This window comes from Juglans microcarpa x Juglans regia, chromosome 1S (genome assembly GCF_004785595.1).
Source record: "Juglans microcarpa x Juglans regia isolate MS1-56 chromosome 1S, Jm3101_v1.0, whole genome shotgun sequence".
NCBI classification, from domain to species: Eukaryota; Viridiplantae; Streptophyta; class Magnoliopsida; order Fagales; family Juglandaceae; genus Juglans; species Juglans microcarpa x Juglans regia.
Window position 1 is genome coordinate 29,759,886 of NC_054595.1, and position 140,114 is coordinate 29,899,999.

At 36.6% G+C, this 140,114-nt stretch overlaps 16 protein-coding genes, 1 long non-coding RNA gene and 4 pseudogenes across 36 annotated transcripts in view; 8 read left to right on the forward strand and 13 right to left on the reverse strand.

Moving 5' to 3' along the window:
- Positions 1–2,578: 2,578 nt before the first annotated feature.
- On the reverse strand, positions 2,579–15,741 carry LOC121246603 (cytosolic endo-beta-N-acetylglucosaminidase 1). Of its 2 annotated transcripts, XM_041144787.1 has the most exons (11): positions 15,151–15,741; positions 14,635–14,772; positions 13,616–13,725; positions 13,403–13,514; positions 13,199–13,306; positions 12,992–13,104; positions 12,177–12,258; positions 11,492–11,572; positions 11,045–11,100; positions 3,797–3,932; positions 2,579–3,462 (listed from the first exon to the last, which is right to left on the reverse strand). In XM_041144787.1, exons 1-11 carry the CDS (start codon positions 15,646–15,648, stop codon positions 2,779–2,781), a joined length of 2,118 nt encoding a protein of 705 aa, XP_041000721.1. In that variant the 5' UTR covers positions 15,649–15,741; the 3' UTR covers positions 2,579–2,778. The 2 variants fall into 2 exon arrangements, with proteins under 2 accessions (XP_041000721.1, XP_041000722.1); XM_041144788.1 differs by lacking the exons at positions 3,797–3,932; positions 11,045–11,100.
- A 605-nt stretch (positions 15,742–16,346) lies between these two features.
- On the reverse strand, positions 16,347–21,175 carry LOC121246608 (DEAD-box ATP-dependent RNA helicase 18-like). The gene is given in 12 exon segments (XM_041144794.1): positions 16,347–16,951; positions 17,466–17,609; positions 17,691–17,797; positions 18,123–18,212; positions 18,322–18,420; positions 18,555–18,668; positions 18,751–18,856; positions 18,941–19,023; positions 19,534–19,794; positions 20,459–20,586; positions 20,589–20,694; positions 20,794–21,175. Coding segments are annotated over 12 exon segments (1,779 nt in total). The 5' UTR covers positions 21,064–21,175; the 3' UTR covers positions 16,347–16,680.
- A 7,801-nt stretch (positions 21,176–28,976) lies between these two features.
- On the forward strand, positions 28,977–33,086 carry LOC121246604 (protein trichome birefringence-like 33). Its single transcript, XM_041144789.1, has 6 exons — positions 28,977–29,278; positions 29,404–29,620; positions 31,053–31,224; positions 31,327–31,526; positions 31,610–31,768; positions 32,433–33,086. The coding sequence occupies exons 1-6, from the start codon at positions 29,092–29,094 to the stop codon at positions 32,770–32,772; spliced, it is 1,275 nt and encodes a 424-aa protein (XP_041000723.1). The 5' UTR covers positions 28,977–29,091; the 3' UTR covers positions 32,773–33,086.
- A 1,715-nt stretch (positions 33,087–34,801) lies between these two features.
- LOC121246606 (abscisic acid receptor PYL4-like) lies at positions 34,802–35,662 on the reverse strand. The gene has a single exon (XM_041144792.1). The coding sequence runs from the start codon at positions 35,580–35,582 to the stop codon at positions 34,956–34,958; it is 627 nt and encodes a 208-aa protein (XP_041000726.1). The 5' UTR covers positions 35,583–35,662; the 3' UTR covers positions 34,802–34,955.
- Positions 35,663–40,259: 4,597 nt separating this feature from the next.
- LOC121247492 (cation/H(+) antiporter 15-like) lies at positions 40,260–47,790 on the forward strand. Its single transcript, XM_041145829.1, has 5 exons — positions 40,260–40,382; positions 41,120–41,170; positions 44,867–45,063; positions 45,137–46,127; positions 46,600–47,790. Exons 1-5 carry the CDS (start codon positions 40,260–40,262, stop codon positions 47,788–47,790), a joined length of 2,553 nt encoding a protein of 850 aa, XP_041001763.1.
- Positions 47,791–48,356: 566 nt separating this feature from the next.
- LOC121246610 (laccase-12-like) lies at positions 48,357–51,456 on the reverse strand. The gene is made up of 6 exons (XM_041144797.1): positions 51,262–51,456; positions 51,027–51,178; positions 50,642–50,886; positions 50,327–50,455; positions 48,910–49,869; positions 48,357–48,776 (listed from the first exon to the last, which is right to left on the reverse strand). The coding sequence occupies exons 1-6, from the start codon at positions 51,385–51,387 to the stop codon at positions 48,646–48,648; spliced, it is 1,743 nt and encodes a 580-aa protein (XP_041000731.1). The 5' UTR covers positions 51,388–51,456; the 3' UTR covers positions 48,357–48,645.
- A 627-nt stretch (positions 51,457–52,083) lies between these two features.
- On the forward strand, positions 52,084–53,261 carry LOC121247493 (annotated as a pseudogene).
- Positions 53,262–58,206: 4,945 nt separating this feature from the next.
- LOC121246611 (PRA1 family protein B3-like) lies at positions 58,207–62,551 on the reverse strand. 5 transcript variants are annotated; one of them, XR_005937149.1, is made up of 4 exons: positions 61,767–62,551; positions 58,800–58,846; positions 58,626–58,740; positions 58,207–58,540 (listed from the first exon to the last, which is right to left on the reverse strand). XR_005937149.1 is itself a non-coding variant. In XM_041144800.1 (2 exons), the coding sequence occupies exon 1, from the start codon at positions 62,415–62,417 to the stop codon at positions 61,794–61,796; it is 624 nt and encodes a 207-aa protein (XP_041000734.1). In that variant the 5' UTR covers positions 62,418–62,551; the 3' UTR covers positions 58,207–58,620; positions 61,767–61,793. The 5 variants fall into 5 exon arrangements, 4 of the variants coding, with proteins under 4 accessions (XP_041000734.1, XP_041000735.1, XP_041000733.1 ...); XM_041144800.1 differs by lacking the exons at positions 58,626–58,740; positions 58,800–58,846 and having other exon boundaries at positions 58,207–58,620; XM_041144801.1 differs by lacking the exons at positions 58,626–58,740; positions 58,800–58,846 and having other exon boundaries at positions 58,207–58,625.
- Positions 59,724–60,169, forward strand: LOC121246613 (annotated as a pseudogene).
- On the reverse strand, positions 60,406–60,603 carry LOC121246614 (annotated as a pseudogene).
- Positions 62,552–64,523: 1,972 nt separating the features above from the next.
- LOC121247494 lies at positions 64,524–69,252 on the forward strand (annotated as a pseudogene).
- A 489-nt stretch (positions 69,253–69,741) lies between these two features.
- Positions 69,742–81,864, forward strand: LOC121246577 (biotin carboxyl carrier protein of acetyl-CoA carboxylase-like). 4 transcript variants are annotated; one of them, XR_005937139.1, is made up of 10 exons: positions 69,742–69,967; positions 71,109–71,318; positions 71,866–71,933; positions 72,465–72,518; positions 74,094–74,345; positions 74,439–74,501; positions 74,651–74,719; positions 74,807–74,852; positions 75,514–75,628; positions 81,692–81,864. XR_005937139.1 is itself a non-coding variant. In XM_041144756.1 (9 exons), the coding sequence occupies exons 1-9, from the start codon at positions 69,934–69,936 to the stop codon at positions 75,573–75,575; spliced, it is 858 nt and encodes a 285-aa protein (XP_041000690.1). In that variant the 5' UTR covers positions 69,742–69,933; the 3' UTR covers positions 75,576–75,751. The 4 variants fall into 4 exon arrangements, 1 of the variants encoding a protein (XP_041000690.1); XR_005937138.1 differs by lacking the exon at positions 81,692–81,864 and adding an exon at positions 80,721–81,061; XR_005937140.1 differs by lacking the exon at positions 81,692–81,864 and adding an exon at positions 78,938–79,249.
- Positions 77,962–87,403, reverse strand: LOC121246573. 7 transcript variants are annotated; one of them, XM_041144753.1, is made up of 13 exons: positions 87,282–87,403; positions 86,386–86,558; positions 86,091–86,269; positions 85,904–85,970; positions 84,921–85,792; positions 84,763–84,840; positions 84,134–84,458; positions 83,842–84,041; positions 82,452–82,528; positions 81,212–81,313; positions 80,673–80,859; positions 80,470–80,583; positions 77,964–78,375 (listed from the first exon to the last, which is right to left on the reverse strand). In XM_041144753.1, the coding sequence occupies exons 2-12, from the start codon at positions 86,555–86,557 to the stop codon at positions 80,494–80,496; spliced, it is 2,349 nt and encodes a 782-aa protein (XP_041000687.1). In that variant the 5' UTR covers position 86,558; positions 87,282–87,403; the 3' UTR covers positions 77,964–78,375; positions 80,470–80,493. The 7 variants fall into 7 exon arrangements, with proteins under 7 accessions (XP_041000686.1, XP_041000687.1, XP_041000685.1 ...); XM_041144751.1 differs by having other exon boundaries at positions 84,921–85,745; positions 85,812–85,970; XM_041144750.1 differs by having other exon boundaries at positions 77,966–78,375; positions 84,763–84,834; positions 84,924–85,970.
- Positions 87,404–90,060: 2,657 nt separating this feature from the next.
- LOC121246578 lies at positions 90,061–93,071 on the reverse strand. Of its 2 annotated transcripts, XR_005937141.1 has the most exons (5): positions 92,672–93,071; positions 91,505–91,574; positions 91,331–91,428; positions 90,716–90,772; positions 90,061–90,547 (listed from the first exon to the last, which is right to left on the reverse strand). XR_005937141.1 is itself a non-coding variant. In XM_041144757.1 (4 exons), exons 1-3 carry the CDS (start codon positions 93,032–93,034, stop codon positions 91,376–91,378), a joined length of 486 nt encoding a protein of 161 aa, XP_041000691.1. In that variant the 5' UTR covers positions 93,035–93,071; the 3' UTR covers positions 90,611–90,772; positions 91,331–91,375. The 2 variants fall into 2 exon arrangements, 1 of the variants encoding a protein (XP_041000691.1); XM_041144757.1 differs by lacking the exon at positions 90,061–90,547 and having other exon boundaries at positions 90,611–90,772.
- An 8,001-nt stretch (positions 93,072–101,072) lies between these two features.
- On the reverse strand, positions 101,073–102,026 carry LOC121246579 (wound-induced protein 1). Its single transcript, XM_041144758.1, has one exon. It carries the CDS (start codon positions 101,817–101,819, stop codon positions 101,454–101,456), a length of 366 nt encoding a protein of 121 aa, XP_041000692.1. The 5' UTR covers positions 101,820–102,026; the 3' UTR covers positions 101,073–101,453.
- Positions 102,027–106,670: 4,644 nt separating this feature from the next.
- Positions 106,671–109,650, reverse strand: LOC121246575. The gene is made up of 2 exons (XM_041144754.1): positions 109,288–109,650; positions 106,671–108,832 (listed from the first exon to the last, which is right to left on the reverse strand). The coding sequence occupies exon 2, from the start codon at positions 108,727–108,729 to the stop codon at positions 106,855–106,857; it is 1,875 nt and encodes a 624-aa protein (XP_041000688.1). The 5' UTR covers positions 108,730–108,832; positions 109,288–109,650; the 3' UTR covers positions 106,671–106,854.
- Positions 109,651–111,203: 1,553 nt separating this feature from the next.
- Positions 111,204–111,544, forward strand: LOC121246580. The gene is made up of 2 exons (XR_005937142.1): positions 111,204–111,407; positions 111,440–111,544. It is a non-coding gene; the product is annotated as an uncharacterized LOC121246580 (long non-coding RNA).
- LOC121246576 (alpha-soluble NSF attachment protein 2) lies at positions 111,472–116,371 on the reverse strand. Its single transcript, XM_041144755.1, has 9 exons — positions 116,010–116,371; positions 115,065–115,114; positions 114,903–114,975; positions 113,967–114,046; positions 113,605–113,756; positions 112,746–112,905; positions 112,614–112,661; positions 112,085–112,165; positions 111,472–111,658 (listed from the first exon to the last, which is right to left on the reverse strand). The coding sequence occupies exons 1-9, from the start codon at positions 116,152–116,154 to the stop codon at positions 111,578–111,580; spliced, it is 870 nt and encodes a 289-aa protein (XP_041000689.1). The 5' UTR covers positions 116,155–116,371; the 3' UTR covers positions 111,472–111,577.
- A 781-nt stretch (positions 116,372–117,152) lies between these two features.
- Positions 117,153–120,728, reverse strand: LOC121247578. 3 transcript variants are annotated; one of them, XM_041145949.1, is made up of 6 exons: positions 120,570–120,728; positions 120,275–120,341; positions 119,802–119,909; positions 119,598–119,696; positions 118,764–118,889; positions 117,153–117,565 (listed from the first exon to the last, which is right to left on the reverse strand). In XM_041145949.1, exons 1-6 carry the CDS (start codon positions 120,597–120,599, stop codon positions 117,420–117,422), a joined length of 576 nt encoding a protein of 191 aa, XP_041001883.1. In that variant the 5' UTR covers positions 120,600–120,728; the 3' UTR covers positions 117,153–117,419. The 3 variants fall into 3 exon arrangements, with proteins under 3 accessions (XP_041001883.1, XP_041001885.1, XP_041001884.1); XM_041145951.1 differs by having other exon boundaries at positions 120,231–120,341; XM_041145950.1 differs by having other exon boundaries at positions 119,802–119,915; positions 120,231–120,341.
- A 3,218-nt stretch (positions 120,729–123,946) lies between these two features.
- Positions 123,947–128,041, reverse strand: LOC121247167 (ribosome biogenesis protein NOP53). Its single transcript, XM_041145516.1, has 12 exons — positions 127,696–128,041; positions 126,814–126,986; positions 126,662–126,710; positions 126,542–126,567; positions 126,163–126,243; positions 125,965–126,075; positions 125,631–125,725; positions 125,224–125,343; positions 125,020–125,142; positions 124,591–124,657; positions 124,399–124,475; positions 123,947–124,184 (listed from the first exon to the last, which is right to left on the reverse strand). The coding sequence occupies exons 1-12, from the start codon at positions 127,862–127,864 to the stop codon at positions 124,178–124,180; spliced, it is 1,098 nt and encodes a 365-aa protein (XP_041001450.1). The 5' UTR covers positions 127,865–128,041; the 3' UTR covers positions 123,947–124,177.
- Positions 128,042–139,753: 11,712 nt separating this feature from the next.
- LOC121245768 (transcription factor bHLH61-like) overlaps positions 139,754–140,114 on the forward strand; it is a 1,650-nt gene continuing 1,289 nt past the window's right edge. For all 3 annotated transcript variants that reach the window (XM_041143625.1, XM_041143626.1, XM_041143624.1), the window contains exons 1-2: positions 139,754–139,894; positions 139,938–140,069. In XM_041143625.1, the coding sequence (XP_040999559.1) occupies positions 139,989–140,069 (81 nt within the window). In that variant the 5' untranslated portion in view covers positions 139,754–139,894; positions 139,938–139,988. The remainder of the gene's footprint in view (positions 139,895–139,937; positions 140,070–140,114) is intronic.

A 140,114-nucleotide genomic window follows, 5' to 3' on the forward strand; every position in this document is an offset into this window, starting at 1 on the left:
ATAGCTTAGGCCTAGTTTCCATTCAAAATTCATCACATCTCATCATTATAATATTTTTAATTTTTACATAAAATATAATAAATAATTTAACTTTTTCAAATCTAAAAATAATTTTTTCAAATTTTCTCATAAAATATAATAAATAATTTAATTTTTATTCTACTATTCACAAATTATCTCAACTCGTTTCTAAATTCAAACTATTCTCAGTGGGCTAGCTGCAGTACTTTCTCCGGTCCTCTAATTCTCACTGATCACCTAATAATTTAATAATCTTCACAGTAACAACGTTCTAATATTATTTGATCTGTTTTATTCTAATATTGAAAGATGGGAAGAGTACAAAATTGGTGCACCATACCACGATCGCAGATCAAATTTCTTCCAGTTTGTTCACATGAGGGTTAATGCAAGAAAGTGCTCAGTTCATGGGAAGTATACAAGACAACAGATTGATTTTATTTAAATTAAGTTTATTATATATCTTTAATTTCCCCAATCAATCCATCTTTCCATACAATATATATGTCGAATCAAAGTAATATTTTATATGCGCAAGAAAAAGACAAAAGGCAACAACTGACTGAAAGATTCCTCATTTGCTTTGTTTAGTTTGGATTCTTGGAAGCGTTATCTCCCAAGTCAAACTTAAAAGCTTTTGATGATCTTCTACATCCCCAGCTTTCTTGCCTGCCTAATATTAAATCCTATTTTTTGTCTTTTATTTATTTAGCCGTACGATTATTGATCATCAATATCAATCCTGTTACCATAAACTGATGGATCAGGCTTGTATGGCTTGTGGTTTGAATTGTCAAACTTGCACCAGTAATTAGTATATGGTGTAACGATAGTTACATATTTCAAATAGATAAGTTTTGCGTAACTTCTATGGAAAATGATGGATCTCATTAAACATGAATAGATTTTTTTACACTTTTTTAATATTGGGTCTACTTTTTTAAAAAAATTTGCGTAAAGCTTGTCTATTTAGTCCCATTTGGTTGACAAACTTATTTAGTTGAGATCAATTCAATTTAGTCTAATTTTAAGTTAACTCTAATATCTAAACACTCAACTCTCAAATTATTAAACTCAAAATTTCTTTATATGTGAGACTCACAACATTTTTCAATTCAACACTTTTTTATATACGGGACCCACAATCTTTTTTAATTTCTTATAAATACATCTAAACTCACCTTAACATCTAAACACATTTAAGTTGCATTTGCTTGCAAGACTCAACTAAACTTAGTTGAGTTTAGTTTAATTTTAAGTTAAGTCTAACATCCAAATACTTAACTCTCAAATTACTAAACTCATCTCAATTCCAAACTTCTTTATATGTGAGATCTATAATTTTTTTGAACTTAACACATCTTTATGTGAGATCTACAACCTTTTTCAACTTCTCATAAAAAGTATTAAATTCATCTTAACATTCAAATACGTTTTAAACTCAGTTTAGATGAATCTTACATAATTCTATCCACTACTCAACTCACTACTATTATTAAAGAATTTAGTTTAACTGAGCTCAATATCCAAACACAGCCTTAAATTCATCTTAGATAAACTCTACAAAACTCACTCTACCATCTTAACTCACTATTATTCATAAATAATTTAACTTAACATTCAAATATAGCCTTGTACTTAGCATTACTCTAAATATCTTAGACCTGCACCTGTGTACAAATTTTAAAAAGAACAATATATATCCTAAACTTTATTTATAAATTCTCATTTATATTAAAAAAATATCATATGATAAAAAATTAAAAAAAAAAGTTTGGAGTTATAATAAACCCTAATACTAAGCTATGCGATTAAAAAAAAAAAAAATCTATTTATAGGATGTCTCCCGGCCTAGCTAGCCTCAACTCCGCGCCTACTAATCACAGGCTAGTTTTGTGCGTGGAACTTCTACGTACATAAGTAGTGATCAAGTTATCAAGGAAAGCTACTAGTAAAATGAATGAGTTGAAATTAATAGCATATAGCAAGAGATTAGATTAATAAAAAAGGGTTAAAGAAGCGCGTACAAGACAAATTAAGGCATTTCAATTCCATCTATCAACCTCGGTTTCTGCCCTCTTTATGGAGCCAAGAATATAGAGAGATAGCGGCCGGATGGATCCTCCTTTGTTTCTTTGTTGAGGGCTCGAGGATAATACTTCCAAAAGAAAGGTGGTTTGGTTTTCATTATCAGGAATGGTTGGGTTACGTAAATAAGAGAGACAAGATAAAATATTTTATTAAAAAAATAAATAAAATATTAATATAATATAATTTTTATTTTGAAATTTGAAAAGTTATAATTATTTATTATATTTTTTCTGAAAATTTGAAAGAATTATAATAATTATATGAGATGAAAAAGTTTAATTTTTAACCTGTCAAATATTAATTGCCTATTTTAGTTATCTTCATCTTTCTTCTTTAATTTCTCCCTAACGTCTGAGTCAATATTGGATCATTTTATTATTTTTTTTGAAGTGCTTGGTAAATCCTATGTTTCCACTAACGTTTCACAGACTCCCCAAGTAATGGGAAATATGACTAGAAGAGAAACTTGAAAGACAATTATTTTATCATAATCTGGGCGACATACAATTATATTATAATTTGATTTTGTTGTCACTTTATTGCCATGATACAACACTAGTGCCGCCATCATTTACCATTCTACCTTGCCTTGGAAAAGGATATATGACAAATAGTATTACACAAAAAAGAGACCCCAAATAACAAAAAGCAGCAGCAATAGTTAACTTATAAGGGACCTTCAGCATCAACTGTAAACGTTGGAGAATCATCCAAATTCTGGCAAGTTCCATCAGCTGCACACATTTGAACAATGAATTTGAGGCTAGAAGTTTCAGAAGGAACTACAAGATCAGAAACATAAAAGGCTTCCACATGTGCCGTTCCAAGATACTCCGCCACCTCTTCTACCTGTTTTGTTACTTTCTTGACATAGATATTGTAGTTCGAGAATGCTGTACTAGTTCCATGTTTCAGTTTCCAAACGATTTTTACACTAAGGGTCTTTGAACCCCGAGAACCACAAGCCCATTTTATAAATTGACCGTCAACAAGCCACGAGGAAGAAGCCAGAAAATCCAACTTCTTTTCATGAGAAGTTCTAATGGTGAGATGACCTAGCTCTGCAAAATACTTTACTGAACTGCGAGCACTAGATTCATACTTTGACCTGTAGCACACAGCATGGATTTCTGTTAACATGTCTCCGCTTTCAAGTGCAATGCTACCCTCCTGTAAGACCCATCCAAAGGAATTTCCCGGCTTTTCAAGCCGCTGTGTTGGAATTACTTTACTGAATTTACTTGAGAATTGGTTAAAATCGCCGGATGCGAGAAGTATAGATGTGCTTTCATTCATTGTAGAGGAGAAATGAAGAGAGAGGCCCAATTGAGAGTCGCCCTCTGATCTCACCTGCATCCATCATGTAGGTTAGAGTTGAACTATATGCAAATAGAAAAGCAGATGGAATATAAATCTGTGATCCGTTTGGTATTACTCTTTTTGGTGGCACGCATGCAAGATGCTGTAAAATTTATATTATGCTGGCAGACATTCAATACGGTCAAGAGTTGGATTAGTCTGTAAAATTTATATTATGCTGGCAGACATTCAATACGGTCAAGAGTTGGATTAGTCTGTCGTTATCAAAAGCTCTCCACAAGCCAAAGAAACAAATCAAATCACTCATAATCATTAAGTTCTCACCAGAGTGCTTAGCAACTTGAATATACATTAGAGAGCTTACAGAGTATGTACAGAAGATGGGCAAATTCTCCAAAGGAATTTCTCCACGAAAAAGTCTTCTTGCCAAAAAAGCATCGTCACCAAGAGTTCCTTTAAATGTGATGTTTCCTCCCCCACTATAAGACGCTTCTGTCAAACTACCATTCGAAAACTATATATGTTACTTATAGGTAGAAAACCTGGTAGTCATTGGCAGACCCACAAAGCCCCCCAATTTTTTTAAAAAAAATTCAAAAACAGCCCCTAGATTTTATTCATCATTCTATAAAATATAGAAAATGGCCCCTCTCAAAATATTTATAATCCCCTTAAGCTCTCTAAAATTTTTTAAAATTTCAATATACCTAGAAATGCCTCTCTCCACCTTTTTTTTCTGATAGTCCCAAAATCTTGTATAATTTTTATATATTTTCTATTTTCAAGGATGTGGCCTCACCAAAATTAAATTAAAACTACGTTTAAGAGAGAATAAATAATAAACTTATTATTTTTTTTTTATAAGTAATCAAATATATTATATTCATCGAAATAAGCAAAGCCCAAGTACACAGGAAGTATACATGAAGAAATGCCTAGTTAGAAGTTACAAAAGAAAGAAGAAGATCATGGATACTAAGTCCGTTACAAACAATGGCCCCCACCCATGAGAACAATAATTTAAAAAAGACAACTTTTAGGTCTTCCAGTGTTCTCTCCTGGTCTTCGAAACTTCTTGCATTTCTCTCCCTCCAAATACACCAACACAAACATATTAGTACCAACCTCCAAATTGCCGCTATCTGAGAATTGCCGTATAGTCCTCTCCAGCTTGCGAGAAAATCCACCAATCTACACGGCATAACCCAAGACAATCCAACTCTTGAGAAAAAATCATCCCACATGCCCTTGGCCACCTCACAGTGTAAAAGCAGATGATCAACTGACTCATCATGCTTCTTACACATACAACACCAATCTAGGACAATAACCTGTCGTTTCCTCAAATTATCTATAGTAAGGATCTTGTCCAACGATGCTGTCCAAACAAAAAAGGCTGCTTTTGACGGGGCTTTCGTCTGCCAAATGCTCTTCCATAGATACATAGGCTTTCCGGGGTTCGTAAGCTTTTGATAAAAGGATCTGACAAAGAAAATACATTTCTTAGAATGATTCCAAAGAATCTTGTCTCCGATGCCCCCTGATATGCTTGTAGAATATAATATCGCAAAGAACTCTGTAATAGGCTCTAACTCCCAATCTTGGGCTGCCCTAGTGAAGTCAATACTCCATTGCGGGGTGCCATTTGAAAAGACTAGAAGATCGGCGATCGATGCCCCCTTTTCTCTAGCGAGCGCAAAGATAGTAGGGAAGGTATCTCGTAGGCAATAGTTACCGCACCATTTATCAGACCAAAAGCGGACCCGCGAACCATCACCCACAACAACATGTTCATGTCCTCGAAAGGTCCTCCAAAGACTCCGAATGTTTTTCCACAACCCCACTCCATGAGTGCCTCGAGCCTCATTTGAGCACCATTCTCCCCAAGCTTTCCCGAATTGTGAATCTATAACGGACTTCCATAAGCTCTCTCGTTCGGTTTGGTACCTCCACAACCACTTACCCAACAGAGCTTGATTGAATTTCAACAAGTGGCGAATCCCCAAACCTCTCCCAGACATTGGGGTACAAATTGCTGGCCAATTAACCAGGTGGAATTTGAACTCTTCCCCCAATCCCCTCCATAAGAAGTCCCTTTGTAGCTTCTCAATGCGGTTAGCCACCTTTGTAGGAAGTGGAAATAGAGACAAAAAGTAGGTGGGTAAGTTTGAAAGAGTGTTTTTGATCAAAGATAACCTACCACCTTTCGACAAATATAGCCTCTTCCAAGCAGCCAATCTGCTCTCCACCCTTTCGATCACATCATTCCAAATCCTCACCGATTTAAAGGAGGCACCCAAAGGTAAGCCAAAATACTTCATAGGAAGCGAAGATATCTTGCATCCCAAAGTAGTAGCTAAAATCTCCACATTGGGGACAACCCACTGGCACTAATTCTGACTTTGCAAGGTTGATGCTCAAACCGGATACAGCGGCAAAACAAAGGAGTAACGCTCTCAAGGCATGAACCTGGCCAAAGTGTGCACCACAAAAGATAAGCGTGTCGTCAACAAATAGCAAATGGGAAATGTTGAGATCATCATTCCCCACCGCAAAGCCATGGAGTAACCCCCCGTCTACCAGACCCTCAATCATCTTACTGAGTGCTTCCATGACAAATAAGAAAAGTAGAAGAGAAAGCGGATCTCCCTGTCTCAGGCCACGAGATGAGTTGAAGAAACCCACCGGTGTGCCATTTACCAAGATAGAAAAACGAACTAAAGAGATGCAAAATTCTACCCATTTTTGTCATTTCCCCCCAAAACCACATCTACCAAGTAAGTAAAGTAAGAACTTCTAGTTGACATGATCATGCGCTTTCTCCATATCTAACTTGCAAAGTAGCCCGGGTACTCTAGACTTCAATCGACCATCCAAAACTTCATTTGCGATAAGTACCGAATCAAGGATTTGTCTACCTTTGACAAATGCATTTTGTGGCTTTGAGATTAGTTTTTCCACCACTGAGCTCAATCTATTTGCTAACACTTGGAAAGAATCTTGTACACCCCATTCACAAGACTTATGGGCGATAATCTCTCACTTCCCTTGACCCCACCTTTTTAGGGATAAGGGCTAAGAATGTGGCATTGAGACTCTTTTCAAAGGTAGCATTGGTATGGAATTCATGAAAAACTTCCATTATATCTTCCTTGACCACCTCTCAACAAACTTGAAAAAATCCCATAGTAAAACCATCCGGACCAAGAGCCTTATCACTTGCCATACCTCTGATAACCTTGCACACTTCCTCATCTGTAAAAGGCTTCTCTAACCACCTTGCACTCTGCTGGTCTAGTGTGGAAAAAGACAAACCATCCACTTTCGGTCTCCAGTTGTGCTCTTCAAATAAGAGTTGTTGATAGTATTGTTCAATGTGATTATTTATTTACCAACTTATCCGAAGAAGCTGCCACATCCACCACAATATATCAATAGCATTGTTCCTCCTATGAGAGTTGGCCATCCTATGGAAGAATTTCGTGCATTTATCCCCCTCCTTAAGCCAGAGCACCCTTGATTTCTGTCTCCATAAAATCTCCTCCATCAAAGTTAATCTTTCAAGATCAGCCACTATCTGATTCTTTCGAGTTTTTTTAAGTTCAAAAAGAGTTTTGGCCTCCTCCTCACCTTCCAAACCCTGTAACTCCTCCACAAGAGAACGCCTCTACTGAGACACATTACCAAAAACTTGTTCATTCCATTGCTTCAGGTCCTGTTTCAGCGCTTTCAACTTTTTTGCCAAAATGAAGCTTGGAGAACCTTGGAAAGTGTAAGAAGTCCACTATTGTCTGACCTTGTCCACAAAACCATCAGTTTTAAGCCACATATGCTCAAATTTAAAATACCTTCTACTCCCTTGGATGCCTCCATAGTCTAAAATGATGGGGAAGTGATTAGAGCATAAACGGGGTAATCTTCTTTGGACTACATCGGAGAAGTGCGACTCCCAATTGGGAGTAAGCAAGAATCTATCAATCCTCGACCAAGATGGGCAATCGCGGTTGTTGGACCAGGTAAACGTGCCTCTTGATAGTGGAAGGTCCATGAGCTCCTGTTCTGATATGAAGTCAGAAAAATCTCTCATGGCTGATGTAATGTGAGAAACACCCGACCTTTCGCTTGGAAAGCGAGATATGTTGAAATCCCCCCCGATGCAACTTGGTATCTCCCACCAACTTAGAACTCCCGCGAGTTCTTCCCACAAAAGTCTTCTCTCCGAGTCAATATTTGGGCCATACACACCAACAAAAGCCCATTTGAATCCATCTTCTATATTAACAAAAGAACATGCAACCGTAAAATCACCCACACACTCCTCCACCCTTTCCACCACCCTTGTGTCAAACATAATTAGAACTCCCCCTGAAGCTCATTTGGATGGTAGGAAGGACCACCCGACATGTTGTCCTCTCCATAGGCTACGAACTATTTGTCTTGTAATATCTTCCAACTTAGTCTCTTGTAAGCATATGATATCCCCCTTCCATTGACAAAGTAAATTTCTGATTTGGAGCCGCTTATTAGGATCATGCAGCCCCCTCACATTCCATGATACTATTGATACTATTTTTGGCTTCATGGGACAACCATTTTACCCCTCCCCTTACACTGCTCTCGATTAGAGCTCTTCTCTCTCTTATCCTCTTTCATTGCCCATGATAGTCTTTTGAGTTCTCTTTCCCTCTTTTTGGCCGAAGCCAAGGACTGATCAGATTTGGGTTGAGCATTCATAGCCTCAACGGCTGTGAGTAGGGCCATAAATTCGGCTTCAAAGTCCCCGTAAGAAATTCCTACCATATGCTTAATGTCCATCACCATCTGGATAACCCAATCTGACACGTTGGGATGAAAGGAGTAGAGAGGAGAAGGTTCATCCTCCCCTTCCTTGTTCGCCGCAAACAGCACCAAAGAACCAGCGTGCTCAGAAATCCTAGACTCCTCTGCCGTCTCCAAAACCTGACAACCAACTTGTTTCGACGTCTGGGCAACAACCTCCGCTGCCATGGAGAGAGGAACCAGCTCAGAAGGAGCCGAAGGCGACGACTGTGCCACCGCAAGCCCCGACTGTCCAACCATATCTGTGTTCATCGCGTGGTTCTGAGCCACCGCCAAAGGATTTGACTTCACCACCAAAGACTCGGGAGGTAGGCCAGATCCTGCCGGCGACCAAGTCTGTGCCACCTCCATGGATGACGGCCCAACTGTGTGCTCCCCGTGCACCATCGAGCAGATCTGCGCTTGCGGAGGGAGAGAATCTTCCTGTTCATGGACTACCGTCGCAAGGGACTCCGTCGCAGAGGCTACCGTCGGGAGGGAAACCGACGCCGGAGTCCCTGTCGCACAGGTTACCGCCGTGGGCCCAGTCAAGAGCGCCGATCCACCCGCCAGGGATGAGCCCTCAACAGACTCAGGGCTTTCGACCGGGAGATGAGCCTCAGACATGGGCCTAGAAGTCGAGCCCTTCTCAAAGCAAGGCCCAATCTATTTTCTCTTCCATCCCATATGGTTTGGGCTTCTCCAGCCCATCCCCACCTTATTTTTTCCACTGACGGGCCTGAAAAACTTCTGCCCAACAAGAGAGACCTGGCCTTGGCCCGAGCCCGAGCCTTTATCAAAAAGGGAGGTCAGGAATTCTAGTTCCTTCCTAACTGTTTTTAATTCCTCATTCACCTCGGTAACTTCCTCTTTCAAACAAAACAGAGCCTTCTGCAAGTGGCTTTCCTTTGTGCAGACGTTTGACATTGACCCACTCTCCATTTCGGGTACAAACCTGTCAACTTTCTCTGCATGTACTCGTGATTGTACCCCTACTTTGTTGTTTCCAGACACCACCATACTTCTCCCCACACCACCCAACACCGCCTCTGCATAGGACAGCCCCACCTTCTCCTTCCCCTTAACATCGTCTCTGTCCAGCCGTGGAAAAGCAAGGGCCTGCTTGGTCGAAGCAATCCTAGGCAAAGCTTTAATCAACTCCAACGAAAAAATCTTCCACCCCTTTCCTTCCACTCCTTCCGGGATCTCTAAGAGACCTCAGCCACCTGTGCCACCACCATAATCTGTGACTTCCAAAAAACACCCATACGCATTGAAGCGCCTGTGAATGAACAGGGCTTTAGCACCATCTCGATAGTTCTTATAAAAAACCTTCCTACCCCCTGAGAGAAAACATTCCTCTACTGTGTTTGCTAGCCAACGAGCACTGGCCAGGTTGAGGATTATCTCTTTGGTAACCTTCCTGCCCGTCTCTGTGATACGACAATGGTTTCCTCCCTCCATGGACAGAACAAAGACCTTTGTCTCTATTAAAAGTGCTTAAGGAAACCCATTCCAAACTCTAAAAGCAGAATAATTAAAGAAAGGCTAAAAGGACCTGATTCAGGCAAGAAGATACCGGAAACAGACTACACAACCCAAAGTGTACGGAGAGAAAACATTTTCTATTGGAAGCTTTAATAAATCATGGTGTATAAACTTATTAATATGGATCCCAAAGTTTTTTGTTATATTACTTATCAAAAAAGAAAATTTTTTTGTTATACAATATTGTGCTTCTTAATATGGAATCCAAAGTGAAAATACATAAAAAAAAAAAAAAAAAAAAAAAAAAAAAAAAAAAAAAAAAATCATTTTAAGGTTTATGATCTATATGTAAATCGTTGAGAGGTTTTATCCTCTAGATTTCATTGAACAAGAAAAAATTTATTTAAAGTCTCAATTATAGCATTATATGTTTAATGTGACACAAAAATATCTAGATTTTATATTAAACTGGAGAAACTAGCTTATATACTAGAATGAAAGATAACATTCTAAAAAATCACTTGATAGTTTCTATGAAGAAAATAAATGCTAAATATTTCATTACAAAAATAATAATGGATGAATATTATTCTATGAAACATTATTGTTAGAAATCTGAAACATATATTAACTTCTTTTTTTTTTGGAATTTTATTTCTGTGTATGTAGCAAATTATCGATATCTAATTTTATATATAGTTACATTTTTATGATAATTTTCTCTTTTTATTTTACATAAATGTGTCACATGGTAGAAAAGTTGCCCCCCTCCCTCCAAAAAATTGTTGGATCCGCCACTACTGGTAGTACTTAATTAAAGCCAGTCGGCTTACGAAAGGGAAAAAGAATAGACCCAGATGGATTTTGTAAGTGGAATGCACCATATAATTCATGTTTATGGACCAAATACTCAAAGCTTCTGAGTGCAGCCTGTATAGTATTTAGAAAAACTCTACTCATCATTCTCACATCACACACCACATAATTTTTATTTTTTTATTTTTTTCTCTTACCAAATGTATGGTGTATGGATGATGAGTAGAAGACCTCAATTAGTTTAGGAAGAATAAAACCAAAAAATATTTAAAAAGGTAAAAAAAAGTGTGATGGTGTGTGGGGATGATGAGTAGCAAAGCTCACAGTATTTATATCAGTTCTTGAGCTAATGAATTGATCTTCTGGACTATTGAGTCATGCTAGCATGTGACTTGTCATCCTTTTCTCTAGAAATAACGGGGATGGAAGACCACCACTTCTTTTACAATGAAAAAAACTACAGAAGATACATATGAAGATCATAACTCACTCAACAAGTGTTTGAATGATGCCTGGAGAAGGGTTATCAGCAAACTCAAGGAAAGGCTGTCACATGAACAAGAGTCAGAACAATAAAAAAAAATGTTAATATGCCTAACATCAATAAAAAGTGATGACAAGTTCAATTAATTGCAGGACTTTGACGTCATTGGATTGCATAATAGATTTGCCAATCATTTCATTTAATCATATCTTTCTACCCCATAACAGTAAAAGAGGAAAGTATATGAATATGATAAAACTGCTTTGGGTCTGTTGATCTAGTTTGATCATTTTCTGTTTGAATTTGAATGATATACTTTTCTCACTGTCCAGTGATAATTACCCTTGTATGATTCCCCTTCAACAGCATTCAAAGTTCTCCTCTTAATGGCTAATTTAGAACTATTTAGAAAGCTAACATAGAGCATTGACCAACACATCTATTGGGTGATACCTGGAAACCCTGGCATGAAATGTTACACCAAGGGTCATCTGATACTTTTGTTCCATCAATTGAAAAATGATAACCACGCCCCTGAAAAAAAAAAAAAAAACCCTTGGTTTTAGAAGACTCTCCATCTTGGGTTGCGGACATTTGTATGGATTTATACCTCTAAAAGAATCAAACAAAGATCAGCGCACAAGATAAGGTAACAGAGGTGAGCAAACTCAGATTGGCTGGGTAGGGAGATATTCTTATCCAAAATAAATGGGATAAATAAACCTGAAGATGGGCAAAATATCCATCTTTGCTGAACAGGTTGGGTAGAGCAAGGGGAAGGGTTGTATGGTCGAGGGTTTTTAAAAAAGGTTGTAGAAAGGAGCTGAATTAGATCAGATTGGATAACCTATCATAGAATAGGTATCATTATTATTGTCTGTAGCATTATTATATTCTTATACTCCATGATCTAACATCATCAAGAAAACAGGGAAAGAACCGAATTTTCTTAAGAGGTTATAACTTACTCATAGAAAAGTTTATCTGAGAAGTTGAGATGAACATATGGAGCATTGTTCTCTATTGATTTCTACATTTTTTTTTTCTTTTAGCAGATTTTCAATTGTGATGTCACAGTAGGAACTTTCATAGGACTTGCTGTTTAGAAAATCATTGATGAAATTGAGATAGTTGCAACCTGATCAAAATTAGTGTAGAAAGGCAGCATTTTAGGATAATTCTGCAGTATTCCCCATGATTTCTCAACAAGGGCCCACCAACTGCAAAGTGAAAATCACATGTTAATGAATATTGTCAAACAATTGAGAACTAACAGGATACAAAATCTCTCATGAAGCAGAAATATTAAATGAATAAGACACATGTTATAAGAAATATGGCCATTCTGGATGATTAGGTAACTATAATGCTAAAAATAGAAGGTGATGCTTGTAGTATTGGAGTACACCGAATCAGGATAGCAGTAACAGAGCATCATTAAACAACTTCAAGAAACCTAAAATGCTTTTCACCTCAAAGAAAATAGATTATAAAAGTCCGTTTGAAAATAATGGGACTGATTGGTAATAAATGCAAGACAGACTTCCATAAAGAGCATGGATTCTTTTACGATGCAATGAGATTAATGGTAGTACACACTTACAAAAAACCACATGCATACCAGCATCGATTTACCTTCAAAGATAACAGGGAATACAAAATATGTATGGTCCCATTGGTAGCATTAAGTATGGGAGAATGAATCATGTTTTATCACCCACATGATAACCAAATGAGTTTCAAAAAGAATTCATGAGGTGCACATTGAAAACTCCATGACAGAATTAACATAATTCGATTAGGAAAATTTAGAACTTGAGAAATCATCCACAAATAAAATCTCAGGAAAAACCTATCAACATACTTAAAACTGCAGAATGGCTTATTCGCTCTATTGGAAACAAAATCTATTCTATTATGGGGAGCTCTGCAATGAAAAATAATTGCAATTACTGATTTTGCGCGGACTGGAAATTAGGTGGTTGCTTAGTCTCATAAACCCATCCAGGAGCAAATATGGCAGCCGACACATCGTTCTTCTTTAGCACATCAAGGGCAACGTTTGTCTGATGCAGATAAAGTTGATCAATAGGACCACAAAAGACCAAACCCCTAAAAAATATAGATTCACGCATCTCATATGATCAATATTAGTCATACATTCCATTGCCCACCACCGTAAGTGCCCCTTCCAAATACATCAATCCCCATGTACACATCAAACTTTCTATCACCAGCAATAGCAGCTGAAAGCCTTGGATAGTTTTCCTGCATGTTACAGTACGGTTTTTTCTTTCTTCTTCTTGATAATAATGTAATATTGAGATAAAATTTGGACGTGGTAGAAAGGAGAGAAAGCCATACCTTCCAACTATAGTTTACAAATATTCCATCACAACTATCAAAGAAAGGTTTATTCTTTTCATTCAGTTGATCTTGCCAATGAAGATCACCATGAATTGTAACACTATCATACCTGTGTAACCAACAATAATCAATCAACTATAAGTTTGGATATGATTTCACTATATTGAGAAAAGACACATGACTAAGAACATGATATATCCTAACACTCACCATATCACTAAAGAACCAGGCACTAACGAATGCATAGTCTCGTTTAGATGGCTGACAAATTCTTTCAGAAGAGGGATTTGCTCAATATCCAATTTGACCTCAATATTCATCTGCAAGTACTTACACTCTTCTTTATTTGCTCGTACCATTTAACATGTGTAACATCAGCATGTCAATCTCATTAAAAAAATGCCAATTTCTGTAATGAACTTATATTACTCTCTTAGAAAAGTGTGAGAGAAATTAATGACACCCACAATACACAAACAGCATTGGTCCTTCTATCTGAACAAAAATTGAGTTTGCAAGCTGCATTGATACAAAGAGTTAATTTTTCCTTCGTTTTTTTTTTTTTTTTTTTAATTTCCAACCCTATGAAAGAGAGATTAAGATGACAAATAAAGGCAAAGGAACTGAATCTTTTTATTCTATAAGGAAAATGTTAAATGTACTTAAAAAAACTTACAAAAAACTTACTTCTTCACATGTCAATTATTGATACGCTGAAAATCATGAGATTTTAAATTCAAAATTTGGATTTCAAAAGAAAACTAACAAAATGAGTCTTGTAAGTAAAATTGTAAGTACATATAACATTACTCTTAAGAATATTGTATGCATACATGTAATCATAATAGGTTCAATTGAAAAAATCTAAACTCAAATAGGATAACTACCCAACGGCTTTGGCTTTTGGGTTGTTGTAACCGCCAAAGCTTTTACTTTGTAAATGTATTCTTCAGCCACAAGAGAGGGTTTTAATAAAAAGAAATGCTTTAACTATAAAGAGATTCCAAAAAAGTAAACCGACAAAATGATGTGGCTTGATGTAGTACATTAGATTATAAAGTTATTTTTCTTGTAAAGTAGATGCAACATAACGTATCAAGCCTCGTCAGTTTGTAGGTTTACTTTTGTGGAATCTCTTTGTCGTTGTAGCACTCATCTTTAATAAAATTGGGTATAATCCTCTTTTCTAAAAGAAATTAAAAAAAAATATGCATGATTTGGATATATACCAGCCATCCATCAAATCCCAAAGAATCAGCAAGCTCTGCCAGACGCTCGGCATACAAATGGGCAGATTCCTTTGTTGAAAGCAATCTATCACAAATAACCCTCCCTTCATCCCATTCTGCCATGAATGTCCCCAGTACCTTATATTTCATACGCAAAACACAGATCATAAATAACAAATCCTTTATTGATTCGTCCAAGCCCGCACTTGACTTGACAATATAAATCATGACCCACGAGTAGTCATAACTACTGTAATCAAGCCCTTATCAATGTTAACAGAAGCAGTAAACGACGAAGAACCACATGCCGTTCTTATATAGAAACACAAATTTTGAAAAATAATTGCTCAATTCCAAACCAATTCCTCTACCCAAAGCAACCCGCATTAGAACTCGTTTCGATCAAGAGTATCGAATTTCTACCTCGACCTCATATAGTTTAAGTACGTGCGCAGGCGCACACACACTCAAAACCCAGAAACATTATCAGCAACTAACCCAGGAAAACTGATATACCTTAACGCCGTGTCGGTGAGCCGTATTGATCCAACACGGCGGAGGAAGCGCAACGAGACTATGCGAAAAGTAAACGAAAACATCGATCAAATACCAATGCCATATCGCATATGCCTCGGGATTGGTGCCTCCCTGGACCCATTTATCATCCACATAACCTCCTTCCATGTCATGGCACACGAGCAATCTACGCCTATTGGGCAATGAATAAGAAGGGCCAGATTGGAGAGCAACCGAAGCTTTGTTAAAAGGGTAGTGAAAGGAGTTGAAGTAGGACTGGGACTCGAGGTCTTCGAGGGTTTTGATTGGGTAAGATATTGGCACGGATGGCTCCATTGGATCAAATGGTGGAGGAGGTCGGGGTGCAGAAGAGGATTGGAGCTCGGGTTCAGAGTTGGGTTGGGACATTGCGAGCATATGGAATCTCTTGCGGATCAGTCTGAGGAGGTTTTTGAGGGTTCGGCGATTAAGATAGGCGCGGAGACGAAGAAGAGGCATGGAGGGAAGGAGGAATATGGAAGTTGGGACGAAGTTGAAGAAAAGTCGGTCTTCGCTTGGAAAGCGAGCGTTTTTTGTTTTACTTTTCGTCGAGTCTTTGAAAAAAAAAAAAAAAATTCACAATATTTTTTAATGCTTTTAGATATTTTAAATAAAATCACAATATTATTAAACAATATTTTCTTAATCACTAAATTAAAAAAAATTAAATTAAAATTAAAATTAAAAAAGAAAAAGAAAAAAACAATCAGGCGTAATAAATGTGTCTTTCTATTTTTGTGTCAGTACACCTCCTATTATAAAATTCATTATACTCATTATCTCAACTTACATCATCTTATAATATGACAAAATAGATAATTAAAAATTATTTATTACATTTCACTTGTAAACTTATTATTTAATGCCATATCATATAATGATAAAAAAGTGATGAAAGTTAGAATGATGAATAAATTTTTTTTCCTTATAATTGTAATATCAAAATTTTGTCAATAAATGTGCAAAGTGCGTAAAAATACAAAGACATAATAAAAATAGATTTTTCTCATTAACTTTGTTCGAAACGAGAGTTCAAATTTGGATGAACTCCATTTTTTATTTTACTGCCTCAAATTTAGAAAATAAAATGTGTACCGTCCATTACGATATCAGCTCGTGTGTGTACATGTGCCTTTGTTTTATCCGTGCGAGTATCATTACTCCTTATTACCCTACAATTCTCGATTCATGCTACAATCTCCAAGTCCGATTAAACAAAGACCAAAGATACTTAAAAGCAGGACATATAAGCTAAAAAAAAATACATAAAAAGGGAAAGGGTTGCATTTGTTAGTGAGAGAGAGGGTGCGAAATTCAGTGACGAGATCTCATAACCGGTGTCAACACTCCTGGACAGCCTCCAGCTCTGAAAGACACAAGTAAACCCGAGTAAAAAAGCTCCTTCCATCATCTGCAATGTTTTTCCCATACCTGTTGCATCGGTTAGCCTTGCCGAATCTTTTGCCTGAACAGGAACAATCATCACGCACTTCAAAGTAACTCGTCAGTTCCTGTTAACCTAGCAAATTCACTTTCATCAATAGCTCCCCTTTTAAGCTTTTTCAGCAGGCGGTATTCTCGTGCCAAATCATCTTCATCTTCAATTGTCTGGGCAGCACGTCTCTGTTTAGCTGTTTTCTTCCTCATGATGGTAGCTGCAGGCTTTGGGGTTTTCTTGGGCTTATCGGGTTTTGGTTCTCGCTGTTGTGCTTCTTTCTTTGCTAGCAGATTCTTCTTTCTTTGTTTCTCACGAGATTTATCTCTTGAATCATCAAAGACAGGCCATAAGCACAGGCTTAAATGGGAAATTGCAGGAAACAAAATTCATCACACTAAATGCACAAGGCATGCGGAATGACAGATTTACTGGTTTCATACAAAAATTATACGTGATAAAAACGAATACATTTCATATCAATAATTACTTATTTGCCAATTCTAATATGGAATAACGGTTATATTTCGGGTTGAGTAGCCTACTGTCAAAAGATTTCTTCTATTTATTTTTTCCTCTATTTTGTCCCTTCTCAGTCCCAATAGATGTTCCTAACTATGTCTTCAGTTGACATAGGTCACCAACAAAGCCAATTCTTTTCGTGAAATCACAAAACCAATAGATTAGGTTCTTTACAGAAGCAGTAGAAAGACGATCCAAATAATAAAATTCGAGGTTTCATCTTTTATTACTACCACAATTGAATTGCCTGTTGGGGACTTAAAAATCATCTCAAAACTATTTTTACAAAAAATACATTCATGATATGAAGAGGCCTTACTTATATTTGATCTCCTTCAGATTGATGTTTTCAGCTGGAGTAAAGCCCTCAGTTGAAAGTGAGTGGTGCTTTACTTCAGGCATTGAAGGGAGCTGCAATAGGCCATAGCCCATGGCCAATTTCCCAATTTCAAGCTCTTTCCACCTGGATAAATAAATGCTAATGATTTAATAAATAGTTAAAGACAAACAGCACTGCAGTAAAAGATGAAGGCCTGTTAGTCACCTGAAAATATAAGAGCAGTGATGCTCCTTATATGCACGAATATATGAAACAAATGCCCTGACTCCTTTCTCCATGACATCACGGTCCTTTTTCGCTGCAGACTGGATCTGAAACAAGAGTTGAATTCAGGTTGGATCAATTATCCACCAAATCAAAATCGGAAAAAATGGAGATAAAATCTAAACCCATAGAGATAGATACGAATGTTCTCTTTTGCTGTCATTGTCAGTTTTGGGAAATGTAGTCGAATTCCATATAATCAGTGCGAAGCTTGATGGACTTAACAAGAATTAGACATTCAACAAGCTTAGGATTCTAAACCTCCGCCTGGACTTTCTCATTTTGCTGCAGATAGCGCCACTCAATCCAAAGGAGTCTGTTTGCATTAAACAGGTGGAGACTAGAGAGAGAGTGGCACAAATTCATGCTTACCTGAGGAACAACATCAGGAGCCTCATCTGAGCATTTCCTCTCTACAAGAGAAACCCTTTTTATATGTAGGAATTCTACATAAGCTTCCTCCTGTAAGAATGGAACTAAAAATATTCTCATCTTAAATTAAAACCAACAAATGAAAAATGAATGAAAATAGAGCTTAATTATCACATGGATACTGATCTAAGAATTTCACCTTTGGCAATAGAAAAACAATGGCATTTCCTTGTCTACCCATCCGGGCAGTTCGGCCGACTCTGTGTATGAAAACATCTGGGTTTTGAGGAGGATCATACTGTAAGAGCAACCAATAGATATATCACCACTTAACACCTAGCTTTAAGAGTAAAATTTAAAAGAAAAAAAGAATATATCTTTAAAGATAACATAGCAGATAGGCTACACCAATCTAGGTAGTTATTAAGCTACCTGCAGGATACAATCAACATCTGGAATGTCAAGTCCACGTGCTGCAAGATCAGTACATAAAAGAATACCACTTGAAAGAGCTTTAAATGAAGCTAATGCCTTTTCCCTCACAGTCTACAATCATGATAAATAAGAATATCCACAATTAGTCCATAAAATGCTACTCCTCGATATTGACTCAGTGTGCTAATATTACCTGCTTCATCTGGCCATGCAACGGGATCAAAGAGAACCCCTTCAAAACAGAAAGGCGTGGAAGAACGACTCCCCAGTAATCAACACAAGCACAAGTCATGTAATATCTACATAAGGCAAGAAAAATAATTTTATGAACTAACTCATTGTACTTTAATGAGGTAATGCAAACCATCATATGCTGGCATAACTTACATTATAATTTTTTTGACTTGTTCTTGATAAGAAGATCAACAAGCTGGGATGGTTTCTTATCTGCTTCACATTCCATGTACTGCAAGAAAAATTGAGACTTCAACTTAAAACTAAGTGATTGATCAAGGACAAATAAGGACGTAACTCTTGAAGAGACATAGTAGCCAATGTAATAAAATTTACATGGTTTTTGGTATAAGTATCAGATGTTCTTATACATTTGGTTGAATGTTTCTCAATGTTCTCAATCTTAGAACATGACAGCACCACAAATCATCTATTTTTAAAGTTTATCTTCAACTCCACTTAAAATGAAGTTCCAAGTAACATGACTTCATAAGGATATGGCAGTTCAGTTTCTTTTTCCCCAAAAATATAGAATAAGAAGCCATCCGGGAGAGCATCCAGTAAACTAAATGTACATACATTCTCAAACAACACCATATACACAAACACCTTCATGAACCAACTAATCGCTGATATAGTCAAAGCATCAGTCAGACAACATTAAGACTCTAAACCAACGGGTAATCCAAGTCAAAGTGCAATTTCACAAAATGGGGGTAAGTCAACTGGAAACGCAATGTACCGCGTTGTGAAGGCCTGAAGGTGTTTTTGAAAAGTTAAGTTGTCCTGATGATGAAGGACCATTGACCAGCTTTGTTTCTGCCCTAACTTCAACCTTTACAGGATTCCTCAGCCCTGCTTTAGATAGCTCTTCAACCGCCTCGGTTTGAGTAGCTGAAAAAAGACCAGTTCTACGAAGCTTTGGTAAGCGAGATATAATGGAATTAATCTGCTTCTGGAACCCCATATCCAATAGCCTGTCAGCCTCATCCAAAATCAGAATCTGTACCAATCAAGAAAAATAGCATATAAACTGCACGATCATTATTCTATAGCATCTCAAGAGCACACGGTAGATATTTCAAAAAAGCAAAAAGCATAATCGAGTTCAGCACTAGCCAGTAGCCATGCACTGTACAGAAATAGAACATTATTGCTAGTCATTCAAAATATAACAGAAAAGTCAAAAGTAAAATTGTAGCGACACATGTTACAATCTTCCAATGCTGCTAGATGCCACAAAGGTTGCAACCCTATAGAAAAATTTAAGGTAACGTTCAGTACACATTTCAAACCCTAAAATAGCCCTTACATGATTAATAAACTATTCAACCCCTAGGGGTTGGCTCACTCCCTCAAGGCCTAAGGTTCCAATCCTCGCAAACAATTTCCAGAGGCCATCCGACTGAGAGAACTTTCCATAGATTACCCGAGTAGCATTTGCCTGTGCACCCCGGGATTAATCGAGATTTTGTTCTCGGACACCCTGTACCAATCAAAAACAAAACTACTCGCTGGACATTTCTACGGAATATGTCTTAAAATCCCAACTACGAATTCAGATTCTGTCATCCCAACATATAACATGGTAATAGTATCCGCGGTAAATATTGAGACGGCAAGATCAAAACTAATAATCAAGACAGTGAAGTTACTAGAACAAATACCTCGAGGTTCCTAAAGTCCAAGCCGTCGACGCGTTCCATGATGTCGTATATTCTGCCCGGAGTGCCGACCAATAAATTAGCTCCTTCCTCTTCTATTTTCTTCAGGTCAGCTTTCACTTCCACTCCCCAACGAGTAACACAGACTTAAAATTTGGTAGTGTCGAAACGAAAGGCTGCGCAACATCATATATCTGCGACGATAACTCCCTGGTGGGCGAGATAATTATCCCCATTACCTGCCGGACCCAAAATTCTCTTTAATTTTCCGGATTATTCTCAGCAACCAAAAAAATCATTTAGAGGAAACAATGACGAAGAAATAGAGGGAAACGAACCTGGCGGGGTTTAGGATGGGTTTTGGTTCTGCCGAGGATCTCAACGAGTGGGACCACGAAGGCTAGGGTTTTACCTGAGCCGGTGGCGGCGTCTACGGCCACGTCTTTGTAGCTGCATAGTAAGGGGATGGTGGCGGCTTGGACCGGCGTACAGAACTCGAAGCCAGCTTGGGTTAGGGCCTGTAGGACCGGGTCAGAGAGTGAAGGGTTGAGATCGGAGAAGCGCGTGTCCGTTAACGCGCTGCTACGGTTGGGTGAGTCGGAGTCCATGAGTTAGGAACAGCCGCCGTTTCTTCTTTATTGTTAGCTCGATCGTTCGAGGATACTGCGATTTTCAGTGCGCGGTTCTTGTGTTTTGCGTCTGTATATACCACTTTATAGTTTCTACCAAAATATATGTAATTTTCCATTTAATTGTTTATTTTATTTTTTATTTTTTTTTTATAACAAGACTAGCTTTATTCCTCTTAAAGAAAACTACAAGGCATCATGCTTAATGATATGTGAAACCACTTGAGAAAATGAGTTTTACCACACCATTAAGTCACAAAGATGCCAATAATATTTAGCCTGACGATCGGTTGCAACATTGGCCATACAACCTCTATATTGTAATACAACTTTAGGACACCTTAGTAACAGAATTCTAATCTCAAGAACTAGACTTCCCCAAATAGACATAGACTCCTCCCTTTTGTAAGGTATTGCACAACCAAAAGAGCATCACTTTCCACTTGAAGGTCCTGAATTCTCAAAGGGAAACATAACTGTAGACCCCTCAGTACTGCCAGCAATTCCACTTCCATAGGATCAATGATCTCATGCTTGGGTTTACTAGCTGTAAATAGCACCTTCACAGTTTCATCTCGTAGTATCATCCCCACACCAGATTTGCCTTGATCATGAAACAGCGCCCCATCAACATTTAGCTTAAGACTACCAACAGGTGGGTAGAGCCAGCCACAATGAGGTTTAGAACCCATTTGCTTTTCTGCTGCTGCACACTCATATTCCTTTGCAACTGAAAGAGCATGATCTATTGCTTGTTCTGGACCTATCTACTTATTCTAAAAAATTAATTGGTTTTGCTATACCAAATACCTCAAGCATATAAGAATAGTCTTTCCAATTCCCCAGCTTTGTTCCTTCAAACTACTCTATCCACAATATATATAAAGTCTGTTTGCACCACATTTTCTTTTAAGAAAGTTAGCTGAGAAAGCAGAACATCTTGAAGTCTAGAACAATATAGTACAACATGATTTATATGCTCTTCCTCCATGTAACACCATCTACACCTTGCATCTATCAACACTTTCTTTGCTTGTAAGTTTTTTAAAGTTGGCAAACCATTATGACAAACTCTCCATGCAAAAATCTTGACTCTATTTGGTACCTGCAATGACCAAATTCGTCTCCACATCTTCCTTTGCTCCTCTCCATATGATACCTCCCCTAATTGTCTCTCTTCTTAAGATGCTGAAAGCAACTTGTATGCACTTTGAACACTAAATATCCCATTCTTCTCAGGCTCCCATATTATAGTATCAAGTCTATTATTAGCAGGAAGTGGTAACTTGAGGACCTCATATGCTTCTCTTGGGGGTAAAAATCTTGTAATCTTTTCCATATCCCATCTCTTAGTGTTGTCATCAATAAGCTTAGAAACTGTCCATTCCATTTGTGCTTGTGAGACAGAATCTGGGACTGGGATAAGTTTGTGATGAGACAGCCAGTAATCCGTCCAAATATTTATGGCCTTACCATCACCTACCCTCCATCGACATCCTTGTAACAGTAAGGTTTTTGCCTCCCATATACCCCTTCATACATAGGAAGGTGTTGCACCTATCTTAGCATCTTTAAAACTTGTTGTTGGAAAATACTTGGCTTTAAAGATGTTAAGCAACAGTGAGTTTTCCTCCTTTAAAATCCTCCATCCTTGTTTGGCTAGAAGAGTCATGTTGAAATTGTGTAAGTCTTTAAAACCCATACCACCATGGCCTTTTGACTTGCATAGTTTTCTCCAACTTACCCATCTTAGTTTATTTTCTACATTCCTTTGACCCACCAGAACTTAACAATCAAATTCTCTAGCTCATGACACAAAGACATAGGAAGCTTAAAGCAGCTCGTAGAGTAAGTGGGAATAGATAGTGCAACAGCTTTAATAAGTACATCTTTCCCTCCTTGTGATAAGAGTTTTTCCTTCCACCCTTTTTGTTTCTGCCAAACCTTTGCCTTTATCTCAGAAAAAGCATGGTGTTTTCTTCTACCAATCAAGGATGGAAGCCCCAAATATCTGTCATACTGTTGGTGTCTTTGAACTCCCCAAAACTGCATAATTTCAATTTGCAAACTTGTAGGAATTGTCTTGCTAAAAACCATGGAAGTCTTCTCCTTGTTCACTTTTTGGCTAGATGCTTGTTCATATCTCTCCAATAAATGAAGAATATTCATGTTTGTTTGTAGGTTAGCCCTGCAAAATAAAACACTGTCATCTGCAAACATAAGGTGATTAACCATTGGAGCCCCTCTGCATACTCGAATTCCTTCTACTGCACCAGCCACATCAACTTGCTTTAATAGTGAAATAAGGCCCTCAGTACGTAGTAAGAATAGATAAGAGGAAATGGGATCCCCTTGCCTTATCCCTCTACTAGGAAATATTGGCCCCTTCGGTTCCCCATTCACCAAAATAGAAAATCAAACTGACTTAACACAGTGCATAATTAAGCCAATACATTTCACACCAAATCTCATTTTCAGCATCACTTTCTCAAGAAAATCCCACTCAATTCGATCATAAGTTTTGCTCATATCAAGTTTGAGTGACATAAAGCCATTCTTCCCTTGCCTCTTCCTGCTAATGAAATGCACCAGCTCATATGCAATAAGAACATTGTCAGAAATTAGCCTGCCTGGGACAAATGCACACTGAGACTTGGATATTAGATCAGGTAGAATGCTCTTTAGTTCAATTTGCAAGTACTTTAGACACTAATTTATAAACCACATTACAGAGACTTATTGGTCTAAATTCAGAAACCAATTCAGCTTTCTTTTTTTTTTGGTATTAAGGTAACAAAAGTATGATTTAGTTGAGCAGGGAAAGTACCACTATTAAGAGCATTCAAAACAGCAGTTGTAACATCCCTACCCACAACAGACCAATACTTTTGATAAAACAAAGGGCTCATACCATCTGGTCCAGGTGCTTTGGTGGGATGCATTTCCTTGAGGGCAACTTCTACTTCTTCAACAACAAAGCCCCTTTCAAGCTTTTCCTTCATCTCAGTAGTTATCCTTCCCCTCAAACTATCAAGAAATTGTAGGTTGCCTCTATCCTCTGAAGCAGTAAAGATATCTTGAAAATAATCAATAATCACTTGATCTCTAGCTTCATCCACCTGCCAATTTCCCAAGGAGTCACGTATACCCATAATCAAGTTTCTTGCCCTTCTCTGTGAAGCCTTATGGTGAAAGAAAAAAGTATTTTTATCCCCTTCTGTTAGCCATAAAACTCTTGATCTTTGCTTCCACATTATCTCACCCCTTTCTAACCACTTATGCACCTTTGCACGTGCCTTTTTTTATCTCATCTTGGTTATGTCCCCTTGGGCCAGACTCTTGGAGTAAATGTAACTGCAATTTTGCCTTCTTCAGATTCTTTTGGACATTGCCAAAACTTCTTCTATTCCAAGAGACTAATTGCTCTCCGCATCTTTTAATTTGGCTCATCACACCCTCCATACTTCTACCTCCATCACTCCCCCTCCATGCATTAGCTATAACATTTTTATAACATGCATCTTCCACCCACATAGCTTCAAAGCGAAATAACTTCTTCCTGCTTCTTTGTGGTACTTCATACTGTAAATGCATGGTAATAGGGACATGATCAGAGTAAGCTGCACTACCATGTCTTACAGAAGCCATTGGGAATATTGAACTCCATTTCAGATTTGCTAAACAACGATCCAATCTCTCACTGATGCAAAAAGCAGGTTCCCTTTTATTACACCAGGTGAATAGTGTACCATGAAATCCCACATCCAACAATTCACAATCATCCATCATCTCTCTAAAATCCTGCATTTGTTTTTCTGATCTCCTCCTCCCCCCACACTTCTCATTAGAACTCAGTATCTCATTAAAATCTCCCATCAATAGCCATCCTTCATCTATTGGTACCTTGAGAGATCTCAATAAGTTCTAGGTCTCCTGTCTTTTACTTGCTTCAGGATTGCCATACACTCCAGTAAAAAACCATAGTTCTGAAGATGCAGTTAGATCTTGGATAGAAGCTTGAATGTGATATCGGGAGAAATTCTGTATAATCACAGTAATCTCCTGCTTCCAAAATAAGGTAATACCTCCATTTTTTCCTTCACTACTAACAGACAAACAATTTTCAAACCCCAAACGATATTTCAATCTTGTCATCACCTTCTCATGTAGTCTAGTCTCTTGTAAGAACAAGACTTTGGGATCTTCCTCTCTAACTAAATCAGAGAGGGCTCGAACTCCCTTGGGTTCCGAACTCCCCTGGGTTCCGAACTCCCCGTGGGTTCCCAAGCCCACGAGAGTTCTAACTTAGGAGCTTCATTGGGGTCGGCAGGGCTGTTCAACAGCCATTGCCGATGTCATATGTGTTTGGTCTTCATCCAAACAGAAGGCATCTGAATCCTTTTGAACATTCCTTTCAGCTAGTTCTATTATCCTTCTACTTTCCCCCATTCGAGTAGAGATACCACTCACTGAATCTTTTAAAGCTCGTTTAGTACCCAAGCTCAATGGTTGAGTAGAGACAGACTGATTTGGTTTACGAGCACGCTTCTTCCAAGTATTTCTTGAGGTCTGTAAAGTTTTCTAGGCCAAAAACTCTATGTGGACTTGGGCCTGTGGAGAGCCCATCTCACTGAGCCGTTCCTTCCCATTATTCAAAATGCCATTAAAACCGTTAACTTCCACCAAATCCAGCATTATCCTCACATTTTCCATCTGTGATTTCTCCTTTTCATTTAATTTAGGAATCTCAACTGACTTGCTCGGATCCCTCCGTAATACTAGAGGCATATCTCCTACATTCCCGCTTCCAATAACAGATTGTTCGGAGAATGATCCACAGTTACATTTTGAATTATCATCCACCTTATCACCACCGTCCTCCACCGCCTGATTCCCCATCTCTGGCTGTACCTTCTTCCATGTCGAACTGCTTCCAGACGAGGCAAACGTCTTGAATTTTTGACCTCCTGCTTCTGCCCGCAACTAACTACCAAACTGTTTGCTACCTGTTGCCATAGCAGATGAAGATGGGCACCCTGATTTATCATGAATCACACGCCCACACTACATGCAGAACCTGGGGAGTTTTTCATACTAAATTGGAATCCATGTCTTCACATCCTGCAACATCACCGTTCGACCCCTCGCCAATGGCTTCGTTAAGTCTAATAAGATTCTCACCCGCAGGGAATAACCCCACCCACATCATCAGTATCAACTTCAACAGCCTCCACCACACCTAGAGAACTCTCTATCTTTGTTCCGAAGTCTTTGGACATCCCAACCAGTGGTAAGTTATGGAATTGGACCCACATAGATGCCATATCAGAAGACATATTGCTGAGTGGAGTATACCTATCGAATGCATTCATCACAAACATATTACCATAAAAAAAGCCAAGGCCTCCCATTCACCACTCGATTTTTATCGGCATGAGTGGCAAATGTGATGATAAAAGTGTTCTGCCCCATCTTAGTGAAAGTGGCTGGTTTGCTTAGTCGCCAAACCTTGGCCATAGTAGACTCCACCGCCCGTTTCCCAATCTGTCTCTCAGACCAGATCTTCCCAATTAAGCTTTGATCTCCTTTCTTTAGGACTTCTGTGATTCATTCCCCCTCAATAACAATAGCGTCCTCTTCTTCTTCATTCAATTGTAAATTCTCTCACATCTCCTTAAGTTTTTCCATAGTTGCACAATTCGCCAAAACTAATATGTTTAGTTTTTCCATAATTGTTTATTTTGGCATTACTAATATGGTTATCACTTTTTCTGGGGCAACAAATTAATATATATTAATGAAATTTTTTATTTATAAAATTATTTATATTTTATAATATAAATTTTAAATTTTAAATTTTATAAATCAAATTTTACTACATAAATAGTATGTTTTATTAACCAGTTTAATAATAAAATAACTCAATAATAAATAGAGAGGGTTATAAACTAAATAGTTATCCCAATTAAATTTCACCTACCTATAAAAAAAGGAGATTAAATTTTGAAAATATGTCATCAGGTTAACGAGCTTAATAAGAATGCTCTTTGGGCTCATAGCCTATGAGAAGGCCCACTTCGGTTGATAGTTTTTTTTTCGTTGTAGTCCAAAGGCCCATGCCAATTTTGTGATTTTTTTAGCTTCGTTTATTTTACAAAGGCTAATGCTACGGAGCCCGATTCCGGTTTTCTTTGCCCGATTGGGCTTTTTTTATTTTTATTTTTTATTTTAACTTAGTGATTAGGAAAATATTTTTTAATAATATTGTGAATTTTTTTATTTTTTTAAAAATATTTAAAAGTGTTAAAAATTGATGTAAAAAATATTTTAAAGAATTTTTGATTTTTTTTTTCACATCATTTTTTTTAACACTTTTAAATATTTTTAAAAAAATAAAAAAATGCATATTTTCTTAATCACTAAATAAAAAATAAACTAAAAATAAATAAAATGCCCAATCGGGAATATTATAGATCGCTTCAGTAATTATAGATTAGTCTCTATGAACTCTTTGGAATGAAGTAAAACTCATATCCACTGACATTTTTTACTGGGCGATTCAAAGGATAATATGAATTATAGATCGCTTTGGTAAGACATGTCACTAATAAGCTAAATAACATAAATGACGGTATAACTATTGAGAGTGGTGGTCATATACTGAATTCGAATCTAAATTTACTTAGATCAGGCGTGGTTTAAATAAATGAAAAAAAAAAAAAAAAGGATAAAAGAGAAGATAAAATGGCTGGAAAAAAGTTATGGGCTGAGGTTGCCTGCTAAGCTCTTGCTTAGCTTTTGAGAAAAGAAACAAATCACAATGTAGCATATGCGTAAATTACAATCAAAATGAAGCTTTATGTTTCTGAATCATTCGAATCTGCCCACCTGTTTCTCTTCTCCACCTTAATTTGATAAAAATAAATAAATGGAGATGATAGAAAGAAAGAAAGAACTTAATTAAAATCGTGACATTTGCTTATCTCGTATTTTCGAAGCAGGGGGCTATCCCTGATCCCACTCGTTCGGTCGAACACATTCGATATGTTGTCCCTTCCCCAACTTAGGAGGTGGAGGATGGCAACCCGTGCAGGATTTTAAGAAGGATTTGAGAATTTAGTTTCAAAGAACCTAAATTTATAATTAGTTGATCAATCTCTGTACAAATTACAATGCCTTCCTTGAGTATCAGCTTGGGTGCGTGCATTGCTAATTACAGCTAGCCCTGCTGGCTGTCTCCATTGTCGTTTCTGGTAAAAGAGCAGGTGGCTTGGCAACTACCTGAAACTGAAATGTTACCAAATACCCAACAATAATTCTATACCTAAACCCTTTCTATATTTAAATCATGCTTCTTGGCTTTCTATCTAAACCTAATGATTGTAATTATTGACGTTTTTCTAATGGAATGGAGATTATAGTCTTAGCTTCGAGGCCAAGCGACATGACTATAATTAATTACCTCCAGGACCACCCACTAGATCACTACCCTTCTTCATCAAGGCCTTTCCTTCTTAATACTTCTTTCTAGTCAAGGCTGATATATTATTTCCTTCCTTTTCATTTCTTTCCAACAAATTAAACACTGAGATGAGTCTGAGAGTTGACATCTCTGTCAGTCATTCATATACCAACATACCGCGAGAAATATGGACATTTTAGCCAACTTAGAGAATTTCTAGCAAGCAACCCTATCTTGCAGGCAGGTCTTTATTAAAAAGTGAAAATGCCCTGATTTATTTAAATACATAACATATGAACAATATATATATATATATATATATTTAGGCTGGAAAATGTATAAACAATATAATATATCACTGATCTATTGGATTAATGAACCACCATATATTATATGATTTATAATAATCTTTAACTTATATCAATAAATTGGGCTCCCAACACGTCATTGATTCTCCAACCTGCATAGTTCTTAATTCTTATATTTATTCAAGACGCAGTACACCATCGTGTAAGACTTCCATTCGTAAACATACGTACAAACAAATGAAGACAACTCTCTCAGCTTCCTCCCCTCTTCTCCGGAAGGCTCGTCTCTCTCCCTACCTCTTCACCTTACTATCTTTCATTGTTTTGGTAGCCGTTCTCTACGGCGAGGACTTCATTTGCCTTTTCAGCCAACCAATCCAACTCGCGCCGCCTCCGACCAGGACCAACCTGCCCCCCCGAACCGGTGAGTTGACTCAACCCATTTAATCCCAGTGAAAATTTCATAGACTCATATGTGCCACATATAATCTGAGAAAGTTGGGGCTCACGGATCAGTTTGGGTTAATTTTGGCGTGTTTTGGGGTTTAGAGAAGAAGTGGGAGAAGTTGCCGTTCGCAATAGGACAGACCGAGGACGGATGTGACGTGTTCAGCGGGAGGTGGGTTCGGGACGAGTCGAATCGGCCTCATTACCAAGAATCGGACTGTCCGTATATACAGCCACAGTTGACCTGCCAGGAACACGGACGACCTGAGAAGGATTATCAGTTTTGGAGATGGCAGCCCCACGATTGCTCTCTTCCCAGGTGAGTTCATTTTGTTTAGATCCTTCAAGTAGTACCAAACATGGCATTTATAAAATGCTTATCAAGAAGCTGCATGGTTAAGTTCAAAATTGTCATGCACTTAGATTGGAAGATTGGAAATTATTCAATACCATCTATTCTGGGTTGGGGGGGGTGTCGGTCAAATACCAATTCGACAATTCCTAAAAGTTTTATATGTGTGTGTAATTGATGGGAAGGTTATAATTTTCAATAGCTACAAGATATATTGTGATTAACTATAGACTTTTTAAAGAGGTATTTTATAAATGAATGGATATTATCTGTGTTTTATTGGCTTCCCATTTTCTAACTCATTGGAAAGATTTAAAAAAAAAATATTTTGCTCATAAAAAGATTATATGAAAATAAATTAAAAAATTAACATGATATATTAAATTGTAAAAACGTTAATTTTATAATAAAATAAATTTAATATATCATATCAATTTAATTTATAAATTTATTTTTATAATATCAATATTCCTTATAAATAGTGGGTAAGGTTTGATTAGTCAAGTCGGCGGACAGTTGCGATGCACGACCTGGGACGTGACGTTTGAGGTGGAACGCCCGGTGGGATGTGTGTTTATCATTACTTGAATACCAAATCAACCGCTACAGTAATTTTAATGGGAGCACGTCTCTTTTCTATCTCCCAGAAAGTGACATGCGGCATCTGGTTGTCGAAGTGGAGCCCACTTTCGAAGTTTTCTTTCCACGTGTCCACTTATGGAGGTGGGCACGGCCCACTATATCATGCCAGTGCTGGCCCATCTACCTAGTCCGAACTTAAGGAAATTGGTTCGAGAGTTGAGTTTAGTCCATAGTATGGGCCGGTTGGTACGGCCCACCATATGGTCCATGATTATCCTTTTCATTCTTAACAGAACATTCTGTGGACTAGAAAACAAGAATTTAACAGTGTGAGCCAAGTTTTGTTGCACATAGTATCGTAAAGTCGGTTGCATTCAATGGAACTATTGGAAACATTTACATCAGTTCTATCCCCTTCAATTGTCTGATCCCAATTTTGTTTCTAGTTAATCGCATGTCCACTCCCAACCCTTAAAAATCGTTCTTCTTTCGATTTTTTTTCTAAACACGACCTGATTACTTGGAGTTCTTGAGTTTGAATATGATTTTATATTTCATCTATTCAATTAAATATTTCATATGTTGGGTCCACGGGAAGAACATTGTACCGATCTTGTTTATTTGTAATATTTGCCGTACGTACTGATGCATGCAAACAAATAATAATAATAATAACATTAATGGTTTTCGAGAGAGTTAATGAAATTTGATCAAATAGACACATTTTGTGGTCAGTTTCTTTCGAATTCATATGTTTTTGTCTTTGTAAATGCATCACATGCACATAATGTTCTCGCCTCAAATTTATAATGCACAGTTTCAATGCCACATTGATGCTCGAGACACTCCGAGGAAAGAGGATGATGTTTGTTGGGGATTCCCTCAACCGGGGTCAATATGTTTCATTTGTTTGTCTTCTCCATTCAATTATAGCCGAGGATGCCAAATCCATGGAAACTTTTGATTCACTCACCGTTTTCACAGCCAAGGTGACATTCAATTACTACTTAATTTACAGTACTGCATGCCCTCATTTTGCATGCTTTATCGTTATCTAACTTTTCTTTTTATTTTTGTTTCCCAACGTCCAGGAATACAATGCCACAATCGAGTTCTATTGGGCACCATTTCTTCTAGAATCAAACGCAGACAATGCTGTTGTTCATAAAATATCTGATAGGATTGTTAGGAAAGGTTCAATCAATAAGCATGGCCGACATTGGAAAGGTGTTGATATATTAGTATTCAATACCTATCTTTGGTGGATGACTGGCTTGAAGATGAAGATATTGTAAGTTCTTTTTCTTAAAAATAGAAAACGTTTTCACTTCCATGTTATCTTCTCCAAATTGCTTTAATGGCTTAAGTTTTCAGACTAGGATCTTTCGATGATGACGTTAAAGAAATTATTGAGTTGTCAACTGAGGATGCTTATCGAATGGCAATGAAAAGTATGTTGAGATGGGTGCAGAAGAACATGGACCCTAAGAAGACAAGGGTCTTCTTCACTAGCATGTCGCCTTCTCATGCAAAGTAAGAACTCCGATCTCAAGACTCAAATAGCGTATATACTTGCCATCTCAAATATATATTGGCTCTCTCCTTTTTTATATGCATGAATACATATATATATATATATATATATATTGCATTCTAATTAGTTGGTTCAGGAATGTGTACACCACGCATATACATAGTGTTAGAAACTTAGAAATAAATTCTATCAATCATTATTTTGGTGACAAACTGACCGCAACAGTGATTTTAGGGTGGATGGTACCAAATAATTAAGAGAGAAATATAGAGCAGTACTTAGTACTTGACAGAATTGAATATATTAATAATGTATATCCCATGCACGAATTTACTATATATGGCGTCTGAGCATTTTAATAAATAGAATATGCCATGCAGCATGCTTTTGTAGATACCTGTTAATGAAACTTACAAGCCTAGCCGGGAGAGAGTAGAGATGATCTCTCACCAGCTCCCAATCCGGCCAGTAATATATAATTACCAACGTCGCAAGTCATGATGATTATATATACACATATATTTGCAAGGTGCAATGTGCAATGTGCATGAAAGATACCACCTGCACGTACAGCTGCCCACACACACACACATATATAATATCACCATGCACGTACGTACACTAATAATTACTACTTCGTTTTAAAATTTGGGATGCGCGCAGGAGTATAGACTGGGGAGGTGAACCAGGCCACAACTGTTACAATGAGACAACACTGATTGAAGATCAAAATTATTGGAGTTCAGATTGCCAAAAAAGCATAATGCATGTGATTGGAGAAGTATTTGATAGATCGAAGTTTCCCATTACATTTCTCAATATCACCCAACTCTCAGGTTATCGGAAAGACGCCCACACTTCAATCTACAAGAAGCAATGGAACCCATTGACTCCTGAACAGTTAGCAAACCCTGTTAGTTATGCAGATTGTGTGCATTGGTGTTTGCCTGGCCTTCAAGACACTTGGAATGACCTTCTTTTTGCCAAGTTATTCTATCCTTAACCATGCATGCATGCATATATAGATCATGCGATCGAATTTGATCTTGATCGAAATCCTCGTTCTTTCTTTCGGATCGGATGAACTGTCTAGCTAGCTGCCTGCATGTGGACGATCGAGAGCTTGCACGCAAGTGGCATTAATTTAACCCATTTCATTTGAAGCAGTACCGTCGACGCAGCCGGGAGATCATCCAATGAAAGGAAATTAGAAAAGGGTCTGTACGTACTGTAAATTATAGCATTCATGAATATTGTTTCAAAGACACAGGAAATTAAGAAAAATAATTTTTTTTAATCAAATATAAAATTGAAAAGAACAACGGCCTATGATATATTTTGGTTCTTAATTAATTTAAAACCATTTCCTACATCTTTAAAACTGTACTACAGTTTTCAAACTCAACCATGTTCAACATAATTTACCCGCTACATGTGAGTACGTACTGAGTATATCCAAATTAATAGTCATGAAGTGATGATGGCTAATTTTCATATATATATATATATATATATATATATATAGTTGTCCAGTCAAATGATCTCCCGCGGTGGGACAAAACGAAATGCGTGGATTTTGATTTTAATCATGTCTCATGCAAACAAGCGGGACACATTATAAATTAAAGTACGCCACGTTCGTTGCCCACTTGCAAACCAACTTGCAAGTCCATATATATCCTTCCAACACATGCACAACATGTAATATTGCATATAGAAAAAAAAAAAAAAAAAAAAAAAACAATATATAGGGCGATCGATCGGGCCCGGATATTAATTTGGTGCTGCCTCTGCTTCTACAAGTTGAGTTATATATTAATTAATTAAAGTCAAGTTGCAGTGTCGCTGATGTTGATTCCCTGATCCATGCAAAGCCCAGTACTATATATTTTAATGCAAGATTCAAATATGTACTCTCCGTGCATGCATGCATGGACTAATATATACGAAAATTAATCCCAGGCCTTTGAAAAAGAAAATTCTAGCTATGATCATGTATATAATTGAAATTAAATTTAATTATTTAAGTACCTCTACAATAGAATCAAATATATGATGAACTGAAAGGACAGTGAAATCATGACTAGGATTTATCAGAAAGCATATATATATATATATATATATATATATATATGGTCAACATAATTAATTAATAAAGTACTCGTTCGCGGTAAAAAAGTCACAATATTCACGAATCACGGCGTGCTTTACGCGCAGTAATATTTATCTGTGTTTCTAATTATCTTCACATGACCCTATATATATACATACATACATACATATATACATATATGTATGTATATATATAGCAGTACTATATCCTCCTGGAATGACGACTTAACATATATTAAGCTGTCTCGGAGGAATATAATGGTAAAGTATAGTACTGATGGACAACGTCGATTTTCCTGCAGTCTCAAATTCCCCAGGGAGATTAATAAACGCATCGCACGTACGTACATTGTTTAATTTATTGAAAAGGGCCACATCTGAATTAATCCATTACGCTCACAACAAAGTTGAATCATTTTTAGGCTTCAGGAGTACTTGTCACTGATTAATTTCTTCGATCTGCAAAAAATATCTTCTGAGAACTAGGGTTCCACTTGATCGGTGCAAGAAGAACATTAAGAAACTAGAGAAGAACTAAGGAAGTTGGAAAACATGAGAGCAAACTTACTGACAATTCACACTGAATTACATATAGAGTACTGCATCTTCCAAGCTACATACACAAAACATGTCCGCTCAGATTTTCTATTCTTCTTTTTTGAAAAAACGCAGAAAATTCCCAAAAGAACACACATATATTGTATGACCATACATAAAACATGATAAAAATACACTACATGAATTGTACCGCGCTTAATGTAGGAGCTAGCTAGCGATCTCCAGAAAGGATCGATGGTTAAGGGAAACAGTATAACATATACATACATACACATACATATATATATATATTATATATATGGCAGTACTTAATATGATATTACATATATCAGGGTATCAGCTCCAGCCATTGCCATCTGAGAGAGCCATCAGAAAACCTAAGCACAGTACTACCAATTCCCCGTGTGGGTCTCAATGATCCATGATACACGATTCAATCGACCCATATGGCTATATCAGAAATCAGAAAAGAAGCAAAAGAATCATTCATGAGCATTAAAATATATATTTAATTTGCTAGTTTCTCGCTGTATTCTTAGCGACCTGAGCCAAAGATTTTAAATTGCAACGTACTATTGTATCCACAAACACGCACGTCTCTTCCTTGGTATTACCCGGCGGCACATCAACAACATAGGACTCGACCACTATCGTACTGTTGACGGCGGACGAGGCGGCATGAAGGGTGGTAACGGACCGGTAATTGTGGAGACGGTGGTCCCCACCGACGACGCTAAAGCTGAGGACGTGGCGCTCGTCATCGAGGATCTCGAGGCGCTCGGTGCTGGAGGCGGCGGGCAGTCCCGACACCACTTGGACCTCTCGGATAGTGCCCACGTCACCGTCGCCGTCGATGACGTGGCAGCTCTTGAGGAAGTGCTTGTAGGCCTGCGGCTTGTCGAATCGTCGGACCAAGGACCAGACGGTCGAGACGGGAGCGTCGATGGTCTGGACCACAGCGGAGCAGCACTGGTTGGACCCGAGGGTGTGGGTGTGGTGGAAGGCCACCAAGTCGGGTACTGGGTCGACTCGGTTGTGCAAAAGAGGGTTGATTTGGGAGTGTTTATGGCGGTTGAGGGTAGCGGTTGCGGTGTGAATATTGGTGGGATTGGTTCTGTGGAATTGTAGGGAGGAAGCTGGCATATTAATGTCCTCTCTCTTTAATTCCTGGGATTGATGGAGTTTTTCCTAAGGAAAGTTAGGTACTGGGGGGCTGGTTCTAATATTGCTCGAATATGGCAGTATGTCCTTTTTTTAATGCCTGTTTGACAGACTGACTACGAGACGGCTGCGAGAATTTTGGGTTGGGTTATTTTTATGCTGTCAACTTCTAGGATTAGTTTTGCTGTCTGATCCGGTCCTCCGAGTGAGATATGCTTTTTGATCCGGAAAATATCAGGCGGCTGCAATTTTCATTTCTGATCAATTTTTAATTTTTCCAAATGATTAAAAAAAATATGCTTAAAAAAGAATTGATATAAAAAAATATGCTTAAAATAGAATTGATATAAAAAAATATGCTTAAAAAAGAATTGATATAAAATAAATAAGTCAGATATAAATAAAATAATGCTACTGGTCGAGAGGGAAAGGAAAAGCTTTGATCACGCCGGATTTACAAGTGGATCCGCGTAAACTTGGGAAATCAACTCATTTAGTATAATTATTAAAATTTTATCAAATTATTCTATAAAATATAATAAATAATTCAATTTTTTTAAATTTTAAAATAAAAATAAAATTAAAAATTTATATTATAACAATATTTTATTTAATTTTTAACAAAACATCTCATCTCATCTCATGTGAATGTTATAACCAAATGAGACGTTAATTGTAACTTATTTTTTCGCTTTAATTATCTATTTCTTTACTTCTAAGAATATTGTTATTGATTTCATCAAAAATCTAGTCAAATGTAAAATATAATGAATTCCATCAAAAGAGAGCTGCATTGAATTAGCCAAAAGGATAAGTATGAAATTTTGAACTACAGTAAATGGATATATATTTTTCAAATTTGAAGAGCTACTGTTCATTCTTCAAATATATTTTTTATTCACTTTTAATCTCCAATGGTCTTTTTTATTCACGTTTAATTTCCAACCATCTTGTAATAATAATGTAAGAATCAAATTAAATTATTAATTAACATGTGATTAGTATAATTATAAAATATGAAAAAAAGTATATTATTATTAAAAAATTAATATTATATTAATATTTTGATGAATTCAATAGCTAATCCAATATAGAGTTATGGATAAGGAAATTTTAGATATATGAAAAATATATATTTTTCATCAAAATTTGAAGATAAATTTGATGAGTCCAATATTAGTGCTCTTCAGCAGGCATAGATCACTTCTTAATTTAAGTATTTATTATTCTTCTTGTCACTATCAACCTATTATTTTTTTTCAAACATTTTTGTGTTAATTAATTAGGGTAGACGAAGACTATTGAGGATAGGAGTAGACTTCTTTAAAAAAAAAAAAAAAAAAATAAAACTAAAGTAATTTAATTAAGATTTAGATTCCTAGAGTTTTCGTCTGAAATTTTAGATTTAAAATGAAAGAGACAAATTCATAATGTAATTTTTTTTTATATACGAGAGAGGAGAGATTCGATTCTTGATTCTCTTAACGAGATATCAAAATGTTATCAATTGATCTAAAAAATCTTAGCCACAAAATAATTAAGCTTACCATTTTGTAGCATATTCTTAGAATTTTTATCTTAATTATAAAATATATGAAAAATACTATTTTATCCACTTTATTTACCTCTTTATTTTGACACTTCATATATTTTAATTTTTTTTAAATTTTTATTTTTATTTAATAGTTAAAGAAGTGACTATAATATTAATATTTTTTTATATTTTTTAAAAATATTTTAAAATAATAAAAAAATATAAATAAAAAATTAAAAAAAATAGAAACAACATTTTAAATGATCGATACTACCCAACGTCAGAGTAGTACTGCTAAAAATATATATATATATATACACATTGAAGGAAAAAGCTGTCGTGCTCAGCAATTCTTACTGCTTACTTGATTATTTGGAAATTTTTTTTTAGTTAAATAAGTGATTTTAAATGTATTGATGTATTTAAAAAAAATATTTAAATATATTAAAAAATGTAAAGAGAAAAAATAAAAAAAACAGAAGTAAATAGCGGTGACGATGCATACGTGATCTGCTAGAGCCAGTCTGCGGTCCGATTATAGCCGTCGAATTGGTCAAAAGTTAAATTTGAAAAACGCACATTGTTTTATGTACATGATGATGATGTATACAGTATACCAGTCTTGCGAAACAAGAAACGATAAGATCATAAACATTAAACACACACAATTAGCATACGATGGCAATACTAATTAGCTAGCCGCATGTCTTCTAATTCAAACGTTGTTTTTTGGGTTTACCGTGGGCCAAAGGATGATGTGTTGTGTTTGGCTAAAGCCATGTGCCTTTTTTGGGGATGTTGATTTTAATGTGCCAGTTCAAAATTTTTAGTTAGATCGATGTCGCATCATTGCTGATTGATATCTTTTGTTTTCCAGCCATTATATTATGAGATTGTTATTTTACAAATGCTTAAAGTTTTTTGGCTGATTATATTAATTAGTGTTGTCGTCCAATTAAAGATTTCATGTTCTTAAGTATTGCATGAGTACGTACTAATTATGATTGTCTCAATGAAACACTTTCAGGACTTTCTAAATTCAATTCACCAAGATTAATGGAGAGAGAATATCTCAATCGTGAAAAAATTTTGGGGTTCTAATTTTTTGTCTGTTCTCGTGAAATATCTGGACATTTATGATTCTCAATGAAAACACTTGGATAATGTTGTCCAAAGTAGATCACATTAATTGAACCAAGCAAATAATAATAATAATAATAAAAAGACATTACCATGATGCACAAATGATTCAAGTAGTTAAATGAATATTAATACTAAATTTCATTGAAGATCATGAGTGTTCTTAATTAAATATTTCAATTAATCTCGTAAAAAAAATCTTACTTTTTCAAGCTCTTACCAATTACTATATAAAATAATTTACCTATCAATTGATTTACCACCTTACACCCCCACATCCTATGTGTCAAACCTAGTTCACTAATAAGTGAACCGGTTCTGCCCTAACCCCTTCATCTTCCCCACGAAATCCTTTTCTTCATCTCCTCCTCTTCTATGTGATTTCCCCCCGCCCCCCTCCAAAACTAATTTCCCCCCGCGCCCCCTCTCCTCCAAAACTCTCCCCCTTCATCTCCCCCCTCAGTGCCTTGCGTGTAGGAAATTTGATGAAAAAAGCAAAGTGAAATTAAACCAACCCAAAATTGCAATTGAAGAGAGAGAGAGCTTGATGTGAGAGAGAGAGAATGACGAGGAGCTTGTTGAGAGAGGGGGTGGGGGTTCGGTGAGAGAGAATTTGAGAAGAGACAGCGTCATTGGAGAGAGAGAGAGAGGGGGGGTTGGATGAGAGAGAGCTTGAGGAGAGAGAGGTCAACGAGAGAGATGGGTTTGGTGAAAGAGTTTGAGGAGAGAGAAATTGAGATGAAATAGTGATGGGTCTGATATATATAGAAAAAAAAAAAAAAAACTACATCAAGAGTGTGGAGTGTGGGATGAATAGTAGTTGATAGATAACTTAATATATATTACACTTGATGAGATAACTCTTATTTTGTTTGTTCGGCTCTATTTTCCCAATTAAGAAGAAAACTACCTGAAATGGAATGTATATTTAACTTCATGACTTTTATTCGTTGAAATTATAAGCTAGCTGTCTTGGTCCAATTACTTACAATTCAATTGACTAATTGACTATCAACCACTGGTGCACCAGTCTTGGCAAGTGAGAGTAATGGACACACGATGTACGAATAAAGTAAATTCGACAAAATTTATTATTGTCTGTATAGATTAGATTTTTATATTTAATAAATACTGTATGCATTTATATTAATCTTTCGAAATTAATAGTGATATGCTAAGTGTACCCAAATCTTATGAGTATAAGAATTTTTATCAGGTTTCTTTATTAATGGGCAAATAGATACATTAATGTATGAAAAACGAAAGTGTACGACTTAGGAATGAGTATCCTTAACTTGAAAGTATGTTCCAAAAGAACTTAAAGACATGCACCATGGACAAAATTGAACAAGTTTGAGTACTTCAATTTTGAAAGCCAATGTTCACAGCCTCGATCGAAAGTATTATCCATTTGGAAAACATATAACCGTTGGACAGGGTATACGTACGGAACAGAATTTAATGCAGACATATGGTTCAACACCATGTTAAGCTGTTACTGCATTGCCAAAATTATGCAAAATCTTCCAACTTCCAGTATCCAAACACACGCAATATTTAAGCTTTAAGAGAAAAGCATAGACATTAGATATGATTGAATCGCTGAAGTTAAAAAGCCCGATCATCGGCGTATACATAAGTTTAACAAAAACTCTATAGGCAATTGATCGGGGGGAACTGGAGAGAAACTGCATCCCACATGGCAAAATAAAAATGACGCCACTTACTCTTTTCCCGTTGTCTTTCTCCTTTTCCCCTATTTTCGATTTTCTTTCGTCTTTCATGAAAGAAAGAGAATACCTGGGGAGCCGTTCGGCTGCTCCCCTCACTTCTTCCACTCCATCCCAACTCAAACGAAGATCTCGACCCCACACTCATCCCCAACGGTGCTTGACCTAGACGGTGATGGAGCTCGACCCAGGCAGAAATGGGTGGGAAGAGATTCGTTGTTCTTCTGCGCGCAGAGGACTTGGACTGCGTGAGAGATGTACGGAGGGTATTTTGGGGTGTTCATAAGAATGCTGGCTAAGGAAGGCGAGACATGGAAAATGTACCACTTGGCCTGCGGCGAGTTCTCGGAAGACGAAGAGATCTATGTTTTTGGATGGGTTTGTGATCATTGTGAGCCATGTACGCATGCATGCATGCACAACCTACACATCGCAACTACACCACGTAAACTTCCGCCAGTTCCTCCATCTTCACGTAGACTTCCACCCAGTTCATCCACTGCCACTGTATGTTAAACCTCTGTACAACCCACATGCACGGCCAGCCACTTCTATTTTTCTTCCATAAAACAGAGCAAATTTACGCAGCCACAATGGGCCTCAATTTAGCCACCTTGCATCGTCAGTCCTCCGCAAAGCCAATGCCTAGCCACTTCGTGAACCTCGTCATGTACTTCATCCACTGCGACACCCTTTGCACAACCCACATGCATGGCTAGCCACCTAAATTTTTCTTCCATAAAACAGAGCAAATTTTTGAGGCCAAGAAGAAAAACTTTTTCTTCCTTTTCTGCCAAAGGCTCAACGTGAGTGTTGCTTTCGACGTCCAGCCTTTCTTTGTGTAGAGTCCATGTGCGTGTGTTCCTCCGAGCCGAAAGTTTCCCTTTTATTTTTCTTTCTTTCCATCTTGCGTTGTTTCTTGATTTTTCTTTCAGGCGTGTGTAAGTTTTCTTCCGTCTTTTCTTTCCATCGTTGGCCTCTTCTTACTTTCTTTTTTCTTCCGTCTCCTCCCGTTTCATTTTATGCATGCTTCTTCTTCTTTTTTATTTGCATTACATGAAAGTTCTTTTAAATTTGTTGTTATAACGAAAATTTTTGTTTTTCTCTCTGTTTAGGAAGTAGAAGATGCTCAGAAAATCCGTAAATCAGTGATTGATAGTGCTAATGTTTTTTTTTTCATCCATTTGTTTCTATTATGATTTTCAACAAATGAAGCAATCGAATTAACAAATAATCAACAAAACTCAGTAAAGCTAATCACTTTGGTGCCAAACCGTTCTATTTTTTTCCTTTTATGGTTTGTAGAGTTTTGGCTTGCTAGAAGACGCTGACCCAAATGCGATTTTTTTTACTTTTATGGTCTATAGAGTTTTGGCCTACTAGACGATGCAGACCCAGATGCAATATCTTCTTCTTTGGCTTCTGAAATGAGAAAATCTGAATTCTTCCATCCGTTCGTTTTATTTCATCTTTGTTATGTTTTTTTTTTTTAAATATATTGGTTGACGTGGATCAGCCGATTCTCTCATGGTTTCGTGGCTCGGTTGTACGTAGCAGAGTTGTAAGTTTAATGAGTGCATCAAAGCCTTACTAGATTTTTTTTGGCCAGAGGGGGTGTTAATTAAACCTAGCTACTGGTTTGAAGCCTACCAAGCTTGAGATGATTATTTAGGGGGTGCTCTCTGCCCCCACATGGGCAGAAAGCGGGGTTTCACCCTCGAAACCTAACCCAACACAGAGGGGGCATGCCCCCCATCCTGGTGCTGGGTGGGGCAAACCCTTGGTTTGTCTTCCCCCCACCCCGGTCCATCACCCACCTATAGCTGCACAATCGTAAAAAATAAAAATACAAATCACAAATCCACAAAAAATACAAATCCGTAACAAAAATACAACAAATCTAAAAAAAAAAAAAAAAAAGAAATCTTAAACTAGTAAAAAAATCATTTGCAAAAGTAATAAACATTAAACAACAAAATATAAAGAAAAATTCTATTAATCATTTCCACATACTAACACTTTATTTATTTATTTATTTTTTATTTTTTTCTCATACTAAATGTGTAGTATATGGATGATGAGTAGAAGAATTCAATAAATTTAAAAAGAATAAAATAAAAAAAATTTAAAAAATAAAAAAATAAAAAAAATGTGATGTGTGAGATGATGAGTAGCAAAGCTTAAATACAAATTGGAAAGTGAGAGAGAAAAAATGATGGATAAAGTTTGAGAGGGAGAGAGAGCGTCACGGCGAGTCCATGAGCAGAGAGAAATTGAAGAGGAATTTGAGGAAAGAGAGGGGGAGAGAAAGTAGAGGTCGGGGGAGGAGGGGGTTAGGATTAAATTAACCCCTCAAACGACCTTATCGCTGTAACAACCAGGCCGAGCAACGCCTAGGCCCACTGAAAACCCAAGCCCAGAGCCAGGCCAGGCCCACGAAAAGGCCGACAAGTGAGGGCCGAAAACAGCGCCGTTTGGGAAGTTCTTTTTCCCCCCTTCAGTTTCCTTCTTCCTTCCCCATCCCGACGGTTTGCCCCTCTCTCTCTCTCTCATCTTCGATATTTTCTCTCCCATCCACGCCCCACCCTTAACTATATCTCTATCTCTATCTCCCTGTGACCCTATCTCTCTCAAATTCTCTCATTCCCCACAACTGCTCTCAGTGCCCTCACTCCCTCCAATTTTCTCTTAGTTTGCTCTCTCTCTCTCACAAAGTCTCCCGTCCACCGCAGACCACTGCACAAGCACCTAGGTCGGTCATCATGGATTGCTACCGATAGCCTTAGAGGCCACGGATGCATCCTCCTTTTCGCCGTGAGTAGTATTCTCACCTTCACACTCTCGACTTCAACCCAAGCATCACCCCTTCAACCAGCGGCCGCCACTTGAGACCTAGCACCAACGAACCCAGTCACCGTGAGCTGCCCCACAGACTTGCACCACCCACCGTAAACCAAACCAAAAAGGCTCTGTTTTCCCTACACCGAAACAGTCTATTTGTTCCCCACCATGAGCCCCAAAGCCACCATCACCTTCTTCAGTTTCCCCACCACCAGAACCGACCAAGTGAGAGTCTGGTTTGGTCACTGTTGCACCACAACCCCTGCCTCCATTGTAAACAACCAACACAAAGCCGTAGTGCTACCTTCGTTGGAATAAGCCTAACCGTGGAAAATCCCCACCGTGCGTCACTGCCCTGCACCATCATTACCCACCCTTTATAAAACACCATAAAAGCCTCGGTTTCACCACACGAAAACAGAACAAACACCTCCATTGCTGCTGCTCCTTCGCGTCGTACAACGTGAGCTTCCTCGGTAAGACTCTTTTCTCTCTCTACGCGAGACACTCTCCCTTTGTCTCCCTCTTTCTTAGAAGTCCCACCACTGTTGAACCCAGCCGTGCTGCTGTCGACATTCACCCAGATCGCCACCACACATAACCCTCTCGGTAAGGATCTGTTACAGAACTCTCTGTTGAGTGGAGTTTTGTTTACTAACTGGGAAATTTGGAGTTGGGTTCTATATTACATTTATGCCCTTAAAATTACTATTTGGCTTGGGCTCACATGGACATTGTTTACATACTGGGCTTCTTATTAATGGGAGTTGGATTATGTTAAATGATTATGAAGTTAGACACATATGTTATTGGGTTGGACTTGGTTCTAAATCATTTTAGACCTGATAATGTTTTGGTTACTGCAACTGTGACAATACTTAATTGGATTTGGCTCAATACTTTTAAGTGGGCTTAGTTTTAATTCATAATAGTCTATAAACCTTATTGTTACAAAAAATATTTAAAGGATTTAAATTATGTTATTGTCATTTTCTGATGTTTTCTCAAAGCAACAATATTAAATGTATGTAATATGCTAGATTTAGATCTTGTCAAGTCCAGTTACGATCAATCAAATACTAATGTTAGTTTGATGTTGAATTCGCAAGTTGTTTAAAAAATTAGAGACCCAATTAAGGTTTTCTTGTAATTACAATATTAAGAAAACCCATTAAACCTAACTAAGAGTATATAATTTATGTTAGTTTGTGAGAGAAAAAACTTAATTGTCACTAATAAGTCACAAGATTAACGTAAACATTTTTTTTTTTTTAGGTCTACCTAACTTTTTTAGTTCAAATTCGCTGTGTGTGTATAATTTTATAACTCGAATTTACGTCAATACATGATTAATTTGAGTACTGATCAGGTGATATTGCAGCATTTTCTGATGATCCAGGTTCATCATGAGTTTGTTATCTCTTTCTAACAAATTAATTGTTGACTATAGAAGACAAACATGGCGCAGAAAGATCATTTGTTAGTTAGCGCGCAATTGGCAACTAATTATATCTGTATTGATCATCGATGGCAATACATGATGATCATTGAGATGCCAGCCTGGTCAATTGAGAATGTCCATGCTAGCTCATGATCATGAGCATTATTAATTATACCTTCATGCAGTAGTACTACACTAGAATCTTCCTAAAATTAAGTTATAACGTCGGATCCGAGTCAATGCATGATTTTAGTAACAAACTAGCTCGTTGGAATTAGCTGCCAATATTAATTAGCTTTCTCTAATTCCGCCCAGCTTCTTGTTATCTTTAATTATAACTGTCAAAACTGCCTGCCTGGCTAGCTAGCTACAATTTTGAATCATGCCTCATGAGTACCACGTAATATTTAAGAGATTGGAATGATAAGAAACCCCTGATCAATTCATTAGAAGAATGTCCAATATCCTAAGCATTTATAATATCAGTGCCGCTTCTAGGCAAGCGGAAATTAGCTGGAAAGCTTCTCATGATCATCAACATGAGCAGCAATTGATGATCATTTGTGAAACAAATTTCCAGAATAATGTTAAGTCCAACGGCATTTGGATGGGAGATAATCCCCTCGCCCACATCTTTCCTTTGTTGTTGCTCCAAGGGACATTGGCATTCGTTGCGTGCCGAGCTATCTACTTTGTTCTTCGGCCACTAAAACAACCCAAATTTGTCTGCTATATCTTGGTATGGCTTCTGATTGGATTACTTGATCATCTTTTCCGGCTCATCATGATGATATATATATATATATATGTATATGCTTAATTAATTGTTATATATGTACTCAACGTACAGGGTGGTATTCTTTTGGGCCTTCTATTCTAGGGCAGAAACATGTAATCGGACAAAGATTGTTCCTACCGACGGAGAAGATGGTGTTAGGGACTCTAGCCGCAATTGGGAAGTGTACTTCAACTTTCTTATTGCAGTGAAAGTGGATGTGTCAAGGGTTTTAAGTACAAATAGGAAGGCATGGAGCATTGGTGCTACAAGCTTCGCGCTTCCTTTTTCCATTCTCTTTTTACTCATGGTCGGGTGTATAAACTACATTGGTGGAGTGACACGGACCATTTTCTGTTTTAAGATGTCCACTTTTATGTCTACATCCTATATCCCAGCGGTTGCCAATGCCTTAGAAGAACTCAACCTCGTAACTTCTGAGTTCGGCCTACTTGCCTCTTCCTGCGCATTCGTCCATTCTCTCATCCTTTGGTCCTTAATGCCCGTCGCCGTAGTCTTAACCCAAAAAACCCTTGTCAAATCAATCGCCGCAGCTCTTTCCCTTTTTGCTTTGGCACTCTTCACATTCTTTGTGGTCCGTCCGACAATATTTTGGATGGTCAAGAAAACACCACAAGGGGAACCCGTTCGTGAAGTCTTTGTTGTATCAACACTAATTGGAGTTTTAGTCATGGGATGTCTCACTAACATTTTGGGCCTCAGTTTATCTCTTGGCGCTGTACTGTTTGGGTGTATAATACCTGAGGGACCGCCTCTGGCTTCCATTTTAGTAGAGAAGTCAGAGACGTTTGTGTCTGATATCCTGATGCCATTATGGTATTTTCGTGTTGGCATAGAAATGGATGTGCATTCCATTTATAATTGGAAGACCTTCGTCATTTTCCATTGTATCCTTTTGGTATCATACTTTGCCAAGTTTGTGGGAGTGCTGCTAACTTCACTGTCATTCAAAATTAGACCAAGACATGCTGCCCTACTCGGTCTAATTATGAATTGTAAGGGCGTAATAGATGTCATGGCTTTTTTCCGATGGAAGGCTAGCAAGGTACGTACGTCGATGATCGGTATCATGTTAGATTTTTTTTTTTTTTAATTCTATTATTTCTTACTTAATTTCCTTTTATATAATTAATCAAAAACTCTACATGCAGTCACTTTTGCGCACTCCAGTAATATAATTAATTAGTTACGTCATTTTTTTAATATAAAATAACTATTTTGACCAATCATATATCAGTCGAGTGTACAAGGAGTAAGCAAAAGTGACTATATGTGGTAAAACTCTTAATTGTTAAACTCTTTTTCGATTATTTCATTTATGTTTAGTAAAAAAGATATAAAAGATATGGATTTATATATAAGGTGATCACTAATGGTCATGTTATTTCCTCAATCTTTTTTCTATTTTTTTTTATTTTAAAAAAGTTCAATCTCACTTGTCAATTTCTTTGTTAAGGTAGCAAAATCTATAGTATCTAGCTAATTAATTTCATGTTTTATTGTGATCAATATTGCAGCATGTACTAGATGACCAGTCCTTTTTTGTATTGGTGTCGTCCACGTTGGCCGTGACCGCATTTGTAACACCATTGGTAGAAATCTTTTACAAACCTCAAACGTTACATGGATGTGCTTATAATAATCCCTCAAACAACCCCCAAGGCTTGAGAACAATCCAAAGCACACCGCGTAACTCAAAGTTTCAGATCATTTGTTGTATCCACAATGAGGAAAACGTGCGCAGCATCATCACCCTCCTCGAGGCCTCCAACCCTACTGAAGCCAGACCTATTTGTGTCTACGTAATCCAGCTTATGGACATCCTCGGTCGAGCCGTTCCACTTGTTATCCCTTACAATAAACATAACCTGAGGCAGTTTAAGTGGATCCTCAACAGTACCTCCTTCAGCTTCGATCACATTATGCAAGCCTTCACGAACTACTCTGAAAACTCCATTGGTCCTATTACCATCCATCCCTTCACCATCATCGCCCCTTACCAGAACATGCACGAAAACATTTCAAAACTGGCTCAAGACAATCTAGTCCCTCTCATTATAGTTCCCTACCATGAGAACCAGAGGGCTACACAAGGTAACCAAGTCGCTAGCGCAATACATGTTCTCAATACTAATGTACAAAAACATGCCCCTTGCACCGTGGGTGTTCTGGTTGATCGACACTTCCGTAACAGTAGCTCTGGCCACTTTTCTTACGACGTTGCTATAATTTTCATCGGCGGAAAGGATGATCGCGAGGCCCTCGCATATGCGGCTCAAATGTCGCACCATCCAAATGTGAGTATCACTGTGATACGTGTTATCTCACTTACAAATAAGAAAGACCATGACGAGAGCGATTCCGAGTACGTAAGGATGGAGAGGATGATGGATGAAGATGTGTATGACGGATTCAAGAAGGAGAACGTTGGCAATGCGTGCGTGGTTTGTTGGGAGATTATGGTGGACCATATTTTGAGAGTGGGGGACCCAATTCATTCTTCAGGCAGACATTACGACCTTGTGATGGTGGGCCAACGGCACTTTGAGGTAGATAATTTTGACGACAAAGAAATGCCTGCGTTTGCGACCAATGATGATTTGGGAGTGGTGGGCGATATTATATATGCTTCGTTCAACTTATATGGGGGTTGGTCGTCTTTATTGGTGCTCAAGCATTGTGGGATTATGTATAAGAAATTTTTTTAGGTATTTAATTTATTTTGAGCAATATATTAATGTTAGCTAGCTAGGTTTATTATTGTATATATTTTAATTATAAATTGACTTGCATGCCACCAGTACCGTCCATTAATCGCGTCAATTAAGTTTGTATAATCGATCTCTGAATTCGATCTAATTTTGTTCATTCAGCATGGAATGCATGCAAGACTTTCCAGAAGCAGCTTTAATATATATCTGAATGCACGCAATTAAGTGCGGAAACAAATAAAAGAACTCTATTTTACTAATTTGCTAATTATTGTAAACTTGTTACTGCTTTACAAATTAAGGATATGTATTTATGGTTATAATATAACTGCAAAAATCAAGATTTTCCAACCATTGATTCCCGTTATTTTCGTTCTTAACGGATTTTTATATTTGGGTTCCAACTTCCTTTGAGAGTACTAGGATCGAATTTCTTGGATTGTTTGTGAACCGATCATCGGATAGTACTGCAGACAATGCAGCATTTGTACCCTGAAAAAATGGATACGGATCGAGTTGCATGGGGTGAAACTCGGACAGTACTACAGATATATTAAAAAATATCAGATCTGTCTTCAATATTAGCAATTGCGGAAAAAACATCTACAATAAAGAAACGCACCGGCCGGGTCTATATTGGCCATATTAGATGGTACGTAAGTGTTGCAACCACTTTACCATCACATCTAAACCCGCTTTATCTATCACAAAGAACAATGAAACAGAGCAACAACCGGTCCCCAAATGCAGGGACAACAACAGAAAAATCTTATAATATAAGTAGAAAAATAGCGGCCGGCCCCTATTACTGGGCTTATGAATTTGGTGGAATTTCTGACCCGTAGATGATCTTTAACAAAGTGGCAGATCCGCCGGCGGATGCTCTATAGTCTGCAATTCTCCAACTCCGTTGTCTACCAGGAACACCATGGCCAAACCCCAGTTGATGTGAACATCCAAGTGACAGTGCAGTAGCCAGGCACCTATGTATGCCAAACAGGTGTCTTAATTAGCATGATCAGATGGTTGTTAATATCTAGGAAATTAAAATAAATGAAAGGATTATGGAAATTGTATCTATCTGAAACATTTTGGGAAGTTTTTTTTTTTTTTTACCTGGATTGTCAGCGACAAATCTGATGACTGCCCATCCATTCACTGGCACTGACGCTGTGTTCCTAAGAGGTGGATCAACAAGGTTAAATTTGGCAGTATCAGTCTTGGGATTGAAATTTCCAAACCCCTCCGCAATGATGTAGAAATCGTATCCATGAAGATGGATGGGGTGGTTTTCAGGGGTGAAAATACTAGTGTCTTGTAACACGACCTGGACCCTTGACCCGTACTTCAACTTGTACCCCTTAGTCCCCGGAACAGGTTGCCAAAGTGAGCGACTGACATTCCCCGTATAATCGAACTTTAGAGGTGGGTTTGCAGGAAAATCAGCAGTGAAAACTCCTGGTATGCCTTGCTGATAAGCTTGAAGTACAGAGATATTGGATGGGAGCACAAAAGACACATTGTTCATGCTGGCAGCAAAGCGTGTTCCATTAGGGCCCTGACACCGCCTGGCTCTGAAATGTGGTGGGCATTTATTGAGTCCTAGACCAATTGTGAAGAAGAGGTTCTCATCGACTTCAGTGGGGACTTCCACTTTATTGGGACTTCTGAAACTGTTACTGAAGGCAGTGACAGTAGCCGTGTCATTGAAAGCCGGTAGGCTTGTCATAACTGGTTTGCTTGCTGCGCAGTTTTTGGCAGCGCAAGGAGCGGACTTGTACTCGAGAATGGCTGTTGTGGTGGTGTTGTCGAAAGGTGCATTTGGGGCACTGGCATAGGCACGTGCAGCTATGTAGTATCGACCTGAGGGCTGGTCACCATTGATCAAAACATCAGTGGTTTGGCCAGGCCCTAGCATGAGGACTGAGGTAGAGAATGGTTTGGTGTAGGAGGCATCGGCGCCAACAACTCTGAGCTTGTGATTTGCAACCTTGAAGAATAGCGGCTGGTTCAGGGCGGCATTAATGACACGGAGGAGGTTGGTCTCGCCAGAGTCTATTGGAACTATGTAAGTACCTGCATACAGAATCAAATTCATGCACCTACTAAGCTGTGAGGTCGTCATCTTTGAATATATTCAAGATGGAAGCTTAACGAACACCAAGGAGTTTAATTTTCATTTATTATTATTAGACTGGTGGCTGGCTCAGGGAAAAAAAAACAAGTGAGATTTTGATGGCACCTATGTGGTGAATGGACATATTAATTTGTTTTTTTTCATTTTTATCAGTTAGTTGATCTCTGCATGCTTTGGCAATTATTTTTGGAATTAGACTATATATATATATATATATATATGTTAACTGCATTTCAACTTATTAAGATGTTTCTAAGATATTATACAATTTCTTTTTTAATGTCAGTCCTTCACCCTGGACGATTATTTTCCTGTAAGGGTGTCCATCTCCAATATTAAATGGCTCATTATAATAATGCATGGTTGGTTTGCAGATTAATTTCTAGAGAAGCAAACCTTTGCTGGAGCAATTGTAAAGATCGCCAGGTTGACCGTTAATGGTGTACGCATCTGATACGTTTGGAGCTGCTCCTGTCCGAGTCGCCTCCCTCACAATGTCAATGGGGTTTGCGTCCCACCATTCACCTAAAAATCATCGTTATTTTCAAAGTTAGTAACTTAATCGACATCACAATCATAGTCTATCAAACATCCGGATGTCTCTCTCTCTTTTTTTTTTTTCCCTTCTCTCTCTCTATATGTCACTATATCTCGTTTTCCTATCGAGTATCAAAGACAGATACGTCAAATAAAGGGGCCGGGCAAAATTACCAAGAAGAATGGGTGTTTCACGCTTTGGCTTAGGGAATGGGTAGGAACCTCCTTCTTTAGGACGAATAATCAGAGCTCCATAAACGGTGGCTCTAAGCCATGAGCTATGAGCATGCCACCACAATGTTCCTTCTTGTCCCTGAATAGTGAAACGATACGTGTAACTCCCTCCTGGCCGAATCGGGCACTGGGTCACGAATTCTGGCCCGTCTGCCCATGCTGTCCTCATTTGCCGAATGCCATGCCTGTGCAATATCCAATAAGAAATAAAAAAAAGTAAAAGGTTTGCCAGTCTACAAATTTGAACGTGCAAAGAGTTAACGAATTAGGAAAAATAACCAAGCTTATATATGTATGTTCACAAGCTCAATCATGCATGCAATACCAGTGAATGGTGACATTGTATCGAGCTTTGTTAGTGACTTTAACAACCAAAGTGTCGCCATTATTGACTTCCAAAGTTGGACCGGGATACTGCCCATTCACCGTGATGCTGTTGTGGGTTTTGCACAGCCTCTTCACTGGTGTCGCTTGAACCTATTTCATGCCAAACTTAATATCAGTATTTAAGATCAGGAAGAAGAAAGAAAGACGTGGGGAGAAAAACAGAGAAAACGTACGACAAATTTGTGGTGATGAGTTTTGGCATGTGCCAAGGTCGACATTGCTGAAGCAAAAAGAAGAACAAGACCGAAAAGGAAGAAAGAGGCCCGAGAATCGGCAAAAATGTTGTAGAGGGCTCCCATCTCTGCTAAGCCGGTGCCTTTTGTTATGTGGGATGGTCAAGGTGGTAATGCAAGCTATGAAGATTGAGAGACAGGAGGCTCTTTTATAGGAAATAAGAGGGCGGGGAGAGAGAGTTGTTTGAGGTTGGCCGATTAGGTTTTGATTCGGCAAGATGGTCAGATTCCTGGGCAAACTTAGTTCAACCCTATTCAAGTTGTTGCACCCACTAGCCTATGGAAATGCATAATTTCGATCATTGAACGCTTGCTTCATTGACAAGTCTTATTTCTTGGTTTAGGGGAGATTAATTGATCAGTTTTAACGTCATAGCTAGCGTAATTTATTATGCAATTTTATGGCAAATATTACATTTTAGTTCTTTTACGGTACTGATCATCATGTTTGATGTTTTGTATGTACCCAAATGCAAATCATGAAGAAGACGTCTGAAATCCCTAATTTTTTCTAATTAGCCGTCCAAATACCGAAAGAACTATTAATTATGATACATAGATATAGATATATATAGTTACAGAGCATGCAGTACTCTACGTTTTTCGTAAACAAATCCACGGAAAATGCCATATTGTACTGAGGCTAGGGTATATATGCGATTGTAGTTCTTATACAGACAGACTCGATTAATTTACTTATAATTACGCTTCTTCATAATTTATGAGAAATTCTCGGTATCAGCCAATTGTTGGGTGCGCAACATGGTTGAAGCGAAATTAGGCAGTAGGAAGGACCTTCTTTATGATATCCTGACTGAGGGTGAGGTTGAAGCTGGCCATGATTGCCTAGAACAAGAACTCGAATGGTTTCAACGAGAAGAGAAGGAAAAAAATGGGAAGAGAGAGAGAGAGAAAAAAAAAAACTCCACATCAGGTGTGACGTGTGGGATCAGCAACAGTTGCTAATCCATAGGCCTGCACAACGACCCACCCGAACCAGATTTGGGTCCAACCCGACCCAACTTGACTAGAAGGTAACACAAACGCAGCCCATAAATTTCTGGTCGGGTTAAACCCGTTCTTCTTACTCTGCTTTTGATACCTTCATTTGTAGAGTTCCAAAACCCTTCTGAATCTCTGATCTCTCATCTCTTCAAGAATCCTCATCCAAACCCCATCCAAAGATCAACGCGGATTCATGGCTCACGAATAAGAAGAGCCGAAAAGGAGCGAAGCGAAGACCATGTCGCTTCTCTCCCACCCCAACATTCTCAACGCATACTGATCCTTCACAGTTCAAAGTCGCCTTTAGGTCGTGATGCCATTCATGTTTGCTGACTCTTTACAATCCATCGTTTCATCTTCTTTCCCATACGGCTTAACCGAGCCATGTATTGCCATTAATTGTTCTCAAAGAAATCCTAAACACCTTGTTCTATCTTCACAACCAAGGACACCTTCATAGAGACATCAAGGCCGAAAACATTCTTCTAGACTCGATCGGGTTAGTTAAGCTTGCAAATTTTGATGTCTTCGCCTTGATTTACAAGTCAAATTCGACTCAAGAAGGGTCCTCATCGTCGTCTTTGATGCTCATTGATGTTGCGGGCGCACTGTATTGGATGGCGCTGGAGGTGGTACATTCGCACAATGGGTATGGTTTCAAGGCTGATATATGGTCCATTAGAATCACTGCACTAGAATTGGCTCACGGACGCCCTCTGTTGTCCCACCTTCCCCCTTCAAAGTCTTTGCTCCTGAAGATCACAAGGCGATTTCAATTCGCAAACTACGAAAAACAAGATAAGGACAAGAACAAGAAGTTCTCAAAGGCTTTCAAAGACATGGTGGTTTCCTGTCTCGATCAAGATCCAGTAAAGAGGTCCTCTGCCGTGAAACTGTTGAAGCATTCATTATTCAAGCCAGCAACTAGGGTTTGAGAAGGGAAAAAAAAAAACGTTATGGTCGGTGATCGGTTTCGACAAACTTTGAGAGTGTTAAGCCCAACTTGTTGTCTAACCCGATCAAGCCATTTTTGTTCGGGCAAGTGGGATATCAAGTGAATCCCAGCCATGCACCAATAATATTACGAGACCATATAATATGTATGTTATACATAAATGATGTATGTATTTCTTGTTTAACGGGGGATAGCCGAATAATAATAATAATAATAATAATAATAATAATAATAATAATAATAATAATAATAATAGTTAAACAGAATACGTTGGAATTAGGTTATGTATTTTCACATTAATTTCCAAGAGCTAGGAACCGGGGTCCTTTCGACGTATATATTAATGGTCCATGCCGGGCATTGATCAGGGATAATACTCGCATAATATATTTTATAACATATATTTCAAAATAAGAGTATTTTTATAAAATGATATTACTTTTATAAGATATTTTATAAAAATACTTTTTATTTTAAAATATAATTATATAAAGCGTCCATGTGAAAAGTGATGTGTGTGTTTGATCATATTATATATGAAAAATTATATTCATCATTTCCACACATTATACACTATATTTATTTTTATTTTATTTTCTTAACAAATATGTGATGTATGAATTATGAGTAAAATAATTCAATTAATTTAAGAAAAAAATAAAAACATAAAAAAATAAAAAAATATATATATAGTGTATAGTATTGTATGTGGATGATAAATAGTAAAGGTGTTTATCAAGAGCTAGCTAAGCTACGAACGTACGTACGTAGGAAGTCTATACGTTTAGTTCAAACTAACGTGGGCCATAGCCACCGACTAAAATAAAGTCTCCTTTGAAAGGAAAAATGAGTATGGAAGGTCCGGTTCTCTCTTTTATTAATTAGGTGCAGGCAAAGAGGTAATGCAAATGGACATTAATTTGATGGGTCCAACTGCATTTTTAGTTAAGACATATAATATAGTTAAATCGCATGATAGATTAGATCGATCCAATTCCATGCAGTCTATATAATCAAATAATAGGTAGCCTAGCCAGTCACTTATACACAGTAGACATGAACGTTTGCAACTTTGATAAACCAAACGTACATGAAGACCACATGGATATTGCACGTACATGTCTGATCGAGAGGTCTATATTAAGCTGAAAATGCTAGCTCGCACTACTCGCTTATGTTTACTCGTGCTACGAAAATATAAAATGATTGAGCTGAAAAATTATAAAAGATAATTGTTTACATGAAAATGGGAGACTGACAGCGAGTGATGGCAACCATGCCCACATTGCAATTTTTTTTTTTTTTTTTTTTTTTGAGATGGTTAGCAGCCGTTAATCTCTTTGGTCCCTTGGAAGCTGTCGGGAAGAGAGACCAGCATTAGACGGGTGAACAAGAATAAAAGCGCAATTACAAAGTTGGGTGAGTTTGTTACTGACTTTTGAGAATCGTGAGAAGAAAAAATAATTGCACGCAACATGAGAGTGAGACGACATCTTAAGTAATGCAAAAGGGAAAATTGACTGAAGAGCAGAAGTTCCTGCTTATTGCCAATCAAATTGATTGGCTGAAAACCCTCCAGCTAATTTTACTTTATTGTTCTGGTTTCTTTAGGTTGTTTAGTGCTTGCTAGCTGGTAGTTTTCTTTGACTTTTCATTTTCATTACTCTCTCTGTTCTGGGCTGTTGTATCCATAAATGTGATCTCAAAATGATACTTTTCTTTGGCTGATTGCTTTGCTGAGCATGTATTTAACGATTTTCCTCTATTGTATTTAATATTTAATTTTTTAATAAATTAGTTAAAAGTCTTTTGAATTCCAAGAGCATCTTGTTACTGCATTATTTATATTTTATATTTATCTGACTCATGTACTGCATACTAATATAATTGCCCTGTTTAATTATTGAGTTGGTTGAACTCATTTCTTATATAATTCTCTCTTATACGGCTACTACATATTAAGGGACAGGCTAAGATAAAGTCAAAAAAAAAAAAAAAAAAAAAAAGGACAGGCTAAGACGACGTACGTAGGCCATATATAATTGAATATTTGGCCTTGTGCTGGCACCTATATATAACTATATATGATTTTATGAGTTAATCAAAGTACTTGTTTTTTAATTTTATTTTGTACACATGTTGTGATACGATTTTCATTTCGTTATCAGCTCAAGGAATTTAATACCTTTTTACGTTCGGGGGCATCACATATAATTATTCCCAGCTTTACAATTTGTCATTAAAATAAATTTTTTTCCTTCAAATGAATTTTGATCCTTTTAACAATCGATTGAAGTAAAGTAGTACAACTGAACTAAGTAGTTAATTATTCAATTATTTTTCCTTTTTAAATATCTCTAAGCTAAATTTGGAGGAAAATAAAAAGGGATTTTTCTGTGTCGATAGAGCTAAACAGTACAGCTTCCATGCACGTTCCTTGACAGACAGAAAACTCACAAAATGGTAAAATTTAAGAGTCTTGATAGAGTCACTGCTCACAGCGACCGCTGGTAGCTATCATTAGTTATGAGATTTTATTATTATTTTTTTTTTTTTACTTTTTCATACATCTATTTTTTAACATTTTTTTAAAAAAATAAAAAAAAATCATAATATTATTAAAAAATACTTTCTTAATTACTAAGTAAAAATTAAAAATTAAAAATTAAAAAATCAAAGGAATAGAATTGAGCAGTAAAATAGAGAGGGAAGAGTAGCATTATCCAAAATTTAAGCAAGCACCGTACGTGCTCGTAGTGAGCGCAATAGTATAGCAAGCAGGCATCTATATATACATATAAATATATATATATATATGTAGAGTTTTATTATGTATAAGCAAGTTTATATACCATTCTGTATATTAATATTATTGTCTTCATATTCTAAATTCAAATTAACATTATTTTCAATAAAATCTACTTTCTAACCAATCATATTGAATAAAAGTGTATATTAGTGCGCAGAATCACTTATAATTAAATTTTTTCATATATATAATATTATTAGAATTATGCAAAACGAGTTTGATTAGTCCTTGTCAACAACGAACTTATTCATTGAAGAAAATAATTGCAACTTTTATTTTTCAAGTAAATAACGAAGTCGTTTGCCAACACCTAACGACCTACCTACAGGCAACTTGTCCTTATTAAGTAACAGAAATGAAAGCAACAAGAATTAAACAACGTCAACTGATGCCTATCTAAACTGTCCCGGCTCGACACGTTTGCTTGACCTCTCACTATAAGGTTCACTTCTCCCGTGCAAAAATCAGCCAGAATGAGAGATCAGATCTGGAGTAAAAATTCGAAGTCATTGCCTGGGGTTGGGCCCCATATATAGTTCCAACTTCCTACTTCAAAGCCCCACAAAAGCCAGCCTTCTTTCCTACACATGACCGAGCTATCCAGCTTTCATACGTACGGATGGGTTTAGCTCATCCTTTATTGGAAAGTTGAAGGATGCCAAATTAGAGGTTCACAATCACAACCAGTAGCAAACTTGGTGGCACTACAAGAAAAATGGGTCAACTGACAACTGCTATCTACTCTGTATCAGGCAATTAGTGTTACAGAAATAAGAACTAATTAAGAAAATTAAGCACTAGTAAATGGCCTCCATAGAAGCAAAAGAAACTTCAAGACTGGAGGTCCTTAAGAATTGAACAAACAGCTTTTTCACAAGCATAAAACCAACAACTCCGACCCCTTACTCCAATCAATTGTTTAGCTGCCGATTATGTGGCACCGAATACCGGTACGTGGGAACTCATTAAAAAACGGGGGGAGTACTTGGGTGGGTTCGAAACCTTGATGGCCAGAACCGTTAGCAGAGTAAGTACTCGGCCTCTAATCTTAAAGGCCTCTTTATGGATTTAATTCCACCCCAATAGATGACATGTCTAGCCTTGGTGTGATGCTTCATACTGAATGATAAAAGAAGATGGTGTATCGGATTTCACGTTTGGAAAGTAAAAGTTCTTGACCTTTATAATAGCTATAATGGAATTCACATATATAATGGAATTAACCTTTATGTGGCTTGAGCCTTGGAGCATTATATCTGGCCTTTATCTTAACAGGCGATGTTGTTTGAGTGAGTCATTCTCTGTATTCTAGTAACAACATAGCATGACATCTCTGTGTCTCCCCATGCCTAAACATCATCTCTACCACCCAACCCAACATCCGGAATATATGTACAAAGTGTTTCGACTTTTATGCTTTATGAATGTAAATCGATTTCGCTATCTCTGTTTTTCCTCCCTCATTCTAATTTTTTCACAGGATTCATTGCCACGGATGGGTTTGATGGATTTCTGAACTGAAAGCATGGGCCGCGAGAGAGAGGGGGGGGGGGGTCCCTTTTACACGTGTTTGGGTTCAGTTGGATGCTCCACTTAACTACTATTGCAGGGAAGGAACAAGGTTAGACTGCTATTTTTTTTTCTCTTTTCTTTTCTTCCCGAGTCCTTGAACCCTAAAACACGAACCATTGTAACTGAGCAACAGAGAAAGCCCATTATAAACAAAACTATCCCCATTCCATATTTCCCGAATAATTGCTCGATCAGGTTGACCATGCTGTAACAAACCACTGGGCCCATACAACTTCCTACTATGTATATATATAAAGCAGTTATACTTTAAAGCCGTTTTCACAATTACTTTCAATTTATCTCATCTAATAATTATAACTTTTTAAATTTTCACACAAAACAAAATTACAATTCAACTTTTTCAAATTCTAAAATAAAAATAATATTCAAAAAATATATTATAATAATGTTTATTCAACTTTTATTTTTGATCTCAATTCATCTCATCTACAAAAATACGAGAAACTTCGAATCTTTTAAGTTCATTATTTGAGGCATGAAATGATCGCAACTCTTATAACCCCAGAACCAAGTGAAAAAAATAGGACCACCAATACCACTCTTTTGTTGCTTCATATAAACACAAAAGCAAGAGAGAATAATAATAGCAGAACAGCTTAAAGGCCAAAAAAATCAAGCTTAGGGTTCTCAATTTTGTTGTAACTTGTATGTAAAAGCTGCGCAGTCAACTCATCCGTACGAGCTCAAAAGCAAAAGAAGAGAAGCGGGAAAGGGCTCATCACAGCTTCGATTGCAAAAACAAGTACGATCCATATCAATATTAGCCTGAGCATCATGTTGCTTACAGTAACGAAGAGCCTGGACAAAATTCTTGCAGCCGGATCCTTGGCATCAAATTTGCAAAACCCAGCGGCAATCTTCAATATTTTGCGCACCAATTAGACTAAATTTTCGAGCATATATATATCTAGGTTATTGCCTCCATTTGAACTCAAAACTGACCTTGAATTGCAAAAAGATCATACATAAACTCGAGTTCCAGAAAAGCACCATAAAAAAAAGGCTTATGCAGCGCCAAGCAAGATAAGCGTGATTCTAGCACTAGCAGAGTATCATCCCAGTGATGCTGCCTCCAAAACACTTCAATTCAAATATCCCAAAAAAACAATGAAGATTTGGGGAGAGCAGGTAGTCTGGTTTCCATCGAGCACAGATTTCTTGTGCTAAAAAATCCATCTAACAAGATGATTCCACCAAATGAAAATAGGATTGACACATTTAAAAAATTCAGAAATGTGACGTATCTACTCAACATAGATCGATGATACAAAACCTGTTCGGATATGTGGCCAAAACATGCTCGTCACACAATCTTTCTAAGAAAAATTATGTGGTACAACCTTATTAGAGGAAGAAATTGGGAGGGTAGAAGAGAAGAACACGTTGCCCTCAGAAACGTTAACATCTTTCTCTTTATAAACTGTCAGGTAGATTAAAAACAAGAGAAACTCTACTTTCAACCGGGCTTGGGAAACCCCATGCAACCGGCGCTTTTTTTATGACAAATATTGTTTTTTTAACATTTTGTCCTTATCATTTCATTCCTCCTCTCTTTCTCTATCAATTTTTTTCTGACATTCTTCTTCTTCCTCCCTCTATATTTCTCTCCTCTGCACATTGCAAAAATTTTTGAAACTTATCACTCCCAAGTGCAATCCCTCTTCAATCAAAACATTTCTGACCCTCTTCAATCAAAACTTTCTGAAATGGAATGGTATTATGTACACCTCAATGAATAATAGACTCGGTAATTGCAAAATCAAACTTCATTAAACCAACAGTACTTAAAGTGCCATTGACTAACCACAATGAGAAACCAGCAAAAACTTGAGGAGGACCACAAATTGTTGCTACTGGGATGGCTTAGACGTAGGGGTACCGCCCACTAGAGACGGAGGACCCCAAGAGGCAAGATGCAACCAAAGTTGGAGTCTTTGTTGGGGACCCACGAACAAGGCAATTTGCTGAGAGAGGCAACTCTTGTTGGAATTCTATCGCTATTTTAGCTTGAGAAGAAAAAGAAGAAAGAAGAGGAGAAACATGGAGGTACTGCAATCATGGAGAGTGTTCTCCTTCAGCAACGCAACCATTGTGGTCTGTTTCTTGAACGTCGTTGCTGCTCTTCTCTTGCTTCAGAACTTCTTCTCTTTGACCTCTTCCCACTACAGAATCTCTACATCTCAATTCACTTTTGCGCAAATCTAGTATATCAAAGAATCTGAAGAGATCGCCTTGCTATGCAACCATTGGAACTGATCAAAAGAGTGATAGAAATTGAGCAAGAAGCATATGCAAAGCCAGAGACGGTCTAGCAAAAAGATACAAAGCAAACTGCTGCAGTTGATCTTTCTAAAAGGTTAAAGGATTTTCGTTCCCTAAATGATGCTGGCAGCTTGAAAGCTTTGGAGGAATGGCGTAAACGGAAGATGGAACGTGCAAGATAGCGGGAACTAGGAAAAAATGGATCTGTCACCTCTCAAGCCTGATGCAATTGTAGTATTGAAACACTTGTGAAACTTCATACCAAGTTATTATACGAACTTCTCTTTTACTTGTATATATCGCTTATAGATGTACCATTGTTGATTTAATTGCTGACGGATGGTTGATGGATATGAACTTTGAGTTTGGATTGCAAGATGCTTTCATCTTATCTAAAAAAAAAAAAAAAAGAAAAAAAAAAAGAAAGAACTTGAGAAGGAGGGGAGCAACTAGTAGCCAATTAACACAATCTTCTTGCTTCTCTTTCAGACTCGAGTAAGGTAAGGATACCGCTTTCCCTCATAGGTCCCTTGAAATTCCTCATGATGAACCGGTTCTGATTGTCCAGAAACTTGACTCTCACCTAAGTCACCTGTCCTTTAGATCTGGACCGATCCATTACTTTCACCACCACGGCATGCTTCACTTGAGATTCCATCCTGTGCTAAGCAACGACGGATGATCTCGAATTTTAGAGAGAGGTATATAAGTGGACTCGTGAGCTTGTGAAGGCTGAAGAGATGAAGAGGAAGACAGATAAAGAAAGAAGAAGAAAAAAAAACGAAGGGTTTGGTCTCAGACATAACATGGTGGGTTCGTTTATGTTCTTCCGCTTGAGTCTGGAAAGTGGAAACACTTCGGTTTTTCAGAGAATAGAGAGAAAGAGAGTGTGTGACAGTGATTTAGGTGAGTTGTTAAATTCTGTCAGAATCACGTCATCCGATTACACAAGGGCAGTTGTACAAAGCAGAACCGTAAAAACAATGAGAAGCCAAAATTTTTTACAACAATATCTGGCAAGCACGAATCCGTTTTAAACACAGTATGAATCAAGTCCAATAATAATAACTCGAAAGTATTGACAAACATGCGCAGAAATGGCTTGAATTATGCAAGAGTCAATCCCCACCAACCCCTTCAAATTTCAGCAGTGTTGGAGCGTAGGCTGCAGGAACATAAGAGGATGACTCCTATATCTGATAGGGAGCACAATTACAACGGCACCCATACTAGGGGTTAAGCCGTTCAGGTGCTGACCCAAACTGTCACCTCACTCATATTTATTTCCCTAACATGCAGGACCTTGCAAACTACACGGAGATAATTTGCAGTAAACTACTGCTCAATCAATCCCTATAAATCTATCATAAAAACAAGCCGGGCCTCTTGTTTTAGGTCGGTATACGAGCATCATTTTAAGGCTACGAAGTTACTATCTTTTCCCTTAACTTTCAAACAACGATAATGTTATATGTTCAACAACAAATCCAACATGAACATTGTACAACTGATGAAACTGCATTCATTTAAAAACCAAAAGTACTAGAACTACTATGAACTAGTAACCCATTCAAGTCTAGAATTTATTTTTCTTTTGAAAAGTTGAGGCCATAATAATGTTTCTTCCCCCATCCAAGTCTAGAAAAATGAGATCTACAAATAGTTCAATTCAATTCCACTCTGTATAAAAGATCGGTCACAAGAGAAAGAAACATCAAAAACCCTAACATCTGCCTCGGATTTCCTAAGCAAATGAACCTTTAGAGCTCCTCACTACAACTACAAACACAAGAAGGTCAATTTCACAGCTACCAAACTTACACGTGGCTAGCGAGGTCAAGATCTGGTTCATACGCGGGAGGCAACTGCTGGAGCGGACGCAGAGGCGCCGCCGAGGAAGGAGAGGAGCCCGGTATTGGCAGGCTCCTGGTCATCGAGGAAGAGATCATCGGGAACCCTAAACGCACCGTGTGCGCAAATGATGGCGAAGCCGATCATCAAAGCCGAGATGAGAAGCGATCCGACGCTGGTGAGGAAGACCACGATGACTGTCAAAAGGGACAGGCCGAGAAGGGTTTCCCGGCCGGAGAAGGTCCGGCCGAGAACGATCAAAGGCTGATCGGATTGCCGGAAGACGTAGAGGAAAGCCCAGGCCGCGAAGAGGGAGAGGAGAACGGCGAGGGAGAAAGGGTGGGAAAGCAGGGAAAGGGCGAGGACAAGGGCGAGGAGGGTTAAGTAGTTGACGCGGAAATAGGAAAGGTTCTTGCGGATCCGAGAGTATGCCTCGGTGAGTGAATCGGGTCGAGCCATGGAGCTCCGGTCGACAAGCTCGGACCACGGGCGGCGGTGGGATAACCCGTGGCGGATGGAGGACGAGAGCCGTGAGAGGAAGGCGCGAAAGGCGGGTGTGGCAATTGGGGACGGGGATGATTGCGAGGGGTTCGACATAGGGAGCGTCGGTGGGGAGGCCATTGGGTGGTTGGTGGCGCGTGCGAGATGGAGGACTGCGCGTGAGACACTCCTTTTAAAGAGAGGGGGTTAACGTGAGAGAGGAGAACGACGGAGGCAGTGAGGCAGAGCTATGAATTAACGGGACGGGAGAGAGAACCAAGTACACGTTTAGAAAATGTAAAATTATTGTGCTGCGGTTAAAAAAAAAATAATAATAATAATAATAATAATAATAATAATGATGTTGTGCTGCGGTTATAGATTGATGAATGATTCTTAAAAAAAATTTTGGTGTCACTGTCGGCTAAAAGGTCTAGAAGTGAACGTTTGGAATTTTTTTCGTATGAAAGTTATATATATATCTATTACTATTATATAAGCGTCTATCCCCGCTTATGAATAGTAGACTTTAGGGATCTTTACTTTCCGTTTCTATCATGAATGTTTCTTTTATTTACTTTTGTATCCTTATTTGTTTATACTTTATATGTCTTCCCGTTTCTATACGGTTGTCTTTCATTTTTACGTTCCTACCCTTATTTGATTTCATGTGTACATTTTTGCCCTTGCTTGGTTGATTTTCGCTCTCCTTATTTGCCCCTCTGTTTGCTACTTTTGTACATTTTTTTCTCCTGTTTTGTTTTTATTTTTTACGTTTCTGCCCTTATTTGATTGCATCTGTATATTTTCCCCTGCTTTTTTATTTTGAATTTGGTTCTTTTACGGTTCGCTTGTTCCTGACAGAGTGTAGCTTATGTTCTCGTTGTTGGGCTTTGCTTTTATTTGTTGTTTCATTAAGAAAGAAATTGGTTTATGTTGCATTTGGTTTTACACTTTTAGTTCTTGCACAGTGTGTTGGTGTGATGTGTTAAGGACGTGTCCCACTACCGGTCATAATCGTTAACTTGCAAATCGTTAAGTAGACGGTACGATGTGCCTGTGACATCTCTAATATTTAAGTCAATAATAAGTGAGAGATAATAATTTAAGAATGCTCAATCAAATCATTCAAAAATTATCTATTGTCCCTATATATAGACATGGAGAATATTGGATTAATACTATAAACTGATTAATTTTGCACAATACCTAGCTATTAAAATGCTTATCCCTGATGTATTGAAGTTGTCTAATCACCACATCATCCATGCCAAATGACATATGTTATTTAGTTGTTTTATAAAAACTCATAGGTATGAAACGACGATATAACGTCGTTTTATGCCTGGTTTTTTTTTCTTATATATAAATACATATATAATTATATATTATATATTATATATAATATATGCAAGGTGAGAGAAATTTGGAGCAGGGCTGAGCCCCCTTTGTCCCCCGTCCCCCGCCCCCGCATCTGCGGCACAAAGCCTCGCCCAGCCCATGCAGGGGAGGGGTGGACTGGCGCGGGACAACAGGGTGCAAAGCCCTGCTGCCCACCCCTATTAGATGTTTCTAATTTTGGATTATTTCAAAAATGATACTAGACAAGATGTGATACTTTTTATGAATATTTGGCTATTAAATGTAATGACTATTGATTTTGACATTTTTTTTTTTTTTGGGCTTGTTAGAATAAATTATTTTCAAAGCATAACATTCTAGGATTTCAAATGATAGAATTTAGTTTTTATTCTAAAAGATAAGATTATTATTTCCTCCTCTACGTTTCACATGTAGACATAGTTAGTTTTTTGCATCTGGGTGTCACATTTTCATTCTTTTGAATAAAAGACTTTGGCCAAGAAAGAAAAAACATATTTTTGAATGCTACTTTTCACCCACCTTATTCATTAACCCATTGCTATATAATTGAACCAATTTTAGAGTTTTATACTAAGTGTTAACGTCGTGTTTCGCACGCCATTGGGCTAGGTTCTAGTAACTCAGGTTTTCAGAATTTGAGCTTATGAAAATAAAGAAGAATATAGTTGGGAGAGGGTAGCCTTGGGGCCAGGGAGTCTCTGATGCCAAAGTCAGTAAATTCTCTTGAAAATTTGTGAACAAGTGAATTTATACCAAAAGTCTAGGGGACAAATTGTGTCTGCCTCCATGGAGTCTGTGTCCTTCATACAGTTCCTTTTGTCAGAGTCCTTTAATGCAGCGTGACTCTGCGACGACGTTATTAATATGGCGTATAGCTCAAGTAGTGATGCTATTAATGTGGCGTGGTTCCCCAATTTGCCTCACTCCGCTAGCGTCCTTGGTGGTCCATTGATACCTCTCCTGTCAGAAGATCGAGGGTTCTCCTTATTTTCTACCCATTACGAGGACAAGCACTTAAGAGCTGGACACTATTCAGAGGGTCTTCAGGTCGGTGAGTCTCATCTCCTACAACACGTTCCCTCATGCAGGTAGAGTCCAGAGGAGCCTACCTATGGACCAGGTCGAAGATTCTACTTGTTTTGGGCTAGACCTTTGGTTTGTTCCCTTATGGCTGGTTTCGATTCAAAGATGAGATGAGATGATTTTAGATGAAAAATGAAAGTTAAAAAAATATTATTAGAATATTATTTTTTAATATTATTATTGTTTTGAGATTTGAAAAAATTGAATTGAGATTTGAAATTTTTGAATTATTTATTATATTTTATATAAAAATTTGAGAAAGTTATAATGATGAAATGAGATGAGATGAGACACTTTTCGAATCCAAAAGGGGCCTGCCTTTCTTAGGCCCGCTTAGACATAGGGGAAAAGAATCCCCTTACACCAAGTTTTTATGTTACTCTACATTATCCTATTTTCAACCACATTTTATTTACTGTATACAAATGTTATTTCTGGGATTTTTTCACACAACTGGGAAAACGTGCCTTGCATGTTGCACCATCAACTAGTATATATATATATATGTGTGTGTGTGTGTGTGTGTGTGTGTGTGTGTGTGTGTGATTTTATAACTTTAGCCAAAAAATCTGTGATCCGAGGGGTTACTTTAACAAAAATAAAAAAAAAATTGCGATAATATTCTGTATACTATTTAAAAATATATAATTTTATTTTTTTATTTTTTATTTTATAAAATATGAGAGTAAAAATGTAAAATTATTTTAAGTGATATACAAGAGTGTGAGCTTATGTTTAAAATTTTTCAAAAAAAAAAAAAAAAAAACAAAAGGGTTTCATCTAACCAACCCCATTCAGAAACTGCATGTAAAAATGCTGCAGATAGACTATTCACACCTTCATTCTCTAAAATATTTGTTTCATTTTATATTAAAGATTTGGGTTGAGAAACAATTTCGTCAGGGAATATTGGAACCATAACATTGTTATCAGTTATTTCTAACTCCTCCAATCCCACTCCTTTTATTCCAAAAAAAAAAAAAAAAAAGAAGAAGCAAGAATTCCTCTATCTGACTACGGCCAAAAGCAATCCTAGGATTTTGGAAGTATATCATCCCTCGAAAGACATTACTTGTAAGCAAAGTGGATACCAAAAAATGAGGGGAATCCAATCCCCCTAGATTGTTGTGAACCATTCGAATTCGACATCTCTGCTCATCTACATCTGCCCCTTTAACCACTACTTGGTAGGCATCTTACAACCTTAATGCAACGAGTTTGCCTTCACTATGCAACGGAACTGTGCATTTGTTTTGTAATCCTCAATCTTCAGATTTGCCCAGATCGTCCACTCCAATCATATACCTTTTGTCTCAATCGAAAGGTGTGAGTATCTGCATACACAACTCCCTAATTAACCATGTGACACGCATATATTATTTTCTTATACAATCATCTATCTCATTTTAATGTCCTTAATACTATTCATCTGTCAATTATTTATCTGCTTTTACTCATTGACATCTATCTGTTCCCCACCAAGATCTCAGTATTGCTTCCATTCCAATTCACGAAAAAAGCCTTTATATACGGAGATTATCAGCAGAATTCCTTGCACACACACACACACACACACAGAGAGAGAGAGAGAGAGAGAGATAAGTCTGCCCATCTTATGGCTGCTTCCTATGGCTTTCCCGATATATGTTGCTGGGTTCAGAACCTTCCACCAATCCCTGAATGGAGAAAAAAGTCCACGTCTCTCTGCATATATTCTTCAAGTCCATCTCTCAATCTATCCATAGCCGAAACTAACCAATCCCCAAATCTCTCTCTTGCTGTCGTTGTAGATTTTAATCTCCCCGTGCCTCTTTGGACCTCAAAACCATTCAAGTTCAAATCAAACTCCAGAAAGTTGCTAGATGAGGAAACCATGTTCACCCTCTTGGTCAATTTTATTGAAGATGTCTTCTGTTATGGCTCAAACAAGAACGACTCCTTCCTCAACTTCCTCAAACTTGATTCTACATCCTACTTTAAGGACATGTTCAACTTCACGTTTCTCACTCTATTATTCTTCGTTTGCATCTATGAAGCTCCTGAAGATCTCCGTTCAGCGTGTCTTAATACTCTTGAGACTCAACTAGCAAATTGTCACTCAAGACAAGCAACAAAGTTGCTCATGAAACTCTTAGGCTCTAATATAGAAGAGCAATGGATGCGGTCCACAAACCTTGCAATTACAAATTGGATTATAGTACTCCAAGCCACACGCCGATCTCTCAAAACACCATCACCTCTGTTTTCTCATGCAGTTTCAACCTTTGGGTTATATGGAAGGTTCATTTATATCGTCCACTCAGAGCCATGGAAATTGAGAACTCAAGCAACCCTTCTGTTGATGAGCGATTGCAATTTTCTCTTACTTACCACCAACTTGTACAACTACACCTGTACGAATACTTGGCTAGACGAAAGGAGGGCAATGATGTGCTGGTTTGGTTGAGAGATACTGAGGGCACATTTACTACCAAGAGTGCCTGGGATTGCATTAGGGTCCGAGTGCCTCCTTTACCTTGAGCTTAGTGGATTTGGTATGCCAATCTTCTTAAGAAAATTTCCATCATGATGTGGAAGGTCACTAATAACTGTCTGAGTGTTGATGAAAAGATTAAGATTATGGGTATTTTGATGGCTTCAAAATGTAACTGCTACCAAGAGAGCCATTCTGAGGACTTGAAAATCATGTCCTCTAGACGAGGGACCTTCCCCGAAATGTCTAGCGGTTAGCAGCTAATCAAGTTGGGGTCCACATGCCTTCGTTCCTCACTTGGAAGGAACAGACAAATTTCTGGTTTCACCGCGTGGGTAGCTCTTCTCAAATACGTATTATTCTAGGTCTTATTCCCTCTATTATCTCTTGGAAACTTTGGGAGAGACGGTGTAAAGCTTGGTATGAGGACAAGGGTCATACGGCTCAGTCGGTCTGGTACGCTTTTAAAGTATGGCTCCGTTTTATTATGGACCAAATTATGAAAATTTCCTCGGTTTCCAATAAGGACATTGATATTTTAAATAGACTGGAGATCCCGATTTTGTCTCCCAAGCCACAGAGGATTAGGGTGGTAAGATGGATCCGGCCCCAACAGGGCTGGGTTAAGCTCAACACGAACGGTAGTAGTCTTGGGAACCCTGGCCCTTCTGGCGCCGAGGCTGTTATTCGGGATGCAAATGGCAGTCTCCTTCTGGCTTACTCGGTATCTCTGGGTCAGGGTAACTTTGCCGAACTTAGTAGCCTTTTAGAAGGAATTCATAGATGTTATACCCTCGGGCTTCACCATGTTGAAATTGAAACAGATTCACAATTGCTGGTAAATTGGATCATTAAGGGTGACTGTCATACCTGACCTAGTCGGTTAAGAAGTTTTCTTCGCATGGACAAATTGGGTTTACCATATCTACAGGTCCGGTAAGGTTTTTACCAGGTAAATCGTTTTTTGGATTGTTTATGTTCTTGCTTCTCTGTTTTGGTTTTGTTTCTCCCCTGCAGGTTTCCATGTACTTGGCATATCTTGCTGAAAACAGTGTTGTTATTTTAATTAGTGTTGTCCTTTAGACCGATTTTTGATGCCTGAGTTTTGGATTTTATGTAACCACTAGGTGTTGAGCTGTAATCACGATTTTTCTCCGCCACAAATGAGGGTAATTAATAAATTTGGGGTACCGTCTTTTTTTTTTTAAAAAAAAAAAAAAATAGAACAGCTAGCTATACTTTAGCCTTTTAAAAGTACTTCTATTGTTATTTAAAGCAAAATTATATCCTAATTTCTGTAGAAAACGTGACAAAAGTACAAAATTTTACAACGCTAATGAAACAGTTCCCAAGCTGGTTTTTTTTTAAACCTGGCCTCTGGTCTTTTGTCTTTCCTTTTCTAACGGGTGTGATGTCGTCAGACCATTGAATGAGAACCTAATGAATGAACGATGAGTTGGGACAGCTGAAAAGCACTTCCCCTCACGAATTTCGTTGCAACTTACTCCAACTCTTCAAACCAACGTAGTAAGCCTTTCAGTAAGCAAGTCGTATGAGAACCCAACAACAGAGTTTGGCTGTGAAAGAAGTATAGAAGTCGGATTCGAACCATCAAACCCTTACGTGGGACTCAAGCTATCAGCTGGAGAGACCGTGACTATGAGTTTGAAGCCTTGGAAATTCGAGCAATCAGTTGATGGCTATAGTGCAAACTTGAATTGGTTTCTTCACGACAGCATGGATGGAAGAGAGGTATTCTCTTCAAAACTTGCATTACTTAACCCCAAGGCTTGGTTTAGAGACCGATACTCGAGCGCATACCGGCCATTCACAAGGCAAGGTGGAGTAGTATTTGCTGGTGATGAGTACAGGGAGAGAGTGTGGTGGAAGGTGGACAAAAGTGCAATAGGAACGAGCATGGATTGGGAGATCAGAGGGCGGATCTGGTTAACATATCGGCCTAACAAATATAGAACATTTTATCGGGAGACTAGGAGGCTGGAATTTAGAGAAATCCTTCATCTTACCATTGCTTAGCTAATTAAAAAAACTAGAAGAAATTGGTCCAACTTTCTAGCTATTAGCTAGGCTTGTCAAAGAGTTCATATCTTAGGATATTATTCTGTACTTCTTATAGTTATTATTGAAGCTATTGGCCTCGAGATTGTTATACATTTATGAGAATTTGGCTCGATTACTTACATCCAAGTGCTTGAAAATGGATGGATGAAATAATATTTATTTAAGCCTGTGAGATTTCTCTTCTAGATTTTTTAAGGTATTTATTATATGATATAAAATCCTTAAATCTCAACCACTCATTAAAAACTAAATAGGATATTGAAAGAGCCATGAACGATGGCCAGCCTCTGGATCTTAAGCCTAAAACGGCCGTGAAACCTTGTCGTTTCCAGCACACGCGCAGAGCTCAATCGCTTCCACGGTTTGTAAGATGAAGAGACGGTGCCGTCTGGCCAACGTAGACCGAAAGACAAAATAAACAGATAATAAAATAATGGTAAAAGGGCGAAGGGGTAGATGTAACGGACATTTCGAAGCTCAAGCTCGAAGCTCTTCCAAGTTCCAACTGCACTAAATCAGCCAATGCTCCTTTCTCAATAAAAGCCATTTCTCTTCTTCTCGATCTCCCCACTCCCCGCCGGACTTCGCTATATATTTTCCCTCTTCTTCCAACTCATCTATTTCGGTTTGTCTTCCATGGAGTCCTCCGCTGTTCTCCGATCTTTTCACTGTAACTCTCTCTCTCTCTCTCTCTCTCTCTACACACACACACACACGCACACATATTTGCGTTTGGGCGCACCGCTAGAGGTTTGCTTGATTTGACCTTGTGCTTGGTTTTTTCTTTGATTTCGGTCGTGTTTGGTCCGATGAAAAAAATGAGATACAAAGGAATTGAAAAATGCTTTCTATTTTGAAGGAATATCTATCGTATATTTATTGTAAACCTTTTCGCTTAGGAACCGAACCGAGCTATGATTTGTGATTCCAGATCGTATGAGCTCATCCATTTTGAGTTAGATATGGAAGTCTCAGGGATCTATTCTATTTATTTCAATTCAATGAAATTTTAGGATCTATCATATTCGAATTTGTCCTAGGACATGGAGTTTTGAAAATTTGAATTCATTGGTGCCGTTATTGTGAATTTACTCTCTCCTTTTTCCCCCCTTGAGCCAAGTTCGTCCAAATTCACAGTCCTTTTTCTAACCTTTTGAGGTGAAAAAAAATTGCGGTTCTGCGATCACATGGATTTATTGGTACTCTTGCTGCTATGTTTTTTAACCTGCGGATATCCGATTACAAAGTTAAAAATCATAACAGGAGGAGGTGCGGGGTACAGGTACAAGTGTGTAGTGAGTAGAGAAGAGGACGAGATGTTCTGAATTAGGTGACAAACTCTAGTTGTATTTTGTAGCTGCATTTAATGATTCAAGGAACGTGCTTTCATGTTTATTTTGAATGAACTAGGGACCTATAGATTCTTAATCCTAGGGTGGAATTCTCAAAATCTTAATGATTATTTCTAATTTAATTGTTTATATTTTAATGTCCGAGCATTCTTGAAGTGAGAAAAAGAGCAATTGCATGCTTTTAATCATGTTTCTTTTCTTTTCTTTTTTCCTTCATTTCTTTTAGCTTTTTTTTTTTTTTTTTTCTTCTTTCATTTCTTTCCCCTTTTTTTTTCCCAATATGAAATGAGCAGTGGGACTTAGAGCCTAGCGTTACATTACTTAATACTATAGGCATATAACATTTATATAATCACCTTGTATGATCCATTTTGCTTTAAGTATCATAGTTGAAACGATTTAGCTGTTATCGAAACTTGATCTGCACTCAAATGTTTATATATCTCTGTTGAATTTCAGGTTCCGTAGGGACTACTTCACAGGTGCGCTCCTTACTTGAGAGGCCTAGTCCGGTACCTATATATAATGCCAGCTGGCCTATTCCAAGTAAATCGTGCAGCCAAGGCTTGACAGTTAGTGGGAAGCTTGTTTTTTCATCTACAAAGCAGAAGGGAATGGTAGTACTATCTGCGAAGACGTCTGAAGCTATGGAAACATCTAAGTTCGATGGTGAGGTTCTTTCTTTATAGCCTAGAATTCTGTAGAGTTAATGTGAATCAGTACCCTTGAAGTTCTGTTTTTCCTGGCTGTAGCAGCCATAAAATAAAGTACAGGTTTAGCAGATGCACATTAAATATATAAATCATGCTTCTATCTCAGAAGAGTCAGAACCTACATTCTATTGGTTTGTACATGGCAAATGTTTCCACGTCAGTGTTTGTAATTAAATTTAGAAAAAAGGAAGAAGGTGTCAATCCATTTGTATTTGGACAATGGAAAAGCTCAGTTCAGGCAACCATATGTCATTTTCACCATCTCTATGGTTCATCCTACATTCTGCTTTGCACGAATCATTGTTGTTGTCTGAATGAAACTGCACTGTGTTGCTACTAAAGATAATGCTATCATCTAGAAAGCCGATTGCCTTTGGGGTTTTATTCTTCTTCCAACGTGATACTGTCAGTCTGCATGTTGTTATTCATAGTATTCTTGAAACAAGATGATTTCAAGATTTTTTTTGTTTATGTATTTGGTGATGACGTGAGAGTTTCTTCAGATAGTGTTGTCAAAGGCTCATTGGAGGAGAAAGCTCCATTCAGTGCTACTTTTCCTAATGAATTAGAGGTGAGAATATCTCTTGAGTCTTACTAGTTTTTCCCTCCAGTTCTTCTGTTCATGTAGTGCAACTGAAAAATGAGAGATCTACAGAATTTATTACCTAGTTGTCCAAACAAATTGGAAAAATTCATTTTTGTTAATAATTACTATTTTCAATCATGCTTTGAAGTGTGAAGCTCAAATGCTTCTAAGCTTGTTGATGTTGATACATGATGGCCTCCTACATGATTCTATCTATTCTTTGAACGTACCTTGTTGATTTTAATCTCATGATTCAACTTTTTAGTTTTTACAAGGCTGAGTTCAAACTTCTGCAAATCTTTGTCGCTTTGAAAACACATGCTCAGGGCTCGGCCTGAGTCTGAGTCTCCTAACTGTTATTCTTAAACTTGGATCATGGTTAATTTTCCCTTAGGTATCTCTAGGTTGAGTATGACATTATATTAGTTGGCATTGCTTATGAATCTTTCTACCTTATGTGTTGCATTCTTTCCTTTTTAAAAATGTAACAGATGTTTAGCGTTTTGAAATGATCAGGCACTGGTACTAGAGGTCTGTGACGAGACAGAAGTTGCTGAGCTGAAACTAAAGGTGAAATTCAATGCCCACATTCAAATATCTGGCTTTCTTTCTTGTTCTTCTTTGTTGTGATTATGCGGTTGAAAAATGCATTAAATCATACATAAAGTGTTAGCAACATCCTTGTGTGGGTTCTTCAGCATCATACTTGAAATCCTATGAGCAAGCTTTATTGGGCTCCTTTTAATCTTTACAATATGCCTTGTGCATGAAGTGAGCTTGAGGACCATGCCTCAGTGAATTTTATGCCAAATCCTTTTACTGATATGTCAGAGTTAATTGGAAGTTAGTTACGCTCCTATCCGTCCTATGTAGGGCTGTAATTGAGCCAAATGGAGCTGGTCTTTGGATTGCCGACTTCGGCTCGAGCCAAAAACTCTAGCTCGAGCTCAAGCCCGAGCTTGAGATTTTTATCCAATCTTTGTTCGAGCTTGGCTTGGTGAGCTAAGTTTTCAACTCAGGCTCGAGCCTGAGCTTGATCCAAAAGCGAGCTCGAGTTGAGCCGGAGTTGTTTATTTTTTAGTTTTTTAATAAAATCTAATAATTAAGAAATTAGTTTTTTAATGAAATGTTAATAATTACAACTAACAAGTAGACCCTTTATTAAATTAGAAAATTGTAAAAATTTATAAATAATTAATATGTAACTAGTTGATATTTATCCATAATAACTATATATTATATGCCTACATAAATTACCAATATATATAGATAATATGATAATATATATCAACATTTCATATGTGGTTCTTGCATACAAGTATATGAAATTATTAAATTTCATCGACTAACTAGTGTACAAATTATAAATAGCTATGAAGTATATTCAATATATAAGCATAAGTAATTAGGTTACATGCTATATATTTAATTATAAAAGGTGTTATGCTTATATTATTAACCAATATATATATATATATATATATATGTGTGTGTGTGTGTGTGTGTGTGTGTGTGTGCGCGTGCACATGTGTGCGTGTGCGTGTGCGTGTGCGTGTGCGTGTGCGTGTGTGTGTATATATATATTTATCAATATATGAATGAGTTTTAATTGAGTCGAGCTAACGAGTCGACTTGAACATAAATGAGTGGGCCTAAACGAGCCTTTGCCGAGCCGAGTCAGGTATGTGTCATTTACTAATCGAGCGGATATCTGCTGTCACCGCCGAGCATTTTTTTTTCATGAGTCGAGCTCGATCCGAGTTTAACCGAGAGAGTATCAAGTAGGCTCTCGAGCAGACTGGTTCATTTACAGCCCTAGTCCCTTGCTTTGGAACTTTTAGCCCAAATAAAAGCCTGGGCACTGATCAGTACTTCAACTTGCGCACATTGGCCTCAAGCCCTCATAGATGACACAAATCATAATCCATTTTTGTGGCTCCTTTTCTGAGGAAAATGAGGCTAAACATAAAGATAACTAAAATGCAATGTTCATGATTTTAATCTCTTGGTAAATTTTGAACAGATAAACTCCCGACCAGAAGGTTGTGGTATTGTCTGTCTTAGAACATTGGCAGTTGCATGGTCGCATAGCATGTTTACTGCATTATCTCGTATGAAAATGGGTTATACGCTGCTCTTTAATAGGTTGGAGATTTTGAAATGCATCTGAAGCGGAACATTGGAGCCACAAAAGCTCCCATGTCTGGAATTTCACCGGTTATACCACCACCTATTCCAACTAAACCCATGGTTGAATCAGCACCAGTTGTCCCATCACCATCACAATCACCACCAAAAGCTTCCAGTCCATTTACAAATGTTCGCGAAGAGAAGTCTTCAAAGTTAGCAGCCCTAGAGGCTTCTGGAAGTGGATATGTCTTAGTATCATCCCCAACGGTATGTGGTGTTCTTGTGCTGTGTACTTTTCACGTTTCCATTTTTGGGGATGACATCTATTATATACTATCTGCCATCACTTTTTCCTGTTAGGTTGGGTCATTTAGAAGGGGCAGAACTGTGAAAGGGAAGAAGCAACCTCCTATCTGTAAAGAGGTATCTGTGCATGCATAGATTTTGTCTGTCACACATCTTTTGTAGGTCAAAAAGTTGTCAGATTTATCACTTAAATGTAGCCAACAAGTGTAAGAAACACCACCTTGGCTCCAAACCTCAATTCCTTTTATTAACTATTGGATTTACAGGGTGATCTAATAAAGGAAGGACAAGTAATTGGATATTTGGATCAGTTTGGCACTGAACTTCCCGTGAAGGTGACTACTCATCTTAATATCTTTAATTTTGGCAATTTCTTCATTATAAGTTCTTGTAACGGTGATATCTTATGGTATGTTGAGCAGTCAGATAAGGCTGGAGAAGTATTAAAGCTCCTTTTTGATGATGGAGGTAAAATGTCTTTGATCTTTTTTATTTATAAGGTGATAATAATTTAATTGTCTTGAATCACTCTACACGTAAATGGCAAATTTTAGTGGTGCATTTTTTTGCTCATGTTAAAATGAATCAATGCCATTCTAAGTGCAGCCATAGAGGTTTAAAGGTTCATTACAATCCTTGATTAATAATGTACGTTATAGTAGTTACTTGCCCAAAACAAAAAGGTGATTACGGTTCATGATGATGAGTCGACAGTTTTGGTGTTATTACTTTACATGTAATTGCCAACAGATAACATAAGTGAATGGAAAACTATCTTCAGGCCAGCCATGCCCCTTGTCCCATAATAAATAAATTTACAGTCTCGCTATACAAAACGTCATCGTTAACATATAGATTAGTCGGTTTAATGAATATAGAATTTCCACGACGATGACTTTGGCTTGCAAATATAAATAAATTCTCAAATTTTGGCCCTCAAGTATATGCATAATTCCTCTCTGGAAATGAGCAAAGCGATAAGGACCTTCTCGGTGAAAGTATGTTTTGGACTATGAAGTTGATTCCCTAGTTCGAGTATATCAATAGATGTTGATGTACCAGGTTTATAGCATGAGCGGCCATTATGACTAACTAAACTGTTTGATTTAAACTTTGTCCGCTTTTGCAGAAGCTGTTGGTTACGGAGACCCTCTTATTGCTCTCTTGCCATCATTTCATGGCATCGAGTGAGCTCTTCCGGATTAATGGTGATTCCCCAACGGAAATTATTAGTTGGAGAGCTGGTGAGGCTTGAACTTCGCTTTTTTTTTTTTTAGGTCATGCTATTCTTTCCATCTAAAGTAGCTATGCTCTTGACGTTCCTTGCGATTTGGGTTGGATATATTTAAACTTTGTTGTTTGATGCATATGGAGGATCGGATACCTTGAAAACCATAGGGGATGATTCGTTAGAGCAGGTTAACCGTAATTGAACCAAAAAAAAAAAAAAAAGGGGGCATCACGTTCATTTTCGCCGTCCTTTCAAGATGGAAGGGATATACAAACCTAGTTCCAACCTCAAGGTCGACATGTCACCACAGATCTTTTAGAAATATTGGTAAGAGCCATGAATTAAAGTTCAGGAACACAGTGGTAACCAAACTCAACAGTTCGTGTCCAATTAGTGCAACCAAATCCAGAAAAAAGCCTATCATAAGCCCCATTGCTATGGTACATTTCTAATCCGCGGGAGACCAAAACTGGACGAAATAGACCGTAATAAATGTGTAACACACCTCAGGTTACTTAAAACAAAACATATTGAAATTACTCAATTCGAGGAGAGCACTTCCATAAAAAGAAAATGAAGGAGATAAGAGAGAAAAGTAGAACTTTCATTAAGTTTCTGGATGATGAATCCTAGAGCCCTTGTAAAGGAGATGACCTCTACATGGCCCAGACTAAAAGCATGCAAGAAAATAAAACTAAAGCCCTCTAACTAGATTGTAGTCCAGGATCAAAGTAAATGAAATTAAATTGGCCCGAGGCCCATCTATTCCGTTCGTGGATTGCAACAAAAAGCATCGACCCCAAGAAATCAAAATCAATGTCACAATCGTGTCTTATTTAGTTTTCTTGCGGGTAAGAAAGAAATGTATTATAATGAGGGAAAAGGATATGTGAAATCAAACAAAGTACCTTCAGTATCAAGTCTCTAGAATGTTTTAACTTCAGCACTCGGCTGTATTACTTGTACCATTTGCATATCTGGGTACAGATATAAAACTGAAGGATTTGAATCTCCACGTTTTCCTATGTTTTTTAAGAGAACACAACTCCAAAATTTACCTAACGTATTGAGTGTATACCACTACCATAAGTGATAGGGTGAACACCGAATTCATAGCGGAATATTTTCTACTATTCTTTGTGCAAATTAAATTGACAATCTAGAAAAAATAAACTTACAAATGGAATAAATAAAATCAAACAGCCCATAAGCAAGGCTCCAAAATTTTAATGTTGAAAACTCTCCAATGCGAAGGGATAACTCACGGGACCTAATTCAATTAAAATTCTTACTATCAATAATAATGGATTTATAGATTGTCTTCTATCAGTACATCAAGAACATCTATATTCTTGGTTCAACCGAATGGATATCAATCAGAGTAATAAGAACCTCACTAAGTGGATATTTGCAGTAACCAATTGGAGAGGAATTTCAAGACTCGGGACCAGCCAAAACGAAATTTCACCATCAGGAATAATATTTATTTTTTATTGGCACTGGGTGTCCAGGAACGTCCCAACTAATCCCAGGGTGCACAAGACCTCGACAAAGAGTTTCTCGCAAGTGCAACTCAGATAATTCAAGAAAAAAATCTTTCAGTCCAATGGCTCCTAGAAATTATTTGCACCCAAAGAGATTTGAGCCTTAAACCTTGGGGAAGTATACCCCCAAGCCCAAGGCCTTTATCACTTGAGCCAATCCCTAGGAGTACCATAAAGAATATACTAAGATTTTATTAAAATCGGACCACATATGATCCCTTAAAACTCTGACAGAAGTATGAGAAAAAAGAGGACAAATTCTCTCATGGCATGCACTCCTCCCACTCTTTTATGTTTTTTTTCTACGGACATGCACGCACATCACTTTCTTTTAAAGCACGAAACCTACCTTTTAAATATACTAAAAATGCCACTTGGTTTAAGTGGCTCACGTGGCTTCCCAATATATGGAGAGACCCACCCAACAAATCTCTTCCTCCCGACTATGTCAAGGGCTCCATCAAGCCTGCTTTTCTACATGAAAGTTTTTGCATAAGTGGTTGTTTTGTCTTCATATCTTACCCATTTTCATCGGTATGCATTTAACTCTCAATATGCATCAACTTCATTTCCAATGCATCACGAATCCAATAATACCTCGCATCAAAGTGCTTGAATCTTGATATGAAAAGTTTAATATGATAACACTCTTGACTATCATATTAAAGAATATATTTCTCGTTTCTAACCTAATTCTTCTAAGAACTTCATCCATAGCAACTCCTTACTAGCTTAGCGAAGGCATTCTACTCTCAACCTATGTGGTTGACAAAACAACACATTTCTATAATTTAGGTTGTTATGACACAACTCTCATTGAGTAAGTAATCAAATACCTTGAAATAACCTTCCCGGAATCAATGTCTCTAGCCATATTTACATTGTAAATCCATCAAGCATAAGTTTACTATTTCCAAAGCACAAAGACACCCTGAAAAAACCTTTGAGATACCTGAGGATTCATTTCACAACTGCCTCAATGTTCTTTGCCAAGATCAGAGAGGAATCAACTAACAACTCCAACATCATGAGCGATATCGGGTCTTGTACACACCATGACATATATTAAAGCTACCCACAACTTATGCATAAGACACATTTTGCATTTCTTTCTTTTCTTTCTCGCTTGTAGGACTTTGCTTTGTAGAGGATGTAGATCTTCCTTCCCTGGCCATAATAAGAATAAGAGAACTCTTGCTAAATTTCCATTTTCCACCTGCAACGTGATTATGGTAGCGTTCATCATCCAATTTTTCAATTGAACTCAAATTAAAACGCATATCAGGAAAATGCTTGACATCTTTAAGAAGCAATTTGCATCCAAAGCTTTTTTTAATTCTCAGTCTATCTCAATCAAAATTCCCATTGATATAGAATGAAATCTCTACATGGAATAATATGAAAAGAAGTTGTATCGATTACCCAAGTAGAATTCTGACAAACGACATTAGCATCAGTATCATCACAAACAATGAACACATCAGCATTAGATGTAACCGCTGTAATTTCTTCTTTTGCAATATGTTTTTCACAATTTTCTTTCAGGTGTTCCTTTCTAAGTTTTCTGCACTTTCTTCATATGCCCAAGTTTGTCACAAGTGAAAATATTTTATCTATTTTCTTGAAGTAGACTTCCCTTTGACTTGTTATGATTGTTATTACCATGAGGTTTCCTGTTTTTACTCCTCCCTCAAAAAGCACCTTTTAATGAAAAGAAATACCATGTTATTTCTTTCTTGGCTCTTCATTGATCATATTATTTTTCACCATATTCATAGTCATCATACCATTGGGAGATGAATTACTGGGAGACCTAACCAAAGTTTCCTAACTGTTTGGCAAAGAACTCAACGAAAGTGAAGCTTGCACCCATCATCCAAGACAAGTTTCATGTAGACAACTCATTTAACAATTTTTTAAAATTGTACAGATACTCCACAAAAAATTTGTCCATCCATTTACATTAAATTCACAAGTCTTCTCATCACAAAGACTGTTTTCTGTAGTCGTTCGCTCAAAAAGACTTTAATTTCATCCAAAGATTGTAGCCATCTACACTTTGATAAACTCAATTGTCTGATATGACTAAATCTTTACTGTTCAATTCTTCCTTTCTCATCAATTTTCCTTTCTAGTTTAACACCAGTCAAATCAAATCAATACAAAACATTCTCAATCCATGTCTTCCGAATTGAGTAATTGGACAAAATGAGTTTAACCATGCTACCAAATGAATCCTCCATTTGATCCACAAACAATCAACAAAAATAATCAACCAAACTCTAGTACCACTTTGATAGTATGAAGAATATTTTCTACCCTTCTTTTTTGCAAATTAAACTAACAATCTAGTAAAAATAAACCCACAAATTAAATAAAGAAAATCAAGCAAGACACCTAAAATTCTTACGTAGATAACTCTCAAATACAAAAGGAAAAACCACTGGATCTAATCTAATTAAAACTTCCACCATCAACAATAATAGGCTTACAAATTGTCTTCTCTAGAACAACCTCTAAAGCTTACCAGTAAATCCACATTATTTATATTTTTGGTTCAACACATATCATCACTATGCAAGTGGATATCAATCAGAGCAGCAAGAAAGATCTCATCAAGTAGGTATTTGCAGTAAACAACTGGAGAGGAATTTCAACAATCAGCACCAGTCAAAACGAAACTTTGGAAATAACATACTCAAATTTCATCAAAATCGGACTATAGATTAACTCTCAAAACTTTGATGGAAGTATGATGAAAAAAAAAAGGGAAAAATTCTCTCTCACTTACAGCACCGCACTCGTCCTACTATTTCTTTTCTGCTTTTTTCTACTCACAAATGCACGTCACATCACTTTTTTTTTAAAAAACACAATCTAACTTTGAAAATTGGAAAAAATTACCTAGTCCCCTCAATGTTACTGCTCAAAGTTATCGCTCAAGTATTTTAATTTTTTTAATTTTAATTTTTCCACTTAGTGATTAATGAAGTGACTATTAGTGAAATTGTATATTTTTTTAATTTTTTCTTAATGGCCAAGGATAATAAAAAAATACTTAAAAAGAAAATGATAGAAAAATAGAACTATAAGTTTGAACTAGCGGTAAACGCTGGTCATCCCGCTAGCACCATCCTTAAAAATTATTATAATGCCACTAGGTTTAAATGGCTCACGTGGTGTTCCCCACCCAACAATAAGTAGGTTGAACTTTGTAAGAGTACTAACCGAAGTTATAGCCCGCTACTCTTTAGAATACAAACACCGTTGAAAGGACAGACAGACAAGATTGAAAAGATTCACCCCTAACCTGTTGCTTTTCACTCCCTGGCATTTACATGACAACAGCAGAGAAAGTGCATCTTTTTCCAACGCCTCTAAGATTTGTCAATGTCCATCCATGTCCCTCCTTATAACATTCCACCTATCATCATATCAAACAAGATCCACAAAGAAGTCAGATATCCATGAAAAAAAGTTTAAAGGATATGCCATATGGATGCATTTGCATACCGTGTCCAATATTTCCTCATTTTCATTTAATCCCCCAATGACATACAGAGAATCTGCAATTACAACAGCACCAAAGCATCCCCTCGAACAAGTCAAGGATTCAACCGTCATCCATGAACCAGCACGAGGGTCAAAAACCTCAACAGATGAGACCATCCTATTTCCATCATGGCCGCCTACAGCATATCTGCAAACATAAATTTTCAGAGTATAAAGAACTCTTCAGATGCTAAAAGAAAAGCATATAACTCTGTTTTTATGAAGCAGTCTCTCTTAAATCTCTTCATTTTTAAAACAAAAAAAAAAAAACCCTTGTTAAGTTGCATATTTACATAGTCAATTCCGAAAAAAGAAATCATGAATTAAGATTGTCCGTTAGTCATATAAAATGGCTGAGAACCTCCATGTGAATCACCAAAAATGGTATTTCTTAAGATGGCATGCCTATCCATACAGAGTAACTTGAACCAAAATTCAACCTTTTCGCCCACCCCCTGCGCGCGCACACGGGAGAGGGGGGGGGGGGGGGGGGGACTTACAGTTTCTCATTCAGAACAGACAATAAATGGCCCGATCTCTTCGTGGACATTTTCCCAAGTCTGGTCCACAAATGTTCTCGAGGATCAAATCTTTCTGCTGATCTGAGATAGGAGAGAAATTTCGGTCAAGAAAAATCAGGATGAATTTCCTTCCACCATACACTTGACGTCTCCAAGAACACGTGCACCATGATTTCAAATAAAAGAGGTGGTATGTTATCTAGCTCAATTTTGCAGGCTGTTTCTTTTGCTTTTTATTCTTTCTACCTCAACGATGTACATTGGGGGATTATCCCAGATTCCCAAGTGATATCATAATGAGACTCAAGAATTTCACTACATTACGTTGAAGCCGCTTATGAAATGGGGTTGTCCTTGTTCTAAGTGGTTGAAAAGAGCAATTTCTATAGCTCCTATAAATACCAGAACAGCTTGAAAATTCACTCATGGATTAAAAATTTCCATGAACATTTTATGCAGGGAATCAGGGATAGAAAGTACAAGAAACCACGTGTAAGGTAAATAGCTCAGAGCAGCATGTCATCACGCTGAAACATGGAAACATGATCGGGGATTCAAAAGAGCTTGGCCCAAGAACAAAGCAGTTTACAACTGAAGAAAGAAACTGTGCCAATACCACTAATACACCCTCAAACAAAAGAAAAGGGAACGAAATAATTTCAAAAGGAAACTACCCGGAAATGCATTTTTTAAAAATAACTTTTTCAAACCAAAATTAAAATTTTTGTTGCATTAAAGATACTCTAACTAAAAACTATAAAAACTTAAATTTTCAAATATTTTAAAAATCAACTTTCTGTAAAAAAAAAAAAAAACTATATATCTTTTTTTTTTCTTAAATTTAAGTTTAACCCTTCGCCAAGAAAATAGATTTAGTTTTTCAAGTTGCGGTTTTTAAATTTCTAACTATAATATTTATTTTTTCTTACCAAATGTGGCAACGCATGTGGGCCGCGGCTATATAATTTATAAAGTCTCGTTAAAAAAACATGTTTCTTGCATGGGCCGTCCCTGGACTGAAAAGAAAAAACTTGGCGGGTGCCCTCATAAACTCATTTGTCAGACACTGCTTCCGATTTTACTGGACATTATTTTAAGCAGGTCCACTGCAAACATAACGCAGTGAAGTGCTGTTGAACTCTATTAGCAGATAACAACTCATCCACTAGATAAATGAAGATTTTGGAAAAAGAAAATTGAAACCAAAATGGCATCTTACTTCAAGTAAACCTTTTCATTCTGTCCTCCAGTAACATAGATCGTGCCATTAATTTCTACTGCTGAAGCATCAAATCTCTGAGACCCACAAAAATAAAAAGCTAATAAGCAGTATTCTTAGTTGGATGAACAAAAATCATTAAAACATATTCCAAAATCTCATATTTTTTAAACACAGATGATGGATATGGGGCGGTATATGATATCTGTCAGAGAAGCACTCTTTTCAAACACAGTCGACATTATGTTAATATAGCTTGTTCGTATAGGATGGAGGGGGTGTTTGAATCGGTGCAAGATGTTTGGAGTTCCATTAAATACTGGTTGGTGATTGCAGGGAACAAAAGTCTTCTTCAGGTTTAAGCCGCCAAGATGAGGAGATTTTGAAGGGTTTAAACTTCAATTAGCCAAATGGGTTCCTCCTTCCTTGGATTGGGTTAAACTTAATATCGATGGCAGTTTGATAGGAAACCCAGGTTCTTCTGGTGCGGGTGGCGTAATCCGTGATCATAGGGGGAGTTGATCTCTGGTTTTTCTATCTTCATTGGTATTCAGTCGAATAATGTTGCTGAGTTTATTGGTCTTCTTCAAGGTCTTCGACTGGTGAGTTTTTTGGGTTTTAAAAATGTGGAAATTGAGATGGATTCTATGTTGGTGATTGACTGGTTGAGTAAGAAGAGATGTGGCCTCTGTACTTGGAAGATTACTGGGAGGAAGCTCTGAATCTGTTGGAGCGTCTCTGTTTTTGGATTCGGCATATTTTTAGGGAAATTAATTCCTTGGCTGATGGTCTTGCTTGTCTTGGTGCTTCAGGGGTATGCAAGGTTTGGAATCAACGTTTAGAGTTGCCAAGACATCTTCGTTGTTTGTATCCGTTGGATAAGGGGGGTTGTGCTTTTCTTCGTTTCTAAGATTTAGAGCAGACGTCTTTAATTGGCTGTTATTTCTTTGATTTTGAGATGTCGTTTTGTGAAGCTCACGTTCTTTATTTGTTACCAAGGTTTCTCCGCAGCCTTTATGAGGATGAATAATAATAAGGAGGCCTGACCTCCATCTTTTGAAAAAAAAAAAAAAATGCGAGGCCTCACATGAAAACTATTCATCTTCTAGAAAAATTCAAAATTTTACCAGCACATGTGCGCATGTCCACACAACCACACATACATATATTGATGTTTTAAAATGCATGGAACAAATGGAAGTTTCATTAAAACACAACATGCTAAATTGATGATCTTCCAATATCCTTGCTTAGTTCTGCCTAAAGAAAGTACCATCAATTCTTAATTTGCTTTTAGTTTGTTTATCATGTCATTATCCTGGTTCAAGCAAGCTTAATACTTAATTAAACACAAAACAAGTTGTAGCACATAATAGTTGTTAGGACGTACCTTGCATCGCATTGGCTGAACAGGGATCCACCTTCCTACGTATGGATCAAACATTTCCACCTCTGAGAAACATTGAACTCCATTTCCACCACCAATTGCAAAAATTTTCTGATTTAGAGAAATTCCAGCTAGTCTTCCTTTCTTTTGATCAAGTGAAGGTCTACTAACCCACTGATTGCTTATTGGGTTGTATGATTCAACTTTATATAAGAACGTCACAGTGTCATTGCCTTGCCAGTAAAGCAACTAGTTGTACAAATTAAGTAAAAAAAGAAACTGTGATGACTGTTACCTGTATCATACCACCAATTATTATATACACCACCAAACAAGTAGAGGTCACCATTTAGCTCTGCTGCTGAGGCATGTGAACGTATGAAATTCATTGGACTAAGGGATTCCATAAGATCACGAGAAGGAGAATAACACCCCAAAGCTGATGACCACAGAGACCCATCATATCCTCCAACAATAAGCACTTTCACATCAAGGTCTGAACAAGGTTCATCACTTGATTCGCATTCTTTTTCAGTAACTAATCCAGTTTTAGGAAATAGCCCACAGTCCAAAATCTTGTATTGATCATTTAAACTTCGAAGTCCTCTTCTTGATTCAATCTAAATTGCCAATTTAATCAGGCATATTCAAAATCATTGCAAGGAAGATCCAGATATTAAAAAAACATATATATGGCAATGCAAGATATTATTGTAGTTGCCATTTTGCTCATGAAAACTCTTTAGGAAACTAAGCAAGAGATGTTTTTCTTGAACCATAAAAAAAAATATATATACATAACTAGCTGGACATTTGGCAGATTAAGACAGCCACCTAGAAAGAAGTCAAATATAAATGGCTATGCTCAAAATAACAGTAGAAAAACGAAGAGCTGAGAATAACAATATGGGATGAGAGACATACCAGAGCCTGCTCCAAAGAAATGATTTTTTGAACTTGTTTTAGATGAGATAACTTCAACTCCCTAACTTCTTGCTGTAACTTTATACCAGACATGATACATGGTTAAAAGGGTGATTAGATAAACATGCACCTAAAAGAGTACAGTGGACAGTATCAACTACCTCAGCCACAGCAGACTCAAGTTTGGAGGATTTCGATTCTAAAACAATTGGTGCTTCTGGAAAGCAAATATCATCTGATGCCATCCCGCATTTCCCCTTTTCTTCCCCACGCTTATGCTTTGATGACATCTCCTTTGTCATGGCTGAAAATGAGGAGCATTCACCAGTCGGTCTAAAGTGTATATTTTCCTTGCAACCTATTTCTGCTGCACACTCATCTGTACAAACTTTTGAAAACTCAACGTCTATGTCCAAACAAGGTGCATCACATGAAGAGCTCAATCGCATATTGGGCTCAAACAAATAAGAATCTGAAGTTGCAGTCTCGAAGTCTTCACCTTCCCATCTTTGATCAGCAGCAGGTAAATTTTCATCTGAAGAATTTGCTCCCGTTGCAACAGGACAGTACACTACCTGGCTACTTGGCTTCAATCCTATGAGTTGTTCATCATGCCTTACTGAACCATCTGCAGGAGCTTCCGAAAGATTACTTCTGCCATCCAAACAAGGTGCAATACATGGAAGGTTCAGCTCTAAAGCTGTTTCCATAAAATCCAAGGCTTCATTCCCTACAGTAGAAGTGTCTGAGCTTTTAAACAAGGCACTCCACTTCTTTTGTGGAAAGGAAAGCTCTGCACATCTCGCGACAGAAGCATAAGTTTGTTCATGTTCTCCTGGTTCCTCATCCTTTTCTGTAACATTTTCGCCAATTAGAGTTCCTATGCCAAACAGACCAGGAGCATCATAGCGTTGCCATTCTGCACTGATCTGGTCTGGATGAGCATCCCATTCTGATGCAGGTGTCTCAGGGCAGCCAATTTCCTGTACAGATGAAGCTTTGAATACACTATTCCTCTTATGTGTATTGCCTGGGATGGAAGTACTCACAGTAAGTGGCGAAGCTGAAAACAATGAGATCAAGTCTTTTGTTTGATCACGGTCTAGTTCAAACCAAAAGAGTCTCGGTTCATAGTAGTTACTAGAAATTACAGTTCTGAACTGGTCTTCTAGCAATGGATGGCACGGCATCAGGATTCGAATCTTGACCTTAAAACAAAAACAGCTTAAAATATGTGAGCTCCATTTATTTCACTTTGATACGGTAAACCGACAAATCACAAAATCACAAAGCAACCACGGGACAGAGTGGAATATCGCAATCGATACCTGTGCAGGAAATGGAGTATCTGAACCGTCTTGAGTCCACCCATAAGGTCTAATATCCAACTGTCCCTGGCTTGCAGCCTCGAAGATACCATGAAGTTTCCTATCGCTGTAATTGAATAAGAAAAGCGGCAAACCAATGCTGACATTCTTTACATACGAGAAATGTGGACGCGGCAATCCTGTTCAAGAATTTGAATAATTCTATATAAGTATGAATCGAATAGTATGCACAAAGAACTTGCTACAAAGAGACAAAAGTATCCATGCAAAAAATACGACATAGTATTCGACTAACCAAACAACTGTTCAGAATAACATTCTTCGATTGTGTTATTCTTGCAACCAAAGATAACTCCACCTAGGTCGCTCTTCCTTAGATTCCTTGCAGGAGCACTGCAATTCGTCGTCCACGGAGTTTGAGATTTATCCGGAAAATTGTATTTCTTTGACTTCCTCCTCCTGTTCATTCTGTCAATCCAGAAAATTGCGTTACTAACGAGTCCTATGCCGTAAATTTCAGTAAATTGAGACGGTAACAGATGACAGGGAAGGAACTGCTTTGCTTGAAGTAGCACTTCCACAAACTACAGCTGTGTTCCGGTGCAAAAAAATTAAGAGCTACGAAATCTATAACCAAAAAAATGGGGGCTAGGCAAGCATTAACATGCTCAGTAGGATAAATTACGATAGAATAATAGCAATGATACTAAAACAATCAATCTAGATGAATATTTCAGGAGGACTTTTAGAACACCGACGTATATGATAATTAAGTGTAGGAATTTCACAACATAAACTTTCAAAAACTCAGTGAAATCACTTTCTTGAAAATATTATAAACCTTTTTTTTAACCGTTCAGGATCATGATAGATCATCGGGTCAATTATATTAATTAATTCAGGTAGCGACAGTCAATGCTTCGAAGTCGACAAATGATGAGGCATGAATAACAAGATCAGCAACTCTAGGTTATAAAAACTTATCAAAAACAAATTGATACATGCACATGTAGTTTTTATAAGATACAGATATAATAATAATAATAATAATAATAATAATAGGTTTAAATGCTCTTCGTTATACGCTAATACTCTTCATTGGAAATGTACCAAAAACGAAGAATTAAGATAAAATCGAGAAAAAAAAAAAAGAGCGGCATTTTCATCTCCAAGTAAACGTTGTTTCCTCACCTTTGAGAGATGAAAGAATTACGGCAGTTCCTGTGCTTGTTTCTCGGGGAAGTTTCAGAGGAGAAGTTTCAGAGACGAGAAAGTGAGAGAAAATATGAGAAAAGAGAGAGAGAGAGAGAGAGAGATAGTGGGGGGAAGACGGGATGTGAATTGTGATGTGATGTGATGTGATGTGATGATACGCCTGAAAACTGAAACGGGCAGTGATAGTTGGTGATTTTACTGATTCAATTTCAGAGAGGTGAGAGAGAGGCTACACTCGAAAGAAAGCCTACGTGTATGTGAGTGGTAAGACAGGAGTTTAATGCCCGAAGCGAGAAGAGAGCATGCCGGTGATATTCATTTCCATTTCAGGGTACGATTGAGATAGATATTCAGGAAGGAATACTGAAGCCGTATCAGTGGTTTGTTTGTTAGTTTATTTTGGCATATGCTCCAGCCTCCATCGCTCTTCCCCTATATAGCCTATAGTAGCCGCAATCCCATTTTGATTTCGAATCTTTTGTCTTGTTTTTTTGGTCTTCCGAGCGCGTACGTACCGTCCCATCGTTACTAAAGCTTATTCATGCCCATGTAGAAATGGGATGCACTTTTTTTATTTTTTTATTTTATTTTATCATGCCCATACCGGATTGTAAAATGCTTACTGCAATCGCCTCGTACAATCGCCGTGCAAACGGATCTGAGGTGGTCAAATAAAAAACGTACCGTTTATCATTAAAAATAAAAACGCATCATTTCGGTCGTTTCAGAACCTCCCCAATCCGACGGCCGACAACTCCTCCATCCCGCAGCAGCATCGCCACCGTCATGCACCTCCAGCAGCTCCACTCAAACAACCCACTGCTTCGCCTGTCTCCGTCGACACCGCTTTCGTCTCTCATAGGTAACACGTTACCATTCAGTATCATACTGAATGGTAACACATCGGTTATGTATTAACTTGTATTTGAACTAGTTTTTGTGTTATTCTATGTACAATAGTGCATATCATTTTAAAACGTTGAAATAGCTAATCATCGCGATTTTAATTCGGATAAATTATATTTTGAACCTCAATATTATTTTATTTAATTTAGTTTGCATAAAAAGTTATTACAAGAAATAACAGATTTCATTATAACTATCGAGTTTTGAAAACTTTTTTTTTTTTTGGGCTTTGTCGGGGTGATTTTGCAGCGAGGTTGATTTTGTTTGCGAGTTTGGTGTGTTCATGCCTCTCATACTGTGCTTTTATTGAAAGTGCCAGAGTCAGACCCTCACCAATCAATACCGCTACTCACCAACATAACATAACGCTAGCATTGTGATAAAAAAAATAAATAAATAAACCATAACGCTAGCATTGGCAACATTAATATATCTACTTCATATATCAATTAATAAAGAAAATTAATATATCTACATTAATTTGAAAAATCAAATTTAGTAAAAAACAATAATGAAATAATTTTAATTAAAAAACAATTTATAATGAAAGGATTTTAATTAAAAATAATAATTTATAATGGAAGGATTTTAATTAACAACATTTCAGTATTAATATGTCAAAGTCAGCAATTTTCAGTATCAATTAAGCGGCGGTAATACGTTAGAGCCAATTTTACGCAATAAAAAAATGTTTGATCATGCTACAGTAACTAACCAAATTTAAAATATCAGATGGAATTACTTTAGCTCAAAGCTCAAAACATTGAGCTTTGACTAGCGCAATATTGATTAATTTTAACACTTTAAGCTATAATTTGATGTACAACTTGCCAGTGCTCTTACGCAATCGATAAAATTTTGTGCCCAGTCCTTGGTTGACATTGTCTCGCGTTTTAATTTGTAATTCTGCACTGATGGGTGGACCTGGACTGCAAACTCGGAAGGGAGACGCTGACGCAGCCCCTTTTGAAATACCAGAATCTCCTAATCATGCTAAATTGAGGGTGTGTGTGGATATTAAAGTGAGTTGAATTGAATTGAGTTGTAATGATAAAATATTATTAAAATATTATTTTTTAATATTATTATTATTTTAAAATTTGAAAAAGTTAAATTGTTTATTATATTTTGTATTAGAATTTGAAAAAGTTATAATGATGAGTTGAGATAAATTTGATAACCAAACGAAGCCTGAGATGCAGCAACACAGAAGACGCCACTGTAGATAAAACCAAGAATAAATTTTCACGATTTGATTTTTCGAGATAAAAATTAAATAAAATATCGTTAAAATATAATTTTTTAATATTAATTTTTTTAAAAAATTAAATTATTTATTATATTTTATATAAAAATTTAAAAAAATTATAATGATTAAATTAGATAAGATAATTTGTATTGTGTGACCAAATAAGACCTCATTCTAATTTGGAATTTTACCATTTGAGAGAGATGAAAGAGAGCATTATGGTTGCTATGCTTCATATACACAGTGACTTTCGTGGTATAGTCGTGGATCGGATCTCCATTTCTAACAAGAGTAGTGCTAGACTACTGCCCAGTATTGACAGCTGGACATGCCACCTAACACAAATTTATCTTCTCATTTTTTTTCAATTTTTTTATTCATATTTTTTTAAAAAATATCAATACACTAATAATTAATTCATTAAGTATTAAGTAAAGAAAAAAATTTAAAAAATAAAATAAAATATATGCATTTTCCTTCTAACAATATCCTGTCAGATTAAAAGCTCCGGTGATGGATTTTCCCTCAGGAGTGCAACGTAAACGATTAGGGCAGCTCAGCCTGCCAACAGTGTGAGTTAGAAATTGGCTTCTTGCAGCCTCGTTATCATGTTCTTAGCAGGACATTCCCAGCAGCTGTAGTCGCTTTAGGAGATGATTCTAAATTGAATGGTAATTTGAGTAAGCCATGCATATGTTTCACTTGTTCTTTCAGAGTTTTAAGCCTCTAGTCTCTACCCTAAAGCTCTATTATGTATGACAACAGTGGGAAAAACAGGCTCGAGCTAATTAGCGAGTTAGCCGCTGGGCCTCATCAAATCCTGAGAAGCCATGGGAATGGAGAAAGGAGATGCCTAGGTAGATGAAATTGCCCTCACCAGACGAGCTCGAGTTCCTTGTGTAAAGAGACTTCCTTGCTTTTACTTACGTCAGGGCTCTCTTATGCATTTAAAGTAAACTTTATATATCCTCATTATGGTAGGCAGTTACTACAATGGACACGGAGCAAGTCCATTCAAAATTTTCACCCACCACATCGTGTAATAATTTTTGCAACTTTCATTTAGGATCAACATCAGCCTCATTAACTGTAACATTGCAACAAAATACGCCATGAGTGTGGAAATACTTAATAAAGGCCAAAACCAAAATGGAATGAAGGTATATCTACGCAACCTTAAGTCTATATGTATAAATACGTAACATACAGAAGGGTGAGAGAGAGAGAGAGAGAGTAAAACAACACCAAAATCAACCTTTAGACTGTCAATTAAACCTGGTTAGCTTGGAACTAGTCACAACCCAGGAATTCACTGCAAAAGACGAGCCCATATAACATTCACATTACACGGTTAGCTCAAGAACCATGCAGGAGACTCAACGAGAATAAAAACAAATAATATGCTTGATAACGCATAGAAAATTGAATTTTAGTGGCTTAGAGCAACCCTTGTCTAACAAAATCACCTCTGTTGGTGATACAGGAAGAGTGTGCATATAACGAGGGCAATTAAAGAGGTGAGATGAATAGAGAAAAATGACCATTCTTAAATCAGCAGAGGCTCATGAAAGGGAGACGCCTGACCGTAAAAAAAGGCTAACAAATTAAGTTTATCAACAGTGACGGTAATAACGTTCGGCAGTTCATGCAGATATTGTGTTATTCTCCTCACTATACTTTTCCAATGACTGTATCTTTCACTTGTAGATCTGAGATATCTAATCTAGACATATGAGAGACAATAATTCTTTTTCCAGTATGCTAAGAATATAGAAAAGTAGTTTCTTAATACAGCATTAGAGATATGAAACTAGAGCTAAACCAAGAAGCTTTATCAAAGAGGAAGAGGAATGCCAGGGAGATAACTTACGTTTTCAGTTTCCACTGGCACGTTCAACAGAAAATGACCTTTGACTTATTTTTCATCACCCTTCAATCCATCCGAATCTGAGTCACTTGCATTGTAACCTAAAAGAAACCAAAAGCTCATCAATTATGGAAGCAAGGCCATACCATACCAATAACAAAGCCAGATAGAGAATACCTGGTTGTTTGTCGCTTATGTTCCAAACTAAAACCCGACTTTTTGAAGCTCTATTAATCCAAGTGTGTCCCTTTATAACCAATGTATAATATATTAATTCAGTCGTCACAAGTTAACAACCAACAAATGAAATAGTACAACTTCCACAATAAAGCAGATAAATAAACACAAGTAAAATTAATCGTAGCTCAGTATTCCAACTACAGGTTAGAAAAACCAGCCTACCCCAAAATCCACTAGGATTCTAAAGAGCATTGTAGAATGCTGATAAATGCTCTCTTGTAATTCAATTTGCCCGACGCTAATCTGCTATTCTTCCCTGCTCGCTGCCCTGCTTCTCTCTTTAAGCTAGCTGCTTTGCTGTACTGTGAGAAGGAAGATGACCCAGCAGGCAACTAATTACGCTCGCTCCACCTATGGAGTTCACCTAAGCCAAACAAAGTATACTCTTGAATTCTCTCTCATTCCATCCTGCGCTACACCTATATCTCCAGGTACCAACTCAATTTGTAGGAATTGAGAGCTGGAGATGAACGAACTTCATCTTGGCTACCAGGGCAAAGATCCTCATAATCGATCCCGTATGTTTGAGAAAAGCCTCTGGCTACTAGCCTGACTTTTTTCTTGAACTTCTTGGAGTCAAGCCTCACTCCTTTTGGCACCGTTACAGATACCAAAATAATTGGAAAAAGCTGGATTCAATTGTCAAATACTCCATCGAAAATAGGACTGACTAGGCATTTAAGCCATAGAACATGGTTTGATCAAACGGTAAAATAAGAACCAATATAACAAACAACTACTAATTCCTATGAGGCTGACACAACCACTTACAACTTGGCATAACTAAAGACCTTCTTCTAAAAAACAACCAAATATGCTAGATAGTATTCAAAATGTCAATTTTCTTTTCATTTTTCTCGACAACAACCACAAAAGATTCTAAAATTGACATTAAACCACAGTATATTAATTTAGAATCCCAACGAAGTGAATGTAATAACGATGATTAGAAACCCAGGAACATGAAATAAAAAAGAAAACAAGAGAGAGAGAGAGAACGAGAGAAATGAGTGTTACATAGGATTCAAATTGCATTGAGCAACAGCTGCAAGAATTTAATGAAAACTAACAAACAAAAATAAGAGATAAGAAGTCGAGGTAGACCTTTCGAGGGTCTCTCGAGACACCGTAGCCACTGTAGTACATCTGGCCGACGAGGACCTGCATAGCGCTATCACCGGCCTTGGCCTCCTTGAGCGCGTCCTGGAACCATCGCTTCGCACAGTCCGAGACGACCTGGGCCAGCGGCATCCGAATTTGACTCTGCTGCCCCTCTGAGCTCTCCATCAACTTTTGCTCTTTTACTCGCTCTGAGTCGACTCGAAACAGCCCGGGTTTCCCTGTCTCTGGGGACGATGCCCGGATCCGTGATATGGATTTCACGCGTTTCGGCGTTTGGAGTCTGGCCAGGGTGATAATTTTGGTCAATTGTTGGAGGCTTGTCGTCGAAGGAAGTGATTTTCCCATTAAACAAACAGAGATACGAGGAGAGGATGAAAATAAAATATTTTTAAAAATTTTAAAAATAAGTCTCACACCTTCGATCCTGTATATTTATTTAAAAATATATCATTTTATTTTTTTATCCGTAAGATAAAAAAAAGTTTTAGGTATATTTATAAGTAAAATAAAATAATATATTTTTAAATAAATATACAAGATGATATAAGATTTATAGATAGCAGGCCTGAAATATTTAATACAGATATGGGGGTGGTGGAAAAGTACGTGTGTATCACTGAATTGGTTTTCTAATCCTGAGTGTACTGGCCCACTGGGTTGGCAGTCTTATGACTCTTATCAGGGTTTAATGGAAGAGCTCTGAGATCTTTGAGGGCCCTATGGGGCCGCTCACCGGTCCGGCCTCCGCCTGGGCTGCTGGAGACGGGGCTCGGTCTGGGCCCAAGTCCGCATTTACCCCATCCGTCCAGCTTAGATTATATATACATAACAAGCCTTTTTTTAGTTTGGTTTTATTTTTTTAAACAAAAATCGTCATTTTATATTTGGTTTTATTTCAAACTCATTTCTCCTCTTTACCCTCACTCTCTCTTCCTCTTTTTGACGTCTGCCGTCGTCGACTCTTTCTCTCTCCCCCCCCCCCCCCCCCCCCCCTCTCGTCCATGGCCTTGCAGCCCCAGGTGTCTCTCTCTACGTTATTTTTTGGATTTTGGTTTTGTTTTTCGATTACTTTTGGGTGGTGGGGGGCTTTGTTTCACCGGACAACCGTGGAGCCAATCCGCCTCCTAGACTCATCTATGGCTGGTTATAAAAAAAAAAGTTTGTGGGTACAAAATTCCAAAATTAAGCTTTAAAATGTAGAAAGATAAATATTTCATACATATACAAACTAAAATTTCTATAACCATACAAAAAATTACAAGTACCGATTAAAGGCTAAAGCAATCAATTCAATCGAAGATAATCAGCAAAACAAAATGTATGAATAAATCAGCTCTACATATCATTGCCTAAACTGAGATAAACTCATGTAGTCAGGCCTATATTCACCCAAGGGCTTTTCAGGAACATAAGAGGCCAAAAAAATATGTAACTGAAACACCATCAATTCCTACTTAATTAGCTAGACAATCAGCCATAAAGTTACTTTCCCTATAAGGTTTATTTATTTATTTATTTATTTTTTTAATTTTTGAAATGAAAGGAATTTCATTGCTCCAATATCAATCAACACATGGTTTGTCTAGTAAAATAACAGACATCACTTCCGGAGGGCCTTCTTCAAGCCAAACAGACTCATTTTCTAAAGACATGCCTAATTTTGCAGCAACATGTCTGCCTTGTAGCCACTAGTTTTAACAAAGCCCAGTTTCCAACTTGCAAAATTACTTTATTGACTCAATTACTACTTTAGTATCTCCCACAATAATCACTTGATTGAGTCCCAATTCATGACAGTTGCAATCCTCTAATTAGAGCATAGCACTCTGCAGAAATTCTGCAGAAAATGCATCACAGACATGAGCTTTTGGAGCAGACAAAACACCCTCGGCCTCACCTCTGTTGTTCCTTAGCACAATACCAATTCCCATTATCTTCTTTCCAGCATCAAAAGCAACATCAAAGTTTAGCTTGTATAATGGATCCATTGGAGGACACCACCCCATATCAGTAGCTTGTTGAGCCTGTCTGCAGTAATAGGTGAAAACTGATGCACCTCATGATAAGCTTCAATATCACTTAATGCTGACCTCATAAGCACAGAGGGACTTATAAAGTTGTTATTAAACACCAGACCATTCCTCCTAACCCAAATTTTGTGAAGAACAGCTACCACCTGATTCAACTCCTTAATCTCCAGTCTGCTATATAACTCATTCCACAACATGTTAAAATCATTATAACCAGTATGCCATTTCTTAACAGGGCTGTCATTTTCTCCCCACACATCCACTGCAGTAGGACAGTTCCAGAGGACATGTATAGTTGTTTCCTCATATTGTTTGCAAACTGGACACAAACCATCTTCAATAATCTGCTTTTGCTTCAGAATAAATTTTGTAACTAGGATATTATTAAGTACTTTCCAAACAAACTATTTAATCATACCAGGAACTTGCAGCTACCATAGCATCCTCCACTGCACATCAACTTCCCCGCCATTGGATGCCTCTCCTTGTTACTGATTCCTCATCAAACAGTCCAAAAATAAGCATTCTTTACTGTAAATACTCCATTTTCAGTCCTTACCCAAAACAATTTGTCATTGACATCTCTCAAACTAATAGGGAAACTACAAATTAACTTGGCCTCTTCTGAACATAAAATTTCTTCAACCAAATCAGCCTTCCACCTATGATTAGTAACATCAATTAAATCTGCCACTTTAGTATTTGGCTCCAACTGGTGCATAGGAGTTTGTATACTATAAGTGGTTGGTTGAGCTAGCCATTTGTCATACAAAACTCTTATACTCTTGCCATCTCCCACCCTCCAAACAGTCCCTTCCTTGACCAAATCTAGAGAGGACCACATACTTCTCCAAATATGAGAAGGATAGGATCCTACAGAAGACTCCATCAGCTCACAGTTATGGAAATACTTGTACTTAAAGACTCGTGCCACCAAAGAGGAAGGTTCTTGAATTAATCTCCATACTTGTTTTGCCAACAAAGCTCTATTAAAACTGATTAAGGTATCGTTTGGATTCGAAGATGAGTTAAGATGAATTGAGATGGGTTGTGAATAGTAGTGAGATGAGTTATGAATAGTAGTGAGATTTGTGAGTTAAAGTTGATGAATAATAATGAATAGTAGTGAGATGAGTTGAAATGAGTTGAGATGACTTGCGAATACAAACTGGGCCTAAATCCCTGAACCCTAATTCCCCTTTGTTTTTCACTTTGCCTAGCTTTGCCCAACTCCTCCAATGAATACCTTTTTCAGATTTCTTATGGCTCCACCAAAACCGAGATAACATGGCCTCAATTTCCTTCAATAACACAGAAGGCAACCGAAATACACTCATGGTGTAAGTTGGTATTGCTTGTAACACACTCTTAATGAGGATTTCCTTACCTGCTGATGATAGCAATTCAGATTTCCAACTACTAATCCTCCTCCAAATCTTTTCCTTTAAGCCCTTGAAAGTGTTGTACCTAGGCCTTCCTACCATAGTAGGCAGGCCCAAATACCTGTTGTAATTACCACATACAACTCCGTTAGTAGACAAAGTGATAAGCTCCCTTGCAGCAGGATCTGTATTCGAACTAAACAGAATAGAAGTCTTTTGCTTGTGCATGGTCTGGCCAGATGCACACTCATATTGCCTCCAAATATGTTCTACATGAAACCACTCCTCTTGCTTGGCTCTGCAAAATATAATACTATCGTCAGTAAATAAAAGATGGTTAATGCTTAAACCACCCCTTGAAGCTGCCACTCCTTTAATGGTGCCATTCCTCTCAGTTTGTTGAAATAAAGAACTTAACCCCTCAGCACAAAGAAGAATTAGATATGGAGACAAGGGGTCACCTTGTCTTAAGCCTCTTGAAGGAAAAATTGTATCTCCGGATACACCATTCACCTTTACTGAGTAGCTAACTAATCTAACACAAGCCATGATCAAAGCTATCCATCTCCCACCAAAACCCAACTTCAACATTATTGCCTCTAAGTAGTGCCACTTCACCCTATCATAAGCTTTTTACATATCCAATTTGATGGACATGCTTTCCACCCTACTTTTTTGCCTTGATTGCATAGTATGTAGGAGTTCATACCCTGTAAGGATATTGAAGAGACTTGTTGAAAAGAAAGAATGTCGTCCTAAATATTCTAAATACTTTGAAGGTGGACATTTTGAATTCAAAAACCAATGGACAAGTATGGCTGATTCAAATTTAAATACCACTCCCGAAACATCCAATTGTGTATATATACATAGGCATATACCAATCTTAAGCTCTCATATATATATATATATATATATATTATATATATATATATATTCTGCTGTATGTCGATCTTCTTTTCGTAATAACAGAAAAGAAAGCATATTCGGAGTCGCACCATAGAACTACAGCAAGTTATATAAACACACGCACGCAAGCATGAGGAAGAGTTCCTATATATATATATATATATATACCACACGGCCAAAAGTGAAGTGAGAGTGCATGAAGACAGAAAGAGGGGTTTAATAAGTGCATGCACGGGAGACAATTACTTGAAGTAATTTGGTGGGATCGATTCGCCAATGTGTTTCACTTGCACTTGGGTCGAACACGTGTGCAATCTAATTATTATGACAACATGGAGCTCTTCTTCATTTCAAGGAATACATTCTAACATTTCTACTGCTAAAAGTTAGGCATTCCTTAATTATAAAAGCTTGTCAATTAAAAAGATTTTCACTAACCCAAAAAATAATAATAATAATAACAGAGGTCTTTTTCCCCCACTCTTTCTCAAAGTCGCAAATTAACGTATTTACTGGTTTCCTTTCTTCTCTTGATTGTTACGGGTTGAACTAATTGGAAGAGATCAGAACGGACAGTGACCCAATTCCTTTTTCGATCGTAAACGATGTAAATTAAAGATGACCTAAAATGACAATAATTTTTCTCCAAAACAGAAGAAGCTTAGTATTCATCGTATGTAAATCGAAATGAAAAATAAGAGATAATTAAGATCTTTCTCGACATATGAACATGTGAAACTTTAGACTTTAATTAACTGCTCATGTGTTTCTCTCCACAGTGCAATTATTTGATCTTTCTTTTGTGTGTTCTTATCAATATTATTGTACCCACTATACATATATATATATATACACGTGCTCTTGTGATCTTCACTTTTAAGTTTTGCTACCTTAAGACAAGTCAGTCACTCATAGCTAGACTTTCAGACGGATGACGTGGTTGATAGTTATTCTTCTTATCTTCTCCCCTGAATTCACTATTTTAATACAATGTGTATATGCGTGTATATATATATATATATAATATCTGATAGCTTTTACGGTGATTAAGGACGCATAGGGTAACTAGTATGCATCGATCACCTTTATTTTGTTGATAGAATTCCCCAATATCGATCCGGCCTGGCTCTTTTATATATATATAGATATTCTGATCATGGGCATGTTGGTCTCTTCCTATCGCAGACCCCGAATTTAAACAAATTAAATGGACATGGTACATTCGATCAAGCCAACTAATTAAACACACACATATATATATATATATATATATGCAGATGATACCAAAACTACGTACTGTATGGAATGATCTTATGAACAACTTTGTTTGGCATGTTGGACTCTATGCATGCATGCATATGCTAATATCTTAAATGTTCCTTTTTGTTTTCTCAGTTTTTCCTTTTCCGCTAGATTTTTTGCTTTCATTTTAGTTTGAAGGAAGAAAAAAAAAAAAAAAAAAAAAAAGGGAAGAAGAAGAAGAAGCTAGCAGAGAGGGGAGAAATCCCCAAAGGCCCAAGAGAGGGCTCGGGCCTAGGCCCAGAAGTCGCAATGGATTGGGATGTCACGAAAGGCCCAGGGAGAAGAAGGGAAAGCTGGAGACTTGGGAAGGAAACCGAAGACCGTACAATCTGACACACTAACCAAGGAGCCGCCAGTTTTGACATGACAGGGTGGCCTGACACGCAGAGTGGTCAACCATCAGGAATGTCCAGATCTTAATAGGTCAACCTAGATAGCGCCAAAGGATAGAGAAATCCATTCGAAACCACGCCACATTTAATAGATGCAGGAACAAGTCTGACTAAGGCCACACCACATTTAATAACGCGGGAGCAGGCACGCATGGCAGGGCTATGCCGCATTCAATGCATCCCGAAGGATGACACACACCACAGAAGCCATCCTGAGTGCTTGTGATGCCTTTGACCAGGCTAGGCAAGAATGGTGGGAAGCAGGAAATGGGCAAGGACGTGCGATCCCAATACGGAGCCATTTGCATGTCGTTATCAAGTCGAGTCCCGTCTCGGCAAGTATAAATACCCCTCACTCAGCCGAGAGGGGGCTTACTCTCTTTCACTTGAACATTGTTGTTATCTCATTCTAGTCTCCATCCCTTCTTCTTCTTTCATAACCTTAGACTAACTTGAACGTCAGAGGTATCACTGCCCCCGAGCTCTCTCGTTCTTCTCCTTGCAGGGAAGAGCCCGAGAGCTGCTAGTGTCGAGTGGCCCAGGCACGCGAAACACGACATCAACATTGGTGCCGTCTGTGGGATCCTTCTTTCCATGCAAGTAACATGTCATTCATAAGTTGGCCATGACGCGCTCTCAAGCTTCATGGCAAGGAGAAGAGCGACCTGAGGCGATGAAAGGAAGAATCAACGAACAACCTACAACAATAAAGAGGCTCATAGAAGAAATGGCGGCCCTCCGCTGGGAGAATGCCGCCTTGAAGGGAGGGGACAGAGAACCAGAAGGAGATTAGCAAAGTCACAACTTCGAGACCCATCGTCCACCCGAGGCGAAGGCAACAGATGAAGAGCGATGCAAGGGGGACCTCAAGTTCCAGAAACTAGAAACCAAATACAACGAGATGGTCAAATGGGTAGGCCCACCTTCCATGGTAGATCAATTGCTCACAAGCGTCGAGCTACCGTATAGCACCAACGTCATGGTAGTCCCTCTACTCCCGAGGTTCAAAGTGCCACTGATAGATGCATATGACGGGTCAAAGGATCCCCTGGAACACTTGGAAACCTTCAAGGCACACATGACCCTACACGGATTCCTGAGTGAAGTTGTGTGCAGGGCGTTCTCCCTCACGCTGAAGGGGGTGGCGAGAGCATGGTTCGGGGCCCTGCTACCTATCTCCTGATCGTAAAACAAAGACATGATGAGAGCCTGAAGTCCTACCTCTCTAGTTTTAATAAGGAACACATGACGACGGATGACAAAAATGAGAAAATCACACCGGTAGCACTGCTGGGGGAGATCTAGCCCCGCAACTCCTTTATGGCGAAGATAGTAAGAAAGACCCCAACCTCGCTAAGGGATTTCATGGACCATGCCGACGACTTCATTAATGCCGAGGACACGCTTCAGGTCTTGATTGCCCCCCACCGAACCTAGCTGGACAAAGCAGACAAGAAAATAGCTAGCCATAATGGCAAGGGGAGCTGAGAAGATAGTAAGAAGAAGTCATGTGATGCAAAGTGCAAAGAAGAACAACCACACAGAGGAAGACTGGACAGTGCAAAGAAGAACAACTTCATTAATGCCGAGGACACGCTTCGGGTCTTGATTGCCCCCCACCGAACCTAGCTGGACAAAGCAGACTAGAAAACAGCTAGCCATAATGGCAAGGGGAGTTGAGAAGATAGTAAGAAGAAGTCATGTGATGCAAAGTGCAAAGAAGAACAACCACACAGGGGAAGACTGGACAGCACATCCATACCAATATGGTCCCAACCCAAGATTAAGCATTGTTTGGTTGTTAAACTCATTTGAGTTCAACTCAGTTCAGTCTAATTTTAAGTTAAATCTAATATCTAAACACCTAAATCTCAAATTATTAAATTCAACTTAACTCAAAATTTTTTTACACGTGAGACTCATAATTTTTTTTAATTTTTTATAAATATATCTAAATTCATCTTAACATATAAATACATTTAAACTCATTTTAAATGGACTCTACAAAACTCACTCTATCATCTCAACTCACTATTATGCATAAAGAGCTCAACTTAGCTTGATTCAATATCCAAACGCAGTCTCAGAACAAAAAAACAAAAAAAAAAAGTACACAATTTATCACACCATCCACCTGAATATTTAGATTTTAGAGATTACAAATATTTATGGGTCCGTATATTCGGAACGTAACTATAGTGAAATGATATTAAACTTAGTTTTGATGTGTATTTATCATCACATTGGCAGACAATAGGGCTACATTATAAAAGTAACGCAAGACTCGATCTCAATTTGTATCATCAAGGATCTTCCACTTTTGGCTTAGAAAGATTAGAAGGCAAATGAGGCAGCAACGGAAAAATCATATCACAAGCACAAGCAAATACCTTTATTACGCAACCAAAACACGAGATTACAGATACGTCAGGATATAACCAATAGGAATGTTCCACCATTATGGTTTCCACGTACCAACACACAAAATCAAGACAGACACCACGACTAAACAGGACAACCCGAAAGACAGACGGGCACACGCTAGCATACCAAGCATGCCAAAGCCCAACAAACCATCCCAAACGCGACCGTAATAAGGAGCTTTTTACATCTCTCTGACTCGATCTAATACAGAAATTTAGCTCAGCCCATAAGTATTTCACTCAATCAGGGGCTGATTACTGCGCACCCTTTATTTATTTGTTTTTACTATAGTAAAGGATGCAGCTGATCACAGAGAGAGACGATACTATATTGCCAGGACCAGACCCGGCACGGACTTTCCGACCCAACTGGAGACGCTGCTCTCCCAAAGGGACGGGCAATGGAGGGGCGTGATCGCAGCCGTCGATGATGAGGACCTTGTGGAAGCTAAATCTGATGGCGGTGACGATGGACCGGAGTTCCGGAGGCGCGTGACGGTAAGGGACGTGTTGAAGTACTCCCTGATCTGAGTAATTATCCCATCAGAGACGGTGCAGGCATGAACCCAGGAAATAGAGAGGGCGTGGTCGCAGCCCTCGACAAGGACGGTGGGCCCGAAGGAAGTGATGGACTGCGGGACGAATCGGAAGGATGTGGCAGAGGCTGGGGCAGTGCCGGTTAGAAGGCGCATCAAGAACTGGTGGGAGGGAGGACCATGAAACCACCACTCGAGGTCGGGGGCGACGATATGGTGCACCGTAGCCACGTCGTGCGAACTCAGGGCCGCATAGAGGGCGAGAACCACCCTTTGATTACTGGAATCGGTTTCCTCCAGAGTTTCCTGAGAGTTAGCCAGTTCTAGACCAAGCCTAGCTCGGCAGTAGGCGGTGGGTCTTAATTAAATAAGGTTTTAGACAGGGAGGGAGTGAGAGGAAGATGCAGAAAGAAAGGGCCGGAGAAAATGCTGGTAAAATGAAGGGGAAGCTGATGCTGCTACCGCTGGTGAAACGGATTAGATTATATAGCGGGGATGAGGAGGGTCGTGACCCGTGCGATTGGGATTGATTATTGTATGCAGTCATTCTCGTAGCAACGATGCTGCAGAGGGCCCAATGGCAAGATCGACTTTTGGGCTATTTCGTCCGTTTTGATGATGTGACTGGTTGTTACTAGTATTGTATGAAGACGAGGGCGACGACGACGACTACTAGTTGTGTTGCGTTGGACTCGGTCAAGCCAACTCTATTTGACCCCATTAATGACTTCGTTATTTCCGGTTTTAGAAATAATATTTAATAACATATTTTACAATATATGTTATAAAATAAAAATATTTTAATAAAATAATATTATTTTATAAGTTAGTTTATAAAAATAACATTTATTTTAAAATATTATTCTGTAAAATGTTATAAAAAGTTATGTATGTTTATTATTTTTCTTTAATTTTTACGCTATCTAACTGTGATTCGTACTATACAGAATTTGTCTAGAAATTTCTATCGTTTTATTTTTAATAATAATAATAATAGAAAATACAAATAGGCGGAAGAATTTAAACAATGCATAAAAAATTTAAATGAGATAAGGCCAGGTCAGACCCCATTCCTCAAGCCAGGAGGAGAAAAAAGAAAAAGTGATCAGCAATGACGCCCTCTTTTTGACAAGTGTATATTTTATAGCCTTTTTTTGGTGGTAAGTCACAGAATGAATGAATTGATATTGTTTCTTGTGGATTTGAAATTATGGATTAACTTTTACGTCCTTTGAATTAGCTCGAACGAACGAAACAAAAAAAGAGTTTTTAGGTCTTGCATCCCTTAAAAGTCATGCAATATTGGCCCACAAGCAGCATATTGCACACCAATCAAGGGGATGTTTTCAAAGCTTGTAAATGTTTTTTTTTTTTTTTTTTTTTTTCCTTCTCTGGCAAAAATAACGTTAATGGATTGATTCACTTTCAAGTAGAACGCGAGAGCATGCAGCCAAATTAAATACAACGTAATTGTCTAACGTCTATTGCAAGCCACTGTTTTTACTTGCTTTTCAGCCAGCAATCTACATATATGGACTTTGCTTATCCCAATTTGAAATTTATGTTTTACGGTGAAGAAAAAAAAGGATTAAGTTTGAAAAACAAAAAAAAAAAAAAAAAAAAAAAAAAAAAAAACGTCTGTTATAATGCTAGGCTGTTTTCTAGCCCACTTTTTTGTACACAACCTAAAATTAAAATTTAGGGGTCCACCGTCCACCCCAAATAAAGGGCAGCCAAGTTGATTTTGTCCTGTATAATCTAGTGGAGAGATTTCTAGACTGTATACAGATCACCTTGATCTGTGATCACTGTTGCCACCAATCACAATTATTTATCGTACCCTGAAAATGGCGGAATTGGTCCCAGCTTAGCTGCTACTTCTCAATCTCATCCAAACAAACATGGGTTGAAGTGTTTTATTTATTATTTATTAAAACTGAAGAGACAGCCAACCCTGCCCCACTCTCATTGATGGCAATGTTTCACAAGCAAAAACTGATTTGAGACTGACATTATTTACCAATTTATAAAAGTGGATATAATAGAGATTTATCCTTAGCTACTATTTCCTTGGAACAGGTGATGTTTTTTTACAAGTAAAATTTAAAATTTAAAATTCATTTGTTTTGAAAAACTACATAAATCAATACGAAGAAAGGATTACGTACAGCTAGCAGACCCCTGCTCAAAACGTGGAGGATCGCACCAACGGGTTGGCATGCAATTGGAGAGATCTAGAAGGCAGTGAGCATTTCTGTTTTTTTCCGAGTCATTTTGGAGGCACCAGAATTGTGTTGTGGAATTCTTTGGTTTCAAATTAATAGTTATAAATAGTCATCGACTCTCGGAAAACGGTAGAAAAATAGGACCTATAATGAAACATACAATACAATCCAGACGCATAGTTATTACGATTCAACCGAATTATTCTATTCTACTTCTTATAAAGAAAAGAACTTAAATCAAAATGTTTAATAGTATAGTGATACATTTATACAAAATTTCTATTCCGATCACACGTAATCAGCTTTAGACAGTCAAGTGGAATCCAATTCACCAAATAAACAGCATCATTGGGGGTGGTCGTGGAGCTTTCAGCTAGAGTCTTCAACTTGAGCTTCGGTAATCATTAACTGGAATATTAATGGTTATCTGCCAATGCAAATTCACTAAATTAGTAAATTGCACAGGCATTAATTAAGCTCACATGCCTTTTAACATACTTACTAGTCAGCTGATCTGCACCTCGATCGTCTCCTTTTGGAAGAAAATGAGTATATATATATTTTTTAGAGAAATATTGTTGATGAGGTACGGTGAAGCTGGAATTAAAGAATTCACAAGTCCACATCCGCCGTCCACATCCGCCGTCCAATAAACAAAGAATGGGCTATTACACCGCTCCACTTTTATTACTGCGTGCTGTCCAGTAATTTTATTTATTTTTTTTTATATTTTTTTAATACATTTAAATATTTTTAAAAAATAAAAAAAAGATACCAATACATTTAAAATTATTTTTTTAATCATTAAATAAAAAAAAAATTTTAACCAGCAGTCAAATTGAACGGTCATAATGAAGCAGTATAGTAGATTTTCTCATAAAGAAAACTGTCTTTCCATTATAAGTAGTGAATGATATGAAAGAATTAGATGTGCAAAAGACCCAGAGTTGTTGGGAAAGCAACGGTATAAAAAAATTGCCCAAGGGAATTAAGATGATACCGTTGCATGGGCAATTAAGCTCATGAGTTGTCACGCTGAGCGACCGAAATGAAAAGGGCTGAATGCATAAACCCAAGGCCTCTACAGAGCATGGACAGGTTATATATGTCGTTTTTAACTAGTTGTGAGGACCAGCCTCCAACAGGCAACAAAGGGCTATGGCTGGGAGTGATATCTAGCGTATCCCCCGCCATTACACATATTTATTGACAGCTCGAAAATTTTGGGCCATAACAAGGACGTGTACGAGAAATTAGGCCAAGTAAAATTGTTTCATCTCATATCATTATTATAATTTTCTTCAATTTTTATATAAAATATAATAAACAAAAACAAAAACCCAGCCCTCTCTCAATCAAACGTGTGCGGGTGGTTGTAACTAAATTGGAGGAATGAATAATTTTATTCGAAGACATTTACATTATATATTATTCACGTTACATAATTTGATTTAGAAGATATATATTCTTGCTAGTTGCTAGCATACAACAAAGAAGCCAGGCAATTCCTTCGTAAATCTAACAAGAGCATGGCAAAAGCTAGGACGCACAACTCAATCGATTGAGCGAACCACCTGCTGACAATGCCAAAATGAACTTAACTGATCATAGACTCATCATACACATAATAAAAGATGAATCCCATGATATAAGAATAGCACGATTTGACAACCAACTGACAACAACATTACATAATCAGCTCATAAAAAGTGTCATTTAGGAGGACGGATCATGAATTCAGTTTTGCAATTTCAGGAACCATAGGAGTGCAGTGATTTCCTCAAGTTATCAGATTAATTAAGCGCTGTAGGCAATTTCTCAACCTATCAAGTTAACTACTAGTAAGAATTTGAAAATACAAACGATTGCATTACCCCTTTATTCTTATGAAACAGAGGGTCATAGTTCAAGGCCTACCTGTAAATATAAAACCTGTAAATAGTTCCAAGGCCTACCAACTGACAACAACATTACATTCAGTTTATCAACATCTGTAAAATATAAAATCTTAACAAACCAAGACATACATTTTCCGGCAACAATTTAAATATGTATAGGGAGGGAGACTTAAATCCTTGGGAATGATTTTTATTATTATTTTTTAACAAGTATGTTCTGGTACATAAGGATTTCTTGTGGTTCTGCCGATGGGCATGAATAAAGCCAGTCACCACAGCCATTGTACTAACAGTTAAAAATTAACTCAATAATTCAATCCTGTTTTACGATTCATTCCATGTTGGACTATCTATTCCTTCTACTACACACCATGTGCCATGATGTACTTTCTCGCCATACCCTTCATTCAAAGGTATTGCTCAAAATCCAGAAGCACTTCCTCACTTCATTCATCTTTCTCTAATTTTGTGGGCCAACATCCTCTACAATCTGTCTTCCCTTATGGATAGTTGGGGCTAGAGATGACAGAAACAGTTGCTCTTTGGTAACTCAAGTCATCCGTATCAATTACTTCTCTACTTCGGAAATTTTACCAAAAGTACATAATAACATCGTATAAAATTCATTCTTAACGGACAAAACCATGTAGTAGTTATAAAAAAAGACATCTAATTAGTGCAGACAAGTTTTCAAGGTAATTGACCATATACGGTCAATTATCATGTCAATTATCAAGAGATATCTTCGAAAAGATACTTATGTTCTTGTTTACTAAGAGAAAAAAACTTGGCTTAAGGTTGCCCCCTCCAAGTATAAATAAGATTGCAGAATAAAGTTACAAACAGCACAAAGAAACTGAAGGTAGCGAGAAAGGGATATCAAATATCTTCAAAAAAACTATAAATTAACATTGATGCATTGAAGTTACTTGAGAAAGAGAATATCTTCAAATAGCAAACTAAAAATAAACATGGATGCTTTGATTTCACAACAAATCTAAGCACTGGATGGAAGTTTCCATGTAATCTTACATACAGATCAAACTACCATAAAATTTCAAACTTTGTTTATCTTTTTGGACTAAGCGGTTCCCTTTGTATCAACGATATAGATGGTGGGGTCATAGTTTTGTCCCTACCTTCTGCATAAAACTCTTCATTCACTATAGAATATGGCCTGTCTGGGCTATGGCCATTTGAAACTTTGCTGGGACTTGGAAAACTAGTTGTAAGAATCTTGGATGGGACAGAGAAATTTCCCAGTGGAGAACTTAGGCTGGATCTGGATTGAACCACTCCGTCTGTCATAGTTTTGTCCCTGCCTCCTGCATATATCTCTTCTTTTAATGTAGAAAGTCGACTGTCTGGGCTGTAGCCCTTTGAAACTTTGCTGGGACTTGGAGAACTACTTGTAAGCATCTTGGATGGTCTAGAGTAATCTCCCAGCGGAGAACTTGGGCTGGATCTGGATTGAACCACTCCATCTTCACGAGGCAAAGGAGAAATAGGCAGCTGGTTACCATTGTCCATTTGTTTCATGTAGAACTTATCTTCAACTATATCATAGGAATTCCCAGTCCGCACTTCCTGAGCAAGAGAACACCAACAACAGAATAGCCATAGTGCGCAATCAGAAGCCACTGGTTCACCACAACAGAAGTTATAAGCAGGTAAATTGAATCTCTTTCTCATCTGGATCCTCCAAAAGCCACCATAGAGCAAACCAAATATACAAAGAACCAGCCCAGTAAAAACTAGAGCTTCCCTAACAGCTTCATTGTCAATATTTACAGAAGCCAAGGTGAATATCCAGAAAGGAGCCATACAAAACAAGATAAAAGTCATAATATGAACGTACATATTGCCAAATCCAAGTCTCTCCATATTCCACCCAAATACACAAAAGCTACAGAAAAGAGATAGAAACGCTAGAGAGATATCATCCCAAAAATCAAGAATCCCCCCACTCCATTGTGGTCTGTTCTCAACAATCCGCTGCTCATCTCTTGCTGCAAAAGAATATCTCTTCTCTAAAGATTTCACTCTCATCTGATCTCTCCTATCACCAGTGGTAATCTGAACCTGTGCTTCCTCATCCTCAGAATCATAATCCCTTCCAAGGGGACTCATGATAGTGTACAAGCCCGCAATTGCAGGTGCACCAATTGCAAGAGATATGCATACTCCAACTCCTATGGCCGGTCGTTGAGATCTCTTATACCCTAAGTTTAGGCCACAAAGTGCGTATTGAGCAAAACAATTTACATGGAGCAGAACAATAACCACCAACATGTGTGCCCATTCATGGGGCTTGTAGGTCCCATTCTTGCAGTAAGCCTTTCTTAGTTTAGAAATGTCTTCTGGTTTCCATCTGCACAGAAGTACAAGGTGGTAGAACCGTTTTGGATGCTGGTACAAACACATAAGAGTAAATAGAGCATTAAGAATTTGATTGTTTACTTCAAACCAAGAGTCCCTCTGAGACTTGTTGGGTAGCACGCTGTTTAACATTCCAGTCATAACGAGGAATAGAATCGCACCTGAAACAGCAACACAGGTGATCCACACAAACAATGCCATGTTCATTGGGTTTCTAATCCATTCTTTGCTCATTTTCAAGAGTAAATACCAATCAATTTTCCGATCAAACACCCCACTGATGCGTTCTCGAAAACGGTGACCACTTGAAGAAGCCACAGACCGTGAAATCTCATCTCTCTCATTAGCTATCTGCTTAAATGTGGCAGATGCAGAACCAAATTTTAGGAGCCTGATCCTACTAAGAGGAGCAGTAAATGTATCAGAAAACCTTCTTTTAGGGTTCTCATCAGTTAGTAGTGTCCTCTGAGACCCTGATACGTGAAGAGGAATTTCACCCTCAAATTTAGCACCGCTAGATTCCTCAATTTCTTCTTTCTGATTGTCATTATCGGTTGAAACCATTCTCAATTAAAACACCAGTCAGCCTAGTTGACCCCTCACCGTAGCATTAAGGACACAAAGGGCACTGGAGGTAGATCTATGCGTTGACTTTCGATGTGTCCTCCTGAGTTTTGAATCGCAAATAAAACATTTTACGAATTTAGTCCTCATATTTAAAGAAATCTTTTTTTAGAAGGGGGGGGGGGGGGGGCAAGGAAAAATAATCATGAACCAAGACTGAAATTTGACTTACAAAACCTGATGCGGCTGAGAATTTCACTTGCTCAGCTCTTATTGCTGATAAAACTCCAGTGTTTGTAGATACAAGCAATTGTCTCGTTTCTTCAAAACCCAGAAACCGATCCTAAAAGAACAATCTATTCATCATGGGTTTTCACAAGAACAACGGAAAAGCGGAAAAAAAAAAGAAAAAAGAACCCAGAAATTTATATGGCATAGTTCGACCAAAGTAGCTCACCAATTTATACCCAAAGAAGGAAAGTAAACGAAAAAAAAATTAAAGAAATACGGGAAGATTGAAAAACTCGCTTACAAAGGCAAGTCGAAGCTGACACATACCTGCGGTGTGCGGAATAATAATAGGGAAATTTATGACACTTGAATAAGCTTCATTGAAACGAGTTTCCTCTCTGAAACACCGATCCGGGACTCACAAATAAGCATAGATGGTGAAAATTATTCTCGCTGTTGTTGCTTGTTTGCTCAGCGAAATAGAATTTGCCAAGCCTGCATTCGTTGTTAAAAGGATGGACTAATTGGATACAATAAAGGGTCAGGGAGAACCTATACATGCCAGTGGGGCTGAATTGAGAGAGAGAGAGAGCCTAAAATCGAAGTCGTATTGGTTGTTAAGACGGTAACGAAAATACCTCTTCTGTCAACGTCAGCCACGGGCCGAAGTAGCAGCCATATGTTACACAGACGCTAGAGATGAGTTAAGACGATTTTAAGTGATTATAATAAAATATTATTAAAATATTAATTTTTAATATTATTATTATTTTAAAAATTTTAAAAAATTCGATTATTTATTATATTTTATGTAAAAATTTAAAACAATTATAATGATAAGTTAAAATGAATTGAGATGAATTTCTAATCTAAACCGAGACTATCAAAAACAAAGATAACTTGGGTGCTAGTTCTCTTCTCAATTGGATTCCGCGTGCTGATAATATTTCAACAATTATTATTAGAGTAATATTAGATATTATTATTAAAAAATTAATTTTTTTAATATTTTAACAATAAGTGACGCTCGTTTTATTTAAAAAGAGTGAGATTGATTATTAAAAAATTAATTTTTTCATGTGTCTCATATTTATTTATTTATTTTTAAAAAAAATGTGCGACTTTTACATACTCTATGATTACAAATATCATTTCTTTTATTATTATACCAGAAATTGTAATGGGTATATTTTTCCAACATTAAGGCCTCATTTGGATGTTGAAAACTTGAGATGATATGAGATGAGAAATATGTTAATAGTACTGAAATGGTTTGAGTTGAGATGTTTTATGAAATTTTATGAAAGGAGAAGAATCAAGATAACCATTCGTTCTAATATAAATAGTCATTATATGTTCTTCAAGAGAAAACCGTATAAAGTTAAAATGTTATTTTTTAATATTATTTTTGTTTTATAATTTGAAAAAGTTAAACTATTTTTTTGTGTTTTGTTTAGAAGTTTGAAAAAATTAAAATGATTAAATAAAAATTAGTTGAAAAAGTTAAAATTTGAGATTAAAAAATGTGTGTTTGAGTGATGTTCGGATGTTAAGATGAGATGAGATGAAAATTTTCATATCTCAACATCCAAATAGGGTCTAAGAGATTAGAGGTTTTTTTAAAGAATATATTATTATAATAAATTAACAAAAAATGTTATTTTTGGTTTTGTGATGGGATAAGAACGGTAGAGATAACATTTGTAAAATGAATTTTATGCACCATCTTGATCTTATAGCTTCCACTCAAGAGGCTAAAGTTCCGTTTGAATGTTAAGAATATATCATATCATCTATGAATTATAATAAAATAATTTATGAATAGTAATGAATTATTTATGAATGATAATGAAATAACTTGAGAAAGTCTGAGAACAATTATGTTTCCAAACACGGCCTAAATCCTCCATCTTAAGAGGTTATAGAATATAGGATTATATTAAAACTTTGTCTGGATCGCGCTAAGATAAATTATTCTATGCAAACTTCAATTGGAGACAGCCACCGACACTGTTTTTTTTTGGTTCTCTGTGGTTCTAAACGTGTACATGCAGCGCTAGCGTGCACCGTCGAGAGTAGATATAAAAATGAAAGCTGAAATGGAAAATGTTTTCAATTGATGGTTTAGTTAGATTTCTAGAGGAGTCGTCTTGTGCCGAAAGTCGATACAAAGCAGTCATGACAAAATGGTGCTTACAAGAGAACGATTTGATTCAGCCAAGCATGTGAGTCGAGGTCAAACATCAAATGGGCAAAAGAAGAAGAAGAAGAAGAAGAAAGGAGGATTGTGAAAAAGAGAGGAGGTTGTGGCGGAGGTTTGCCAAAACTGGCTAGAAGCTAAAACAGATCGTGGTTGTCCAACAGCCTATTATGTGATCATGGACCCTTGATCTAATAATTCAGCCGCATCCTCAATTTTCAGTTCACATTCCTTTCCAACACTTTGTGTTAACATAAAAACCAGTAATAGAGAAACTAGGCGTAATCCAATTACAAACTCAGGACACAAACTTAAGCATAACCACTCGGATTAAAAGTACATTGTAACCAGACACGATCACATAATACAATGAATCATCATTAACAAAAGCAAAACACCAAACTATGGATATAAATCTCAGGTAAGATCGTCTTCCTCCAGTTCTTTCGCCTTCAGCTTTTCCTTCACCCTCAATAGAAGGGTTGTCTTCCAAGAATCCTACATAGCAGAGTTTATGCAAACACAATCAGATATTTCCAACGTGCACAATTCTTTAATGGGAAAAAAGCAGGACAAAACTTGATAAACGAATTAGAAATCCAGAGAGGCAAAATGAGGTTGAAGAGGTGACGTAAATTGTATATATATTGGTCAAGCTAATCCCTTCTAATACATCACGTTCAACAGTTCCTTTTTTTTTTTTGGAGACGCCCAAAGTAAGGATAGAATATTTCGAACTTGAGGTGTGTTTTATCCATTCCACTCCCTTGGGATACCTTACAACAAAAATTCTATCCTGTTTTTAAATTTTATTCCAGATCAACTCTGAACAAATCAATTGAAAACTTTCAGAACCCAACAAGCATTCAAACTTTTAAAACGTTTCAGATATAATCATAGTTTTAATGCTGGAGAGTGTCATACCAGTGGAGTCATGCTATCAAATTCTTTGACAACATCAGTAAACTTCACGACATCTTCCTCGTCAATTGCAGCAGCAATATCCTAGCACAAAGACACGAACTCCATCAAGATTCTCTTATCTCGAGAAAAATAAAGATGACATTGAAATTTCAAAAATTGTTCCGTCAACCCAAAACAAAAGCTCCTGAAGAATATAATACAAAGCTATTAGAAAACTACATTTTACCATCATAATATCACTCACTTTGCCATATGACCACCAAACTACGAAAATTATTATATACCTCCCTAACCATAATTTCTTTTGCAGTTTGTCCCCTTTTAAAATTCAACTGTCAAAATCGTGTCAAAGCACATACGTCATTCATTTTAACAGTCAGATCTTAATAAGGGTAAACTGTAACTAATGCTTTATAAGGGTCAAATGACAGCTTTGGTAGTTTCGTCATCGAATAGCTAAAGGAGTGGTAGTTTGAGGGGTAAAGTATGATTTTCCCATTCCAATATAAATATAGAGTTTGTAACACACCGCTAAGAATCTATATTCACGTGTTCCAGAAAAAGTTGGATCCAGTTCCTGCAAAAAGCAAAATGGCATTTGTATTATTAGCTGACCCAATAAGTATAATGTTGAGATGCTGAACCAAGGCAAAATTCAGGCCTGATATCGCTCTAATGCATTGGTAATGGCTACAACATCGCCTTTGCAGAGTTGGCAAATGCCCGCATTAAGAAGATGCCCTTTAACTCCATACTTAAGCAAATTGTTATTGAGAGACTGTCGTGCTATCTCTTCATAAATCTCGATTGACTTCTGGTATCTGGATACATATTACAACCAGATTATTTAAATCTCCATGATTCTATAATAAGCAAAAGGATTACAGAATAGAAATTCCGGCTTTCATGGTCACTTGGCATTTTCCTACCACAGTTTTTTTTTTTTTTTGGGTGCTAAACCAAGAAATTAAAAAAACAATTGATAAGTAGAAACAAAAAATACAAAGGTGGTAGCAGCAATATGAAGTAGTTCCCGGCCTTTTTTTTAGAAGTAAAATAATTGCCAGCCTTATCATAGTGATAAAACCATGATCACCAATATTGAATTGACATCTAACAGATCTCGAGTTAAGTTACCCTAGCACAAAAGAAGAGTAAAATACAGTAATTTTTATTTTTTCTTTTGATAAGTGAAAATACAGTAAACTTTCCTGAAATGAAATGATATGTACTCCCTAAATCTCCGATGCCTATTCTAATACTCTAAAACAAGAGCAGAATTCTAGTGCATTGGGCTGTGAGAAGTCTCAGGATCATGTCGAGATAACCCATCTGTTACTGTTCTTTTTTTCACACCAAAAACTTGCTGAAACAAAATTCTATGCACACAATCATGCAGGATGAGATATATATATATATATAAAGCATGCAAAAATACTATCCTGGAAAAACATATTACAATAACCAGATGCATATGCTGTCACCAGAATAAATATTCTGAAGAGAGTTGCTAGGCTTACTGTTCTAGTTGAGCAGCAAATTGTGCTACTTTCTGCTTGCACTGATTGGCAGAAGTTGTAACTTCTTCATTTTGGAAGAAGTCAGCTGACTTCTCAAAGTAAACAATAGACTGCTCAATGTTCTGTTCAGACTCATATAATTCAGCAATTTCCTGTGCAGAGAAAAGATAGTCCAAACTCAAAAAATGTCTTTTATCTTTATTATGACAGAATCACCAAGAGCAATTTAGAATCATTTTCTCAATTTGCAGAAGGCTTGAGATTATATAAACAGGCGATAGATGTTAAAAGGGAACTGCATAGCAATACAACCCAAAATAGGAGATTTCAAACTAACATACTAAGTAGGAAAGCAGATTTACCTTCAAGTATCTCGCAGCCATGCTGAGCCTTCCAATTTCACAAAACAGATTTACTGCCTGCTCTAAGCAAGATATGGCCTCTGCATAAAGAAAAGAATTTTAGCTACAATTATGTTTTACCCCACTCAATCAAAAGAGAAATAAATTAGCGTCAACCCATACAAGGCCTGTGCACAGTTGTGACACCCCGTATGATAAGGATAATGGTAGATGGCGTATGGGATCCCACATTGCTTGGGAAGGAGAAGTTCTTACTCTTTATAAGGTTTCAATGGGACTTCAATTATATCATTGACAAGTCCTTTTGGAGTAAGACCATGTGGTTTGGGTCTTCTATTGGAGCATTACAAATGGTATCAAAGCCTATCTCAACCAGAAATGTGGGACTTGAGCCGTGCCACCGACGATGGATTGGCTAGACGAGGACATCAGGAATTTAGGGGGGGGGGGGAAGATTGGGACACCCCATATGATAAGGATAAGGGTAGGAGGTGTATGAGATCCCACATTACTTGGAAAGAAAAAGTTCTTGCTCTTTATAAGATTTCAATGGAGCTCCAATTATATCATTGACTAGTCATTTTGGAGTATAGGTCATGTGGTTTGGGCCTTCCATTGGAGCGTTACAACAGTAGAAGACAATAATGTGTGGTAAACACACGGCGGGGAAACGACTCCAGTTAACGACTCCAATTTCTTAGGATGTTATATAAACAAATACTCAAAATTCGAAGCACCTATCTCTCAAATACATAAGGATTCATTCACTATAACATTGACCCTCGACTGAAGGGTGTATTACTAAAGGAATGGAATATGACCATGTCAGGGAATTCAAGTTAAATAAGAGTGGACACCAAGCAAAGGAGGGCTAGATGTATTCATGGCGACATGTTTATAGGTGACATCATGTATGTAAGCCAGCACCATACATACCATTTACAGATGTCTTCTTATAGCAATGAGCAGAATCAACATAAGCTTGGGCAGCTTCATGTTTACTTTCCAACTACATATACAAGAGCACGGAAAAAGCTTGTCGCATATCAACTAAAGATAAAAATAAACTGCTGGATCCGAAAAATACAAACCAACTACCTTCAGATGACAATTTGCCAACTTTACATATGTTGATCCAGCCTTATCCCCTGACAAAACCAAATTCATAGAGATAATCAACTCCTGATATAGGATGCAATGATGACAAAATAAAGTATAGGGAACAAGTTCATTCTTCGATTCCCGTGACCTCAACATATCCATATCGATCTTAGATCCTTCTCAACAACACAGTAAAGCAAACATCTTTTTGGTCACTGATATCATCTGTGGAAGGTCACAAGATTGACGCTGAAAAATAGCATTTCTCATATGAAAAATGATTTAACAACCATTTCTGGGATTAAAACCATATGATGTTTTTTTTTTTTTTTTTTTTTTTTTTTTTTTGTAGTGAGTACATCCACACGCATTAATTAATAATTTTTAATTCCTTCAAGTTCGTCCTATATTCATAAAACTAGGCAAATGTGATTTTCTTTTATCAAATTTGCTAAATTCTTCACAAAAAATTCCATTTCATGAACTCAAATCCGTCACATTTTACATCTAACACCCAATTCATGTAACAGTCATATCATTTGAAAGTCATACCGATCCATCCTAATCCAACCAGCAAGAATCCGCAATTCCAAATCAAAATCTAAGTTTCCCACCAAACAACCAAAAAAAAAAAAAAACACACACACATCATATCAAACTTAACACCCCGTCATTCCCAATCAGAGCAAAACGAGAAACACTCGCCCACCTGCTATTTTAAAAGGGAAAAGGAAATTCATTAGGATATCCAAAGTTGCTTTTATTCCAGTCGCCAACTTTAAATTTAAGGGGTTAACGGAGAATAGAATGTAAACTTGAAATACGTCCAATTTGTCACAAAGATCAAAACTTCCCATTATTCCTTTTCTTCCCCGATTATCTCTGGGAAAACAAGCAGAAAATTAGAAACAACAATTTAAGAGATGTAGAAGTAAACCATACAGGATTTGGCGAGCTTGAAGGAATTGGCAGCTTTATCGAAGAGATCGGCTGCGTCTTCATATTTGGAGCCGAACAATCCCCAGCCGTTGAGCTTCTTCTCTGCTTTCTTCTCGAACTCCTCTGCTCTCGCTATCTGATCCCCCATTTAGAATTGATTGATTATTCTGAGATTTTTCTTCTGAGTTGCAGAGAAAAGGTCATAAGGGTAGAATATTAAGCAATGGCTAAATAGGGGGGGAAAAAAGAAGAAAGAAACTCAAACTGGGCTGGGCTCTGGATACTGAAAACCTGAATTCTCTTTCATAGCTCAATAAGCCAACAGAAAAAAAGGAATGACGGGCCCATCTCAACCTAGCAAACGTGAAAAAGGACAGGAAGCAAAGTGAAGGGAAAGGCCGAAGTCCAGCTAACCCTCGCAAGTAACTGGTTGATGCTTCAGCACATATATTGGTACCATATGAACGTAAGTGGTATATGAAATTCTATATTAATTAAAAAAAAAAATTCTTATTTTTTATAAGATTTTAATAGAACTTTAGTTATATTATTAATTAGTCATTTTGGAATATAGACCATGTAATTTATATATTCTATTAAAGCGTTACAAATAGTATCAGAGCCTATCCTCACTAAAAATGTAAAACTTGGGCCACTTAGCTGCTACGCGCAGCAGAAAATGATATTATGTTTTATTTATGTATTTTGTTTTAATTTTTAATTTTTATTATTTAATTAGTTAAAGAAGTACTATTAGTGAATCAGTGATTTTTTTTAAATATTTAAACATATTTAAAAAATGTTAGAAAAAAAAACAATTATTGTACAGATTAGTTTCTTAGAATATATAATTTTTGAGATTTATATAACTCCAAAGATAGGATTATCAATAAAATTGGGGGTCCCTCTTCATTTAAAAATAAAAAGTATTCATAGAGAGAGGGTTGGAGCGCTGTAACGCTGAATATGAGAGGTTCTTTCGCTGTGAGCTCTCTCCTCTATGTAATGTCCATCGGTGATGCGGTGTACGCACCTAATTGTTACATGTTATAATATGCTTACAAGTCAGCTTCCATGCTCCAACTCCGGACTCCAGAGCCGTCATTGCAAGACGGTTACTACTCATCGCTGGTTTCTCCAAAAGTGTTTCCTTCTGGATTATTTGCATATTTTAAAAGTAAAATTAATGGTACAAATAGGTTTATCTCTCTTAAACTGTCAGCCTATAGAAGGAACGAATATTCCAGAGAAAAAAAACCATTCTTCCCATTTCTACCAAAAGAAAAAAAGAAGAAGAAGAAGAGGAAGAAGAAGAGTGATCCCTGCACATGTGAACATCCTTTTTTCTTTTTCTTTTTTAACTTGCGATTTGGGTTTGAAGCTTTCAGTCAAAGGCTGGTATTCTAACACATCTTAAGATGAAACATCATATTTCAGATCTTGGAATCTCTTTAGCATGCTCGACTTGTATTTCTCAACTTCTGCATCCTCCAAGGAATCAGGGGTACACCTAATAATTGAGACTGCTCCAGCATGGTGCAAAGCTTTAACAGCTTCATCTGAAAAATTAGGAAGTAAATTGAGCAACCTAGAAAGGAAAAAGAAAATAATAGTTTTTCTAGGTTAAAAGAGATAAAGATATGAATTTTAGTATATCCTACACAAAATACACAAAAAAAGAAAGGAATATGACAGTAAGGGGCATCCCAGAGCTAATCTTAATAACAAATACTCCAAATTGTCTTAGACCAGAGTTAACCCTTATAGAAAGCACCACCCGTTTGAACCTTCTATATTTAAAGCGTCTCACCCTTGATATTTGCATTACACATCGGATTTTCCCAAAATTCAACTTCTTACCTATACACTGTTACCAATATTAGTGAATATTACACACTCGTTTCAGGGGGATCCTCCCACCGAAACCCCCTTCGAACTGATGACCAACTTGACTGCGTGCGAAGCAGCAAGTCAGGATTCAAGTGCCAACTCTTGTGATATCGTTCGTGCCTACAGATTGTGGTTCCATACGCGGATTTAGATACATCCCATACACTACCTCGATCAGAATCAATTCCAACAAAGCTATAGCCTGTTGTAAGGTTCGTAGCCTTTCTAATGAGCACCTGTTTCTCATAATCATAATGATTTCGAAACAAAATGTGAATGCACAGGTATTTTGCTCAGGCATCTAGTGATTTTAAAGCTCGGCATGTTTGTTGGCATGGATGGAAGGAAATGAGAATAAAAAAGAGACTTGAAATCGGAGGTTAAGGAACAGGAATTTTAATTCCATTCACCCTTTTAAAGCTGACTCCAAGGAATTTTGTTCCACCAATGTCGGAGGCAAGGTAGTGGTACTAAGGATTTTTCTTCCAACAGGTATGAGGATTGGCATTCCACATTGGGGGCATAAACATCTATTTCCTAATTCGAATGGTCACTCCCATTCCACATTAGAAAGAAAAGCCTGAATTTCAGTAAGCCAAATGTTGTAAGCCCCTTATGGCCTTACAACATATTGGAAATGTTCTTATAGATTCCAGTTTTGAGTGTACATGCGCACACATGCACAATTTATCACCATGAACAACATTTCCCCTGTATGAACAAACATTAGGAAACAAAGTTTCACATGGTAAGGAAGAACAATATACCCATAGGTACGTAAAGCATTCACTGCTAGCATAAAGCATGACCTGAATGTGAGAGTACAGCAAGGTACGTAAAGCATTCACTGCTAGCATAAAGCATGACCTGAGTGTGAGAGTACAGCAAGGGCCTTCAAAGCTTCCTTCCGTGTGCGGTCATCTTTAGCGGCCCCCAACATATTTAAGAGTTCTTGAGCCCCACCCAGCTCTACTATTTTCATTCTCCTTTCATCTAGAATTTGAAAGAAAAACATGGTTATATATGAGACAAAAGGCAGTAAAAATTTATCAGATGTCACCCTCTAGCCATAAGTTTTATGTGCCCCTACATAGGATAAGATTGAAATCCTAGATGAAATCATTAAACAAAGTATATGAAAACCAGAGTTTGGGACTGTTGTGAAGAAAATAAATAATTGATTAAAATACCATGTGGCTTGACCACGAGGCAGTTTGTTGAACAGAATGATGGAATTCCCTAGTAACCACTGTAAATAGTGGTTAATAGTGAATAAAAAAACATCATTGTAATTTTGATGCCCAGAAGACAGGTGTAATTTACCGATCATTTCAACTCACTGTAGCTCAACTAATAGAAGAGCATTGATAGTTTTATTTTTTTAGTTCAGGGTACGAAAAAATAGGCAAACTGGACAATTACACCCTGGAACCAACAAATCTAAGTTTCTAGTCTTTGGATCAAGACAAGACCGCACTTTTATCAGCATCATGCTCTTCTTTTGAAAACTCGATCACAAACCTTCTCTAGTAAAAGAACCAAAAATAAAAAAAGATTCATGAGAAATAAGAGCATAACTTATGAGATGTAGCAGTAACACCAACACATTACTGCTTAAAATAAGTCAAGGACTTTGGAAATAGCTGAATGACGGGTAGAGTTTCCTAAGAATCCTTTAAATAATGTTGATATCAAAGTTACCATCTATTGCAAACCGAGCTAATCTAGATGCTCCCATTCTCTTAAACAGTGGATCCTTGACATGCAAAAGTGACACGGACTGTTGCATCAAATTATCTCCTGAAATGTGAATTAACATAAGCTTGTCAGGCAAGAACTGCAAAACGGCAGTAATTTTTTCAATATAAGCTTTTTCGATATCTTTTAGCAAACTCATTCACAGACCCAGGTAGGGAAAGAACTGGTAAGCAACAGCAGATGCAGTCCCGGCAAAGATTAGCTTCAATAACCACCCTATCTTTCTTTCAGCATCCTGCTCAATGAAGAGCTCATCTGCAACTAGAAGATCCCAATGATCAGATGAGCTCTTCTTCTTTTTCTTTACCAGTGATGAACAGAGTGCGGTTGACGAGTAAATAAGTACTATAGGGCAATCCAAAAATTAGTATCTCTTTCTGCACTATCTAATGTCAAAATACTTTTTTTTATGAGTTTTTTTTTTTTAATCAAAATACTTCCTAAAAGGTGGCTTCAAGAAATTGTCAAAAAATTTGTCTGGGACTCAAGTACCAAGTAGTAGGCTTCTTTACTAAACTTATCTGTATGAATTCCAATCTATCGAGAATCTTCAGAATGAACAATTATGGGTATTACCATAATCAGAGAAATGGTCGATTGGACAAAGAGAAGGAAGAAACCTTTTCCATTGAATGACGAGAAATTGCGAGATTGCACATTCCATCCAGGTTTAGTTTTATATAAATACTGCACAAAAAAACCACACGCAATATTATATACATATATATATAAGCATGTATAAAGATAACATGTAAGCATAAGGAATTCGATAAATCCAAGCTAAACGAAATGAAAAGAAAAAACGAAAAATCCAATAGGAAGGAATTTCAAATGTAGATTAGAAATGTAAATGCATAAAGAGACTTTAAAAAGGCAGAATAGAAAGAGGATGAAGACGGAAAAGAGGCAGTTTACAGAAGTGAGCTGGGCTGCGAAAGTGCGCATGATGCGAAGTGAGATCTTCTCCTAAAAGATCAGTTTTTCCAATTTCCGGTCACGGAGTAGCGTTTAGTCTTTTGGAAGAATCGGAACAGCAGGAGCGGCAGGTCATCAAACAGCAACCTAAGCAGAAGGCGATGAGGCTTGGAAAAATGGGCTTTTTGGGCTTCTCCTTTAGCGACTGGTATATTACAGGGTTACATTATGTGACAGTGGGCAGATCTGCAGCATGCCGTTTATTTTTCGTTTCTAGGAATTGTTCGGATGACAGTTTCATATTGGCTGAAGCCTGAAATGACAGGTCATGGTTTGTGATTTTCAGTCCACATTTGAGAATTCTTAGAAAAGAGAAATGGGCCGTGCAACAAACGATTGCTCTTGCTCGACAGACCATATACACGTGGACGACGCTTCTCTGTCGAAACAAGCAAGTAATTTCTGTTTATAATATAATTTGTAGGTAAATAATTTTTATTATTTTACGTTAAAGATCGTACACACGTAACATGTCTTTTGTTCGGTTAAGATCCTATGCATGTCATATAAAGTGGATTATGGTTTTTGAGAGAAAAATTTACTTTTTTTTTTTTTTTTGTATTTTATCTTTTTTTTTTTTTTTTATTAACACTGGATGTCTGAAAACAGTGTCCCGATTAATTCTAAGAGTGCAAGGAGTTATCTATAAGTAGAGCTGAGCACCGACCGTTTCAGAGTCGGAGGGCCCAAACTCCGATTCCGACTTCGACTCCGGAGTCGGATTTTGTTATTTGGTTTACACGTAAAATTATGGAGATCATTTTGTTATGTATTAAACTATAATGCCAAATCTGGAAATAAACATAGAAAAAATCAACATTAGCAACCTCAAATATTTGATTAAAGAACAGAGACGTGGATTTGGGTAACCTACCGACTTCGAATCTTTAATGGGTAGTGATTGATCTATGATCGAGAGATGGTGTTCCGTGTTTGCACAGCTGCAATACACCTCAAGAGGCCATCAACGGCGACGATGGGTCATGGGACCTAGGGTTTCAAGGAAAACTTGAGAGAGGCTGCGCGTGAGAGGAGCTGCGCGAGAGAGGGGTTGCGCAAGAGAGGGGCTGCCCGAGAGGAGCTGCGCGAGGGAGGAGCTGCGTGAGAGAGGGGTTGGCTGCTAGAGGGAGAGGAGTGTTGCGGGCCTGCGGCACTGCGCGAGAGAGGAGAGGGCTAACTGCTGAGATTTTGAAGTGAAGATGATTGATGAAGATGAAATCATGAAAGAGGGGGAACTCGGTAGGGCTGAGCACCTAAACAATTAATTAACAAATACAAACGGCGCTGTATTGTATATTAGTATACTAATTAATATGAATCTATTTTATATATTATATATATATGTGAAGAGTCATAAAAAAATATATGATATATATATATTATTATATATGAATATTAAAAAAAAGGCACCATATACGAAATATTAGTAATACACTAATAGTATTAGTATATTAGTATTAGTATTAATATTAGTTATACTAGTAGTGATATTAGTTATACTAATAGTTATATTAGTATTAGTTATTATTAATACTATATATTATACTAATAGTGATATTAATATTATATATAGTTATAGTGATTAGTATAACTATATTAGTATTATTTATAGTGATTTAGTATAAGTTATAGTGATTTAGTATAGTTATAATACTATAAGTTATAACTATAGTCTATATTAGTATTAGTATTAGTATTAGTATTAGTTATAGTGATTAGCATAATTATATATTAGTATTTGCTATGGTGATTTTAATTTAGTATAACTATATAATAGTATTAGTATAAATATTATACTAACTATATCACTGATTGTATTAGTACACTAATGTCTAATACTAGTATATCACTATAGTTAATAGTATCATATAGTAATATAGTATTAGTAATTAATACTATAGTGATTTATATAGTAATTTATATATAGGCTTAAAGTGGTTTACTAATTTATATATAGTAATTAATACTATTAGTAATTTATATGAATAATACTTTGGTTATTATACATTAGTATTATATGTTATTATAAATTTATAGATTAGTGTTTATCCATTAGTATTACAATATTAGATGTTGATGTTATTATGCATCTTAGTGTCTATAGTATATTATATATACATTAGTATTACATGCTATTATATTTATACATTAGTAATTTAGTGTTACATGGTAGTAATATTATAAATTTGTAATAGTATGATATTTACATATAGTCATATACTAAACTATTATTAGTCAATTTAGTCTATATATTATAGTATAAATATATTATTTAACTAGTATATTATTGAATTTAACTAACTATATAAGATATAGTTGTATAAAATTTAAATAATTAATATATATAAAAACACATCTTTTTATAAAATATGTATAAAATCGGAGGCGGAGTCGGAGGGCCACGTCGGAGGCGGAGGCGGAGGGTCGGAGTCGGATCGGAGCGGAGTCAGTTCATCAATGACTTCGACTCCAACTCCGACTTCCAAGAGGTAAACCGGGCCTAGAAATATCCACAGAAGAATCAGGCATGGTAATGGGCCTCGAATTTGTAATAGGATTTTTCAGTCTACAAAAAAACTTCAAAAATCTATAACAATCCATTGAACTCACTGATTGAAGTCTATGTTTCAGTTCATAGCGGGTAGAGTATGGCATACATTTTGTTTGTTCTGGTTCAACGATATATACATTTTGTGCTGCATACTGATCTTCTTTTCGTAATAAAAGAAAGGAATGTATATTCGGAGTCACACCATAGAAATACAGCAACTTATATATATACACATGCACACATACACGAGGAAGAGTTGCTAATTACGAAGAAATGGCATATATATACCACACTGCCGAAAGTGAAGGGAGAGTGCATGAAGACAGAGAAAGAGAGGGTTTTAGATGGGAGACAATTATTTCAACGAATTATTATTTATTTTTTAAACTACTACTTGGAGACTGAAAATTTTTATTGATTTTCTAAACAAAATTATTTCAAGGAAAACGTTTAGACAATTCGATCTACTGTTATAGATCTTCCTTTATTTATTTATTTTTTATCGCAAACAATGTAAAAGATTACCTAAAATGACAATAACTTTCCTCCAAATCAGAAAAAAGCTTAGCATTCATTCGTATGCAAGTATAAATGAAAAATTAGAGAAAATGGACATGTGAAAGTTTAATTAACTGCTCACGTGTTTCTCTCCAAAGAGCGCAATTATTTTATCTTTCTTTTGTGTGTTCTTAGACGCTCCCTCCTTTCTCTGCCCTTACGGATCTTTGTAAAACCCTCGATGCTTGCTTTATAGAAATGCAGGCTCAAAGTAATGTTTTCCATTAAAATAGTACCTACCGAAAACTAAATAAAACCGGAAGTATTTTACCAGTGAAGTGTGAAAAAGAACAAACCACAAAACAACGAAGAAGTTAGTAAACACCGAAAACAACAAACTTCATCATGTGTAGCTGAGTCCACCACTGTCCGCCCTCAATCACTTTGTTTATAAAGATAACCCTTCCTGTGAAAACTGTCCGTTCAACGTCAAACCACTCTACTTCCTGTTCAAGTCCACATCCATGAGCCATGACAATACAGAGTAAAAACGAGATGTAAGCAACATTCATTTATAAAGGAAAATAGTCAAAGCTTCATGATGAACGTGCATCCAATTATTCTATCGATAGCAATATAACAATACTTGTTCCGGGGATAAATGGAAAATGAAGTTAATTATGAACGATAGAGAATGAAAACGTATAATTAACTGATCACCTGCTTTTGACTGTTGGGATAACCAATCCCCTTTTCTCTAGGCTCTTATACCGGTCCTTCACAAGGGTGCAACAACCCTAAATACAAAATAGGGATCAGGAATGCTCTCTAGCATCCATCAAAACCATAAAAATTGCAAGTTCAACAATAACTAGGAAAGCTTTGGAAAGAAAGGGAAATTTTTCATTAAACCTTCAACTTGCGGAGTGATCCAGTTATTTCTTCAGATAGTAGCACTTGAACTGGGGCGGGCTCATATCTGAAATGAAGATTAATCAGTTATTGCTGCTGGAAAAAAAAAAAATGACCACACTATTCAAGTTTGAGTGTATCTTTATGAATTAGATGCCTTCAATTTTCAATAACATGTGGCACCTAGACCATCTGTAGGGATTGAACCAAGGAACCCCCACCCCGGCGAGCAGAAGAGAGAAAAAAAAGCTACAAGATGCACACAATATTAGTAGTTGAAGTGAAGTTTCCACCTCCAACCAAAAAGTAGAGGACTAGTTCAAGGGAAAAAGAGGTAGCTAGCATTCCCTTCACTTCTATAACTCTATCGTTGCACCTAAGACCACAGTTAGTTATCATATATCATAAAATCATAAACAGAGATTATACTTGTGCCTCCCCAAGCGTGGTGGACATGACTTTAGTCTTTCTTGTTTGGCTACAACTCGCCGGAGGTGTCTTTTCTGCTTCTCCTCGTCCTCCTTGGCTATTTCGTGAATGATATCTGGTAAACTGTCATTAGGAGGACCAAGCAATGGTTAGAATATATTCTGCATAGAGGTATTTGTTTGCAGAATCAAAGTATCATCTTACCAGTCAATTTCTTTAGATATTTCATCCACCCTTCTAGCTTCTGCTTCCTTTCTCAGCTTTTCTTTTTGTCTAGCTCTCCTATTCAACTCAACTCGTGTCAACCTCTTTGTCCTACTTGACCTGCAATATGAACTCATATTTAGCTTTAATCATATTCGCATCATAATAAGGGGCATGACCAGATATGGAAGCCAGAAATTCATTCTGATAACAATAGATGTGACAAAAACTTTATGAAACATGCCAGCACAAGCCCACGTATATAATGAAAATGACACCATCAAGATACTAAAGAAAAATTTTTATTCAACTTGATGGATTTGCAGTCACCCAGTAGAACCTTGAGCCCAAATTATAAATTAAGAATAAAAAAAAATGAAAACTGATGATTGCCACAACAAACTAACCTTTGATCCAGGGCAGACTCCTCATTTTCACCCGAAGTTTCCAAATTTGTCTCATCATCATCATCACTTCCCTTATCTGCCTCCATAAAATACATCTAAAAAATAGCTGGTTATTATGGGGTCCCACTTTAGTTATACAATTCAATAGCAATATTACATATTTCATGAAAAGGATCTCTAGCAGAGAATTTTCTTCATGGATAAATTGCGCATAACCCAACAGCCACAGTGCCCAAGTACATGGGATGGGTGCAAAATTCACTAATGCCGCTACCCCTTAAAGCAAAAGAGGATTCCTAGTAGAAGATAAATAAATGAAGGAAAAGAGACTAACATCTTCTTCGTCGATGACTTCCCCAGGCACAGTTAATGGAACTGGCTGAGGGCCCAACTCTTTTTGATAGACCTTCTGCATTTCTTCTGCAACAGCATGAGCCAGCACCTCCTGATTTGCCAAAAGAAGAAATCAAAATGTATGCAACGTAGAGCTCCCATGCAGAGGAAAAATATGTATTATGTATCACAAAATTACCTGATGACTTTCTACTGAGGGATTGAATGAGCAACCTGGAGGCTCAACTTCTACTGCTGGAATAATTGAAGGCTTCAATCTCTGACAAGAATAAGGGGTAAACACTCATATTATCAACTAGGACCATTAAAGACCAAGCAATGCAACATCTTTAGCATGCACTTCAGTACTAAGAAATCATAAAGAGAATTGACTCTTGAGATTTTATGGCTGCAAAGGAACAAGGGATACACCTTGCATCAATCTATAAAGCTCAGAATCAGAATTAACTTTCTTATACCTTAGCTCAGAATTGAGATATAATTACACAGGCGAGGACACGAGACATACAACAGTTTCATCAATATTTTGAATTCAAGCATACACAATAATATTTTACCTTTACGGCATCGCCGTTGCCTTCACCTGCAAGAGTGTCAAAAAAACATCTGTGATGCATGTAATATCAGGATAACAAACCAGTGAAAGCATTAATGCATCAGTTTAATGTAGAAGAAACCTTTGTCATCCCATATGTCGTCCATGCCAGAAGCTGTGGTAGAATCACCCTGAGAGACGTCATCAACAGAAAAGGTAAACAAAAAGAGATAAGAAAACAAGTTCCAAAACTCAAACGTATTAGCGTCTCTACTGATTATGTATATTGTAGACCTTGGGACAATCTTCAGTTGCATCATTTGCCTTTGAAACCTCCTTGTGCATTCTCTTTGTTTTCTTCAGTGTTGATGATGGAACTGGCTGAACAAAAGGGTTCTTCTCTAGCAGGCTGTCACAGCGGAGTACTTTTTCCCTATGTTTTTCAATCTTCCGCCTCACAGAAAGATCTGATCAGAAAAAAGATACAGAACTTCTAATCACTTTCTTTGAAAGAAAAAGGCCTCCATGCACATTAGCCGGAATTAGTTCATAGTCTCAATAAAAAAATACACAGTTTCCATCAACTAAACACGATGCTTATCCCACCACGAAGCCAAGTGATTTACTTCCCATCAGATTTTTTTTTTTGATAAGTTACTCCCCATCAGAAATTTTCTTCCCAACCCTTTCACTTTGCCAGAAATTTAATCAGCCGGTAAGAATTAGTGGCCGACTAATTCCTTTTCAGCAAGTGCAATGAGACGTTGGGAGCAGCCAGGCCCCAAAATCAAAGCCAAAACGGCCTCAAATTCGAAGGTAGGAGACATGAGCATCAGATTATTGGACACTTATAAAGATGCTACAAATCCTTCTCACCCACCAAGGAAAAAATATAAAACCAAACGGGATAAATAATTTGACAACCTTACTCATAGTAGATATTCCTTGAGAATTGCAGATTCAAAATCAATCACGTTGCAATTAATATCCAAATCATAAAGAAGTGCACAAATTATAAATCACCGACCCTAAAAAAAGAAAAAACCTAACATTCGAAGCCTTCAGAATCGGAGTGAGAACAAGTAAATCCATGTATACACAAAGGTAAAAGAGCTAAGCTAAGATGGAGAAGTTGAAGAGGGGTGTGGAGAGGCGGGTAAAAAGAAGAGAGAGTACCTTTGGATCTGTCAAGAACGAAGAGGGAGTCGGAGGGGGCGGAGGAGAGAGAGCCACCAGAGAGAGCGTCTTTGGTGGACTTCTCGAAGAAGTGTTCGATATCTTCCGTGCTTATGTTTGCCCTCCATGCCTTCTTCCCCTTTCTGGAGCTCTTCGCCTTCTTCCCCATCTCTTTCGATCTCTCTCTGTGATCCGAGTCACAATGTGGGCGTGAGTCTTTGTTCTGTCAGTAGGTCCGGAAAATTGGCGGAGAGAATGCGCTCCAAAAGGCTCGCGCTAAACCCTAACTGCGTTCCCAAAACTCCCACTCCCCAGAGGCAGAGACGACTCGTACGTGAGATTCCGGATCCTAAACAGAACAACCCCCTCGTAAATTTCTATTTTCTTGAAAACATTTTATTATTTATTGTGAAATTTATTATCATTATAAAAAATTAAATATTAATATTTTTTGTTAATTAAAATTATATACTTTTATGTCAAATATTGGAGTAGTAAATGAGCAGTAGTAACCTATCATTATCTTAATACCAAACCGGTCACATTTAATAATGGTCAGAATTCTAACAGTGACAATTAGGGATCGATATACTAGTTAATGATGCAAAGGCATGTTTGTCCATTTGTGTGAAAAAGTCTTGAAAATAACATTTATAAATAATAAATAAAATGTGTTTAAAATATGATAACGTAAAGTACCATAAAAATTTAGTATAAAAATCTAAAATTGATTGATTTCATAAGCATTCATAAATATGTTTTTTCTTTTTTGGCCAAAATCTTTAATTGAAAAACAATTATGGCATTCAGAAGAACGAAAATTCCTAAAACTATCTTGCTAATTAACTACATATTACGAATAATTGACTTGTAAAAGTCTCGTATGATCAATAATATATAATATATAATTTAGAATTTATTTATGGTTATAAATATTAATAATGACATAATATATATTTAACATATGAATATATTTTATTTTATTTATTTCTGAATTTTATAATATAAACTATAATCTATCATATCAGGAAATACTTTATCTTCATAAAATTATTATAAACAAATAGTATCAAATAAGATGAAAAAAATGGTATAGATCATTTGTGAAATAATTTGTAAATGGGATATTTTTTGAAATAATATATTTTTCATATCTAAAGTTTGGGACCTAAAATTCGAAGACCAATCCGTGTAACAGTCCAGCCCAAAAATGAAACCCAAGCCTTAGCTACCTAAACGGCAGTGCTTTGGCCATAAGGAATGAAAACCCTATATTTTTCTTTCTTCACTTCTCACATGTTTCCCTTACATGAAAAAGATTCAAATTCTGGTATTATTTTTGGAAGCTAGCCTAATTTAGTAAACTAAGATGGAATGAAAATATCAAACCCGATTTTTCTTCCTGACGAAATGGAGACTATAGGAAAGTAGAAATTAGCTAACCATCTGAACTATACAATGTAAAGAAAGGGGAAAAAAAAACCAAAAAAAGAAAAAAAAAAACCAAAAATGTAAGGCCAACAAATTTCAGACGACTACCAATGAATTAACCCCATTCCATTCATGTAATATTAATGTTATAGATGAATGGATTTATTTGTTGAAGAAGGATATATAAATTATTGTGACATTTAATATATATAAAAATATACATTAGCCTAACATTGTCAATATTAATATAAAAGATGAAATCAGCTTTGAATTACTGCGAATACAATCGAACCCATATTTATCTACGTATGATCAGCTTGTAAAAGTCTTGTATGATCATCGACAATATAGAAATGTCAATATTTGATAAATTTTTGTTAAATTTGTAGGATTTATTTATGGTTTTAAAATATTAGATATTTTTTAATTTAGACATGATACACTTCTGAAAGTAAAATATCAATAATGACATAATATATATTTAAAATATGAAGATGTTAATATATATTTAAAATATGAAGATGTTATAATTTATTTATTTAAGAAATTTATAATGTGAACTATAATCTAACAAGTCAGAAATTAAAATATCTTCATAAAACTTTTATGAACAATTAGTACTAATTTAGAAGGAAAAAAAATACCATAGATCATTTGTGATAAAATTTTTAGATAGGTTAATTTCTGACATGGTCTGATTTTTATATTTAAACCTCAGAGGTGAAAAACCCAGGCTCAACCCATGTGAAGCCCAGCGAAAAGAAACAAAGCCCAATCCCCCTCTGAACGACACTGTTTCAACCCTAGGATTAAAACCCTAATTTTTTCCTCCATCTTTTATTCTCCCCTCCCTTCTTTTACTCACGCTGCTCCATATTTATGAAAACCTTTCCCCTTTATGAAAACCATCTCTCTCTCTCTCTCTCTCTCTCCCCCCCCATCACTGACACCAACTTTCCCACAAGAGCAGTGCTACTCTGTCGTCTAAGTAGCACCGCTCGATGTTATTGCTAATTGCAAAAACAACTTTTTTTTTTTTTATTTTTCTATTCACATTTTTTTAATATATTTAAATATTTTTAAAAAAATAAAAAAATACATTAATACACTTGAAATCACTTCTATCATCATTCGGTAAAATAAAAATAAAAATTTATCGAGCAGTCAAACCGAGCGGTATGTTTGGGGCGGCAGAGTAGCATTTTCTTCCTACAAAACTCTCTCCATTTTCCCATCTCATCTACTACCACTTCTTTCTTTCTCTCTCGGTCACTTGGTGAAGCTGCTGCCGATCACAAAAAAGAACAATCAAGCACGATCTCTTCTCTCGCATCTCTGCTCCGTCCCTTATACACCAACAAAAAGGGCCATTCTCGATCACCACTCTTGCATCTCACCTGCGGCCGTCGTCCATAAAGATCAACCCACACCTCTTCATCTCCCCCCTCCTCTGAAGAAATTTTTTTGGTTGCCGTCATATGGGTATGAATGGGTTTTTGAATCGTTACAAATCTCATCAGATTTGGTTTTTCTTTTCTTTTTTTCTTTTACAAATCCAACTACAAATTTTGGTAATAGTCTTAGCAGAGTTTCTTATTTTATTTAGATATACACTTATTACACATTGTTTTTACATTTTATTTTGTTTTGTGTAAATGTGTATGATTGATTTAATGAATTTATACAAATTTGAAGGGATTTTCTTTGGATTTACGCTGGTTTCCTCCTCTCTCTGTCTGCTTCTTTATTAAAAATTTCCTTTCTGAATGGTTACAAATCTAAGTAGATTTGTTTCGGTTATGTCATATGGTTATGTTTATGAATCCTTAAAAATTTGAACATATTTTGAATTTTTTTGTATAAAACCGAAGTGAGTTTGTAGAAATTTGAATAATTTTTTTTTGGATTCTCTATGGGTATGAGTTTTTTCTTGAAGTTGAAGAAATTCAAACACAATGTATTGGTGTAAATTCACTGTTCATGGAACTGAGGAGCAAAAACGTTACAAATTTCTTTGGTCGCCATCATATTGGTGTGAATGGGTTTTTGACTCGTTACAAATTTCATCAGATTTTTTTTTTATTTTACAAATCTGACTACAAATTTTTGTAATAGTTTGAGCTGATTTTCTTATTTTCTTTATATCTAAACGTATTAAATATTGTTTTTACATTTGATTTCGTTTAGCGTAAATGGGTATTATTGATTTAGTGAATTTATATTTGAAGGAATTTTCTTTGGATCTGCATTGGTTTCCTCCCTCTCTCTCTGTTTGCTTCTTTGTTAGAAATTTCCTTTATCAATGGTTATAAATGTGAACATATTTGTTTTGGTTATGTCATATGCGTATGAATTCATTTCTGAATCTTTACAAATTTGAATATATTTTGAATTTTTTTTGTACAAATCCGACTATAAATTTGTAGACATTTGAATTTTTTTTTATCTGTGTTGCTTTCGTCTCTGTGGGTATGAGTTTTTTCCTGAAATTGAAGAAATTCAAACACAATGTGTCGGTGTGAATTCACTGTTCATGGAATTGAGGGGCAAAAACGAAAACCACGAATAAAACAAAAACAAACCGAGGGACAAAAAAGGTAAACAAACAAAATATAGGGGTAAAACCGTAAATGCATGACCAGAATATAAAAAAGCAGGGATAAAGAGGGAAAACAACTAAAAAAGAAAGGCAAAATTAGAAGAAAATATAAGGATAAAACCATAAATGCACGAGCAGAATATTGGGGGTATAAAACAGAATATTAGGGGTGTAAAAATTAACTGAAAAATCCGCCCGAACCGATAGAACCGGTCCTATTCTAGACCGTTCCCTTAGTTCTAAAACTGGCCAATATCGGTCCAGTTCGAGTTCTATGCTTTTTAGGACCGGACCGGTTCACTATATTATATATTTTAAATTAATTTATTTAATATTATATTTATATATGATATATGATAATATAAATTATAATTATATATAAGATAATGTTATTATAATTTATAACATAAAATTTTAATTTTAAACATGAAAAATTATTTGATCATATGCTTTAAACATAATATATATATATATATATATTAATAACATTCTATAGCTTAATAAATTCTCAACATATTTCTTTTGATAAATACATAATACATTAGTAATACTAATATACATAATTAATATATTAATTACATTTCACTTTAATTGATTGGTATACATTAGTATAATAATGTATATTAGTATATTAATTACATTTTATGCCCTAATACTAATACTGTTAAAATCGAAAAAATGGACTGGAACTGGTAAAACTGGAGGTACCGATTTATGAGGGTAACTGATGCGTAATCAGTTTTCGAAAATAAAAAATCAATGCATACCGGTTTGATTCTAAATTTTGTCCAAAATTGGACCGGACCGGACCGGTTACACTAATATATATATTTAAAAAAAAATTGAAAAATAACTAAAAAAGAAGGGCAAAATTGGAAGAAAATGTGAGATAAAAAAACACTACTCATCCTAAATAGATGCTTTTATAAGAAGACTAGTAAGGAGGTTACGTGCAAGGCACGTATGCCCTTGTATGTAGCGTCTGGTTGGAGGAAAAAAAAATATATACAAAAATAAAATTTCTTTGCAAAAGCATACAATAGTAACAATTCATTAATTAAATAAAAACTCTTTAAAAGCAGATTATGAACAACACCTAATTAAAAATACCATTATTTACATAAATGAGCCAACATAAAAAATCAAGATTCAATTGACAAGCTCATGAGAGTTGCATATCTAAAATTATCAAGATTATAAACACAATTTTTTACATAAATATTATCGAGTTTATAAGAAAAAAAAAATAATAATGCATGTTGAAGTTACAATCAAATATAATTGTCCAATACATGCATGGTAACATGCCTATAATGTCGTACGGTATGTAGTAACTAAAAGTCGATGAATCCAAATTTATTTGTTCAATAAAAGGGTCGGATGGAAATAAGATTAATGAGTCGTGTAGTATTAGTATATGTCAAATTAATAAACCGATCGACAATGCAAATAGCGATCTATAGGGCAAAAATGATAGAAACGTAAATAAGATAAAGATCAAATAATAATACAATATGAAATGAATAATTTGGTTTTACTCACCAATTACGTGCATGCTAGTAGCTAGCTAGCTGCATGATTTAATTGTCGCCACATGATATATATATAATTATATGCTAGCTAGCTGTTTCTAATTTAATTTGGCCATTTCTCCATTATTATATACATGATAACACAGGTAGCGTTATTCCTAACAAGACATATTATTCAGTAGAGTACCGCTGCTTCGTTGAGGGATCCCACTAGTATATTTTATGTGTTTTTTTTTTTCACATGCATTTTTTTAACATTTTTCAATATTTATTTAGAAATAGACATTAAAAAATATTTCTTTAATTACTAAATAAAAAAGTATATAAAAAAAATTCAGGGAGCTAGCAGAAAGGTTAATATTTTCTAAAATCAATTGTGCCTACCTAGTATATATATACACACATGATGACTATGTCATACTGCATGCACGCTAACCCATCTAAATAAGTCAGGATCATTTTTGTCAATACACTAAAAGAGTTTAAAACTTTTAGAAGATACTACATGGCAAAGGATTTTTAATGACAATCTTTGTAATTATAGTAAGCTATTTTTGTACTTCTCTATAAAACTGAAAACTTAAAAGGGCACAATTGTAATTATAATCAATTATAGAGGGGTACATGCGGAATAGAGAGTATAAAAAAAAAAAAAAAAAAACTCTTCATTACTGTTCATATGCAGATAAGCGCTTTTAATATATAAGAGATATATATACAAATTAAAAGCATCCATTTTCAACTTTATATTATAAAATGTTCACGTTGAATATTTTAATAATTATTGGATTTTGGTGGTGCTAATTAAGTTGTATCATGTCATTTCAATTCTATTTGGACTTTAATTACCGTCGTCAGACTGCAAGCTTTTAAACCCTTAATTAGCTACTCATACATGCATACATATATATGTAATGTGAAGCCAAACTTCTTGTCTTTGTTGCTTATATTATATATCCTTGCAGATTCTCTAATGGCTAACATGAAGAATATGGCCAAAAGGGAAGAAAAAAAATGTCGACAAAAATTCTCTCTCTCTCTCTCTCTCTCTCTCTCTTCATAGGCATATATTTATCACTAACTTTATACTTTTATTATATTTGTTCATGATGGTCGATCACATGCGCACGCACGTAAATGTTCTTTCCCGAAGTGAGATTATATGTCACGTGAATTTTGCTAGCATGTTCGCAAGAATCCTAGCTACTATATATACTTCTACCTGCAAAAAAGATAAGTTATATATAGTACAATATATCAGAAATAAATACAGTATTCATGATAAGGAGTTAATTAATTAGCTGATGATCGTGATAGGGAAATGTGTAATTAGATGGTTCTCGATCTTGAGACAGGAGTACGTACTCGATCACATCAAATATCGCTTGCTATATATATATATATATATATATATATATAAAATTACTAAACCATGTTACCATGGTGTCTTAATTTGCTAATTAATAGTACTATTATTATAAGGGTTAGCATGATATTAAGCATATCAGCGTACTCATCATCCCACACATCTCATTTTTTTTTATTCTTTTTAAATTAATTAAATTTTTTTACTAATTATCTATATACTACACATTTGATAAGAATAAAAATTAAAAATAATAAAAAAATATAATATGTGATATGTGGGTTGACAATGAATATAATTTTTCTAAAGGTATATATAAATCACGGTTGATTGAGTTATAATATAAGCATTCTTTTGAGGAAAAAACTTTCTTAATTAATTAGTACGCATTCTTCGTTATGTTACGATTTAATAAGGACGATTAAATCTAGATATGACATGCAGATGGCAGGCTTCAGAGCATCAATATGAGTGGCGCAAGTGGGAAGGAAAGGCTTCCTGACACACGTAATGACGGGCATGCGCAAATAGATATATAAAGAGGTCTTTAGCTTCTTCTTTAGTTGGCCGTAAAAACAATAAAACCCAATACAGGACCCAACCACCGGGTCACATTATGAGTGGGGGACATGACAGGTAGGTGGTAGGTTTCAAAGCATCAACATGAGTGGCGCAAGTGGGAATGAAAGGCTTTCTGACACGCGCAATGACGGGCACGCGCAAATAGATATATAGAGAGGATCTTCTTCTTTAGTCTTTCTTCTCTTCCTTTCGACTTCTCCTTCAATCTCGAGACAAGGAGTTCAAGTGAATGCATTTTTTCCAGTAAAATTATATTCCAAAGCCACCATTGTATAGTGAGGAATATGAGACTATAAGAGACTGTAAATAAAAATATTATAGTTGATTTTTTTCTCTCTAAACGCCTGTAGACGTAGGTATTATGCCGAACCATATAAATCCATGTTCATCTCTTTTATTTCTCTGCACTTATGTTTTCTATTCATTGCCAGGGACGTACATATCGCCACCGTATAACCGCATCAAAATACTGCCAGGGCCTCCAAACAATACTGAATGAGGCCCAAGTCACTCTAATGGGCCGGAAATGACTATTTTTCCTCTTTCAACTTGTTGAAGCGATTTTTACAGCATCAACATTCCTAATCTCCCATTCTTTAATTAGTAATTATATAATAGAACAAGCTGCCGGCGGCCTGCAACACAGTGAAATTTTATTTTTGAACGTTTGATTAATTAACATGGTCAAATAAAACTCATTGATAATGAGAGGTAGTATTGTGGATCTTTCCTCATGAAAATAAAACAAAATCAATAATTTTAAAGCCCTAAAGAAATGAAATAATATAGAGGCTGTCAAGATTGGAAAGAAAACTGCATCAATATATAATTGATACACTGACCACTAGGGGGATTTTTCTTTTAAATCTTATGATATTCCTTTTTATTTTTACCCAAAAATTAAATACTCATGATAGAAGCATGGCAAGTAATTGAGTAAATTATTAAGGAAGATATATATATATATATATATATTATATATATATAGAATAACATGAGTGGAGAATTAATTACAGGAAATTATATGTGGCAATTAACAGTACTCTATGTTGTTGAGAGAAAAACAGTACTCTAGGCTAATCTAAAAGTAGTAGTGTTGGAGAAAGGACGTAAGTAACAGTGTTGTTACGAGAGGGAAGTAGACGGAGATTCTTGGATTAGTTAAAATTAAATAATATTTTTTTGATGAATATAAGATAAATTTAATTTTTAATTATTTTATTTACATAAATATTTACATTAGAATAACTATTTTTTTATTATATAATAATAAAATAATATAAGATAAATTTAATTTTGATTATTTACATTAAATTTTTACATTAGATTATACATTTATTCATTATATAGTAACGAATAATTAATAATTTTAAAAATATTTAATTTTTTTAATTATTAATTTATTTTATTTTATTATATTTTACCATTCTATCTATTATATATTAATTAATCATCATATTCTTATTAAATTAATATATTATTAATTCAAATTAATATATTAATTGTGATAAAATATGTGATAGAAAGAAATGAAAAGATAAATAATTAATAAAATATATATTTGATGTATTTACAGTAATCTTTAAATTTAAAAAAAAAATTAGAAGTTCTTATAGCTAAATTTTAAATATTTAAAATTTAATTAATCTATTATGAATATATTTTATTTTTTAATAATTAAATATTTAATAGATTCAACTTTTAGTTAATCTAGGAGCAGCGTACATGTATATGCGTAGAGGGTATTGTTTTGTTCATGTAATTAATGATTAATGGGCACACGTGAACATATAAATTAGGGGGTACTGTATGTGTACGTACGTAGGTGATTTATCGGCCCGCGTAGAATGGAGATCTACAATGTTGCAAGCAATAAGGTGGGGGAGCATGCAGCTAGCTAGCTAGCTGGCTGTTAAGTTGCGGATGAAGTAGTACTGCTGTTAGATCATTGCATCCCGTGATCAATTCATACCACTCATGCATGCATCAGAGAGATTTTCAGTCGGGGCAGGCCGCCAGTACTTGATCATCTTCATTCTAGCCGGACTATGTATATAATGCAACGCCTCTTTAAACTGAAGTGCAGGGATCAGCTAGCTAGTACTCTCTGGCAATTGAGTTGGCAACTTTAAAGCAATATTTGATGTGACAAGTACCATAATTCATCTATTATTGCTCATGTATGTGTGTGTACTATCATTATTCGTGTATATATATACACATCGGCAGTGGAGCAACGTGTAGGCACGTTTGTCTATTTGGGAGAATTTTTTTTTAGAAAACAGTAATTCTACAAAAGATAAAAATAATATAATATTTTATTTAAAATTAATTTGTGAGCAGTTCAATACATCGAAGTAAAAAACTACCAGTCAATGACCGTAAAAATTAAAGATAGCTTAAATCATATGACATTTAGGATTAACAGAAATGCTATACCCATCGAAGTTGAGTCCCGAAAATGTGTTTAGAAGTTTTTTTTTTTATTTAGTGATTAAGTAAGTATTTTTTAATGATGTTTTAAATTTTTTATTTTTTTAAATATTTATGATGATTAAAAAAATACATAAAAAATTAGAAAAGAAAAATAAAAAAGTGAAATGCACTTATCATGACACTTTTTCGGTGGTTGTAGTGCTACTCTAGGATTAATTCAATTTTCACTAAAAAGAACAAAATATACCTACTTTGAAACAAAGATATCAATATTATATGTAGAGCTGTGATATAATATTGTTGGTGAAGATATATATATACATACATATATATATATATATATATATATGGAATTTGAGGACTGCCAACCTTTTAAGCAATATATATGTGCTTAAAATGTTTTTGCCACATTTGACCCATTTACATCAAAAGACAAATAAACCCTCACTTAAACGGACACAAAGAACATAACACAAGAGTAAAAATGACATAACACACAAAACATGAACTACTCATATAGATGAACAAAAACACAAATGACCCATTGCCCTGTTTGTTTTCGCAGATGAGTTGAGATAAAAGTTGAAAGTTGAATAAAATATTGTTAGAATATATTTTTTTAATATTATTTTTATTTTAGGGTTTGAAAATGTTGAATTGTTTATTTTATTTTAAGTGAGAATTTAAAAAAGTTGTAATGATTAAATGGGATTAGATGAGATGTGAATAATTATGAAAATAAACGAGACACTGACACAATATGATTGACGTACATACACAAACTGTCAAAACACAAAAAAAAAAAAAAAAAAAAGAAAAGGAAAAAACCATATTTTTTAAAAAGGACAGAAACGTAATAAGATCAATCAAGATATGGCATAAATGGAAAAAATGGATAAAAAAAAAGTGTCAAACACTAAATACCATTCATTCACTTATAGCCACTTTTAAGATACACATATAAGGGATATATATATATATATATATTTATTTTTTTTTTTTAAAAAAAGGATGGAATCTCCATAAATTTTATTAAGCCCCACTTATAGCGAACAATTAAAACCTCCATTTCCAAACCAAACTTTGAAAATTCAACAACAAACTATCACCGACAGCTTATATATATATATATATATATATATATATATATAGATAATGATGACGAGGATGAGGGAGAGAATACTAGATCAGCTGGGACAAAGTATAAACCAAAGGGAAGACGTACGGCTAGCTATCTCATATATATATAAAATGAGAAAGATCGCGCCCGGGCCAGAGCTAAAAATAAAAGAGCCCGTGAGGAGCTTTTGGAGGGAGTCATTCCAAAATGATCACATGAGCTAGCTAGCTAGCTAGCTATTAACATCGTTATTAATTTGGTTGCTTCCCCCGGCCCCTACCTCGCTTCTTACGATGGCCAATTTCACTCCCTAGCTCCTTCCCTCCCCAATATCACGAGCTTATGATTCTCTCTTCGAGTCAACTTGTGCCAACCACCTCATTCCCCTTCTTCATTTCCATTTATGTCCCTTCTCTTCCCCTCCTTTTCTAGAACCCTTGATTTACTTTCATGTTTAATTAATCAAGTGGGCTTCAGATATCCAACGAATATGCCTGCACATAATTACTAATTGCGTGGTTTTCATCACTCTTTTTGCATGTCACTTCCATTTATCTATAATTGATTATAGTAATAAAACAGATTTACCAAATTAGATTGACTCAATACTTTAAAATGAAGACAATATTTTTTTTTAATATATATATATATATTTATAGATATAAATCTCCAGCCTTGGAGCCGGGGGTCTTCAAGTGGTGATCCTGAGTTACTTATAAAAAGAAAAAGGGTATTGGATTACTCTCAAATTAGGGTTTGAAACTTGGAAGATTGATCTGATCAGTTCGACACTTGAAGGCGATAATTAATAGGCCACAGTCTATATATGTGACTGCTGATCAGGAATATATATAATAATTAATTAGTTATTTCCTGATGATCTGCAGTAGTAATCTTCCTTCATTTTTCTTCTGCATGGTCTAAAAAACTTCTTTAATTATATATGTTTTCAAACAATTCTAGCTTTCGGATTAATTGGTATCAAAAGGGCAGTTCGGTAAGTTGAGGTATAATTTGTTTTGTATATTGTTGCGAAGAAACTGAGGCAGTCATGTGCCGGGCAGCAAACAGGAAATCATGATATCTATCGATTTGAGAGCTCATCGATCTCCTATTTTAAACAGCTCGATCGAGAGCTAGCTTCGCAGATCAGTTCATAGATCCAATTAATGAGATGATCAAAGAGAGAGCTGAAAGAAAGATAAAGATCAGATCGAGAATTAATCCATGGTTTCTAGGGAGCACAAGCTGAGAGAAGCAATGCATGAGAAGCTGCAACTACTCCGTTCCATTACTAACTCTCATGCTGTAATTTTCCCTGCATTCTTTCCCGAGGCCTTTGCTTTCATTGGC

What these genes read in the sequence shown, in the direction of transcription:
- LOC121246611 (XM_041144800.1), bottom strand. Translation starts at nt 62,417, where the DNA reads ATGGCCTCCCCACCGACGCTCCCTATGTCGAACCCCTCGCAATCATCC.
- LOC121246577 (XM_041144756.1), top strand. Translation starts at nt 69,934, where the DNA reads ATGGAGTCCTCCGCTGTTCTCCGATCTTTTCACT. An exon ending in TGTTCTCCGATCTTTTCACT is followed by an intron (nt 69,968 to 71,108) that starts GTAACTCTCTCT and finishes GTTGAATTTCAG; the next exon opens with GTTCCGTAGGGACTACTTCA. An exon ending in GGAAACATCTAAGTTCGATG is followed by an intron (nt 71,319 to 71,865) that starts GTGAGGTTCTTT and finishes GAGTTTCTTCAG; the next exon opens with ATAGTGTTGTCAAAGGCTCA.
- LOC121247492 (XM_041145829.1), top strand. Translation starts at nt 40,260, where the DNA reads ATGTACGGAGGGTATTTTGGGGTGTTCATAAGAATGCTGGCTAAGGAA. An exon ending in CAGTGATTGATAGTGCTAAT is followed by an intron (nt 41,171 to 44,866) that starts GTTTTTTTTTTC and finishes ACAAATTTCCAG; the next exon opens with AATAATGTTAAGTCCAACGG. An exon ending in TCCGATGGAAGGCTAGCAAG is followed by an intron (nt 46,128 to 46,599) that starts GTACGTACGTCG and finishes TCAATATTGCAG; the next exon opens with CATGTACTAGATGACCAGTC.
- LOC121246604 (XM_041144789.1), top strand. Translation starts at nt 29,092, where the DNA reads ATGAAGACAACTCTCTCAGCTTCCTCCCCTCTTCTCCGGAAGGCTCGT. An exon ending in CAACCTGCCCCCCCGAACCG is followed by an intron (nt 29,279 to 29,403) that starts GTGAGTTGACTC and finishes TTTGGGGTTTAG; the next exon opens with AGAAGAAGTGGGAGAAGTTG. An exon ending in GGCTTGAAGATGAAGATATT is followed by an intron (nt 31,527 to 31,609) that starts GTAAGTTCTTTT and finishes TTAAGTTTTCAG; the next exon opens with ACTAGGATCTTTCGATGATG.
- LOC121246578 (XM_041144757.1), bottom strand. Translation starts at nt 93,034, where the DNA reads ATGGGAAAATCACTTCCTTCGACGACAAGCCTCCAACAATTGACCAAA. An exon ending in TCTCGAGAGACCCTCGAAAG is followed by an intron (nt 91,575 to 92,671) that starts GTCTACCTCGAC and finishes TTGGTTATAAAG; the next exon opens with GGACACACTTGGATTAATAG. An exon ending in CATAAGCGACAAACAACCAG is followed by an intron (nt 91,429 to 91,504) that starts GTATTCTCTATC and finishes GGTTTCTTTTAG; the next exon opens with GTTACAATGCAAGTGACTCA.
- LOC121247578 (XM_041145949.1), bottom strand. Translation starts at nt 120,599, where the DNA reads ATGCGCACTTTCGCAGCCCAGCTCACTTCT. An exon ending in TCGCAGCCCAGCTCACTTCT is followed by an intron (nt 120,342 to 120,569) that starts GTAAACTGCCTC and finishes TTTTTTGTGCAG; the next exon opens with TATTTATATAAAACTAAACC. An exon ending in TGCTGTACTCTCACACTCAG is followed by an intron (nt 117,566 to 118,763) that starts GTCATGCTTTAT and finishes CTAATTTTTCAG; the next exon opens with ATGAAGCTGTTAAAGCTTTG.
- LOC121247167 (XM_041145516.1), bottom strand. Translation starts at nt 127,864, where the DNA reads ATGGGGAAGAAGGCGAAGAGCTCCAGAAAGGGGAAGAAGGCATGGAGG. An exon ending in CGACATATGGGATGACAAAG is followed by an intron (nt 126,568 to 126,661) that starts GTTTCTTCTACA and finishes ACACTCTTGCAG; the next exon opens with GTGAAGGCAACGGCGATGCC. An exon ending in CCTCAGTAGAAAGTCATCAG is followed by an intron (nt 126,076 to 126,162) that starts GTAATTTTGTGA and finishes TTGGCAAATCAG; the next exon opens with GAGGTGCTGGCTCATGCTGT.
- LOC121246606 (XM_041144792.1), bottom strand. Translation starts at nt 35,582, where the DNA reads ATGCCAGCTTCCTCCCTACAATTCCACAGAACCAATCCCACCAATATT.
- LOC121246579 (XM_041144758.1), bottom strand. Translation starts at nt 101,819, where the DNA reads ATGCGCCTTCTAACCGGCACTGCCCCAGCCTCTGCCACATCCTTCCGA.
- LOC121246575 (XM_041144754.1), bottom strand. Translation starts at nt 108,729, where the DNA reads ATGGTTTCAACCGATAATGACAATCAGAAAGAAGAAATTGAGGAATCT.
- LOC121246603 (XM_041144787.1), bottom strand. Translation starts at nt 15,648, where the DNA reads ATGCCTCTTCTTCGTCTCCGCGCCTATCTTAATCGCCGAACCCTCAAA. An exon ending in TTGTAAACTATAGTTGGAAG is followed by an intron (nt 13,307 to 13,402) that starts GTATGGCTTTCT and finishes TGTAACATGCAG; the next exon opens with GAAAACTATCCAAGGCTTTC. An exon ending in TTTCATGCCAGGGTTTCCAG is followed by an intron (nt 11,101 to 11,491) that starts GTATCACCCAAT and finishes TTCATGTGACAG; the next exon opens with CCTTTCCTTGAGTTTGCTGA.
- LOC121246576 (XM_041144755.1), bottom strand. Translation starts at nt 116,154, where the DNA reads ATGGGGGATCAGATAGCGAGAGCAGAGGAGTTCGAGAAGAAAGCAGAG. An exon ending in TTTGCTGCTCAACTAGAACA is followed by an intron (nt 112,906 to 113,604) that starts GTAAGCCTAGCA and finishes ATATGTATCCAG; the next exon opens with ATACCAGAAGTCAATCGAGA. An exon ending in ATGCATTAGAGCGATATCAG is followed by an intron (nt 112,662 to 112,745) that starts GCCTGAATTTTG and finishes TGCTTTTTGCAG; the next exon opens with GAACTGGATCCAACTTTTTC.
- LOC121246573 (XM_041144747.1), bottom strand. Translation starts at nt 86,557, where the DNA reads ATGAACAGGAGGAGGAAGTCAAAGAAATACAATTTTCCGGATAAATCT. An exon ending in TTATTCTGAACAGTTGTTTG is followed by an intron (nt 86,270 to 86,385) that starts GTTAGTCGAATA and finishes ATTCTTGAACAG; the next exon opens with GATTGCCGCGTCCACATTTC. An exon ending in AGTCTGCTGTGGCTGAGGTA is followed by an intron (nt 84,841 to 84,920) that starts GTTGATACTGTC and finishes TCTGGTATAAAG; the next exon opens with TTACAGCAAGAAGTTAGGGA.
- LOC121246610 (XM_041144797.1), bottom strand. Translation starts at nt 51,387, where the DNA reads ATGGGAGCCCTCTACAACATTTTTGCCGATTCTCGGGCCTCTTTCTTC. An exon ending in TACAATGTCACCATTCACTG is followed by an intron (nt 50,887 to 51,026) that starts GTATTGCATGCA and finishes GATATTGCACAG; the next exon opens with GCATGGCATTCGGCAAATGA. An exon ending in ATTTGTCGCTGACAATCCAG is followed by an intron (nt 48,777 to 48,909) that starts GTAAAAAAAAAA and finishes TGGCATACATAG; the next exon opens with GTGCCTGGCTACTGCACTGT.